This window comes from Lytechinus pictus, chromosome 2, assembly GCF_037042905.1.
Source record: "Lytechinus pictus isolate F3 Inbred chromosome 2, Lp3.0, whole genome shotgun sequence".
Lineage (NCBI taxonomy): Eukaryota > Metazoa > Echinodermata > Echinoidea > Temnopleuroida > Toxopneustidae > Lytechinus > Lytechinus pictus.
The window spans coordinates 34,922,951-35,063,137 of NC_087246.1; the positions used below are offsets into that span (position 1 = coordinate 34,922,951).

The window sequence follows — 140,187 nt, forward strand, 5'->3', positions numbered from 1 at the left end:
GAAAAGTTGTAGAGGATGCATCGGATGATATTGAAAAACTCCTTGAAGATGAATCGCCACATAAAGTTTTATGGCAAGAGCAGATGAAGGCACTCAAAAGTCACAGAAAACAAATGAGGTGGCATCCAGCCATCATTCGCTGGGCTATTGCTATTCACGGTAAATCCCCTGCTGCATATAAACTAATTAAAGAAAGTGGGTTCATGATTTTGCCCGCGAGTGGAACATTGAATAGATACGTCAGTTTCGCTGATGCAAAGACTGGGGTACATTGTGAGATACAGGAAATGCTAAATGAAATGAACATACAAAAAGACTACAAAAAAAAACGTCACCCTTGTCTGTGATGAAATGAAACTGAAGTCTGGAATTGCATATTCAACATCAACTGGAAAGTTGCTTGGCTTTGTCAATGTGTAAATAATAAAAAAAAATGCATTCATTTCAGTTTTGCAGTTTCAATGATTTATTACATATGTTTTCTGTAAAACTACAAGTGTAGGTACATAGAGACATTAAGTGTAATTCAGTTATGGACAAAATAGTGCTGTTGCTATTTATTAATTTGTTCTAAAGACAGTAGAAATAAATCAGTAAACTTGCAGAATTCTATGTCCGAGATAACTTGGGCTACAGTCTATGAGAAATTAGTGTTTTAATGAAATAACACTTTGTTTGTAAATGGTGTTTGACAGATTAAAATCTTGCATTCAATTTGCTCATCAATACATGTAATTATTTTAGCTTTATACATCCAAATGTGTAGCATTGTGTACTGTGTGCCTATATTCCAAAATGAAATCAACAAATGCAGGGTTAGTGATGGAATATACCAAATAAACTGCTATGTGGAAATTAAATAGAGATAAAGGAATTATATAAAAGTCATTCAAGAATTGAGACAGGAGAATGGGATCCTGTCTAGGAAAAACTGGAATCTAGCCAATGAAATTGCAGATAAACAACAGTCTACGATAAATATGGAAGATAAGCTGCAATCAAATCAATTCAATTTGTGGTATATGAATGAGACGTGTGAGTTTGAAGTAAGAGGATTGCCTGGAAGTTAACTTGACACATTAATCATTTTCTAATATGTTATTCAAATATCTTATTCACTACTTACAGGCAGCATCAAAAGAGATAGAATGTGTAGCTTTGTGTACTGTGGGTCTATGTTCCAAAATGAAATCAACAAAGTGCAGTGCTAATGATAGGATATACCAAATAAACTGCTATGCAGAAATAATAGAGGGTAGACTAAGGGATCTAAAAAGACTTATCGGTACTCGAATCTGGCCAATGAATTTGCAGATAAAGAATGGTCTACGATAAACACAGAAAATGAGCTTTGATCCGCTCAATGAAATTTGTGGTATCTCCAAGCTGGGACATCTCCAACTTACGTATTACGGAATAATTAAGTGTTGAAGGTAAAGAATGGATTCGTCACACTTGTTGAAATTGGATGTTAGACAACTAACTCCCTCTTCTTTCTTCAGCTAATTGACTTACTGTCATCATTTTCCACAAGAATTTAAACTAAACAAATTTGAAGAGAGGACTGTTTCCCCAGTAAATAAATTTTCCAACTTCGTGATTTGCCAAGTGGTGGACAAGTTGGAATTTGTGAGAATAATATTAATGTTCTTCCCAACAATATTTCAACTGTAAATTCACTGCCTTGTTCCATTAATATTTCACATACTACCGCTGTGAAACTAAAGAAATGTCTTCAGTACAGAAGTCATTACATGTTTGAAAATATAAGACCACAGAAGTGTTTTGAATCTGCAAAATACTTGGTGACAAAAAATCTGTTTCACCAATATGTTACAGACAGTTTAGATGAATTTCAGCTAACTCATGTGGCAGAAATGAATGAAACTCTGTGGAAAGAGTTTCTTGAAGAAAGCTCATTAGGAAGATCCTGTAATACCACAAAGTTGATAAAGTTATAGCTACAGAGATATCAATTAATTATGGATGCATAAGGTGAGAGTTTGGTTTTAAATGACAAACGGGGCAAATGCATCGGAAAAGTTGTAGAGGATGCATCGGATGATATTGAAAAACACCTTGAAGATGAATCGCCACATAAAGTTATATGGCAAGAGCAGATGAAGGCACTCAAAAGTGACAGAAAACAAATGAGGTGGCATCCAGCCATCAATCGCTGCGCTATTGCTATTCACACTAAATCCCCTGCTGCATATAAACTAATAAAAGAAAGTGGGTTCATGATTTTGCCCGCGTTTGGAACATTGACCAATTTCGCTGATGCAAAGACTGGGGTACATTGTGAGATGATACAGGAAATGCCAAATGAAATGAACATACAAAAAGACTACAAAAAAAAACGTCACCCTTGTCTGTGATGAAATGAAACTGAAGTCTGGAATTGCATATTCAACATCAACTGGAAAGTTGCTTGGCTTTGTCAATGTGTTTAAATGCATTCATTTCAGTTTTGCAGTATCAATGATTTATTACAGCATTTGAAATACATGTTTTCTGTACAACAACATGTACAAGGGTAGGTACAAAGAGACATTAAGTGTGGTTCAGTTATGCACAAAATAGTGCTGTCGCTATTTATTATTTTGTTCTAAAGACAGCAGAAATAAATCAGTAAACTTGCAGAGTTCTATGTCCGAGATAACTTGGGCTACAGTCTATGAGAAATGAGTGTTTTAATGAAATAACATTTTGTTTGTAAATGGTGTTTGACAGATTAAAATCTTGCATTCAATTTGCTCATCAATACATGTAATTATTTCAGCTTTATACATCCAAATGTGTAGCTTTGTGTACTGTGGGTCTATATTCCAAAATGAAATCAACAAATGCAGGGTTAGTGATGGAATATACCAAATAAACTGCTATGTGGAAATTAAATAGAGATAGGCTAAAGGAATTATATAAAAGTCATCCAAGAATTGAGACAGGAGAATGGGATCCTATCTAGGAAAAATGGAATCTAGCCGATGAAATTGCAGATAAACAACGGTCTACGATAAATATGGAAGATAAGCTGCAATCAAATCAATTCAATTTGTGGTATATGAATGAGATGTGTGAGTTTGAAGTAAGAGGATTGCCTGGAAATTAACTTGACATATTAATCATTTTCTAATATGTTATTCAAATATCTTATTCACTACTTACGGATGCATCAAAAGAGATAGAATGTGTAGCGTTGTGTACTGCGGGTCTATGTACCAAAATGAAATCAACAAAGTGTAGTGTTAATGATAGGATATACCAAATAAACTGTTATGCAGAAATAATAGAGGGTAGACTAAAAGAATTAGAACGACTATCCGAGAATTGAGATAGAAGAATGGATCCTATCTACATGTAAGACTAACTCGAATCTGGCCAATGAAATTGCAGATAAACAACAATCTACGATAAATATGGAAGATGAGCTTCAATCTATTCGATTAAATTTGTGGTATATGTATGAAATGTGTGAGTTTGAAGGGAAGTGCCTGGAAATTAACTTGACATATTAATCATTTTCAAATATTCTATTCAAATATCTTATTCACTACTTACGGATGCATCAAAAGATATTGAATGTGTAGCTTTGTGTACTGTGGGTCTATGTTCCAAAATGAAATCAACAAAGTGCATTGTTAATGATGGGATATACCAAATAAACTGCTATGCAGAAATAATAGAGGGTAGACTAAAAGAACTAGAACGACTATCCGAGAATTGAGATAGAAGAATGGATCCTATCTAAGACTAACTCAAATCTGGCCAACGAAATTGCAGATAAACAACAGTCTACGATAAATATGGAAGATGAGCTTCAATCTATTCGATTAAATTTGTGGTATATGTATGAAATGTGTGAGCTTGTGAGTTTGAAGTAAGGGAAGTGCCTGGAAATTAACAAATTAATCATTTTCAAATATCTTATTCACTACTTACGGATGCATCAAAAGAGATATGACGTGTAGCTTTGTGTACTGTGGGTCTATGTTCCAAAATGAAATCAATAAATAGACTGCTATCTTTGCAGGAATAATAGAGGGTAGACTAAAAGAACTAGAACGACTATCCGAGAATTGAGATAGAAGAATGGATCCTATCTAAGACTAACTCAAATCTGGCCAACGAAATTGCAGATAAACAACAGTCTACGATAAATATGGAAGATGAGCTTCAATCTATTCGATTAAATTTGTGGTATATGTATGAAATGTGTGAGCTTGTGAGTTTGAAGTAAGGGAAGTGCCTGGAAATTAACACATTAATCATTTTCAAATATCTTATTCACTACTTACGGATGCATCAAAAGAGATATGACGTGTAGCTTTGTGTACTGTGGGTCTATGTTCCAAAATGAAATCAACAAATAGACTGCTATCTTTGCAGGAATAATAGAGGGTAGACTAAAGGAATTAGAACGACTATCCGAGAATTGAGATAGAAGAACGGATCCTATCTAAGACTAACTCGAATCTGGCCAATGAAATTGCAGATAAAGAATGGTCTACGATATACATGGATGATGAGCTTCGATCCGCTCAATTGAATTTGTGGTATCTTCAAGCTGGAACATCTCAATCTTACACATTATGAAATTATCAAGTGTTGAAGGCAAAGCATGGATTTGCCACACTTGTTGAAATTAGGTGGTAAGCCAGTCTCACACTGTGCAATATGCTGCGATATCGTGTCGCAAAGGATCGCTTGCTATCGTGCAGTGTGGGTGGTCCTGCGATGCGATAGCAAGCGATTTTTGAGCCATCTCAAGGTTACCGCTTTGCATCGCAGGGTTTTGACAATTATCGCAGGCTGCGATTTTTCAAAAATTTGCAAGCGATATACACGATGGAGTTTTCTTGGACAGAAAAAAAAAGAGGAGACTCTGATGGAGATGTGGAGGGAGAGTTCAATTTTGCATCCCAATCCTACCATAATAAAGCTGTCGAGGAGAGGATGGCAGGAGAGCTCTGCACAGAAATTGGGTGCAATAGTAAGTAATTCCTTGAAAATGTGCTACAATGTAATACAACCACATGCAAATTTGCATGTGTAGCAACTTCACATTTTCTTCAAATTATACAGAACTTCAATTTCTATGAAGTCCATTCACCTTTGAAAATCACATGTTTTCACAAAATTGTGGCTGACCTACCCACGCCCATCGTTGGGGCTTATTTCCTCGAGAACTTTGGGCTCCTTGCAGATGTCTGACGCCGTAGACTGGTAGACTCCTTGACAAAGATGAGCGTCAATGGGATCTACGCTCCAATACACACGCGGGTAATCAGCCCGATGTTCTCTAGGGCTAGGCCATCCTCTACTGGCGGTGATAGGTAATGTATGCCACAATTTTGGAGCAGTACCTGGATATCACCCGCCCAGATTATCACCAAAAGGCTGTGAAGCACTCGGTTACACACCATATTGAGACAACTGGCCCCCAGCTTCTTCATGCCCTCGTCGTTTGGCTGCTGATCGCCTAGTCATTGCCCGTGCTGAGTTTGAACACATGCAACAGTTGGGGATTATCAGACCATCCAGCAGTAACTGGGCATCTCCTCTCCATATGGTGCCGAAACCTACGCCTGGTGACTGGAGGCCGTGTGGGGACTATCGCTCTCTGAACGCAAGGACGATGCCCGACAGGTACCCAGTCCCACACATCCAAGACTTTTCTGCATCATTGCATGGCAAGAAAGTCTTTTAGAAGATTGACTTGGTCAAGGTCTTCCATCAGATTCCTGTAGAACCAGCAGATATTCCGAAGACGGCAATCACAACTCTGTTTGGACTGATTGAGTTCACACGAATGCCTTTTGGGCTTCGTAACGCTGCTCAATCGTTTCAATGTCTGATGGATGAGGTCGTGCGAGGTTTGCCTTTTGTTTTCGTCTACATTGACGACATGCTTGTTGCCAGTGCATCGGAGGACGAACACGAGGAACATCTTCAAACTCTTTTTGCTCGCCTCCATGATTACGGGATTGTGATCAACCCAGTGTCTTTGGTGTGAGCTCCCTCATCTTCCTTGGACATCACATTGACATTGAAGGCATTCAGCCCCTTGAGAAACGGGTTCAGGAGATTCATGAGTTTGCTCCCCCTTCTTCTCTTTGTCAGCTCCGCCGTTTCCTGGTACTCGTTTAATATTTATCGCCGTTTTGTTCTGAAGCCTGCTGCCATCCTCGCACCACTGACCGACATGCTTCGTGGTCAACCGAAGCGGTCATCCAAGCCTGTAGAGTGGACTGAGGGCCGCATTCGAGCAGGCTAAGGAGGAACTCGCCAACGCTGCTCTACTAGTTCATCCTTCTTCGGATCGTAAGACCAGTGTCATGGTTGATGCATCGGATGTAGCTGTCGCGTGTGTCTTGCAGCAGATTACTGATGGAATTTGGAAACCGATCGCGTTCTTCTCCCAACGTCTCAAGCCCCCTGAGACTAGAAACAGCACGTTTGGCAGGGAGTTGTTGGCTGTATATCTCACAAATGGCCATTTTCGTCACTTCTTGGAGGGTCGTGATTTCACGGTCTATACGGATCATAAGCCGTTAACTTACGCTCTCCGATCCAAGCCTGATCGTCACTCTCCTAGAGAGATCCGCCAGTTGGACTACATCTCCCAGTTTACGACAGACATTCGGCACGTACACAGTGTTCACACATGTTTAGTCCCGTACGTAGGGTTTGGCATTGGATCTTCGCTAACCCAGGGAGCTCCGGCCTGCGAAGGGCCAGAGCCCAGGACTTGTCCATGTAATAGTTGGCAGACATGGGTACTCTCCAAAATGGGGTAGAATGCGGTAGAATTCTGTAGTGGAAGCAACATCACTTTAATGTATTACTTCCTAAAGTCTTAATTGAATCTTTGAAACAAAAATTTAAATCTTTGTACAGATTATATTAGCAGTAATTACAGTGATATATATTGATACAGGTTGTTGACCAGATAGAACGCAAAACTTACGTTATTGAATTTCTTTGATATAACACTCCACTTGTTTAATATGAGTTGTTAACATTGATTTGTTTTCTATGTTGTAGTGATTGAGGTAGTTCTTCTCTGTATGGAATTAGACAATCGATCCACTGTGAAACTATGTGTAAAGATGTCTACTAAACCAAGAAAATAGCTTAAAATTGCATTCATCACAATGTTGGTATAACATACATTCTGTATAATATAGAACCAAGACATATATTTATTTTTTTCTTAATTATTATTTTGTATTAAGCTATTTCTTTCATTTTAGAAAGGAACTAGTGTTGATGGTTTGAGGAAGAGCCATGTGAAGAAAAGCCAGCCTTATGTGTTGGCAATACGTGGATCTTACTCTCAGCCCCGCCAGTGCTTGTCATAGCTGAAGACACAGTTTTGGCTTGTGCCGATCTCCTGGACGCAGTTTCTAGATGCTACAAAGTTTACCAAGTTCTTGATCTGCAATATCCTCCTCAGGCTGAAAACGTGTGGGGATTTTTCGATTCCCTGATGTTCAATGCAAAACATCCCAATCCAGCAGAAAGCGTAAGGAGATTCAGAGCATATTATAACTTTAACAATTGATCATATTGAAGCTATGAAATATCCTAATAGACAAATACGGGCGGCCTTTCATGGAAGTCCGCCCTCTACGCGTGTCGCCAGTACTGGTGGGCTTCTCGGTTAGCTTTCTTTCTCGCTATATTGTTGAATGTGTTGCTACGGTAATCATTGTTTACTAATATATTTTCGGAGATTTTAACTACATCCACGAAGTAATTTTTGTCGAAGATGAGCGAATGGGTGGATGATGTCCGTCAATGGCCTAAGTTGGAGTTTCAAGGTACATTATTGACAATTTGTTGTATTTTTACGTGGTTTTCTGCAGTCAAGAGTTGCGTTCAAGTCTATGATACCACTCTACATTGTTGTCCCACATACTCAATATCGTGTATGTGTGATAATATTATTATGAATTACCGTCTCGGACTCAAACTTCGAAGATATTTGCTTTTAAATACAGTTCTTATTAACACTGAATTTTAAATCTATTCTCCGATTTAATCAACATTATATGTTCAGAAAGTGTGAAAAACTGACCATAAATTTTGAAATCTATTGTCTTGATTTCATAATTTGTTTTTAAATCAATCAAGAGTCAAGACTGAAAATCTTGAGACTAAAAAAGTAAAAATAAAATGACACTCTAGGCACCGTTAGGACCTCAATAGAGTTGAAACTCTATTGAAATGTAAATTTTAAAAAAGCAATAAAAAAGTGAAATGTTACACATGTCTCACAGTGTACATTGTATTTCTTTGTCTGAAAGATATCTTCATTAAAATTGGCGCACCAGTTTTGCAAAGTGAAGTATGTATAAATTATTTAGAGCTAGATTACATGTACTTTATTATTTTTTTCTTACTCCAGATATCTACGACTACTTTGTCAGCATGCCTGCATGTGACAACCAACCCAACCAAAACTTTCGGAGCATCAGCGAAGGTATGAGCTATCTGCATTCAGGATGGGTGGGCGTTGTGACACACAAGATGTCTGGAAGAAACATCATTTTATGCTGTTAAGTACGTTAATCACAATTGGATACTACCATCAGGTTGAAGCAACGATAAACAGGGATGATAATGAAATTGTTGGTGTGAAGTGCGACTGCATTGCTTCCGAAGGGAGATGCTGTAGCCACACTGCTGGATTGGCGTTTATATAGTCACCCTGTAATAGTTGGCAGACATGGGTACTATGCAAGATGGGGTAGAATGCAGTAGCCATAGCACCCCAAATTAAAGGGGAAAAAAAATTCTGCACTTACCTTGATTACATGGATGAAGGTCTATCTAAACACAAAATCCTGACATCGAGGCACAAAGTGAAGATGAACCTCAAAGTCAAGGGCCCATATTCTGAAGTCGGGTTTAACTTAAACTCAGGTTTAAAGTTGTGGTTTAAGTATGGGAAGACAAAAGTATCAAAATTTTTATTAAGTTGTATGTTTCTTATGTTTACTGTGCTCTTTCCTGATTCATTGATGGTGAAGACAATCATCTATTTATACTTCCTACACAATTATGAATGATTTGAGAGCCGAATGAGCTGAAGTATGATATCTCTACTGTTAGTGATTGTGTAACAATTGGCTATCCATTCTTAAACCACAACTTTAAACCTGAGTTTAAGTTAAACCCGACTTCAGAATACGGGCCAAGGTCTAGAAATGTCACCTCTTCCAAAGGAAAATATTTGGGTCATATTGTGGATGAGGGAAGCATCTATCCTAATCCAGACAATGTAAGGTTTACAACCAATGTGACACCTTCTCATAATCTAGCAGGAGGAGTGCAACATAGGAAGAACAATCGCAATGGCAAAAGGGGAAAGAACCCAACACTAGGAAAGTGGTCAACAAGAAGTCAGTTGCAGAGGCTTGGGAGGACAAGCCAGGCTTTTTTCTCCAAATGGCTGCTAGGATGGATCGTCTTGAGGCACAACAAGCAGTGAAGGCCGATGTTTCCATAACGAATGAGCTATTTCGCAGGGTTGAGAAGTTACATGGTGATAGTAAAGGTACTTGGATGAATATTGACCGGGTTTTTAAGAGAAATTGATCAGTTGCTGGCCAATCGCAGTGGTCTGGATGAGTCTGTTACTGCTGCCTATATCAAAGAAATGGATGCAATAAATAAAGAGAAAGAAAAACATGGTACTGTACTTTTCAATGTGGAAGAGGAAGGTGATGACGTTACATCTTGTGAGGAGCATGATGCATCTGTTACGTCAAATCTATTCTCCACGATCGATGTTTCGGTTGGTCACGTTGACACTAATGACTGCAGACGACTTGGCCAGAGAAATGCAAGTCAGGGTGACCAAAATCCAAACCTTGCCCACTCCGCTTGACAGTAGCATCAACAATCACACATCAACACATGAACCCTCCTGGGGATGTACAGGTAAGCGGGGGATAATCTGAACACGTTAAGTGTCTGTGTGTATCTCACTCAGACACACATGGAAATCACCGTGCTCAGATTATCCCCTGCTTACCCCGGGAGATCCACGTGGAATCTGTGCGTGGCTGTTGGATTGTTCCACTTCCAGTCATTTAAAATTTTGATTTAAACTTCTTGTAGCTTTTTGTGATCAATTCAATTGCTTAAAAATTCATCTGCAGCAAGAGCAGTCCTTCAGGAGAAAGTGATAAGCTTCTTTGAAAGAGATGACGTCAGTAGATGCATGCCAGGTAAACGGATGCAAAGAAGAATGATGAGAAACAGGGGATTCAAACTCTCATCCTGACCGACTATCTCATCAACATCGATGGAAAGTTCTGCTCTGATAACCCAGATGTCACAATCTCCTTTTCCAAATTCTGCAAGCTCAGACCAAGACATGTAAAACTCACATCACTGCTCTCAGAAATACATGTCTTTGTACTACTCATCAAAACATGGCCATGAAATTGAAATGCTTACACTCCCTTGGATTGGACGTCCCAGTAAACCCTGAAACAGCGAACAAGGAAGTAACCAACGAACAGATGATAGAACTGATATCACAGCTGTCTTAAGATGAGATAGAGTATGAAGCATGGGAAAAAGTGGATGTCAATGGAATCAAGAAGATGCGGATTCGAAAACACAAGAAAAGTCGCACAGATTTTATTGAAATAATGAAGAAAGAATATGCATCGTTCCTATCTCATGTTAGCAGGGTCCGTCAGCAGTTCCGAGGCACTGGCTGAACTGAAGAGATCACTCCCAGTAAATCAGGCCATAGTTCTTTTATCCCTGATAAGAATCAACTAGAGAGTAATGTTTCAATCTTGGAAGACTGTTCAAGCTATATCCGTACCTGGATGCTTCATCATAAGCTCATGCTTATAAATGAAAAGAAAACTGAATTTTTCATTGTCAGAACATCCACACAAGTTGCGAAACTGGATGTTAAATCACATAAGAATTGGAGAATCTAAAGTAAAACCAATTAGTACAGTAAGAAACCTTGGTGTTTAGCTAGATACTCAGTTGAATATGGAGACACAGATATCCAGTATGTGCAAATCTGCCTTTTACACACACTATAATCTTCGCCACATCCGTACATATTTAGATCAGAAAACAGAGAGCCTTGTTAATGCCTTGATAAGTAGTAAACTTGATTATTGTAATGGAGTATTGTTTGGTTTACCATGTGCACAGATTTCAAAATTGCAGCGTGTTCAAAATTCCTGTGCTCGACTTGTGACTTACACAACAAAGTTTTCAAATATCACACCTATCCTGAAAGAATTGCATTGGTTACCTGTTAATCATAGAATAACATTCAAGACACTTTTACTGGTGTTTAAAGCATCGAATGGCCAAACCAGTAGTTATCTTTCAGAATTGCTTTCCTTTTTTCAAAGCATTATTGAAGACATATCTGTTTAAGGAAGCTTTTATTAAGTAGATCATCATTTTTAGTTAGTATTAGCAGTAGGAGTAACCAAAGTGCAGAAGAGTATATCTATATAGTGGCTGCGCTATACAAATTTATCATATTATTATTTATAAACCATTTTGTTCGAATAAATTGTGGCTGTCGCAGAGAGTATTAGTCTCTCATAATCAACATAAGAAAATTCATACTTAGAATGATTATTTAGACTATTTCTCTCTTTTCTTTGTCTCTTCTAAACTCAGATCTGCACACTTGCTGACTCTGGTTTCTGCTCGCTACTTCATTCTGGGAGATTCCATCATGTACTATAACTGTGATTTGGACAAAGCCATTTTTTCTCCTATCACTCTTTGCTTTCCTAGAACTAGTTTGCAAATTTTGGACTGATAATGATACAACAGAAAATTTATCTTTATCAATATTGGAAACAACAAATTAGAGCAGAGTTTTGGGTAGGACTAAGAACACTGATTTGGACAGGAATACAGCTTGTCAAAAATAAGAACACACAATTTAAAACCAAAGAACGGTTTTAAGTAACTAATAGGGCATTGCAAGAAACTTTCTACTCAATCACACGTCCCAAAATCAAGGGTAAGTCCTTTGATTAAACACAAACATGTAGTTGATTTGCAATTGCAACTCAACCTAATCAAGCATAAATTTATTGCAAATGCCCCATAATTATATTTTGTTAGCAACTCTGTCAAGAGTTATCTAACATGCTGTATGTTCACAATTTTTTTCTCGAAAGGTATATTTGTCCTTTTAAAGTATTTGAATGTGATTACGCCTTGTTTTTGTTTTCCACAATATCTATTGCATGTATGAAGAGAAGTGAAATATTTATTGTGAAGCACTGTGAATGTTGTGTGATGGTATTATATATTTAATTCATCATTTTTCTTATAAGACTGTAAGCCTGGTGGATGTGAGAGAGTGGCCTGGATGTGAGGGAGAGGCCTGGATGAAAGGAAAGTGAACATGTGTCCAATTACTGATTTGCATATTTTTTAGACAATTTTGTTCATGGATGAATATTTGCTTTGCATTCCCTATATTCCATGTAAAGAGTAAAGGAGAAGTCCACCCCACCAAAAAATTCATTTGAATTTAAAGAAAAATAAAGTATTGCAGAAAAATTCATAAAACTTTGATTCTAGATTTAAATAAAATACTCTTTTGACATTGAGAAATTTTGCCTAATTTCATAAAACGATTATATGCTCATCTTGGTGCAAATTACAGAACCGATTATGTCACACATACTCTAATTTCTTTTGTATTTTGTTCTTTGATACATGTACCTGACATGTATATTGTATTTTAATTTTCTCATTATTTTCTTTAATAAATTTTGAGAGGGATTTTAATTCCTCCAATAACATTTGTAGTTTATCTAAATGTAACCTATTGTGATTTGATGAAGAGTTTCCGTCATCAAATTTGCTAAAATTTATATAATAAAATGCAAAAAATAATTAAAAAGGAATGCGATGTGAGTGACATAATCAACTCTAATTTGCATACCATTGTTTTGTGTATTTGACTGTTTTGTGTTAAAAAAAACAAGGGAAATAACTCTATTTATTCAAATAATTTTTTTTTGTTGATGTGGACTTGACCTTTTGGCATATTGCTATGAGAGAGCTACCACAGCATCATCTTATAAGCAGCTCGTGAGGCAAAATTTTCAAAATAACTCGACATTTTATGAATACAAAAACTTCTCTAAATCGTGATTTCATCTTGAAGACAGTGTGTATTGATATCTGGGGATGGGGGAGGGCAAAGGGGGGGGTACTGTCATCACTGGGTGGAGAAATTATTCAGCAAATAGCTGACAAAAAATTGTGACAGTACTCTTTGTTAATTTACTCTGGTCAAGCGTTTAGAAGTGATGGACGGTCATTTTCCAATGTATTGGCTGAGGGAATGGTGTCAATCTTGGAGGAACTTGGTATCACTTCACTGGGTTGTATGTTTGAATGTAAGTATGTAAACGACTAAACGTAGGTTGTGTGTAATATCAGTTGTGTGTAAACGTGCTTGTATAAATAATGGTGTGTATGCAGATTGGAGGGATTTAAAGGGGAAAAAAATACCTGCCTACCTACCCTATAACTCCAAAACAACCATGGGGGGGGGGGGGGGGCAAATCATCAATATTTTGCTGGAGCAAAGAATCTTGGAATTCTTGAATGTAGTACATGCTAGTAAACGAGTAAATTTATAGGCCTATACCATTATCGTTTTTTTAGAAACAGCGTAGGCATGAACACTTTAAAATTGTACAGTGAGGAATTTGCAGGGGTAAGTTTCATGATGACAATCAATTGGGTGGCGTATCTTTGCACTGATAACGCTCTTGGTTTAATCAAAGGTACATACATGTATCAGTCCATTGTGGCAGATACTAAACACAAGGTAATAGTCCTGAATCTAGCCAATGATAACAAGCTTGCTGATATTATATCACAGAGGCATTCATCAGGATCCCATAGCACAGAGTTAACCAACTGGTCATAGGGCTACTATTCATTAGTCTGCAGGCACAGACCCTTGATTTTTGCAATTTGCACAGTGCATCACACAGAGTCTGAATTAGTGAGACTAGACTCACTATGTACTGTAGCTGGCTTTTATTTGAAACAGTCTTTGGATTCAAGTCTTCACTCTAGACCTGTTATTGGTTGAAGTGTAAAATATGAGTCTGTGCTTGCAGACTAGCTTTTCATGGTTGGAGGCATCTATTGCTATGTGAAATCAGTCATACAAATTAAACTGTATGATTAATTGTTGAAACTTTAAAAGAGCCCCGTGCCACTCCAATACAGAATTGGACTTAGGTCACATAACTATAACAATTTTTTTTCTATAACAAATCTTGTTACAAGAATGGCACGTTGTTTTTTATAACAAATATCTGTTTCATAAAAATTCATAAAAATTAATACTGTATCAGCTTGTAATAATCAAATTAAAGAATGTGAACAAGCCTAATTCATGGCATGCAATGAAATACATAATATTTTGCAATATCTTTGTTTGCACAAGTAACTGCTCCTGAAGAACATGTGAGTTGACACTCAGTCTCCATTGTCATTTACTAATACTGTGTATCACGTTCAAAACTTATGTTTACGTTTTCTCATTGCTATAAGTTGTTTGAAAACTGTGGGCACTCGCTTTACCATCAATGCGACTTAAGCAGGGGCCGCGGAACCGGGGGGGCTTCAGCCCCCCCCCCACTTTTTTCCAAAACCGTGTACAAAAACTTAAAAATGACCATATGATTGTGATGTTTAGCATGGTCAGCCCCCCCACTTTGAAAACCGTTCCGCGGCCCCTGTTAAGTACTCGCTGAAAGACCGGCCAGAGACCACAATAGTTAGGGGCACTATTATGACCTCTGTAATATGGACAAAAGCTGCCAGATTAGTCAGACTTTCCATCTCCATTGTGCAAAATTCAGGCAAATTTCATCAAATTTTTTACCCTTGATATTCTTTTTGAAGGCTGAAGTATTCTGAAATATTCAACCCCAAATTTAAATCTAAGGATAATATTTACCTCAAACACCTTTCATTTGGAGAAAATGTTCAACATTTTGAATCTGCAGTGAGTGTGAATAGGAAATACACCTGTACAGTGAATTGGTCATAAACCCCATTCTGCAGTCTCAGCAAAGCAATCACCAGTGGGAGGGATCATTGAAGGTGGAAGGTCTGGTATATTCTGTAACTCTGGAGGAAGGCTGAACTGCATGTGCTGCAGGGCTGCCGATCCACCTGATGGATCTACTCCCTCTGACGTTGACGATGCATTGTCTTTCTTTTTCCTTTTATCAAGCCAATCAGCAAGGTTTGGTTCCGGTTGGTTGGCTGCCCGATCCTCAGCTGTCTTGGCTGCAAGTTTCTTGGCTTCAATTTCTACATCAGAACAAGTAAAATAATAGCATTAGTGGGTCATCACACAGCACTCATGTCTGTCAAATAGCCAACAGGTCCATGGTCTCTACACTTACATATACTTCTCAGGCTTTACCAAAACTGTCAATAAGAAGTGACTATTATAGAATAAATTCCTGCCATGTACCCATTTTCTTCTATTTGACATTCAAGATTAACTGATTATGTGTGCAAAAAAATAAAAGGAAATTAATTTAAGGCATAAAATATTTTGGTAAAATCTAAAGATCATTTAGTTTCAATGCTTGAATCCATTGTTCATATTCAAATTTTGAATTTTTTTTGGTAAGATAAATTGAAAATATTCATAAAACCAATGGTGTAAGTTGTAAGAAAGATGCAAGTTAAAATCTAATCATTCATCTGTGCAGATTTTGCAAATGTCAATCAGGACATGCATCTTAACAAAGGGCATGAACGTTGTAGCAGGCCTTCTTCATGTAAAATGTACAGATAGAATCATAATTTTTTCAAAAATGACAATGCCATCAAAACAAATTTATATTCTGGACTTAAGATTATTTCAAACTCATGCATTGTCAGTGGATAATACTGTTTTGCATACTCGTAAAGTAAGTACATTTCAACAATCAATCAAGCACAAATCATCTTTAAAATTATTTTATTGACTTTTAAAAAAGGTGAAAATTTGGATATTTACAAACAGCTTTTAGAAATAGCCCCCCCCCCCCTGTATCTCTTAATCAAACACTTACTTTCCAGTAGCTCTCGTTCCCATTCTGGAGTCAAGTGGGAGTATCTACAATTCCCCTCAAAAGGACAGAAACCTGATGTAAACAAAAATAAAAGATACGGGAAGTATATAGTTAAGTCAAAATATTTCAAATTTCCTTAAAGTACGCAAAATGCCAAATCCCAGATTACTGACAGTGGTTCTCACTTTTCAGGCAATTTTTGAAAAATTGCCTTGTGCTCCACAATGCCTACTGCAAGGGAAAATGCAAATACAACCTTTCCTTGGTATGAAAAATATAATTGTTCTCTTATTCACCAATAACATCAGTTTCAGTGTTAAAAAACAATGAGGACAGAAAGAACACATATTCTTTAAGGGGTACATGAAGCTGCATATTTTTGTCTGCATTAGGGGGTAGTGATCATTCAGATCTTTATTTTCAAATAACCAAACTTTCTTACCTGATTGCTTTATCTTCACACATGGAATTTTGGCTCTCTCTTCTGACAAAATCTCTTCCGGTTCTGAAATAAATAAATAGTTCAATACAAAATATTCTAATACATACTTATACTGCACTGACAGATCTTCATTTGACTTTCTTTTTAAATGTCAAAAAGTATTACTATTAGGCATGACATTGGTGTCAAAGTGGAATTTAAGTTGCATTTACTACAGTTCTTGTTATCCCTTAGAATAAAAGATTAAAACAAATGCATGAAGTAGAGAAATGACCTCATGAATACATAATTTGCTGCATTGAAATCAATTGATGTATAATTGGCCTGGATCTAAATGCTATGAAAAAGGAAAATAATACATTGACTTCAATGGGGACTATGCCTTATTCCCACATGCATTTGGTCATATCTTGGGTCCCCACACATGGACCGATTCTCACCAAGTTTGGATAGTGGAGGTATTTCTTTTCTTAGAATAAAAGATTAAAACAAATGCATGAAGTAGAGAAATGACCTAATGAATACATAATTTGCTGCATTGAAATCAATTGATGTATAATTGGCCTGGATCTAAATGCTATGAAAAAGGAAAATAATACATTGACTTCAATGGGGACTATGCCTTATTCCCACATGCATTTGGTTAATTTACATTTGGTCATATCTTGGGTCCCCACACATGGACCGATTCTCACTAAGTTTGGATAGTGGAGGTATTTCTTTTCATTGTGCTCTATTGAAATATGGTATCATAATATGCTGAATGAAAAAATAGCAAAATTGTTGATATGGACTGAAGTTAGCAACCAAATCATGCGAACAAACTGCCAGCATGCTGCAGGCGAATCTTTTGGTCGCATAACTGCAGTCCATATCAACATTACGGCGCACGGCGAATCCAAGCGATCCGCGAAGTGATGTCTGAGGACTGAACAACAACATCGAGATCAAAGCTGAAATACAGCCGTTCCCGATCGCGATATTTGGAAAAGAGGTGGGTATATTGACCTCGAAATGTGACTGAGAGACTTGTCATGACCGGACCCGGTGCCTCCCGCATGCGATGTTTTGAATTCGGCAGCGCATTAATATTTATACGTGTGAGGAACTTCATGTTGGCTCTAAATCACCAATTTTGAGACTGATAGAAGCATGGAAAAGAAGTGAAGCTTTGTGTAAAGTAAGAATATTAGTTGTACTTGTTTTAAAGATCGTGATGTTGCATGAATCTTTTATTTTCCCACCATAAAATCCCACCTTCTGTCACTCAGAATATCCGATCGAATTCATGGTCTCGAAGTTCGGGTAGGTGGAGCATAGTGTAGCGGTAGTGAAGTGGAGTGGAGCCTGCACGAACTTCGCTCGAGGTAAGTCTGACCTAGTCTTGAGGACTCCATGATATCTTTTTAAAAAAGTATATGCTAATTATTTATAATCACGTAATGAATTTTATTATTTGTGAAATAATAATTTCTATCTATAAATTGTTCTTCAAAACGGCATCGCTAACCGGACGTACGTCATACATAAGCGGTTCAAGGGACGACCCTATGTATTGTATTTGCGTTGTGTAGGACATTTGGATCGAGGGATCTACACGACATCCGTCTGGTAAGAAACATTTATTTTTTCACATTTTAATAGAATATTTTTTTAAACCTTCTTATGCATGCCATTAGGCGTAGCCGTAGGAAGGTGTAGAGAATAATAAAATCACGATCATTTACGTGAATCATGATTTTTTAATAAAAAAGATTGATTTCCTACTACTAGTACTAGTATGGTAGGGGGTCCTAAAGCTGCGCGGGTCCTAAAGCTACGCACCACTCATCGCGCATACAGTTTTTATGGCAAATGCGCACTCTGTGTGTGGAACTGTGACTGCAGTGTGACGAACGATTCCTTTTCAATTTTTTCTACAGAGGCTGCAGTAAATCTCTAAATGCAGAGAAACCAACAACTGTTTGGAATTTTGGAGTTATATTCGCTTAAATTTCATTTTATCCTATAATAATATAAATATATTTTAGAAATTGAGGCATAGGAAATACTATTTTTTTGCATGATAAATCGAGTGCGTAGCTTTAGGACCCCTTCTACATCGGGTGGCGAAATCAAGAGGTGTTCGGAAAACACGGCGGGATTTTCGTAATAGTGAGTTTTGCGATATTTTCTTCCTGGTTAATGATCTTTAGAATGTTTGCCACAAATTAGTGAAAGATATTTGTTGAAGTATTAAAATTGGGATAGTTTTTATTGTTTGAAAACAAAGTGCGTAGCTTTAGGTCCCCCCATCATACTAGTACTAGGGAAATCCATCTGTCATCTGTGTTTACAATAATTACATGTCTCTCTTATTAGTCTTATGAATATATCAATATGGGAGGGGATTCAAGACTCCAATGATGAAGAAGTATATGTCAAATTTTTTTTAAAAGACATCATCATGGAGTCCTCAAGACTAAGTCTGACCGGATCTGAGTCATTGTCCGATAATAAGCGGCGCAGCGCAGCGTGCCCTGCCGGACGGCCGGCCGGGTGATCGTGAGCTGAGGCGAAGCCCGGGCCGTCCGCGGCGAAATCTCAGTCACACAATGACATTGCACCAACGCACGTACGTACCTCTAAATTGTGAGTAATGAAGCTTCCGCAGTCGGTCATGAACGACTCCATTAAGATGTTTCTTTCTGTTCTCTGAATTATCAGCAAAACTCTTGTCGCAGTAGTCACAATAGTACCTTTTCCCCATTTTTTGTTTCAGAAATGCGGCGGAGAAAAAATTTCAATAATAAAGTATGGAACGCCAAATCAGTGTTTCCACAGATCCAAAACAAATTTTCCGAAACTGAATCCCAAATTTCCAAAAATTCATAGACATTTCCCCGACATTTCCTGGAATTTTTCAAGTTTGATTTTTAACGAAAATCGGATAATAAAACAGCGAGCCTAAATTTATGTTTTATACGTTCATCTGGCTCTCTGATTTATATATCATTACATATAATTATCATTATAATTAAATTCTACAGGACTCACTGGCGTATGTTAAGGTCTTAAGGACGTTCCACAGTTAAAGTGAAAACCATGTCATTTTTACCAAACTTTGCACATAGATACTTTAGAACCTTAATATTCGAAATATGCAAAAATTAACATAGGTCCATGTGCTTGATTTTTTGCTATAGAACTTCAAAGTTCACCCAAATTGATGTTCTTAAGAATTGCGCATTCAAAAGAATTTGGCATTTTTAGACCGCCCAAGATTACTACAATGAGTTTAAACCTCTATTACTCAGTCAAAATACATGAAAAGGTCATCAAATTTCGCAAGAGAGTTAATAATTGTATCGTTAGAATGGGGAATATATTTATAGTGCTATTTGTTTGCAATTTTAAGTTTAACAGCACTGTCAGTTCTTAAATATGGCGTAAAAGATAACAAAACCCCAATCTAAAAAATGTAAAATTTCAGTAACAAACTACAAAAGTACAATAAATGCTGCACTTTATTCAAAATCCATGTCATTTTCACCAAAATTTGTAGAGTTGTAGAGGAAGGTATACCTAAGAGGAACAAACATTAAAATATAGGGGTTCATGTGCTTGTTTTTAAACTATCAGTATTTTTATTAGAGCAAATTTGCTTTTTAAAACACCAAAAATGCGCCGAATGCTTTGTATCTATGTGAAGAAAAAATCAAAACCACTCTACCATTTATTCAAACTCGGGGTAATATTCGTGATTCTTGGCAGCACTGCAGAGTAAAGTATTTTGAAATTGTAGAGAATCTTTTTTTTTGAATGGTCCATGGAATAATTCAATTTTTTAGCTTCATGAAATAACGCATCGGATCTGCAGTTAAATGCAGAAGATGAGAAAAATCAGCACATACCCGCAGCTAATTAATCACCTGTTCATCCATTGTGACGTCAGCGCGCAGAGTGTAAACTATGCGCAGATCATAATGCGCACAAACATAACTGTGGAACGTCCTTAAACTGTAAACTCATGCTATAGCGTAACTCGCTCCCTAGCTTATTGAAAATATGTCCAGTGTGTGCGCGCACTGCCTCTGTGTTGTTTGGTACCATTTGTTTGTACACCAACGCACCGGATGCACGCGTATGATCCACTGCATGTACGTACACGTACACGATCGATCACCTATGATTTTCTTCAAATGAAAAATATGCTGCACTTTTTTTAAATCTCTTATTTTGTGATGAATAAGATGTTTTTTTTTTTAATGGACTACAACCCCCCCCCCCCAAAAAAAAAAACTTAACCAGTTGAAAAAGCATAACCCATACAGAGTGTTTGTGCGTGAATATTTTACAAATTAGATTAACATACATTTAAAGAGTAAAAGCAGGGGCGGCTCTGAACATATTTTCGTTTGGAGGGGGGGGGGGGGGGCAAAGACAAAAAGAGTACTTAGTATGTCAAGATTTGCATTTTGGTGCAAACGTACATGTTACCATGACACTACCCTCTGCATGAAGTAGTTGGATGTTTTGTAGTAATTTATAGGTCTTTTGAACTCAGTGATTTCTGAGATATATAGGCTCTTTTCCGCGAGAGAGTATAGCATGCAAGCGCTTTGGAAAAATGTCAAATCTGAAGGTGCAAAATCCGCTTCATGGTGCTAATCAGTTATAAAATAAAAGGGCATTATTTCGAGTTATTTAAGTGCGAATCGCGACCTCAAATTTTTTTGTCACCAGAAACATGAATACCTTTGATGCTAGCGCGAAACGCGAGAAAAATTGTAAATAATAGAAACTTAGACACTGGACATTCTAAACATTTTGAAAACCGTAAACAGGATAAGTACTACCTTACTGAATAATGATAATTGTAGAGCGCGAAGCACGAGCCAAAAATTTAGTGATTTTTTAACCTTAAATGTATTATTTTACTTCTTAAAAAGTATATTGTTAGAAAAGGACATATTTCATTTAAAAAAGGCCTCCATTTTGGAAAAAAAAAATAGTTTCCTATGGTTATTTTTTTTTTGGGGGGGGACAAGGCGGAGGGGGGGGGGCAATTGGGGGCATGTGCCTCCTTTTCCCTGTGGGACTAAATGATCAACATAAAACACTGAATTATCAATAAAAATATGAATTGTCCAATATATATATTATTTCATGAAAATAACAAGTGATAAGGATAAGGAAGTATTTAAGAGGAGAAAATTATCAAATTATTTTCTTTGTGTAACTTAACGATGAAATGACAATATCTTTTTGCAAATAAGATATTTTCGTTAATTAGGATTAAATTCTGGATTTCATTAGATGATAGTTTTAAAGGTTCCCCAAAGCTTGCATAGCTTTAAAAAAAAATTGAAAAGCACATTGTTTTCCAAATACATAAACCTCAACAGTGACTGACTTGAAGAATTATTTTCTCTCTCTCTCTCTCCCTCTTTCTGTTACTCTTACATCAGCTTTTTCATTTTATTTATTTTTGCACTAATATGCACAATAATATAATTCAATTTGTGCGTGTCATTTGTATTTACATCCTATATTTAACATTGTAAGTGTTCAATGTATGCAGTCATGAAAACAGTGTTTGGCTAATTATGTATTTTACTTTACGAAAAACAAATTATAGGCCTACTATTCGTCATGTTCATATTTTCGGGATCTAGTGACCTTCTCCCCGACTTACTGCAGTTACTTATTCAATACTTTGCTAAATTTCTATACAATGATCACTTTTTAAAATTGACATTTTAATCCAATTGTTCTTTGTTTATCATGTATGTATGTATGTATTATTGTGAATTATAATTATTCTCCAGTTATTACTATGAATTTGTAAATGAAACAATGCAAATCAAATCAAAGTATGGTACCAATAAAGATATTGTACATCTTTCCTCCTGCGTTGTGCTCGCTTGTTTTATTTTTAGATACATGCAGGTAAGTTTTGTAAAGAAAATGATTTGGCACATTTGGCGAGTACGATGACAAAATTGTAATTCTGATACCTCATGGCCCATTCTACATTCGATTACAAGAATAAAAAGATACCCCCCAAAAAGAAAACAATCCTGGACTCGCACTTTAGTCTATAACTTGTTTCAAAATTGAAAGTTCCCTTTTTGCAAAATGATATATGCAGCCATTTTCTGTTCTCTTGTTTTTCGCAAAACTTACAAGATACTTACATATTTTAAAATATCAAATGCATATTTCAGTAAGCAACAAATATCACTCCTGCATATATATATATATATATATATATATATATATATATATATATATATATATATATATATAAATATATATATATAACTGCATTCATGAGTGCCTATACAAAAGATACAAGACATTTCATTTTACAAATGGCCTCGAAATGGAAAAGTCGCCTTTAATAGTTTTCTGAAATTCCGAACAGATGACCTCGCACCAAGTTATGTTGCTACCTTGGGCATGTTAACATTACATCAACAAAACCTACATCCAGTCACAGCAAAGTGACAAATCAAGTGGTGGGCGGACTTGAACCTGGGGCGGATTAGCCCCACTCTTCCCTATCCGATTTGTTAGATGTATCCTATTCATCAGTCACTAAATGCTCGCGCTTCGCGCTTGTGTAAATTCTTTAGTTAATTTGATACACATAACAAAAACTAGTAGTAAGTTTTAATTTTCTTGTCTTATTACATAAAATATCCAAAAGTTTGAGATGGTGATTCGCGCCTGTAACATCTCGCAAGGATGCTCTTTTGACAGTAATCACCACAATTGACCAAAAATCGAATTTCACATATTCAGGTTTTAAATTTTTTCTGACCATTTGCTCGCGGAAAAAATAAAGCCTACGTAAAATTATGTAATCAATCACTAGTCCTGAAGGCTTTGCTCAACTTTAGTACCACAAAACTCACAACTACTTCACGCAGATGATAATCTCATGGTGAAAATATCCGTTTGCACCAAATGCCCATTTTGACATATAAGTTCCCTTTTTTACTCTCCCTCCAACTTTCATGGGGTGCACGCCTTTCCCCTGTGTACTGCACTTGTACCAAGTGGTAGCTAGCGCATATATAAAAAAGGAAATGACTCATTGAACCCTTTCCCTTCTCAATATCTTTCTCTTTCTTATTTTATTTCTATCTCCAATTTTGGAAATTTACGACAGTGGTTTTAATTGTTAAAGGACAAGTCCACCCCAACAAAAAGTTGATTTGAATAAAAAGATAAAAATCTAGCAAGCATAACACTGAAAATTTCATCGAAATCGGATGAAAAATAAGAAAGTTATGACATTTAAAACTTTCGCTTCATTTCACAAAACAGTTATATACACATCCTAGTCAGTATGCAAATAAAGAGACTTATGACGTCATCCACTCTTTCTTTTGTATTTTATTATCTGAAATATGAAACATTCTCATTTTCTCCTTATTGTCAAGTGATACAAGGATTAATTCCTCCCTGAACATGTGGAATTAGAATTATTTAATGCTACATTTATTTCAGTTTTCACGCAGGGTAGCCCTTTCAGTTATAGAACTGATTTACAAAGAGGCCCTGCAAAATATGGTTTAGTCAAGTTGGTCATTAATGTTAAAACTGTAAAAAGTGAAATATTTTATAATTCAAACAATTGAAAACAAAAGAAATAGTGCGTGATGGACATCATCGACTGTCTTATTAACATGTCACTGAGTTGTGCATATCACTGTTTTGTGAAAAATAAGCGAAACTTAAAAATGTCATAACTTTCTTATTTTACATCCGATTTTGATGAAATTTTCAGTTATGCTAGTTTGATTTTTCTCTACTTATTCAAATCAACGTTTTTCTCGGGTGGACTTGACCATTAATAAGCTAACCATTTTTTCATAAATAGTAAACAAAGAAGGATTACACATATGTTATAAACTTCGGCATTTATTGCCATGTCAGAAATGAAAGTTAGCATTTCAAATAGTCGCAAAACAAATCCTCATTAAAAGGATGATCCGGGCTGAAAATATTTATATCTAAATAAATAATAAAATTCACTGAGCAAAATGCTGAAAATTTCATCAAAATCGGATAACAAATAACGAAGTTTTATCAATATTTTGTGAAAACAGTTATATGCACATCGTCATGAATATTCATTAGGTGGGCTGATGTCACATCCCCTCTTCCCTTTTCTTATGTTATTACATGAAATCATAAATGTTTCATTTTTTCATACATGTGTAAATGATGTGTCTCCATTATGATGAAATAAGTTGCGGCAGTAAATAACTAATGCACTTAATCAGTTGTCAATCCAATTGTTTTAGTTCTTGGTAGAAATTTTTGAATAAACCTAATTTCATATAATGAAATACAAAAGAACAAGTGGGAAAGGATATCATCAGCCCACCTAATGAATATTCATAAATACATGCCTAGAACTATTTCAACGGCAAAATGCAAATCTTTAATATTCAATAACTTTGCTTTAATAACAAATAATTTGTTATCCGATTTTTATAAAACTTTCAGCATTTTGCTTTGTGAATTTTACTCTATGTATTGATATGTAAATATCTCCAGCTGGGACCATCCCTTCATAAGGTAAACTCTTTGGTAAAAATTGTTTATTTGTAAAAGAAGAAAAGCAAGATCTGCAAAGATATCATTTTCTTAATTTCTTTTGATTTTTGGCCTCAGTGCATAGCATTTCTCTATAAATTAGCTAAATCGAAGTCCTGGTTCAAAGATAATTTTAGATGTTTCTCAGTCTTCTCAGGCTCATCTTTTCTCATATCCGTCACATCTTTTCATATTTCCACAATACTTTTACTTGCCTCATACCAATGCTGGTGCTCACACACATTATTCATATATTCTGTACTCTTATGGGGTGTTGCAAGAAACTTGCGATTGATCGCAAGTCAATTTCAGGTCCCAAAATCAATTGAAATTCATGCATTTCATTGCAAATTTGCAACTGACTGATGGCCTGCTTTTTGCATCAATAAGTATAAATTGATTTGCCTTAGTTTAAATTGATCTATTACTTGTAAATTTGCATCATAAATTTGCAATTGATCGCAAATATTTTCTTGCAACACCCCAACATTAATTTTAAGGCATCTATGAATTTGACATACATCAAGTAACTGAAGCATCACCAGGCTTAAACATTATAAAATGAATGAATGTAAGTCATTATAATAAGCTTAAGATACAGTACATAAAGTACTCAAGAAACACATGTGCATATAAAGTGCTGATGTAACTTTATTGAAGAAAAAATTAACAAAATACACTGAGATGTGAAGCAAATCTAGTCGTCAATATACTTCATAAAACTCTTAGATTAAGAAAGACAAAAGTCATGTTATCTGTATGGGTAACAAATACTCTACTCCACAAAACTATTCAAATAATAGTTTAAATTAAACTCCATATATCTCATACCATAAGGAAGACCAAACAATTTAGATTAGAAGGCCACACCCCGATGTGTACAAGACAACCTTTTACTTGAGGTGGAGTGGGCCTGTTTCTATAAAATATATGTACATAAAAGAAAGAGCAATCAAAAGAAACAAACGTACTAGCAAAATGATGCTATATATATCTTGCTAAGGAGAACAAAGCAGCAAAAATAAAGCGAAGTATAAAGCAAATGAATACTCTGTGAAACTCCTAAAAACAAAACTAGACAAAAGCATTATATATACGACATAAAATTCTTAGAATACAAAAAAAATCATATACCTGAGTTATTAAAATACAATAATATGGCAAGTCAACTATATATTGTTGTTTGTGGGTGGGGTGGGACGCAAAGCCAAATCCTCGACCACTAAGCCAGAACCCAATCCTGATACATTCAGAAACCTGAAATTGATGATTGCACAAACATGAATATCCAAAACATTATGGATCTATATAGCCAAAATAATAACAGTTCCATGTCTTCTGACTCCATAATTACCAGAGGAATACTATATATTGGATATATACAAATTTGATCAATAAAACTGTAAAAGAGATATTCTAATAAAAAACTTTTGATTTGAGATCCAACGCGCAATGTTCACTTTCCAACAATGAGCAGCTCGCCACCAACAGGAGATAGGTACCAGTGACGCCCTGGAATAGACCGGTTTACTAATATAGTCAAATTTATGGATGTTTCTTCCATCGGGGCCTAGTAACGAGTTATTCTATTAACCTGTACCTATTAATGGTATTTCAATACTTGGAATCCACTTTGCATACATTAGTTGTTGCTATTTTCGGCAAATATCAGGCAAGCTTTCCGGTTGTTAGAAGCAACTGGTATGCATAAAATTTGAATATGTTAGTAAACCGGTCTATTGATCCTTGTTTAATTCATATAAAATTAGAATGCATATAATTAGAAATGTTTATTTTGCAGGTTTTATTCTTGCTTGCATTCATGTCATGAAATGATCAGTGTGATGTTTTTGTTAAAAAAAATCCCCCAAAAAATAAGAGTGAAAAAATCCTCAAAGTCACAAATGGTTTTTAAGGTATAAAATTAAGCATAACTCCCAGACAGTTTTATGACCACTATTTTTTAGTAATCTGAAGACTTTTAATACAAGAACAAAGTCTGATATAGCAGTAGTGTAATCTGGGCCTACTTGCGTGCAGTATAAAAGACATCACCGCATTGGTCAGATCATGCTGAGAGGACTCGCACTACTGCGTACGGTATTGATAAAAAAGATTCACGTTGCATGTCATGTAAGAGTCATATTAAAATCTTTGTGAAACACCCCTGACCTTATTGTGTAACCTGACTAAAAGTGTAACATGGCCTGATCATGTAGTCTTGCCTTGTAATGTAACCCAACATTAAAGAGTAACTAGGTTAAAACTGAAACATGGTCAACGCAACCTGGGGGGTGTTTCACAAAGATTTAAGTATGACTTAAATCGCACTTAAATGCCGACGCGTATCTGAAATGCAACGCGCAATCTAATTCATCAATACGCAATAGTGCGCGTCCTCTTTGCATGATCTGACCAATGCGCAATGCGGTCATGGCTTTTATACCACGCAAAACTAGGCATTTCAGTGCGACTCTAAGTCATAATTAAATCTTTGTGAAACACCCCCTGGCCTATATAATGTAACCTGGAATTAAAAAGTAATCTGGCTTTGATAGGCTTTAAAGTGTGATACCTGTGCTTATTGTGTAACCTGGCCTTATAGTTTAACCTGCAAAGAGTTAACTTCTTAAAACAGTAACCTTGCTTTAAACCTGGCTTTAAAATGTATCCTGATCTTTTAGTGTAATCTAGGCTGAGTTGCCTGATAGTGTGATACCTGTGCTTATTGTGTAACCTTGCCTTATAATGTAACCTGCAATTGAAAAGTCAAGTGGCTGATCCATAGACCTTTTAAGTGTGATTCATGTGCTTATTGTGTAACCTCTCCTAATAATTTAACCTGCTTTTAAGAGTTACCTTCTTTAAAGCGTAACCAGGCTTTAGAAGGTATCCTGATCTATAAGTGTAATCTGGGCCTACTTGCATGCAGTATAAAAGACATCACTGCATTGGTCAGATCATGCTGATAGGACTCGCACTACTGCGTACGGTATTGATAAAAAAGATTCACGTTGCATGTCATGTAAGAGTCATATTAAAATCTTTGTGAAACACCACTGACCTTATAGTGTAACCTGACTAAAAGTGTAACATGGGTGGTGTTTCACAACAATTTAAGTATGACTTAGGTAGCACTTAAATGCCAACGCAAACAGGCAGTAGTGCGCTGCCTCTACTCATGACCTGACCAATGACGTCATGCCTCTTATATCGCACGTAATGAGGCATTTAAGGACGACTCTTAGTCATACTTAAATCTTTGTGAAACACCCCCTGGCCTTATATTGCATGCGTGAGTAGCAGACAGCATGGTAGTTGGACCGCAAGGTGTGCAGTGTCGAAGCTTAAATCGCATGGTAGTCATAAGCCTCGACACCGCACACCTTGCGATCCGACTTTCATGCTATGCTGTCTTTGACTCACGCATGCTGCGCTTTTTGCCATAGCAACTGAGAAAATAGCGCTTACTACGTACAGCGCAACGAACGTAGAGGGCAGCAACACACAAGCGTGTTGCTCTAAGGAAGGTCAACTCCGCTCGAATTTTGTGACCACTTTAAAAAATAAGGTGGGGTTTTGGGAAATTTGTCGAGTTGATTTTTTTTCATTTGTTAATTTCAAATATTTTTTAATGAACAATTATTAGATCGGTTATTCTGGGTATAAATATTGAAAATATTACTTTCATTTTTAAAGAAAATATTTAGCTTAAATAATCATGATTTTGACATTTTTCCTCATTTTGGAATATTAAGCCTGTGACGAGGATACCTCATATCTCTTATTTTCTTCTGCTGAATTTCGCTGCACCACTAATAAATGCATAGACAACCACCGTAATAATCGAGGTCATTTTTCTGACCTGGGTGCGCCGAGTCTGGGCCGGTCGCGCAGCTAGCTAGTGACGTTGATGATGCGCTGGGGCTTCAGGCGACTCGTCATAGATCTAGCAACTTAGACAATGACGTCTAATTTGCCTGGCCTGATTTGAAGTGTAATGGCTTCAGGGCTGATGTTTATCAACGATGATTGTTCAAGGTTAGATTTCAAATTTTAAATGTCATTTGACTTTTAAGTCTATAAATCTGAAATAAAGGCGCTGTATCCCCGAAATCCGGGTCTAAATTTCAACTCTGAGTCCGAGACCATGGCATGGACGGCGAAAAAACAACCCATGCATCGGATGCATTGCATTGGCTGCGCGCTGCGCTGCAGCTGCACTGTGATGATGGGTTCAGCGAAGAGCTCAGAGAAAATAAGGTGGTTATATTCAATCCCGAAATGCTTTGCGAGTGGTCACAAAATCGTCTCGACGCAAATCACCTAATACAGCCGCCTGGTGAAATCGCTGATAACAACAATCACCGATTTGGTAATGATTTTAGTTTCCTGAAACTTATATTTGTAAAGTTTTAAATATCAAAGTATGTTTTTATATGTATGTATATTCCTCAACATATTTTTAAAGTTATCTTTGATATTGTTGTAGTCATATTCTTTCATATTCGTTTTTTGATCGCTACTAATTTGTTGTTGTATTGGATCGGCATTTGATTTCGTTGGCATGAACAATAAAATACGCGCGCAGCTCAGCTGCATGCGCGTATCGAGTTGACCTTCCTTATAGCAACACGCTTGTGTGTTGCTGCCCTCTACGTTCGTTGGTACAGCGTATGCATGTTGTATATCATATACGCGTCGTGCAACTCTGCTGTCTGATTGGTTGGAAGTTGGATTGAGCCTGCGGTTCAGTCACGGTTTTCTTTACGACTTGTCTCTGACCGGTCTGCGACTCTCAAGCTGACAAGAGCTGTGACGCCGGATCGGGTCGTAAGGTGTGCGCTTGCCTTAAAAGACATCACCGCATTGGTCAGATCATGCTGAGAGGATCTACCTTTTCCTCATCTAAAGATGGGCGGATATCTTTCCATAGGTCCTCTTCCCTCTTCTTGGAAAGTTCCATTGTTGACTTAACTGGGGGCATCTGAAAAAGTATTGGGATGTCCGCAGAGTTCACCATAACAGATAATTTTTCTTCCTCTGCGTTGCTTGCCTTCATGTTCCAGTCATAATGCCTTGTTCCGATAACTTAAATCTGCATGTTGGATGAAAGCAAATGAAAAGTGTTATAAAAATACTTACATTGCTTCATGATTTGGAGAGCATATCGAGATTAGAGTAACAAGTGGAATGCCTCTGGCGGTCTTACCTGCATCACGCGATTCAATATAGCAGCAGTGCTGACTTTGAAAACTACTTATAACTCGCACAAGATGTTCAGTGATACTTGGTTACTCTTACGTCCACGTTTTATGAACTAGACCAATACACTTACAGAGATATGATGGTAATTCAACAAATACCCCAACATGGCCAAAGTTCATTGACCTTACATGACCTTTGACCTTGAACATGTGACCTAAAACTTGCACAGGATGTTCAGTGATACCTTTTGATTACTCTTATGTCCAAGTTTCATGAGTCAGATCCATAAACTTTCAAAGTTATGATGAAACAAATTCGTATATTTAATGAGATGTGACCTTAGAACAGCGGTCTCCGAATTCAAACTTTGCCTGTATTTTGGTGTCATCTACCTACATACCAAAAAAATTTAATCCATTAAATATTTTTCGAGTTTTTGCGCGGAAACCAACTCACATACTTAACGAGCTGTGACCTTTGACCTGCGGACTCCGAATTCAAACTTAGCCTGTATTTTGGTGTCATCTGCCTATACACCAAACATTTTTAAAATCCATTAAATATTTTTTGAGTTTTTGCGCGGAAACCAACTCGCATATTTAATGAGATGTGACCTTTGACCTACATGCAGACTCCAACTTGCATATTTAATGAGCTGGAAACCAACTTAAATATTTAATGAGCTGCGACCTTTGACCTGCAGACTCCGAATTCGAACTTAGCCTGTATTTTAGTGTCATCTACCTACACACCAAACAGTATTGAAATCCATTAAATATTTTTTGAGTTATTGCTTGGAAACCAAGTGGGGGGACGGACAGATGGACGGACAAGGGCAACGCTTAATGCCCCCGACGGACTTCGTCTGCGGGGGCATAAAAACCCGGAATAGTCATGTATCACGGGTGCACCATCTCACTATTAATTTTGTATTTTCAACTTGCTACACTGTAAAAACTGTGGTGTTAAACCTGACACCAGTAGGTGTCTATAGAGGACCACACACTGAAGTGCTAAAATTACACACTAGAGATTGAATGTAACACCACTTTAATTGTACAACCAAAAATGTTGTAATATTTAACACCGGGATAAAATGACTGGTGTGTTCCTCTATGTACACCGGTTAACACCACAGTTTTTGCTGTGTATCAACCAATGAACAAATTGAGACCTTTGAACCAACTTGCATATATAATGAGCTGTGACCTTTGACCTTTGAATTTGAACTTAGCCTGTATTTTGGTGTCATCTACCTACACACCCAATTTTCTTTAAAATCTGTTGAATATTCCATAAGTTATCATGCGGAAACAAACTCGTATATTTAATGAGATGTGACCTTTCAACAGCTGACTCTGAATTCAAACTTAGCCTGTATTTTTGTGTCATCTACCTACACACCAAATACTTTTAAAATTCATTAGATATTTTTTGAGTCATTGCGTGGAAAAAAACTTGCATATTTAATGAGCTGTGACCTTTGGACTCCATTTCGAACTTAGCCTGTATTTTGGTGTCATCTACCTACACACCAAATATTTTTAAAATTCATTAGATATTTTTCGAGTTATTGCGTGGAAATCAACTTGCATATTTAATGAGCTGTGACCTTTGACCTGCAAAATTATCCGTGCATTATTATTTTGTTCCCTCGAAATTCTATTTCGTTCCCACGAAATACTATTTCGTTCCCACGCAATATTATTTCGTTCCCACGAAATACTCTTTCGTTCCCACAAAATATTATTTCGTTCCCACGCAATATTATCCCCCCTCTCTCTCCGAGCCGCACCGGCCGTGTATAACACGCACAGCACAGCAACATGCTTTGGTATGGTATGCGCTGACGTCTGAGGCTGATGATGATGGGGGTGATGATGATGGGGGTGATGATGATGATGGGGGTGATGATGATGATGGGGGTGATGATGATGGGGGTGTATAATGATGATGGGGGTGATGATGATGGGGGTGATAATGATGATGGGGGTGATGATGATGGGGGTGATAATGATGGGGATGATGATGATGGGGTGATGATGATGGGGGTGTATGATGATGATGGGGGTGATGATGATGATGGGGGTGATGATGATGGGGGTGATGATGGTGGTGATGATGATGGGGATGATGATGATGGGGATCATCACCCCTATCATCATCATCATCACCCCTATCTTCATCATTCCCATCATCACTCCCATCATCATCACCCCCATCATCATCACCCCAATCATCATCACCCCCATCATCATCATCACCCCCATCATCATCATCACCCCCATCACCCCATCATCATTACCCCAATCATCATCATCACCCCCATCATCATCATCATCACCCCCATTATCATCACCCCCATTATCATCATCATCCCCATCATCATCACCCCCATCATCATCATCATCCCCATCATCATCATCCCCATCACTCCCATCATCATGACCCCCATCATCATCATCCCCATCATCACCCCCATCATCATCATCCCCATCATCATCACTCCCATCATCATCACCCCCATCATCATCACCCCCATTATCATCACCCCCATCATCATCACTCCCATCATCATCACCCCCATCATCATCACTCCCATCTTCATCACCCCCATCATCATCACCCCCATCATCATCACCCCCATCATCATCACCCCCATTATCACCCCCATCATCACCCCCATCATCATCCCCACCATCATCACCCCCATTATCATCCATCCCATCATCATCATCACCCCCATCATCATCATCCCCATCATCATCACCCCCATCATCATCACCCCCATCATCATCACCCCCATCATTATCACCCCCAGCATCATCATCCTCAGACATCAGCGCATACCATACCAAAGCATGACGCTATGCTGCACGTGTTATACACGGACCGTGCAGATTGGAGAGGGGGGATAATATTGCGTGGGAACGAAATAATATTTCGTGGAAAAGAAATATTTTGTTGGAACGAAATAATATTGCGTGGGAACGAAATAATATTGCGTGGGAACGAAATAATATTGCGTGGGAGGGAACGAAATAGTATTGCGTTGGAACGAAATAGTATTTTGAGGGAACGAAATAATATTTCGAGGGAACGAAATAGTATTTCGAGGGAACGAAATAATGCACAGAGAATTTTTTCTCCTTCATGTCACCTGGCGGGCTCTGTACATCTGCCTACACCTAATGCCTACACACTAGAGATTGAATGTCACACCAGCTAGTGTAAGTGTAACAACCAAAAGTGTTGTAATAACACCTAACACTGTCAATTTAACACCGGTGTAAAATGACTGGTGTGTTCCTTTATGTACACCGGTTAACACCACAGTTTTTGCTGTGTATCAACCACTGCCCCCTCCCTCAGGTCAACCATAATTGTTCCAGAATCTAGTTAAAGATTCCACATTTAAGTATGGAAATTGGTAGGTTCATGAGCTCCAAACCCATATTGTTAAGCTGAAGCAGGTAAGCCAGCAAATCCAGCTTAATTATCCCAGCCCCATCACTGGTTTTGCCCCATTAATAAAGGATAAAAAAACAACCTTAAAAAAATTAAAAGGAGGGAAAAACAGTGACTTATTTCGGCTGTCATGCAACTCCCACTTCCCTGGTTTATTCAACTTAATAAATAAACATATGGCCATTGAGTCCCTGTACAGATTGAATTAGAACTTCGGTCTCTGTATTTGGTGAGTGGAGCCACAACGGAGTTCAACCAATATAAGTTACAGAGACCAAAACTTTTGGTCTAGAGCCAGAGGTACACAGACAGTCAATTAATTACACTGCTATAACAAGATCTATTCTTAAATAACAGAAGAGAGTCAACTTGACAGTCAGCATGCATGTATTGGCAAATGTCGAGGATAGAACTTGTAACCCAAACACCGTAACACAGTTAATCCATGGCGATATGACCCGTTCCGCCTATTTGGAAACCGTATAAACCTAAACGAAATTCAGGTTAGTCATTCGCCGGAACTCTCCGCATGCACTGTAATAATTACCGCAATATTTGTTGGCGATGTTATTACATACAAATATCGAATGAAGTGCATTGGATTGTATAAATTCACGCCCGCAGTTATATAATTACTCCCTAACGTTACATAACTGATATATAGTACGATTCTTTCAATAATACTCACGTATTTTATGGAAAATTGATGGTACCGTGTACGGTACTGAATTGATTTTCTCGCACAAACTCCCCATTCAGTGCGCGCGCGTACATTATATTTGCAATAGAACACTTTTTCGCGAACTTACCCGGCGAGTTACACGTTAAGCCCGAGTCGCTTTTAAGACCTTAACAGGCGTACGTACCTAGGATTTCCCAGAAGGGGGGCAAATTTTTTGGAGGATATTTCGTGCGCGAAAAAATTTGACAAGCAAAAAAAAAAAAAAAAAGGTCTTCAACCAAAAAAGAGGATTCCTTACCAGAAAAAAATTTGACAAGCAAAAAAAAGAAAAAAAAAAAAAAAAGGTCTTTAACCCCCAAAAAAGGATTTCTTACCACAAAAAAATTTGACAAGCAAAAAAAAAAAAAAAAAAGGTCTTCAGTATCCGTTGTGACTCGTCAGGGGGGCAGGGATACGTCCCCTACATGAGTTGTGACTCGTCAGGGGGGGGGGACAGTCTGCCCCCCTTAGGTACGCTAGTGACAGGACTACTATACCCTCCCGTACAGATGATGATGATGACCCGGGGATGATGATGATGATGAAAATTATGTAATTACTGAAATCTGTCACAATAGTGCTCCAAATCTGTTCCACAAGTTATTGGGCAACGGTCTGTGCCAAGTATGTCGACACAGAAGAACGTATTGATTAACCTGTTTTTGCTTTATTAAACTCAAATTTTCAACGGCCCTCCGAACTCCTGAATTATTTATTTATTCATTCATTCATTACATTTATTTTTTTTTATTTTATTTATTTATTCATTTATTTATTTAGATATTTATTTATTTATTCACGTTTTCTTTAAAATACATCAGTTGAAATTGGGGGGAGGGAGCACAGGGGGAAAATGGGCACCTTTTCTTTAAAAAAAGGCACTATTTTAAGACAAAGAAAAAATGACTTATCTACAGTGGCTTAATGTCGTATCACGGAAAAATTAATAGAAGTTGCCCAAAAATTTACATTTTTATAACGAAAATCCAATTTTGTGATAGTTTTTTTACAAAACATTCACAAAATAATATATTTTACCCTTCTCTCTCTTTTTTTCTTGGTCTTGAAACTGTACGCCACTGCTTATCTACCCCACTCACATGACTCGTGAAACTTAAGGCACGTAGGATTATTCTTACAAGTTTTTTCCTTTATAAGTAGTAACATAAGTAAAATGAGAGTATTGTTTTCTTGTTTCAGAGGGGCATTCGTTTACTAATAAAACGGGTCCTTCTCCAGGCGCGGATCCAGGAGGGGGCCGAGCCGGCCCCGGCCCCCCCTATTTTTTGACAACCTGCAGAAAAAAGTGTACTCTTTAACTTGATAGAAATTATGAAATACAGAAAGAAAAGTAAGAAAGAGGTAGCATACCCATCATGATGTGTAATTTACAGCCTCGTAACGGCCGGCCCGACCCCGAAAGGAAACAAGAAAAAGGTGAGGGAAGAATTGGAAAATAGACTTTATATAAAAAATTTCGCTCGCGCTTCGCGCTCGCATTGCCTGTGTAATGAATCCCATTCAAGAGGATTAAATGGCACTTATATATCCAGTTCTGAAATCAATTTGCCCACAACATTTTAGCTCGCACATCAAGCTTTCATTATTTTGTTTGATTTACACAAATTGTTAGTATATATCAAAATTTTCAACTCGCGCTGCGCGCTCGCATTGTTTGATTTGTGAGTTACCTATCCTCTTTGGAAATTCTTACCAAAATTTGTCAAAATGCTCCTTTATCATGTCAGTATATCAACAAATTAAGCTCGTGCTTCGCGCTCGCATTTAATTGTTTGAGACACACAGCTTTGTTCTTTATTAAAATAAAAACGCGCTTAGACTGTCCAGTTTTCAGGTCGGAATATCAAAAATTTTGAGCTCGCGCTTCGCACTCTCATTATTTAATTGGTAATACTTGTAATCCTCTTCATTTATCACTAAAAAACAGTCGTAATTGAATCCTCTTTTCACGTTACTATAATAAAATTTCGACTCGCGCTTCGCGTTCGCATTGTTTAGTTGGATACTTATCTTTTTTCATGATTATAAAATCTTCTCAGAATCTTCAGGTCTAAGGACATAAAATATCAAAGAATTTGAGCTCGCGCTTCGCGCTCGCATTATAAATTAAGCCCACATGAGATACCTTAACTTGTTTATAACAATAAAAACTAACATATATACTTAAAACTTCAGTCTTTAGTTAGGACTACCCCCTGAAAAACCAACAAAAAATCTGATTATATAGCGGCCAATCGAGAAAAATTTTGATGAAAATATTTTTCGCCCCCCCCCCTCTATTGGCGAAAGCTGGATCCGCCCCTGTTCTCAGGTGAAAGGGGTACAGAACACATTCGTAACGGACACTTTTCTTGGATAAAAGGGGCACTGATACGAGAAAGGGCACCTATAAGAGGGCGCTTGCTAACGGCATCACGGGTCCTTACCAGGCGAAACGGGGCACAGAATGACACTCTTGAGGGGGCATGTTTTGTTTGGCAGGGCACTTGGTAACACCTAAATCGGGCCCTCAAAGGGGCACGTACAGTACACGTTCGTGAGCGGGCAATTTTCTTGCCTTAAAAAAACACTTTTTTCAGTGCTTAGTTAAAAAATTGTGGGGTACGTACTGTGCCCCGCCCCCCCCCCGGATCGCCGCCCCTGGGGTTGTCCCGTTCAAGCCAATTGGCCTGCTTTTCAAGGGAGCCCTGTCATATGTACATCCATATAAACATGACATATATATAGAAATACAAACAGTGATTGAAAATAAATAATGACAAAGGTTTTCATAGAAAAAAAATAAAGAAGATAAGTAAAAACTCAGTCACATTTGCTCAACGGCGGTCGTACGGCGAGTCGAAATCACTGAGCCGTTTTAATCATTTTATTATTCAAACCACCTATAGGCAGCTGGTACAAAAAGCGGCTGTTTTCGGCTCGCTGTATACGGCCGCCGTAGAGAAAATGTGACTGAGGTATAATTGATCGATATGCAGTTAACTCTCGAATCTTGTCAGAGCCAATTAATCCAGGGGTTGGGCACTCATCGGATTTGTTTCCGTAGGGGTGATGTGTGGCCCCAAAATCTGAAACCATGCCGCGGAAATCGTTATGAAATGAGGGGCTTATAAAAACTAGATGTCCTTCTGCAAATGGGGTAGTGATTGGAAACTGAGTGAATTTTTTGAGACGGTGTGACTAGAGGGGTTTAGGAAGGAGGGGGGGGGGGGCGGACTGGTCAACGAAAAGGGCGGATAATTATACCTTTGGGAACTGCTGGCAAATAAGGAATGATTTTTTTTTTAAATTGGGGTGCTGATGTAAATTTCACTACAAAAAATTAGGTTACTTTGGTCCAGAGAATTTGACAAGAAAAAAAAAGGGGGTGGGGGTACTACAGGCTCGTTGCTAGGCTACTGGCATGACAAAATAGGAAAGCAATTCAATTCAATTTGATTTCAATTCTGTTATTTATTCATCAAGAACGTTTAAATAGCATTAAAATATGAACATTGTACACAACCGTTGGTAGATCGGAGACCCCGTAGAAAACATTCAGCTTCTGAAGGGTCACCAACATAATATGCCCTATACAGGAAAAGGTGCACGTTATTACATACAGTATCATTTTAGAAAATTAAATAACCCCTGGTTAGCGTATCAAACTTGTTTCTCCGACAGTTACCATAGTAATTCCTTTGATACTCAGCCAACCAAGATCATGGGATATTGCCAGACGACATAAGCTCTCCAGGAAATATTTAAAGGACAAGTCCACCCCAACAAAAAATTGATTTGATTAAAAAGAGAAAAATCCAACAAGCATAACACTGAAAATTTCATCAAAATCGGATGTGAAATAAGAAAGTTATGACATTCTAAAGTTTCGCTTAATTTCACAAAACAGTTATATGCACATCCTGCATGGTTGGTATGCAAATGAGGAGACTGATGAAGCCGTCCACTCACTATTTCTTTTGTATTTTATTATATGAAATATGAAATATTCTAATTTTCTCCTCATTGTCAAGTGAAACAGTGATTAATTCCTCCCTGAACATGTGATATTAGCATTGAATACTATATTCAGTCATGTCGGTCCATATATGGTCATATCTGTAAAAAATGAAATATTGTATAATTCAAACAATAAAAAACAAAAGAAATAGTGAGTGATGCACATCATCGATTGACTCATTTGCATGTCACTGAGTTGTGCATATCACTGTTTTGTGAAAAATAAGCGAAACTTTAAAATGCCATAACTTTATTTTAAATCCGATTTTGATGAAATTTTCAGTGTTATGCTAGTTTGATTTTTCTCTATTTATTCATATCAACATTTTGCTGGGGTGGACTTGACCTTTAACCAATTTAACCATGTAACCACTGCCACAAAATGGTCGCTTTAAAGTTGTAACAAAGGCAATTGTGCAAACATTACGATATCGATTAAGCAAAATTTGTAACCAAAAATACCAATACAATTATTTCTGCGATGAAAAAAAATGTTTCAAAAGGGTTTATTTTGGTCACAACTGTAAACAAAGCTCGACTAATCTCGATTATAGCAATCAATGCATCAATAACAAAAATGAATGTTTTAAGAAATAAATGAATCTTCATCACAAGTGTCACCAAAAAAAAAAAAATGGAAATCGATCATTACTAAATGGTAGCTTTCTGATTATAACAATGCATTATTCCGATTAGGTTCATATATCCAGAGGTTCGTTAATCTGTAAATTGAGTCTCATGATCCGACAACGAAATAAGGTTAGTTTCGTTAATCCTAAAACGAAAGAGGGTTCATTATTAAATCGATTTTTAGCCCTGTATGCCCAGACTGAATATCGCTCATTGGTTATATTCGCACTAACAATCCTTCGTAATAATAACCACCTTATTTTATTTTCGGAGTTTCAAAGCCCTCGGACTAACGATCCTTAATTATTTTCAGACTAACGAACCCTGTTTTCTTTTCATTTTAAAGAACTTTCGGAATGATGCCACAAATGATTCAATTAAACGGACTCCTTTTTCGGACTAACGAACATCTGTCCATTATTTTGACAAGATCTGCGATGTCCCACAGCTTGACACAAGTCTTGTATATATAATTTCCAATAACATAAGTACAATTTCGCCTGGATTTTCTTTTTTCTCTAGTCTGTCGCAAGATCGGATGTTCTTTTTTAATGATGGACATGCATGATGGCAGCCGGGATGGCAGGTTTCACGACATTGTATCATGGACATGGGTGTCGATCACGGGGGGGGGGGGGATGGGGGGGATATATCCCCCCCAATATTTCAAGTGGGGGGGATGGCCTGTATTATTATCCCCCCCAATAATTTAGGGTAGAAAATTTATAATAATGATGATGAAAAAATGAAAAGTTTGATCATGATGATTATAGTGATGATTATAGTATGCCATCAATCAGTTTGTTTCCCTCGCAATTTGTGTATATTGTTATTAAATAAAAACATTATTTTCCAGGACTTTTAAACAGATGGGTGGAGGTTCAAGATGAAAAAGAATGAAATGTTTATGTATATGATATTTTTTAACACATGACATAAAAGGACCCTGACGAAAAACAACTTTTGTTTATAGGGTGTTCCATCCCACCAGTGGTAATATGATCATATTTTTACAATTTTTTAATAAGTGAAATCAATTAATGGTTTCAGAAAGAATAATCATTCATTTCTCTCTAAAGCGTATCTTCGGATATGAACATCGGATGTTTTTTTTCCATGTTATTCTTGTTATTGTTATGGACTTGAATAACTAAACTTGATTGATTTTTTCTTATTTTGGCAAAAAGAAATCTGTTTTGAGTTTGGAAAGGGATGACAGTTTTGCATTCTATATGAGCACACTCATGCGGTACGTAAATTTCATTTTAACACATATATTAGCTGATATTACACACTGATGGTTCAAGAAAATGTTGGGAGAAATATCATAACATGACAGTTGAGTTTTGATTGTTTTTATGTTTGTTTTTGTTTCATGCACTTATAAAGCATTTAAAACATGTTAAAATCCATGGTTAAAATCGTCTAAGGAATGACGGTAAGCCCGATGCGGGGCCCGATGGCGCACTAGAAGCCACACAGTTTGTAATCTGTGCTACAGTGTAGTCTTAATTTGTCAGAATCTGCATTTTATCATCATGCATTAAGAAGAAAAAAGATAATGCCAGTCGGGTTAGATTTAAAAGAGAAGTTGTATACATCATGTTCAATAAACAGATCACTTTGTACATGGTCCAGACAATTTTTGTCATTTTTTCTTTCGTATGAGTTTAGAATAGGCTTACTTGTAACACAAATTGAATTTTGAAAAAAATTATATAAGTACAGTACACTGCAACAATGAAAGAATTTCCAAGAACACAGTGGCGTAACTACGGGGGGCATTGGGGTCAATATTTACAAAAATTTCAGCTCGCGCTTCGCGCTCGCATTGTTTGTTTAGCAAGACAGGTATGTATCATGATTACAAAAATTTGCTTATAATGTCCTTTTTTGGTCTGCATATCAAAAATTTTCAGCTCGCGCTTCGCGCTCGCATTATTTGAGCAGTGAGATACATATCCGTTTAATGGCACTGTCCTTAAAATGTCCCTATATTAGGTCAGTATACCTGGCAACTGAGCGCGCTTCGCGCGCTCACTAAGTGACTCAAATTTTTTGCTGGTGCCCCCCCAATGCCGTGACTCACGGTACGCCATTGCAAGAACACCATGCAGATCAACCACTCCCAAATGTCCTAACTTGCGATTTTAGTGGGGGTAATCTTGAAAGATCCCCATCCACAAGAACATTTGTGTCAATCATCCCCCCCAACCAAGAATACCGATCGACACCCATGATCATGGATAAATTATTTGCCCTATATAATTAGAATTGAACAAAAAAGAGATGATTGGGGTATATATATTTCAGTGTCCAAATGGGAGATTAATTTTGTGTGACAACACATACTGTTCGCATTGCCAAAGGGAGGAGCTGCTCCATATAGCAATAGTGATAGAGTGCGGTGGGTTTATTCATGCATATGGTGTACCGTTAGACCCACTATACAGTGCGTATAAAAAAAACGGGACAGTTTTGAAAAGTATATAAAAAATTTGTTTCAAATTATGATATCTATTTTGATGCTAATAGATGCTCTGAAATCTTATCTTTGAAACGCCATTTAATAAAATGAATTTTGTTCATGCTTAAGCGAACACAGGACGTTTTTGTTGGGGGTTCAAAAAGAGGCTTGCGCCAAAATGGCAGAATATGAGTAATTTGATGATCAGACTTTTTGCTAATCAGCAGACATCCTTTACACATTTTCATTATCTTTGCCATAATTTTCGAATTATGCTGTCAAAATTTATTTACAAATTTATTTATTTACTTGAATTATTATTTTTTTCATTCAAACTTCTTTTACCTTTGAATTTTCCTCCATAAGTAAGAAAAGAAGACTTTTTGTTAACCCAAGCAAGAAGATATGCATTATTAATTCGGAGATTTTATTATGTGAAACAAATTATGTTATGGTACCTTTAAAAGACATGAATCCATGTTTCAAGGTGTTATTGATTCCTTGACCAAGTTTAAATATGTGCTTGACAGAACAAACAGGAAAGGATTCATGTCTTTCAATGGCAATGGTGCATTGAATCAATTTTGAAGGGGCTAGATATGGCAGATCGGGTAAAATGTATTAAAAAGTTGTGAGCTAGCGAAGCGAGCAAGCAAAATTTCCACTTTTTTATTGCAATATCCAATTTTGTGATAGATTTTGACATAATATTTAAAAAAATATCATATTTCACTTTCTATCTTTCCTTTCATTTCCTTTCCACTTTTTTTCTTGGTCATGATTTTTTTTATTGGGGGGGGGGGGAGCATCCCCGAGCCCCTGCCCATCTGTATGGCACTATTCAAAGGCACCATAACCTTTGTAGCACACAATGAAAGGATTTTAAAAAATACATGCTCTCCCATACTTCGGTTGAAAAAAAAATTTTTTGCTTAAATAAGGAATATTCAAAGCTAAAAGGGAACATTTTAAAAGTATTAAAACAAAACAATTCAAGCAAATAAATAAATTTGAAATGAATTTTGACCGCATAATTTGAAAATTATGGCAAAGATAATGAAAAAGTTAAGAGGAAATATGTTGATTAGCAAGAAGTCCGATCATCATATTTATCATTTTATGCCATTTTGGGGCAAGCTTCCTTTTTAACCCCAGACAAAAACATTCCGTGTTCGCTAAAGCATGAACAAAACTATTTTTTTAAATGGCATTTGAAAGGTAAGAGTTCAGAGCACCTATTAACACAAAAATATAGACATCATAATTTGAAACTGAAATTTATAGACTTTTCAAATCTGTCCCGTTTTTTTAAATATTTTTTTTCTCATACTTTTGCCCCAATGGGCAAGTTTATTTACAAAAAATGAACACGTTTACAGAAGTCAAATCATATACATTATTCAAAAAAATGTTTCAACATACTCCATTTCAAATTAAAATCTTTCCTTTTTCCATTCAAATCATAAATGTAACATTCATCTAAATAATAAGTTTGTATTACCTTCTTAATCTTCTTAATATCAGGTACAGTCTTGTTCAACCTCGAGAAATATAATTGTTGTTTTACTAAAATGATAATACAATTCAGGGCATCATTTCGTTTTTCTTTATATCCAAACAAAATATTATGTGGAGTAAATTTAAGAATAAACATAGGAGATGATATCCACGTTTCTATTTTACTCCAAATATTTCTACTAAAATTACAGAAGTAAAAGAAGTGTTCAATTGTTTCCTTTACAGTATAACAAAATGTACAGCACTCAGTATTGGTGATCATTAGTTTGAATGAAATATCATTCAAAAACACAATTCTATTGAAAACTTTGTATTGGAAATATTTTATCCGAATGTCAGTTGTAAATCTGAAAATCATCCTATTAAATTCCGGTATTTTAGTGTGATCCAAAAGAATATTTGAATTTTTCCCCATTTTGCTGCAATATTTTTGGCTGAATCTTTATTTCCTATCAAAAGTTTGTATATACTTTTACACCCCTTTTTACCACTCATTATAGGAGAAATATGAGGCATAACAAATGGTTCACATATTCTATGGTCTAGGTTTTGAAATTTTCGATTGAACACACATCTTAGAGCCTGAGAAATTGAAAAATATTCCAAAACATTGACTTTAAACCAAACTTAGATTTACATTCAGTTAAAGATATAATATTTCCTTCTCGATCTATTAAATCATTAATAAATCTTATACCCTTTTCTTGCCAGTATTTAAAATAAACAGACTTTCCATCTATTTGTATTTTACTATTTTTCCATAAAGGTTGCGCTAACCAATTGATATTTTCAGATTTTTTGAATATCGAAAATAGCATGGCAAAAAACTCTTTCCAAAATGGATTACTAATCTTTTCCGATATGTTATAAAAATATTCATCTCCATAAAACAGATGGAAAGGCTGTCCTAAAGAAAATCCTAATAGACTTTCTACGTCATCACATTTCTCAATAGAATTCTTCTCAACCATGTCAATTTTAATGCTTTGTTAAAACAATCTATATCTATCATTTTCAATCCCCCTTCTTTGTATGAACCAAGTATTTGTTCCCTACTAATTTTGTCTGGTTTTCCATACCATACAAATTGAAAAAATTTTAACTTTAATATTTTTCATTAGTTGAGCCGATGGACTGCGGATTGAAAGAAAAAGGTGATTGAATTGAGGCAATAAAGGGATTTAGCCACTGTAATTCTACCCGAAGGTGTAATATTTCTCTTCGACCATGAAATCATCTGTCTTTTCAATTTATCAAAAATCCTATCGTAATTGAAATCTGGGATCTTGTTAATATTCACATGAAAATCTGTACCAAGATAGCGGAAATAAGTATCCTTTATCAAGTTTACTTCTAATTCAATGTTTAAACTTGTCTTTTTCAGGTTACCCAAAAAAATAATTTGCGTCTTTTGTGAATTGAGTTTAAGTCCAGTAAATTGAGTGAAAAAAGAAATCATCTCCAACACTTTTTGAAAAGACTTATTTGAGCCAGAAATGAATAAAGCCGTATCATCGGCATATTGAAGTATTTTGAATTCTCTTTTGTTTACGCTGATTCCCTCAAACTGGTTTGAATTTCTTATCCATAATGCAAGAATTTCCACACACATAATGTAAAGGTAAGGAGAAATTGGATCCCCTTGTTTACAGCCCCTTTGGATATTAAATCTGTGTGACAATTGAGAATTAACAATAACGCTTGGGTAAGCATTACCAGACATCCACCCATCTCTGAAATGACGGTCCCATCCCAAAAAACGAAAGAACCTTTTGAATGAATCCATGGGAAATACTATCGAACGCCTTTTCGAAATCTAATAGCATTAAAGTACAAGATAAATTTTGTTTTTCCGCTAAAGCAATGATATCGTATATTATTCTAATATTTTCCCCAATAAAACGACCAGGTAAAAATCCTTTCTGATCTGTGTGAATGACTATACTGATAATACCTTTCGTAACCAATTTGCAAGACATGTAGATAAAATTTTGTATACAACATTAAGAAGAGATATCGGCCTCCAATTTTTAATAAAATGACGGGGCTTATTACCTTTAGGGATTAAAGTTATAAGACCTAAGTTTTGTGAAGGAGATAATTCACCAGTCAAATAAGCATTTTTGACACTTCGCCACAAATAAATTCCTATATCATTAATAAAAATAATACTAAACAAATTCAGCTGCAAAGCCGTCTTGACCGGGCGCTTCACCAATTTTAATCTGTTTAACTGCATCAAGAATTTCTGAATAACGTATATCCCCTTCTAAAACCGCACTTTCTTGTGGTGTAAATATCCTTACTTTATTCGAAGGAATCATAGCAAACAATCTTTCAGCCTCTGATACTGGTTGAAATGTATACGAATCCTTAAAATAAAGATATACTTCTTGTAAAATATATTCTTGTTGATCAATTAAACAGTTGTTTTTATCGATCAATCTTATAATTGTCTTTTCCACTGATCTCTGTTTTTCTAAATTCAAAAAATATTTTGAAGGCTTTTCTCCAAATTGCATTTCTTGTATTTTATTATACTTAATCGAATTTTGCTGCTCATTTTCAATAATGTTTTCTAATTGTTCTTTCAAAATACGTATCTTTTCAATAGTTGAGGTTCTTTCCTCTGATATCATATTGGTTTCTAATTTCAAAATTTCCTTCTCAATCTTGTTTTTTTCCTCCTTATTCTCTCTTTTTCTTCTCACCGAATATAAAATAGTAGAACTTCTCAACTCCATGAGAAGAGTATAAAAAAACAACTGTTCATTGATAGAAAACAAAATATCTTCCTTTCTCATCTCATCATATTCTTTACCTTGAAAAGATTCTTCGTCTGCATATTGTAATACTACTTCTCTTATCTTTCTTTTAATAACGTCCACATATTCCTCATCCTTCAACAAAACATTGTTAAATTTCCAATAAGTAAAACATTTTTGGTACTTATCTAATTCAAATTCTAAGCTGATTATAGAATGATCAGATTTATATCCAAACAAATGTTCTGTTTTTGTGATTAAAGAAAAGAGATCTGAGGAAACCAAAAAATAATCAAGCCTACTCTGTTTTAATGGAGTAGGCTGTCTCCATGTATAACTTCGAATCCCTACATTATGTTCACGCCAAACATCTACCACATCCAAATCATTTTTTAGTTCTATCACCAATCCCCACACATTATTATGTGCGGGTCATCAAACTCAATGGTATATCTTTTTAGTTCATCATAAAAAACAGGAGTATCGTCATTTGGACCATATAATGAAATTAATGTTACTTGCAACGTTCTAATACAAAGGCTCAGTATAATAAAATTACCTTTCTCATCTATTTTTTCCTTTTTAACTTCTACCACAAAATTTTTGTCAAACATAACAGCTACTCCTCTCGAGCGAGAATTGTTAGAGGAAAAATAACATTTACTCAACCACTCCCTCTTCACTGAAAGACATATTTCAGGAACAAAATGTGTATCTTGTAAACAATATATCTGTGCTCCTTTAGATTTTATATATGCAAGGATGTCTCTTCGTTTCGTAGCATTTCCTAGTCCACGGCAGTTAAAAGATAATACTTTCACAGTCATAGAATCACTCGTAAATAGCTACAGTCAACAAATGACAACAACATTATGAAGACATCCATACAAAATCTATAAAAGAGAGTGGTTGGATAATTCATTTGATTCATTTTGAATTGAGTAAGGTAGCAAGGCATGTTAACACAGATGTTTCGCGGCTCCAAATATTTCAGAATGTCAATTTCACATGGACTATGCATAACAAATACCGTGTTTACACTTAATCGGCATTTGGTTCAGAACCAACAGCCGATGCAGAATCGGCTTTTGGTTTGCGTTTACACGTTGTTACAGCTCGTGGTTCAGAACCGCGAGCCGATGCAAAAACCTGAAATGATACGCACACCAACAATATACGTCATAATAAAGACAACGCTGGATCAGTGCGCTTACAATTACGTCACAATGGTAAAGTAAATGAAATGCGCACAAATTGCCGGTGCAGAATCGGCTTTCTGTTTACACGTAGTAAAAAAGCCGATTCTGCATCGGCTCGCGGTTCTGAACCTACTACTTTGGTGGTGCAAATTGCCGGTTCTGAACCGCGAGCCGATGCAAGTTACTCGCGTTTACACGCTATGAAAAAGTCGATGCTGCATCGGCTCGCGGTTCAGAACCGCGAGCCGATTCAAATGCCGATTAAGTGTAAACACGGTAGCTAATGTTCAACAACCAGGCAGGCATACCAGTGCATTGGAAATGGCTACTGCTAAACTTCATCACATAATGTGGGGATACACGTATTCCATTTGTAAATACTAGAACATGGTTATGAACAGAAAAGTGTATGGTTATTCCTAGAGTCAAAATGTTCACTTCAAAAATTATGTACAACTTAAAAAAATATATTGTTCTGGTTGTAATTTCACAAGCATACCTTTTTAAGTATAAATTTTCTATAATAAAATGTTACTCTCAATCCTTTCAAAATATAAAGAATTCGCATTTTGAAGAAAAACTTTGAAAATTGCTTGAAGGCATGACTTCAATGAAAGCCTTGAAAAGTAATTTTGAGACTCCTCCATTATATTTGTTTCTGATTCCGAGCATAGAATATGACATTGAGATTTTGAGCCCTGACTCTGAAAGAGTAATATCAACACTACTTGGAACCATGACTTTAAAAAATATCTGAAATGGCAGATGTGAGATTTCTCAATCTTCCTTGCTTTTAACTCCAAATATTGAACAAAACATTGACCTTCTGAAACCTGATTTGTAAAGTACATTTGGACTAAGCTACTATATTCCAGGTATAAATGAATAATTAGAGTACTTGTATTACTATCTATTCCTTTGAAATAAAAAATGAAAAAATATTGTTTGGAAGTATAAATTAAAGAGATAATATTGAGATTATGAGATATCTCTGTTGTTGCCGCTTGTAATAGCCACAGTTGGATATAATATTGAACCTGACTTACATGTAATATGCACTGTACACTCTTCTTCTTCGTCGTTGCCATGGAAACCTTCAGCAAACCTACAGCATTAGTGATCCAGACATTCAAATGTAACTATCGTAATGTTTGTCCAACTAAAACCTTCGTTGATCTTATTCTTTCATTTTCTACTTCCATACAAGCTATATTGTTCCATGGGTTTCGTTTTCCTTTAAACATGCACTGTACCACGGTATTCCTTTAAACTGTTATAAACATTTGATATTAAAACATTTGGAATTGGGTTAAGCCTCTGACAAGATTACATGACTTGTTATTAAGATCAATATTTGTTTATTAGTATGGATATAATTTGAACATGTTGGTTAAACAGGTCTCATATGAAGTCACGGTCCGCCCAGAGTACATTGTGTCTCAGATGAAATCATGGCAACCTCAGAGTAAAGATTTCCTGACCAATCAGAGATTTTGTCTCAGATGAAATCATGGCAACCTCAGAGTAAAGATTTCCTGACCAATCAGAGATTTTGTCTCAGATGAAATCATGGCAAGCTCAGAGTAAAGATTTCCCGACCAATCAGAGATTGTGTCTCAGATGAAATCATGGCAAGCTCAGAGTAAAGATTTCCTGGCCAATCAGAGATTGTATTTCAAATGAAACCATGGCAAGCTCAGAGTAAAGATTTCCGACCAATCAGATTCGACGGAATCTCATTTGGACTGGTACATCCTGGAAAATCATAAAAATAAAAAGGAGGGGGTATCAAAATAACGCATTTTATTAATTCCGACTTACAGCAATGATTTAAACAGAAAAATAGTCATACTAGTCATAATACCTCTGGCAATATAAGATGTATACGAGGCCTCCATCATCATCAAGCCTAATCGCTCACGATGGCGGTCTCCTGCATTCATTTAAATAATCTTTTTTTGAAAAAATGTATAACACATCTTGTTGATATTTATTTACAATATTTATACTATACGACTATTATTGTTTTGTTGAATGTATTACCTTTGTATATTGTATATATGTATTTTGTAATTCTGATACTGATGTGAATACAGAAATAAATAAAATCAAATCAAAATGTTGATTATTTTTCGTTATTAATGGGGCTCAAGCTGGTCGAAGGTTTTTAGAAAATATACATTCATGGGTCATACAACATTGCATGATATTTACCTGAGATGGCCAAGGCAGAATCCAATTCAGCACCAAGGATGGATAGCACATTCTTCACACCAGAAGAACCCTGTTTATACAGAACAAAGTTTTATAAATCTCAAGTTATCTTTGATCCGGGGAACCGTTTCATAAAGCTGTTCGTAAGTTAAGAGCGACTTTAAGAACGACTGGTTATCCTTTCTTACGCGCTAAACCATCGCCATTGAATATACCATGTACCATAAGAAAGTATCACCAGTCGTTCTTGAAGTCGCTCTTAACTTACAAGCAGCTTTATGAAACACCCACCCGGTCTTTGATTAGTCTGAATGGGTCTGAAATGTAAGATACACATCATGCCCCACTTTATGTACCATATCTGCGAGAAAATGGTCACAGGAATTCTTTACCTCAAGGTAAAGAGTATATGCCAGTACAAGACTGATGATGCGATCCTTAATTGCTGGGACAAGATAAGATTTGCAAGGATATAGCAACCCTTTTCTTGGCACCATTTTTTATTACGTTCAACGGTCGACGTCCTAGCTCGCTCCCAGACCGTGATAGCGAGTTTTCCCAATTGCAACGGGGAAAGATTCTACAACTTATTTATTTATTGGTTTTCTTTATTTTATACTGCAGGGCATGCAGGCCTGTTCAGTTATGCAAAACTGCTTTCCAAAGGCGCCCTGCAGTTTAACAAATAACTCAACATCATAGCAACTCAACAACATAGCAAATCTCTTGAAAATGCCCGTCAAATCACAATGAACAGCTGAGAGGTCTTTGTCGAAAGATGGACAGCTGATCGTTGTAAAATTCTGAGCTGACGTGAAGTGCAAATATGTCGTTTGTTCACAGTCACAGACGACACTGGTGTTTCGATTCACCCACAAAGACTCCATAGTGATACTGAAAGACATTTGACAATAGATTATCTATGTCCCAGAGAGCGTCTGCGTATATATATACCTGCTGCGAAAACTCCCTACTGACAAAAGCGTGGGGCTGCAAAAGCGAAGGACAATCGGCAATCATTAAGGGCATACTTTTCCTCCAACTCTGCCTCGGACCACCGATCCCACAATCAACATAAAGAAAATTGACGTGATACATGCTGTAGCCCGTGATACACCAACCAGCTCCCAAACCAAACCAAACATCTTCATCAACGGGCAACGTTCATTTTAGTACACAGACAAAACATTCTCGCACTGTTGTCGATGACGAGGTGAATGCCAGACTCGGCAAAGTCACCGCTGCCGTCGGCAGATTCCGCAAGAACTTTCGGAAGGATATAGGAAAGGCATTTATTATATAGGCCTACCCTGGAGACGACCGAAGTTCCAAGTTAATGTATTTATTCTTTTTGATCGATTGCTTTTATTTCTGCATTCAATGCATAAAAATTAGTATACAAGAATATAGTACAAAATTAAGGTAATAAAAACAAAACAAAACAAATGAAATATAGTTGTAGTATAAGCATATTGGATCAATAATACTAACAAAATGTATTAAGGGCATATTATGGCACCGCCATTGTGAGCGATTGGCTTAATAATGATGGCGGGCTCGACGTTAAAAAGGTACATGTTTGTATTTTATTGTATTTTATTGTACTTTATTGATCAAGAGGGTGCAATGCGGGTGCAGGTGCAGTAGGGAACATGCAGTAATGTTTTAACTTAAAGTATACATCCAAAGAATCAAAAGTATTTTATAATGACTTTATGTGGTCATCATTGTAAAGGGGAAGTATTACTAATCAGATATATAACTTCACTTTTCAAAATAGTGATCAGAGATTGCAGAAATCAGCTCTCAAAAATGATTTATTTTCATGCCATATTTCTGCCTTCCACCGGTCCTCTTGCGAGCTCCAGCTGAGTGACGTCACACAATGAGCAGTGAGCAGCTGAGCTGACAGCAGCCCATTGGAGACGATCTTTCCAATCAGCGTTTTTTGCTCTTAGAATTGTTTATTCCTCTTAAGATTGGTCTTGTTATATAGATAAAAGTTTTTTTTTTCAAGAAATATAGGTGAATAAACAAAGCATATTTTCACGTAGAAATCACACTTGCGTCACATTAATGTTATAGTCAATATAAAGCATAGACATTCTTCTTTATGACTGAACAAAAATTATGAAATTTCATTAAGTAGCAAAGTCAGGAATCACAAAAAAAACACGGCAATATCCATCGCGAAATGACTGAAATTGCAGTTGAATTGCCGAAGCATTATTAGGAAACAGCGGCGAGCGGACTTTCTTTCATATATCTTAAAAATGCCTTCCCGGTAGGGCGATGGTCTGTGGCCAAATGCGTTGGCCATTGTTTTGTCATGTGCGAGGACCCTGGTTCGAAACTCGGATTTTTTTTTTCTGGGTATTTTTTTTTATTCCTTCCCCGTCCCTACCCATCTTTTTTTTTCTCTTTTTATTTTCTTGTGAAATTCTATTCAGACCTGTATTTATCAAATCTTGCTTCTTAATTGCTGCTTTTGATTTTCAAGTTCTTGATTAGATTATTTCTCCTCTTATTTGGGATGGGAGGGGTAGAGTTAAAAGTCAAGTCCACATCAACTAAAAATTATTTGAATAGAGTGATTTCCCTTGTTGTTTTTACTCAAAACAGTCATATACACAAAACAATGATATGCAAATTAGAGTTGTCACTCACATCACATTCGTTTCTATTTTTTGTGGCATTTTGTTTTTTATTCTTTGCAGATTTGACGATAGGAAACTCTTCATCTGATCACAATAGGTTATATTTACGGAACTGTTAAAATAGTAATTATATAAATTTGAATCAAAGTTTTTATGAAATTTCCTGCAATATCTTGTTATTTTTCTTTAAATTCAAATGAATTTTTGATTGCGTGGACTTCTCCTTTACTCTTAATGTAGGGAATGCATAGCAAAATTTATCCAGAAACAAAATTGTCTTAGAATATGCAAATCAGTAATTGGACACATGTTCACTTTTCTTTCATCCAGGCCACTTCCTCACATCCACCAGGCTTTCAGTCTGATGATGAACCATCACACAACATTCACAGTGCTTCACAATAAATATTTCACTTCTGTTCATACATGCAATAAATATTGTGGAAAACAAATAAAAGGCGTACCCATATTCAAATACCGTTTAAAAGGACAAATATATTATACCTTTCGAGAAAAATCAGCACGTTAAATATCTGATAACAAAACATAATTATGGGGCACTGCAAGAAACTTATGTTCAATTGCAAATCAAGCGTAAGTCTTAAATTCAAATTCAAGCGTAATAAGGTCGAGTTGCAATCGCAATTCAACTACATGTTTAATCAAAGGACTTTCCCTTGATTTGGGACGTGTGATTGAGTATAACATTTCTCGCAAAATGCCCTAGTAACATTAAAATTGTTCTTTCGTTTTAAATTGTGTGTTATTATTTTTGACAAGCTGTATTCCTGTCCGAGTAAAATTTCTTAGTTCTCTCCAAAACTGTGCTCAAAATTGTTTCCAAGATTGATAAAGAAATTTTTTCTTTTGTATCATTATCATTCCACAACTTGCAAACCGTAGGTCCTGGAAAGAGTGAAGAAAAAAATGGCTATATCCAAATCATAGTAAAAGGGCATGATGGAATCTCCCAGATTGAGGTAGCAAGCAGAGACCAGAAGTCACCAGAGTAAGCAATTGTGCAGATCTGTGTGTAGAAGAGAGAAAAAAAGAAATAGTTTAAATAATCAAATCAAAGTATGAATTTAATTATCGTGATGATTGATGACGTGCGGTGGCATGTAATTCCCGGTCAACAACAAATGATAGTAGGTTTAGACACCTGAAAAGTTCCACTCAGAACACTGGTGCTCTACCTCAAGTGATATTTGTGTAGGCCCCACTCCACTTCACTACCGCTACACTACCGTACATGTACGCCACACCTACCCGGGTAAGTGTGTAGCGTAGTGTAGGCTGTAGCAGTACTCCAGTAGTGAAGTGGAGACTACACGAACATCACTTGAGGTACGGTGCTCTCTGAGTCTCTGTGTCATTACAAAGATTGCATTTATCTTCATTGTTGAAGGCATTACGCATACATATATGCAGCAACACTCTAATCAGAAAGAAACACCAGACTCTAATTTTGGCCCACCCAAGGGTTCATTACATGCCACCGCGCACAGAAAATTCAAGCAATAGAAGTCGTGGACCCAAGAAGTGAGATCCCAGCACGCGCGACCCACTAGTTAGAAATCCACTGCCAAACGCGGTTCGTGGTTAGTATACTAATACTAACCTCGCAATACGTACTAGTAGTATACTAATACTAACCTCGCAATACGTGTGAGTGATTTTGGCCAGGAATCAGGGTAATCACTGCTGAAAATTTGTCTGGCTTCATGACATCGGCATCATGGTGATATAATTCTGTGTATAATAAAAACTTAAACATTCCTCTGAAACAGCAGATTTTCAGCCATGGTCCATACCACTCAGTGCTCCTAAATAATTTAATTGCCTGCCTGAGTCCTGACCAGTTTTAGAAATCTGAAGAAAAAATCTGCTGGAATTGTGCCACTCACACGTATTAAGTATACTAACCCCGCACCACGAACCGCGTTTGGCAGTGGATTTCTAACTAGTGGGTCGCGCGTGCTTAGCCTGGAGGCGTCTGGGATCTCACTTCTTGGGTCCACAACACACGACTTCTATGGCTTGATTTTTCTGTGCGTGGCGGCATGTAATGAACCCTTGCCTTGGGTGGAATTGTACAAAAACATTATTTCTAAAATAAAAACTTTTTAATTTTAATAGTAGTTATGCCAAAATGCATGATTCTAAACTTATATCAGATCTGTATCTGCCATCTGACCTGAATGCATCGTCAGAACAAGTACAGTTTCCAAACATGCTTACCTTGACTTTTGACTGGATCAAACAGCGTAGCCTGCAACATGCATCGGGAGCAAGTGAATGGGACCGTGCAGCTTGGAGTTTTTCAATAGTTAGTAGAGCAACACAACGAAGACTGTCGAGTGGACAAAATCGATCTTTCCAGTTCACAATTCAATAAAAAACGGGCAAAATAACACAGTTCTGGTTCCCTTATAGTCTGAAGTTGTCGAAAACAGAATTCGGATGTCACATTACATGAAGAAAACGGTAAATTCGGAAGATATTGAAGAGGTCAGTAAGGTGATTCAGTGTATTATGCACAGAGGGATGATGAGCTCGATTATTGTGTGACGTCATTATTCTCGACTGTTTTCACTGCGTGAACTGTCGGTCTGGGGGGCGGCTGGGGGGCTTAGAATGGTCTCTAATAATTTCATTTCTTGCATTTCCACGACATCGATAAGACTTTTTAGTGACATATTTGTGTATAAAAAGACAAGACCTTTCCATTCATATATAATTTGTCTATAATCATCACTTTCGTGAATTTTCTTTGTGTGTATACTTTAAAGAGTGCAGGGGCCGCGAGACGGTTTTCAAAGAAGGTTGGGGGGCTGAGCCAAAAGTGTGTGTGCAGGGGGAGCTGACCATGCAAAAAATCCAATCATATGGTAATTTTTACGTTTTTGTACACGGTTTTAGAAAAAAAAAGCCCTACCCCCAGGTCCCCCTCTTCCGCGGCCCCTGAAGTGTGATGTATAAGATTGGACGGTCTTTCTATTATGAATGACTTTCAAGGGGTATATTGTTTAGCGTGATTTGTTATGTTATACCAAGGTTTTTTACCTGACTGCTAAGAAAGCACGAATGCCTGTGAGCAAGCAACCAGGGGACCAACGGCTTAAGGTCCTCTCCGAGGGACCTGGTAATGAGGATAAATGCCTTACCAAAGGGCACTAGCGCACCACTTGGGAATCGAACCCGACCGGAATCCGAAACCCCCGCACTACCGACTGAGCTATCGCGCCTCTTGATTTAAAAAACATTATATCAATATAACTTGGGTCAATTTATGTATCAATTAAATAATAATATGCTACCATCAATCTTCGATTCTTCATTCAACAAAAACAAAACTATCCATAAATACCCTACACGTCAATCCGACGAATTTCATTTTCCTTTACCCCGGACAATTCTTGCCAAATCTATCTTTACTTTCGAAGGCCCTCGACTTTGGGGCACTCTTAATAATACTATCAAAGATTCCCCAAGTCTAAATTCTTTTAAATTTAAGTTCAAAAAGTTTCTCCAAGATACTCGTTAGTTTGTTTAACTCTTCATCACTCATACATTATATTTTTCATTTATACTTAGCACTACTAAGTGTGAAATATGATAATTTTCGTTTTCCTGTTGATCCGTAATATTCGCTGTGAGTGCCGGGGCAAGAATCTGGAGACCATTGATTTCGTTTTTTCTCTCATTTTCTATTTCTTTCTTTTCTTTTTTTCTTTGGTTTTTTCTTTATTTAAACTATTCATTTAAATAGATTTAAGCTCAACTTCTACATGTTGTATTTGTGTTTTGTTTACATTGTTCATACAAATATGTAATAGGAGGCTGCATTCTACAAGCTTCGCTTTTTTAGCAGCCTCCTCCGTTTCCGACCTGTTATCTTAATTATTACATATAATAAGTTTCTTTATTTTATTGATTATATCAAGATGTATGTAACAAAACTTATTGTAAATGATTGTAAATGATTGTTGGAAATGGAAAAATAAATGAAATGAAATGAAATGAAAATTGTTTAGAAAATTGTTCTAATATTGAAAAGGATGTTTCCTTATCTGCGTATGTAACGTTGCCAATTGTTGCCAATGTGAATATAATTTTACATGGATGAAATCAATAAAACAAAACATACTTACCTCACAAGCGAGTGCCCAAAGCACTGGTTTCCCAATCAGTACAGCCCGTGCTCCCAGTCCTAGTGCTTTGAGGACATCGGTTCCTGACATAACCCCTCCGTCCATGTAAACCTCGACTCCACGACCTTTGACTGCTGATACCACTTCCGTAAGTGCGTCTATCTGAGTGTGAACATGATAGTGAGAAGCCCGGGGGGGGGGGCACTTACACTGACGAGTGAATACCATGCGCGACCCAAAAAACACGTAAAAAGGATGTCTTTTTCAAGATAGGGCACGTTACGTACGTAACGTGATAAGGGTGTCAAAAACACAAAATATTGAAAAAAGGGTATCTATTTCGCTCGGAAAAATATACGTGTTTAGGGTCAAATATGCGGGGATGATAAAACAAAATCAAAATGTTTTATAAAGGATGTCCTTTTTGCCTCAACACTACGTGTTTAGAGTCCGATTTGCGCGAGGTGTGGAAGGTGGGGCCGTACTAAACCCGGGACTAAACCAAAATATTGGTGTCTGAAGGTAAAACCGACGATCGACGGACGCGTGACATAACAATAAAATATCTCTGTACTTGTTTAGGGGTTCATTTCAGGGAATACTTGCTAAGAGTATCGTTTTGTTTCCAATACTTGTTAAGGGGTGCATTTTCAGAATATGGAAAATACATCGCTGTACTTGTTTAGGGGCTCAGTTCTGGGAATACTTGCAAATAGTATTTGTTTCCAATACTTGTTAAGGGTAGGGTTTCACACGCCAATACTTGTTAAGGAGTGCATTTTTAGAATATGGAAAATACGTGTTTAGGGTGCTTTTTAAGACCCCGTGGTCGCGCATGGTATCCACTCGTCAATGGAAGTGCCCCCCCCCCCCCGGGTGAGAAGGAAAACCACTGCAGATACAACTTTTAGGAAACTTATTGGTCGGGGTTTTCAATAGGCCTGTTGCTGCCATTCTGTAGATTTCGGTAAGCTACACATTACTCTTGCAAATACGCTTATGGATTCTTATTTGATAAATTGAATGAAAATGCTGTATCTGTTTGAATGGGGGTATAATTAATGGAATCAATAAAATCTTCAAGGTGTATAGTTAAAATCATGGCGATTGTATATCTTGGGAAATTTTGTCCAATGTGATTTTGAGAGTAATGTATTTTCCAAATAAGCAGAAGTCTTAACTTTGTGAACTGTTGGACCCATTATAAAAATCAATATCATTTGTCAATGAAAATAATCCTATTTATTTCCTTTTATCATCAACTTAGATAAGATACCATCTAATTGAGTTTCTATTATTCGTTTCATACTACATGCCGTAACATCTCGTAACAAATTTATTCAATGCACTTCTGAATTACTACAACTTTCGTTTAAAAAAATAACATAAGGATCCTGTATACCGGAGAGGATATTCCATCGATTTGCCTCCCCCCGTGGGCTGATACAATGATTCCAGAAACTCCAGCATCAGCAGCTTCCCTGGCAGCCTCACCTAACAGAGGCAAGATACAGAGACGTTACATATCTTGCGACAGCTATGGGCGCAAAAAAGAGATCTATGTTTTTAGCTAAATGGCAATTATAATTATGTATAACTGAATAAAAACGAACTTAAGAGATGGCACCAAATGGTTATTGAGTGGGCAGTATTATGAATTTCTTACGGAAAAGATCACCCGATCTGCCCTTTGATTTGAAACCGCAATAACTGGGAAATATCAAGAAATAACAAAGTTCTGTTTGCTCAAATTAATGCTTACATTTCCATCGTGTCATAAAGCAAACAATCATCCGTTGTCTGCCATAATGATGAACATATACACTATCCCGAATTCTGCGTAGAAGATGCAGAACCTTAATTGCCATCCGCTGGAACTGTCCATATCGGCTCCGTCATAACTCAAAGGAAAATTAAGAAGAAAGGAAAGATATCTGGAGTACATTGAAATAGAAAAGGCAGGTACTCTACATTAACATGATTAAATTACAAGTTTCACTCACCTGTTAGTATACCTTTCAAAACGATAGGAAGTTTGGTTATAGACTTCAGCCACCTTACATCATCCCAGGTCTGCGGTGATTCTCCCTGCTCTTCAAGGAAACGTCGTATGCACACATCACCGGACTGAATAGCTTTATGAATCTCGGGTATGTCTATCGCTAGGTTTTCTGGCCTTTGGAATAACAAAGAGAATGAAGGCCTATATATGTTATTTCAAAGAACTCATATACATGTGCTGCATTGTTTATCATGATTTCTTGGCCATAAACCGGTGGACATAATGGTCCATGGGCAAGTTTCCACGAGTTCTGTAAACCCACGGAGTGTATTATAATATTCTGGAGCAGAACGGTCATTGACAAGTTAAAGCATCCATGAATTGTCACCATAGAAAAAAGGTATATCCTGAACTTTAATTTTGTTTTTTGTTATTCATATAACAAGATTGGTAGGCCTATTCATAAATGTTATGCAATAATAGCAAAGGCCCAAAGATATGAAATAAAACCTACCGGAAAGTGGGGTCTTGGTAATATTTCCCAGACGGCCGTTTTTGACTGAACGCTCGGTTTCCAGTAAAGGGAAGATCGACTGTGAGTACGATAGCTTTGAATCCTTCTTTCTCGGCCTCCTTGACCACGTGTTCAGAGATCCGTCGATCTTTAAAGAGATACAGCTGCATCCATTTTAATCCTCCCGGAGCTGCCCGAGAAACATCAGAGATGGATGCATTCGCATAGCATGACATTACGAATAGGGTGTCAGCATCCGCGGCACCTGTATAGAATTTAGGACCAATACCAAATGGATTGAGATGCTTCATCCCGTGCTTCATTGACACCCTTTTTTGTCTACCATATCGTAACTATCGATCAGCCCACTGGCCTAGATGTGAGTGGCTATTGTGATCTGATGGTTTAGGTTGACTAACGTATGCCTAGCTTTAAACAGAGGGTCATAGGTTCGAACACCAGTCATAATTTGTTTTCTTTTAAAAAGAAAGGGGACAGTGACCATGATAGTGCAGCACTCGACCCAGGAGAGATGAATAGTTGGCGTGTAGAATTTCATCTTTTTATTCAAATCAACCTTGAGTTGGGGTGGATTTGTCCTTTAAGCAGCTGGAGCTACATGCAGCCAGGGTAACATCTAGTGCACTAATAAATAGGCAACTAGACAATCGTTGCCTTATAGATGCTATATAATATTCTTATTGATAGTCAGCTTAAAGGAGAATGAAACCCTTGAAACCAGCTGATATGAATCCATATCAAAGAGAAAAATCAAAGAAACATATTGTTGAAAGTTTGAGGAAGATTGAATGAATAATAAGAAAGTTATGAGCATTTGAATATTGAGATCACTAATGCCATGTAGATCCTCCCATTGGCAATGCGACCAAGATATGTGATGTCACACACGTACAACTCCCTCATTACTTTAGTACTTATTTCACTTATATTCTAATTTTTATAGAGTCTATCACAAGGTGAGGTGTTCTCTTTATGAGAGGACAAGTACAGAGGTTTCACAACATTATATCATTGATGAATCGTTTGTCATATGATTAGAATGAGCAAAAAGAGATGTTTTGGGGTATATTTTCAGTGTCCAAAAGGGGAGAGTTGTTCATCTGTGACATCATAGATCTTGGTCGCATTGCCAATAGGAGGATCTCCATAGCATTAGTGATCTCGACATTCAAATGCTCATAACTCTTCTATTGCTAGTCCTATTTTACTCAAACTTTTGTTGATCTTATTCTTTGATTTTTCTGCTTTCACAAAAGCTAACTTGCTCCAAGAGTTTCATTCTCCTTTAAGATTGTGACTCAACTTCTGTCACCTGATTTTTTTCTGTCAATTTCTAGATATAATTTTCCTTTTTGACATGGACTTTCTGAGAATGCACATAATTAATGACTAGAGACTTTTAAATTTGGTAATCCTTTCGTGGTATAAGTGAGAGGGCCATTTTATTTGGAACACGCTGTATATGCCTACCTTTAGCCGTTTCTACTTCTGCCGAGGTGTGTGCATATCGGTGGTATGATGTTGGTGCTACGCAGATAGGCATGCTGATTGGCTGGCCCAGAACGGTGGTAGATAATGTACGGTGTGTGACGTCACGGAGAATACGAGGACGAATCACGTAACTGGAAATGAAGATTTAAAAGTTGTAGAAGCAGGGAAGACTTCAAGACAGTGGCAGAATGTAGGAGAGCCATGAGTGTTTTGGATAATGTGCATACGCAAGTGAAGACAAAGCTTTTCTCTTTTTTCCCCAAATTTTTCGTGATATAATCAACATCATTCGGGAGTGAAGACCCCCTTTTTTGCTTGTCAAATATTTTCTGAACATAAATGCCCCTTTGGAAATCCTGGATCCGCCACTGCTTCAAGGTGAAAGACAATCTTAATATAAGATGATTTCAGATTTTTCTAAATTGAATGACATGGGTTATGGCCCATAACTTTTTATGCACATTTCTTTCTACTTTTTCCCTCCTCTTCCTTTCGCAATTCCCATCTTTCCCCATTTTCAAATACTCGAAACACCATACTGGGGCGATCGCCCTCTGTCCCTACAGTGCCATCACTGCAGACTAGATTAAAGTACAAGCTAAATAAGAATTCTATTCCACTCTTTTATGAAATACTATTGGGTTTCATCTTCCTTATTCCATATTCATACCGAAGAAAAAGAATTTATACAAAAAGAAGTCATCGAAATTCACTTCGTACTGTTAACTTGTATTTTAAACCTCGTGCAAAAATATCAATTTTGACACTTTTTACTGCAAATATTAAATTGTCAGTTCTCGGAGAATTTGTAAGGAAAACACTCTCTAAGGAATGTTTTATTGGGGTCTAAGTGGTAATAAAATATTGAACAATGTGTTTTGAAAAGAAATAAGATGGTGATTGACTCTCTCTCAATGTTATTAATCTCGTAAATGTAAATTCAATATTCAAATAATTGGCCAGAAACGAACTTATTTACAAATAAACAATATAGCCTTACACTAAAATGAATTAGTAGGCCTACAGATAAGATTATGATTTAAAAATCTTCTTAAGAATATCTCCCACAATAATAATTTTGTCCACTTGAAATTTATCAAAATCGGATTGAATATAATATTATGGAAGTCTTGTTTGAATAATAAACATTTAGTTTCTTTGTCATTACATTAGAACCAATTACAAGAATACTTTCTAGTACTTTTTTCTATTGTTATAATACATTTCACATTTTAAAACGATATTTATTTATGCTTATCTATGGAATTATTATTTGTATTGAGTTATTGATGTTTGAAAATATAAAATGTTGATATGAATAAACCTTGAACCTTGAGTGCATGCATTTTATTGATGTCCATGTTACACAATAGGAGTCAATCTTGTCTTTGTATTGTTAGAACATCAAATACAAAATGATAAGTGCCGGGATGATGACATCATCAGTTAATTCACACAACTGTTTTACTGTCCATGGTGGCTCAGTGGTATAGAGCGTCCGCCTCATGAACGGGAGGTCGTGGGTTTGATACTCGGCCGAGTCATACCAAGACTTATAAAAATGGGACCTTCTGCATTCTTGCTATAGGCGCTCAACATTGAGAATGGAGAAGGGTAACAAGAACATTATTATGTTATGCAAGGCCCGCTGGCAGAGAAGTATCCTAACCGAAGTGGCCATCCTGGGTAAATAAAATGTTATTATTTTTTTTAACCAAAATAATACAAAGTTAAGAAATATCACAAGATTTGAGTGCTTTGCTTTTCTAATTTAAAGGACAAGTCCACCCTCACAAAAAGTTGATTTTAATAAAGAGAGAAAAATTTCATCGAAATCGGATGTAAAGTAAGAAAGTTATTCCATTTTAAAGTTTCGTTTAACTTCACAAAACAGTTATATGCACATCCTAGTCGGTCTGCAAATGTGGAGACTGATTACACAACCTACTCACTATTTGTTTTGTATTTCATTATATGAAATATGAAATATTCTAATTATCTCCTCATTGTCAAGTGAAACAATGATTAATCCCTCCCTAGCTGAACATGTAGAATTAGCATTGCTTAATACCATATGGTTCAGTTAAGTTGGTCCTTATTGTCAAATTTGTAAAAGGTGAAATATTGTATAATTCAAACAATAACAAACACAAGAAATAGTGAGTGAGGGATATCATCGTCTGTCTCATTTGCATGTTACTGAGTTTTGCATCACTGTTTTGTGAAAAATAAGCAAAACTTTAAAGTGTCATAACTTTCTTATGTCATATCCGATTTTGATGAAATTTTCAGTCTGAATTGTTCTAGTTTGATTTCTCTTTATTTATTCAAATTAACATTTTTCTGGGGTGGACTTGACCTTTGACCAATTCAATACCGATCAATTTCAAGCCAAACTATAGTAGCTCATCTTGATAGGTATTGAATCCCTAAACAATTTTGACAAGAAGGCGGATGCAGTATGCTGTGCAAACCCTCCATTCCAGTAAAGGGTCTGAATGCGCAAGCCTACAATAACTTGTGTACTGTAGGCCTAAATTGAAGCAGTAAGTTTTTTTATGATGATGACCCACAGCATTTATATTTCACCTTATTTCTGTTAAAAACTTTCATATGCGCTAGTCTTGTGTACAGACTCACTCGTTGATAAAAAAAAAATCAATCAGTGTCTGTGCCTGAAGACTAGTGGAAGCCCTAAAAAAAATACACGATTAACCAAATGAGCTCAGAATAACCTTGCTACTCGGGACAAGGTCGTATACCCGATTATATACAAAGTATACCAGATAAGAATTTTGCCAAGTGTTATAAAAACAAATATGACGTTCGATTCATAGGTCTAAACCACGCACTGAATAGACATATAATATAATTAGAGTTGATTGATTTTTATGGTTCAGGGCACATGTACGATTGAGGTATATATCAAGTTCATATAGTCCAATCATGTATAGGCCTTCACCACAATGAACAAGTAACCACAAGTATTCATAGGCCTATATACTATTGGTCAGTCGTAGATATTTTAGCTTGGGAATTGTATTTTATTTACAAGTTTTCGACTCGAGCAAAACAAAATAGTTGTACCGATATAGGTATAAAGAGGGAGATGAGGAAGGAGAGAGAGAGGGGGGAGATATATAGAGGGGGAGGCGGTAAGTACTTTTTCGCCTCAAGTCTAGTCTGGGCGGATCCAGAAAAAGTATTCACTTTAAAAAAACGGGGGGCACACTATTTTAATGGCATTTTTACATTAAAAATGTAATTGTGCCTCTATAAGGAGGGGAGGGGGCGCACGGGCCGGCTTTGCCCCCCCCCCACCTGGATCCGACAATGAGTCAGATCAACGGGTGAATCATGCTTGCAGTAATTTGTCTATCGATCTGGTATAGCTAAGTCCCAAAGTTCCCAGTGTGCTTACCGATCAAAGGCTTCCATGCTATCGTTGTATGTCGATCTCCGACCAGAAGCATCGTTGTAAAACGACCAGCCTTCGGATGACATCAGTTTTTGAGCTCGACATCGATAATCGTCGACGGTCATCAATGGTCTCCCATTAGAAGTTGACATGGTTATGTTATCCTCAGCTTCGGGTTCATGCACAGAACGCACCCTGCAGATTCCTCCGATGATCGATATGCATCCAAGCTAGGCGCGCGTAGCTATAGGCTGGTTAATTTGAGCATGGGGAGGTGCTTCTTGGGGAGGTGGAACTAAAGTTTGGAAAATCAGCTGTTGAAAGCAGAAGGAGGGGTACAAATTTCGTTTTGATTGCCATGGGCGGAAATCCCAGGGGGCCGGGGCGCGTCCCCTTACCCAAAATAGTAGGGGGGGGACGACACAATATCAAATATCCCCCTACTATTTTGGGTCTTTTATGATGGAAAGAAATACATGTACATCATTCAATATCGAAATAAAACATGCATTTTGGACGAGATGACCTTACTTTTTGGATGTTAACCATTTTTTTTTGCTTGTCAAATTTATCTTGGTCAAAATGACCTTACATTTGGGGTGATAACCCATTTTTCAGCCCCTGGTCCCCCTACCTTTGGGGAGAGATTTCTGCCCTTGTTGCTTACCAATGTCGGAACTCCTCTGCCTCAGCGGGAGGGTGCACGCGCGTGCATCCAGTGTACCCCCCCCCCCCCGCCAGAATACGCCATTGGCATCATGAAGGCTTATCGATTTATCATGATCGCTTTTACCCGAGGATGTTAAGCTATGTGTGTGAACTATATACATATAAGAAGAAACGTGGCTTTTGTATTGAACCTCCTTGTTTCTAATCATCGCAGTAAAGCTGTTAATTCTGAAATTGGCGTTTATACTCTATATGTAGAAGCCTAGAAGGTCATCTGGCAGACAATAATACCATAAAGATATACATAAGTTCGTAGATTAGTTGCTACGTACAGGACATTAACTTTGACCCTCCACCCATGCAATGTACACGCGTTTTTACTCGTCTATGTCAGACAGAAAAACACGTTTATATGAGTTACTAGTAACTCATTTAAATTAAGATTATAAGCTGTTTTCGAATCAGTGTAAAAATCTATTATTTTCATATTAAATTTTGTACTGTGCTTTTTAAACCTAGTTTTTTTTTTTGGGGGGGTGCATACATTATTTCGTGAATTTTCAGCAGATTTATCTCCAAATTAATCATATTCATCCATTGAAGTGAAAGAAAATGTTTGTTTATATACATATAAAATCGATTTAAAACTTGAGCTAAATTATTCTAATAGCTAGTTGAGAGGCACCTTGTTGTCATATAGTGTATCATAACAAATCGGCGACACGAATACTCTTTTGTGCAATCCAAATTAAGATGCACCGTACCCGCACCTCCTCTCTACACGCTATAATAAAATACATCAATCTACATATATAATAGAAAATGACGGAGGCATAACAAAGTTCTTTTTGTTTTGAGTAAAAGCCCCCTCACACCTGACCGAATGTAGGCGAACGAAGGGTGACGAATGGGAAAAATTCACGAAATGCACTCGAATTCAACGAATTCAAATAAAATTTCCGTCAAATCATGCGATCAGTAACTATTGTCAAATTTTATCAACGAACGGTAAGCGAAGGATATCGATACTTTTTTGTTATTTTGAATAGGCAAACTAGTCAGTTTTGACTATTGTTGCCTTGTTAATTTGCTTTCCTTTTTTTTTTCCAAAACAGAATAATTTCTTTGTTGAATCTATATCAGTTAGAAAAAAAGGAAAAGAAAAGTTCTTAGGAAATCGTGCAAGACCACCTCTCCTGCCCTGTATAGCACGTTATCCTGACAAGCCCGCTCGAGGTGCATTTCGCGGGCGTCTCAGGAGTACAAAAAGGATATCGATTTTTCGGTTCACCTTTTTGAGTAAATTGAAGCCGAAGGCGAGCGAAGGGTTGATATAACCCAATAAGACGAACGAAAAGTGAGCAATGGTTTGATATGGCGTGCAATGAGATACGAAGACGAGAGAATAGATCGGGCGTTCTTGTACGTTTGTGTCATCGTGTTGCTTCGTTAAGGGTTCTTTCGAGATCGGTCCACTTTGGCAAAAGCGCGATGAGGACTATGCGCGACAATAACACACGAACGATTACCGCAGACGAAATAAGAGATGGAATTCAAACAGATGACCAACGATTTTTCAATTCGTCGGCAAATTTTAATCGTGCTAAAAATTTCCTCGCGAATTTGAATAATCGCAGCTGTTAGTTTAGAAGGTGTATATACGAATTAACCCAAACACGAAGGGTAAATATGATTTACTATCAGTTACCATTGAAAACGATTTAAAAGAAATGCCTATCGCCAGCCATCGCAAGGCATATTTCAAGCAATTCGGTTAGGTGTGAGGGGGCCTTATATTAACGCTAGCTTGCATTCAACGATTTTACGATATAATACGTTTATATTGCATGAATTCCTTACAAAAAAATGTCTATTTTCACTCGCTACTGTGTTTGTTGACGATCGGCAATGCATCTAGTCTTTGCTCAATTATTGATGCTACGACAGGCAGCTGGTGAAAATGATTACGTTTTTATAAAATCATGGAAATAATAATAGCTCTTGCAAACCCATTACTTTAATTGTTATAGTTTTTCAAACAACTGAATTCAAGGGTTTATTTTCAATTGGTGTCTAATGGCAATTCATCCAATTACCGACTCGTCTATCATTTGGTCTACAATCATTTCGTCCACTATCCACATGGTCTAATTGAAAAGGGTAATAACCAGTTGGTCCAATAGCCATTTAGTCAATATACCATTTGGTCTGACTGGACTAACCTACTGTTCATTCATTTGGGCGACATGAATGAAAATAAAATGGATATTAGACCAACTTGTGATGAGACGAAATGGTCATAGACGAAATGGTGATTAGACGAAGTGGTGATTAGACGGAGTGATGATTCGACCAAATAATTGTTAGACGAAATGTTGTTAGACGGAATGGCATTATACAGTGCGTCCAATAAAAAAACGAAACCGAGATTTATCGATGATTTATCATAACTTAATCACAAATACAATAGACAAGTGACCTATCATTGTAAAGCTTAGAATCTCCTCTTTTATCTGAATTTACTTACATTATTCCTCATTCACGCACGAGTGAGCAAAACAGTTTGAAGAGGGGATACCAAAAAGTCACTTGGCGGGCTGTATCTGGGTTTCAAAAAGAAAACCACATTTAAAAAATATTCATATCTGCTCTTTAATTTAATACTTCAATTACAGAAAATGGTCAAGAAATAACAAAGTTCTGCTTATTTGAAATAAAGCTTTAATTTCAATAAAATTTCATAAACTGAAGAGGTTTTTCAGGCTAGCGTTCCGAGCACTGAACTGAAAATACGTATTTCTAGTTCAGTGGTTCCGAGTCACTCGACACTCCGTTTTGTTGACGATCAGCCATGCAATAAGTCTTTTGTTAACCGTGCGATAAGCTTCTGTGGGAAACCGGTTAAAACACGATTATTTCATGAAATTATGGAAATACAAGCATTGTTTCGAGGGAACATAACTTTTTTACTTCTTGACCATTTTCTGTGATTAAGGTATCAAATAAAAGAGCAGATATTGAACTTTTTGGGAATGTGATTTTCTTTTTTTTTTATTCAGATACCCCCGCCAAATGAGTTTTTGGTATCCTTTCTTCAAATATTTTTTGCTCACTCATGCGTGAATGAGGAATAATCTAATCACTTGTCTATTGTATTTGTGATTAAGTTATGATAAATCATCGATAAATGAAGGTAGACCATGGTTGTGGTGAGTGGACGAATTGACAGAAGACGAATTGGCAATTTACCTATTCAAGCTGGTTCAGATATCAATTCTAATCATATGAGATTTACTAATAATAATGTAATGAAAAGACGTGTAGTATTGAGTTTGTACTAAATTTCTGGCAGGTAAAATGTATTCAGGAGTGTCTGTATTTATTGTTAAATCGAAATACAATTATACATAGCAGTGAAAAACATCGTATTTACTCGATTAAATTACAAATGTAACAATTAAAGAGTAAAAGTGACAAAATATACTAGGCATTGTTTATTGTTAGAGGTGTAGGTCCACGTTTTATGGTGGGGGGGGGGTAGCAAAAGAGGGAAAAAATGTTCAAAACTTTCGGCGCGCGGATACCGAATTTGGCAAGCATGCGGACAGAAACATTGACAAATTTGTATTTTTATGTCAAGTTTAATGGTTTTAAAGTGCTTTCGAATGCTTTTTAACAGTGTAGTACTACATTGTAAGAAAAATACAAAAACATCACTCCCGATAATTCTTAAAGGACAAGTTCATCCCAGAAAAAAGGTGTTGATTTATAAAAACACATCAAAATGTCAAAAACAAAAATTTCATCAAAATTGGATGTAAAAGTTGTGATATTTTAAATTTTCTCTTATTTTTCTCAAAACAGTTACTCAGTAACTCAGTAATATGCAAATAAGAGAGTGGACGATGTCCCTATCTATTTATTTTTGTTTTTTGTTTATTTTTTATTATAAAATATTTCATTTTTTTTTACACATTTGACCATAATGACACGGGCCTCTTGTTTGAACCACAAAATATAAAAACAGTGATAATTCCACATGTTCATGGAGGAATAAAACTTTGTTTCACATGAAAATGAAGAAAAAATAGAATATTTCATATTCCATGCAATGAAATACAAAAGAAATAGTGAGTGGATGATTGGGACTCCTTAATTTTGCTTCCCGTCCAGGATGTGAATATAAATATTTTGTGAAATTAAGCGAAACAATAAAATGTCATAACTTTCTTATTTTACAAATCATGAATTAACTTATTAAAAATACAACATGATAACAACAAATGAATACCTCATTGTCTTTTTGCTATCATGTTTGATATCACAATACATAAACAAGCAAGTAGGGCTAATTGAACATCAAGATATAATTATGTAAATATATATATGTTTGAAATATTAATGGTCTGCTAAACAAAGTTAAATGATGTGATTGATTTTAATAAAAAATCAGTTAATATAGCACACTTAAATAAATTAAATTTGAAATAACGTTTTAAAAAAATCAGTCATTACCAATGTGAAATTCAGCAACAGTATTTGTGTTAATGTAAATTGTAACATTGGTTTCTTCCGGTATATTGCACACTATTTTGCAGGTAAGCTATAATAAGCTTGGAACAACAACGAAGTAGCCTAATCAAACAAAATTAAGAAAAGAGTCAAATTGTAATAAGATTGCATCTTACAGACACAATTTACAAAGCTTCACTTCTTTCAAAGAGTTTTCCAAAAAGATTATGCCATATTTTATGTATTAAGAAGTTAAAATACTGCACTTCATGTTAATATGGCTATCAAATAAAATAGAAATGTTTATCAATAATAAATTGATGTGATTCAAATACTATTATTTCATGACGCGTCTTAAAGATAACACGTTTATCATGTTTATATTCATGCTCCAAGTGTATGTAATCAAGGATAATGAACTCTTCTTTCACTGAAAGAAATAGCACAAGAAATATCACAAAAATCCATCACACCAGGGGCCCGTAACACAAAGCTTGGCAATGATCGTAGAACATTTTTCTACAACTGATTCCATTGACTACAATGTGTAATCAATTGTGAAAATCGAGTGTACGATTAATCGCTAACCTTTGTGTTACCAGATCCAGATTTCACTGCATGATCTATTTCTTCTTTCTGTATTAAAATTAATCTTGTAGAGATAAAAAAAAACCTGCATGATCAAATATTTATCCGCAATATTCCTCGTATATGTAGTTGGATAAGGATGCTGAACTCTTCGTCCATTGAATGGAAACTACTGAACGTCATATTATCAAAATAATGATACATCACGTCAGATTTTATGTCACCATACCGCTCAGAAAAGGGCCAGAAACCGTAAAGATGAACTTCGTCACAAACCTGAACAGCTGTTGATACGAGGTAGAAACCTATAAATAGACAAATTATTAAAATATAATGTCTGTCATTATTTTGGCGCTTAGAGTACCGGCCCTACATGTATCGGGCCTCAAGGGACCTTTCCCGCCAAATCACTACATACATGACACACTAATATACATATATATATATATATATATATATATACACAAAAGTACAAGTGGGTATTTTGGGGTCGGATGCCCTCTTAATTTTCACAAATCAAAGTGATATTTGAAGTTTTAATTGATTTAATAAGTGGAAGAATTCATGCATACTTTTAGACGCCAAAATTATAAAGAAATGTCGCTAATTTTAATTTGATATTCGATATTTTATCTAGCGTCAGCTTTCTCATGATTTTGATACAGAAATAGGTGTTTAATTCATTAACGAGTATTTTAATCGATCAAAATAGATTGGATTCGAGTTTTATGATCAACGGACTTCAAATAATTCACATTGAGTAATGTACTATTTTGTAGCAGTTTTATGGCCCTTGTCTCTCCCTTGTAGCCTTTTTGTAGCCATTTTGAAAAACGGCGAATTTTGTCCATTTTCCACAGCCTTGCTCACTGTGGTAGTGTGATTGCATGCATGGCCTCTGGGGAGCGCGGGTACTTCGTGTATTATTCTCCATAGGCAGCACCCTCTGGAATTTTTTAACTTAAAAAAATGACCCTAATTTTTTTTTTTTTGCTTTTCAAATTTTCTCGCGACAAAAAGACCCCCATCTTGTAGTGAATCACTGAACCCCCCCTTTTTTTTTTCAAATTTACATCAGAACCCCCAGTATAAAAGAAAAAAAATCGTTCCCAGACCAGGACCTTGTGTGATTGTTGGGTTGGCATACTCTTCTCTGAATCGGGCAAAGAATGGTGCGATGTCATTTTTAGGAGGGGAGGGGTATAATTTTTTGAGCCCAAAATGTTACAGGGATTTCCACTGCTTTTCAGAGTCGCCCGCCCGGGAACCATCAAATTGTAAGCGATAATTCCTATGGGATGTCAAGACCGTCAGACCAATCTAAATTTACTGATAATGATCCCATATTTTGTTCTTACCTGTAGAAGATGGATTAGTGAGTCCCCTTTCCTTCCAGAAATCCATCACCGACCTGAAGTGATGGGGATTGCCACAGACAATCTTTGGTTTCTTTCCTTTAAAGCTTGAAAAGATTTTGGGAATGCGGTATATATCGCCGGGGTAATTGAAGCAAGGGACCCATAACAGACCGTCATACTGCGAGATATCTTGGTTGTATTGCCTGACGTCTTCGGCCTTTTTTAGTTCTTTATATCTGGAATAATTGGAAAGAAGCACATCGGACTTCGATTTTACAAGATTTAATATTGGCAACGTGGCGCCACGCCGAGGGAAAGTTGGCAGGGGCCGACAGACTTTACAAAAAGTAAATTATTGGAAAGATATAGGGCTGGGTCGTATATACTATAGGCCTACAACATCGCGTACGTTTTCATTGGCATTGATAATAAAACAAGTCATCTATTAAAATGTAATTAGCCCCCCCCCTCAAAATGGCATTGTTACGTTTTCATGGTTACGTTTTCAAGCTTTGCTTTTGTGACGACCCTTGCAACCATCCTATTTATTGTGTAACAGAAAATACCACTTAATGATTTTCATTTATGTAAGATATGTTTGAGGATTTATATACAAAACTATTGTTCATTATCTTGATGTCAAGTTTCAGATATGTATTTTCTTGTCCAGAATTTTGTTATGAAAAATGTTGCAAAAACCAATAAATGAAATGAAATGAAAATGTCTGGTGCCCGTTATAGTCAGTCACAAATAGGCCAACATTCTCCAATATAGGCCTAGTATTGTCATTATATCTAGTTAAATGTTGATAGCACACCCCCCCCCCTATCGAAGTATCCTAATGCCACCCATGGGCAACATAAAATGCATTAAGTAAACTAATTTCTTTTCAGGAGGAATTCCTCTCACAAGACAAATATTTCAACTGCATCTCGGGCAGTGTCAGGTGTGTTCTTACAATCGAAAAGTGTCAAGAGATGACTGTCTTAATTGCATGTGTCAAGTGATATCAATTTTATGATTATAACTGTGTAATGATTATTGTATTATTGTTATGTAGTAATTATCAGATGCTACATTAAATGTTTTTGCAAATGTAAAAAAAAAAGATAAATTAATAAACTACATCCTGCAACATATTTTGGAAAGAGGAATGATACAAATTCAAACTTGTGATTAAGATAATCTTGATCTTACGTTCGAGTCACCAAACTAGGATTCATTGTTGTCAAACTACTTTTTATCCCGACATCAATCTTGAACTGTGATAACGACGCTAGATTGCATCTGTGATTGAGCACCCATGAAGGAAAATAAAAAGGAATGATATATGTGTTAAAGTGAATGAGGTACAAGAGTATAAAATTATGGTAGAATTACAATTACTGAACTATGCAATGATCATGATGGTAATAGTAAAAGTAAGACTACTACTAGCTACTATTATTACTACTACTACTATTACTACTACTACTACTACTACTACTACTACTACTACTACTACTACTACTACTACTGCTGCTGCTGCTGCTGCTGCTACTACTACTACTACTACTACTACTACTACTACTACTACTACTACTACCAATACTACTACTACTACTACCATACTACCACTACTACTACTACTACTACTACTACTACTACTACTACCACTACTACTACTACTACTACTACTACTACTGTAGTTGCTGCTTCTGCTGCTATTACTCCTACTACTACTTCTACTACTACTACTACTACTACTGCTACTACTGCTACTACTATACTACTTCTACTACTACTGCTGTTATTACTTCTACTACTGCTACTACTGTAGTTGCTGCTGCTGCTGCTATTACTACTACTACTACTACTACTACTACTACTACTGTAGTTGTTGCTTCTGCTGCTATTACTACTACTTCTACTACTACTACTACTACTACTGCTGCTGCTACTACTACTACTACTACTACTACTTCTAATTCTACTACTACTGCTATTACTTCTACTACTACTACTACTACTACTAATTCTATTCCTACTACTGCTACTACTATAATAATAATAATGATAATAATAATACTAATAATAATAAAAAAAACAATAATAACAGTAATTATAATAATAATGATAATAATAACAGTAACAGCAACATTAATGATAACTGGCATATTATGGAAGAATTAAATTATCTTACTAGAGTGTTTATTATCATTTCAATTATTTTTTTTTTTAAAGAGAATATTTTACTTATAAATTCTGTTAATATTACATTTTGACTTTCATTTTAATGATGACGGGATTATTTTCAAGAAAATGGTATTTATCTTACCTAAATACAAAATCATGTTTATCAATGTCATTACCGCAACTGCTGTTGAGCAAAACACCGCTGTTTCCAACCACTGCGCATGATCGATACCTGGTCTCCTGATTTAATGGATCTGTCTGAGGAATTGGAAGTAAAGTTTGAAAAATATGAGCATATATAGGCCTATATGCTACAAAGTACGAAATAATCAATGATTTCGTTCTGCATGAATTCCCATTACGAAGTATGATTTTGTTCTGCAAAATTGCTATAATCAGGTCCCTGGGAACGTTTTTTATTTATTGGGGGTGCTGATGTAAATTTGAAAAGGAAAAAAATAGGAAAACAAGGTTTTATCTACAAAAATTTCTCCCGATAAATTTGTAAAAGCAAAAAAAAAAATGTTTCACTACAAAATAGAGGTCTCATTGGTCCCGAGAAATTTGAAAAGCAAAACAAAAACAAAATAATAAAAAGGATTCACTAAAAAATGAATGTTATTGTGGTTACATTTTCCCATTTTTACACATCTTCCAGAATACCTGGGGGGGGGGGGGCTGCCTATGGCGAATGATACACGCAGCACCCCCAATTACATTTTTGGGGGTGCTTTTGTACCCCCAGCACCCCACTTCCCATTGCCATGGCTATAATGAGTATTTTTTGTGTGTGTGCAAATTTTTTTTACTATTCAATTCAATTCATTTATTTTCTCTTTCAATCTTTTTACATTATTTTACAATGATAGTTCAATATACATATTTACAAAATATAACAATTTATATAACAAAATATAACATATAACAAAATATAACAAAATATAACATTTTACTATGATGTATGTATGATCTTGTTGTGCAAGAATTCCCATTATGAGATATGATTTTGCTCTGCAAAGTTTCTAAACTGAAGTTCGGTTTTGTCCTGCTTAATAATATTCTTGTAAATTGCCAATTCTTCTACTGCCAACTCGTCCACTCACCACATGGTCTACTTCCATTTAGGCTAATGCCATTCCGTCCATCAACACTTCGTCTAACAACCATTTGATCCAATCATCACTTCTTCTAATCACCATTTCGTCTATGACCATTTCGTCTTATAACCAGTTGGTCTAATTTTCATTTCATTTTCATTCATTTTGCACAATTTAACACTTAGTCCAATTAAAGCAAATGGTGTATGGACCAACTGGTTATTAGACGGAATGGCATTAGATTAAATGAAAGTCGACCATGTGGTGAGTGGACGAACTGATGGTAGACCAATAGTAGATAAGTTGGCAATTGGACGAATTGACATTAGACGAATTGGAAGAAGACCATATTCACAGACTGATCTATGAATTTGTTACACTAAAACTCCCACACTGAGATATGGATTTGTACTGCAAAATTGTTTACACTGGTCGATGATTTTGATCTGCTAAATTTGTATATTGATATACATTTCTTGATTAAATATTCTCACCTTTGGAAAAAGGTTGAAAATATTCCGTGGCATCGCGATTACACCATTGCGAAAGACAGAATAAATTTTCTGCTTCACTTTCGTATTCCTTTGATGTAATATAATCTCAGACCTGTCTCCAAGTTCTGAACGGTATTCGGATAGCTGCTGTCTGTAAAGAAAGTTTAAAGACATTTGAATGAATGTCACTTTAGGACTAAATGACACATTTTGAAAATAATATCTGGCTATTTGCAATGACCATGATAAATATATATATATATATATATATATATATATATATATATATATATGAAGAGCTCACTTGCAAAAGGGGTTAGGTCCATTTTTCATCAAATTTGATTTTTTGGTCTCAATGTATAGATTTTTAGTAGCTCTATAAGATGATACCAAAGAAAAGTTGAAATTTCTATTTAAAAGTGATCAAAAATGGCAAAGAAAAATCACTTTTTTTTCAAAAGGGGTTAGGTCCATTTCAGTTTAGTTGCAAAAGGAATTAGGTCCACACCGAATTTTTTTGGAAAAGAATATTTTAAAAAATATGAAGAAAGGTAGATTTCTTTTATACCCAATTTTATGTTTACATGATAGGGTAGTACATCATAACAATTTAGTTTCTCATAAGAATATTGCAGTAAGTGAGAATAAAAAACATGGTTTTTCTCAGAATGGTCCAAAGTGGACCTAAACCCTTTTGCAACTAAACTCTTCATATATACATGTATATATATATATATACGTTGCTTTATATTCCCGTTAAACCAAACTCTGGGCTACATCCCTGAACTTCTCAAGCTCTTTGACTTCCTGCCCCCTTCCTCACCATAACAAAACTAAAATAAAAATGCAGCATCTAATTCTTGCCCTCAAAATAGCCTCATCCCAAAATTGCACCAATTTCTTTTTTATACACCTTATCATTTTGTTTTCAATTTCCACAATGGCGCTATTTGAATCGATTACCCTTTTTTCGTTTATAATTTTCTTCAAAAAATCCTACTAGCAAGAGGTCCTTTATGGGAGCCTCCACGTAGTGAATCCAACTTTCGCTTTAATGCACAGGACAATTATGATAGAAGAAAAAGAATCAGCATTTAATTCCAAAAGTATAGGCTTTCGCGTTTAGTTTTCCAGTCAGATACTCAATTCATCATTAAAGGTTGCATATAAAGGATGTATTTTTAGCAATTCCTTGATCATCTCGGATAGTAGTATCATATATATGGCATACATTTTATGCAGACGCGCATCTAGGGTGCAAGGGGCACGCGCCTCGTGTGCTGTATGTCAATTTCATTTTCGGGAGGGGGGGGTATAGAAGTATAGAATAGAAAATAGAAAAAAATGAGAATATATTCTGAAAGTAACAAATTACAAGGAAAGAAGTCACCAGTGTCAAAGTTTATTATGAGCGTAATTTTAAAGCTTGCCCAAGGTGCTGCCCCCCCTCCCCCCCGATACGCTCCAGCCTGATTTTATGCAATAATAAAATTTATATTTTGACCTTATGCACTTACCTCAATGTTTGTATAGCTTTCAGGTCAGCAGTCCAATTCTGTTTTAATAGGCTTTCATAAAGGTAAAGCTGCTGAGCATCGACATTATTGAATTTCCATAGTTTGCTATAAACAGAAGGTAAACATAGTATAGCAGAATGAAAACTGAACGGATGTCATAAATTCAAATCTTTCCCATCTCACTAATATATTACTGCATAACGTTGAGAAATAGAATCAGCTATATATATCTGCCTACTTAAGTTTCGAACTTGATAATTTATAGCAGGTTTAACCCTTATGAAACTGACCCCCCCCCCTCAACAAATGTCGCCGTTACGCTGCTGCGCAAATTTTTTTTGACCACGCCGCTCGCTAACTTTTTACTTCCAAGTCTTGCGCATCTTTTGAGACCAAATTTGCGGCGCCCGGGTACGCGGTTACGAAATTACGCAATGTTTTGTAAGCGCATGTCGGTCCCAAAATTGCTTAAAAATGTCACTTCGTGTACAAAGTCAATGCAAATTGTGTTTTTTAACCAAAAATCATAAATATATGATTATTATTTTTTTTTACTTTTGTTGGTTTAGATGGATTTATTTTAAGTTATTTTTAATCGCAAAAGGATCCCCGACAATGTTCATTAAAAAAATCAATAAAAAACAAAGGTTTGAAAAACAAAGTAATACATATGAATTAAAAAAAATATATAGGAAATTAATTATTTTTCGGCAATTTTTTTTGTAGTTTTGTTAGAAATGTAAAAAAATTATGTTCACCAAAGATGCTCTTGTTGTCACCATTTACATTTATTCAGTGTTCATTCATTACATATTTTGTTCAACATTCTTATTATTTAATCATCCCAATATCTTATTCATCTTCATCCTCTATCTCTTATTTGTTATTTTATGAATTAGACTTTTCCACTTTCAGTTGGCTTCTCCATTCTCTTTATTTTCATTGGTTGATTTTGTGTAGTTTTAATATATGCTAATTTTGAAATGCAATCCTGTGTTTTACTGAGGCAAGGAAGCCCAGCAAATAAAGCAGCGCACTACCAGACTTCTTCGAGTTAAGTTCAATTTTGTTCCTGTGTCTTCATAGTTAAGTTCCATCTTCTCCTCTCCGTTTGCTTCTGTTTGATATGTGATTGAGCTTGTGTTATTCCCATCTTCAGTTGAACATTTATTTCCCCATATAATGTATTATTTTCAACCCCACAGTGACGTTAAAGGTCGACCTCAGACGCAAATAATCATATCTAATTAATACACGTATATTTAAAAACTCAATTATACACACAATTTCTTTCTTTGACAAACATAAAGTTCGTATTGAAATGATAGCTAACAAGGATGATGATCGCTTAGTTTAGCTGATGTAAATAAAAATGACTGAAAGTGAACTTGCGCAAGAAAATAAGAGTTCGTAGAAGTAAAGACATATTTTATGCTGCATTTATAGAAGAGCGCTTAGAGAGTTCTGATAAAGAGGTATTTGGCGCAATTTACATGTAATACTAAACAAGCATAATGTATTATGTGTGAAAGTCAAGAACAACTTTATGAAACAACACGTATATTTAATTTGTATCTACATGTACTTACAGTGTACCATTACTTGGAAGGAGTTGACTGATTGTCCCATTTGTCACGTTGGTCGGTGGTGATTTGTCATGCAATGTGCTATTAGTCTTCTGTTCGACCTCTTCATCATCTATGATTAAACTAAATGTAAAACAAAAATGACAAATATATAATGATCACATCACTAAAGTAAATGATATGGACTGGTGCTCCCTCGTGCAGGGGTGTATCAATGCAGAATAGCACCAAGGACAACTGCAAAAATGGCGCCCCTTCTAACTTCTGACGCCAGAGTCTTCGTTAATAATGGCGTCCCTTCCAACTTTTGACGCTAGCCGTTTCTTTTGTTTGTGAGTTACAGAGTCAAATGTTAATAATAATAATAATAATTTAATTTTTATAGAATTATAGCGCCTATTAAAATTTATCTAAACGCTTTACATTACAAAACCTAACTACTTAACGCAATAAACCCAATTGCTTTCTTACTTACCTACCTTATGACTTAACAACCAACTTAACTACGGACAAAATAACTGTGAAAATTAGATTTGTTACTATTTACGGAAGAGATATATGTCTTGAGTGCATCTTTAAAGTTGTTTTTTTTTTCGAGATTTTCTCCCTTTCTCTAAAGAGCAACTCTTCTCTTTGATTGTCCATTTTCATGCCATGCGTGGCAGCGGATTGAAATCTCGTTACATAATTATATTCATAGTCCATCCCTTCATTAATTTCAACTGAAGAGTGCTTTTAGTTCCATAGACCTTACGTATATCATGATGTTTTTCAAGAGTGAAAAAAAAATCAGAGTTTTTCTTGGTTTTATTTTGTTTTCATTCTTTTAAATTACTTCTTCTTTAAAAATACATTTACATATCTGAAGATTATTAAGGAATAATCTCACACAACCTCTCTCTCCAAGGCATCCAAATCCAGCACTTAAAGGGAAAGTTCATCCTGAAGAAAAGTTTGTTGTTAAAATAACAGTTGGTGAAGATTTGAGGAAAATCCATTGAAGATTAAAAAAGTTATTATAATTTTAGTTCTGGATTTGTGACATCATAAACAAGCAGCTGCCCCATATGTTATGCATAAATTTCAATTTTTTAATAGTTCGTGATGACTTATTGTTGTTTTTAAATTCTAATAACTTTTTTTTATTCTTCGATGGATTTTTCTAAAACCTTTGACAATATCTTCTTAATTATTTTTTCTGCTATTTATAAAATGAACTTTTTGTCAGGGTAAACTTTCCCTTTAAAGCAGATACGAACCAATAGCGCCATCTCGAGTCCTCAACCACTCATACCTGGTCAGTTTCCTGACCCATAATGCTAGCTTATTGACCCACTTGAATGATAACATGCTAATTAACTAGTTAATACATTTCGATTGCAATGATTATGTTACCAAGTAGCAAAACAATTACTTTTCCTCTCAAAACAATTTAGTTTCTCTATAAAGATTCAATTATATAGGTCAATTTATTCTCTGTAGTATTAGTAAATATCTGAAAACGTATATTTTAAGACTATGTATTTATAACACACAGTCAATGAGAGACCACACACAATTCACTTCCCCTTTAAAGGAGAATGAAACCTTTGGAACAAGATAGTCTGTATGAAAACAGAAAAATCAAAGAAACAAATCAACGAAAGTTTGAGAAAAATCGGACAAATAATAAGAAAGTTATGAGCATTTGAATATTGCTATCACTAATGCTATGGAGACTCTCCCCATTACTTTAGTATATATTTCAGTTAAAATGGCTCTTTTATCACATCTATCTGTAGATCATGTGTTCTTTCTATAGGAGGGCATGTAATACAGATTTTCAAAGAATACATCATGGATAAAGAGTTTGTATCACCGTAAGAAAAAGTAAAAAGATACATTTTTGGGGGTATTTTATAGTCCATCAAAGGGAAAGTTGTTCACATGTGACATCACACATCCTTGTCGCATTGCCAATGGGAGGATCTCCATAGCATTAGTGATTGCAATATTCGAATGCTCATAACTTTTTCATTATTTGTCTGATTTTTCTCAAACTTTCTTTGTTCTTATTCTTTCATTTTTCTGTTTCGACATTAGCCTTCTTGTTCCAAAGGTTTCATTCCCCTTTAAGTAATACTCCTGCATAATTCTACAAGTACGATGATACACCAACCTGGTGGACTGTACTTAAACGGATGATGATGATGAAGTATATAACATGACACAATCCACCCTCCTTCATTCAATTCAATTCAGTCAAACATATCGTGCAATGTATAGGCTTATCTGATATTATGATTTTATGCTCATAAACCATAAACACCCTCCTTCTTAACCATGAGAGATAATTGGTATATCGATTTATTTATAGACTCAAGTGTTAGGAGGAAGTGCATTATTATCTTTTTCCTATAATGTTTTCATAAAGGCGGAGTAACTCGGTAGAATACACACTATATTGAAGTTGTCACTATGATATGCTCGGCTGATAATAATCATATTGTCAGAATTCCCTTGCATTTAGCTGTTTGCAGCTAATATTCATTCCATTGAATAAAACCTCTGCGCATAACCGGTAAATTAAAGCTAGATTGTTGCATGAGACCACTGAGAATCAGAATTACTGTCAAACTAATTAAGAATTTGAAATATTTCAGAAACGTATTATATTCATAACGTCATTTAAATACTTATTCTACTGAATGTGAACACCAAAAAAGTATGTCCCACTCTCCTAACAACATTTATTGATATCAAATTATTTCGCGGCTCTACCTACTATCCAGCTCGCTTCCATATGGAATTCTGTATTCATGATTTAGTTTTTACCCACTAAACTCTCTGCAATGGAGTACCGAAGTGTGACGTCAGTTGTCATGGTGTCATGGTGGACTGGTTCTAAACAGAGTCGCAGCTGACGATCGTCTGTACACTTTGGCTCGTCCGAAAATTAGGTTGCAAGCAATCAAATTCCGATAGCAGCCATTTTCTCCTATGAGAAACACACGCTTTCAATCGACGGGTTCATTTGTTTAGAACCAGGCCGCCATGACACCATGGTAACTGACGTCATCGCTTCGATACTCTATTTGCATCCAACGTAGGCCCTATTGGCAGTGGCGTACCTAGGATTTTCCACAGGGGGGGGGGGGCAAAACCGTCCGCCAAAAAATTTGACAAGCAAAAAAAAAAAAAAAAAAAAAAAAGGTCTTCAAGCTCGTCAGGGGGGGCAACAAAGGTCTTTCAAGCTCGTCAGGGGGGGGCAGGGATACATCCTTTGCATGGGTTGTGGCTCGTCAGGGGGGCAGACTGCCCCCCCCCCCCCCGTAGGTACGCTAGTGCCTATTGGGATGGTATTCTGATGAACCTGGATTAACTGAATCCACACTTTATGGAGTGCCAGTTGTCAACTAATTCACAAATTAAGAATTAATCTTATCTTGCTGCAAAAGTTGTGTAAAATCAATTGAGTCCTGAAATGGCAAGAATAGGAAAGTCATAAAAATTTGATGAATTTTGATAAATTAATTGGTACATTATAATTGCCACGAATATGACAGAAATGTTATAAAACCATTCATTGCATAGAAGTGTACTTTAAAATAATCTCGTTTAGACTAAAGAGTTAAACCTATAGATTTAATTATCAGAATACCAGTAGGTGGTTTCAGACCGCCTCGAAGTTCGTCAGTTCCAGGTATTTTGGTAATGTGAAAGCAAACTACGCGTAATTTCCCCGAAAGAAAATACCCGCTAAATAGTAGGTACTTGGCGAAATTACGAAAACTTTCGCAGGGATTTTTCCAAGGTCGCAGGTATTTTGGCAATGTGAAAGCAATTTACGGGAACTTTTAGCCCAGCGTGTCGTTGGGCGCGGGTGCCGTGGTTGGCTGCTGGGCTAGTGGTTTTGAATCTCGCGCCTTGCCTGCTTATTAGACCATACTGCGCATGCTCCTAACTTCAGGAATTTATCCCGAAGGGTATGTTTCGGGGCGGTGTGAATGCAGGAATAATTAATGGGTATTTTTTAGCCTAAAAATGTTTTCGTAATTCAACGGGGATTCTTGTGATCGAGGCGGTTTGAAACCGCCTAATGATTATATTTACTGACACCGCAGGGGTAACGGCCCTGATCCCCTACTCCACAGCTTCTCTCAAGTGGAAAGGTAAAGTTTTTTCTCCCCCACCCTCCCGCAAATAGACCACAGCTATCAACTTTTTTTCTGAACATTCGAGTCACACCAGACGTTTATTCTATTTGGTTATTTCGTGCGTTATTAATAAAGTTTATAATTATTATCAGCCTCTTATTTTGTGGGTTTGGAGTTCATAAGATCACCTTTATATACCAACTGCACTTATGTTAGGGCTATACTGGCGTACAGATGGGGGCGGAGCTCGGGATCGCCCTCCCCCAAAGAGATTTTCACTTTAAATATTTCAATTTTTTTTGGGGGGCTCGCAACTACTAAGAATTTTGGGCACATCACGCTACAGAGTCAGAACAGAGTAAATAATCGCATTTTTTTGTTGCAAAATGTAGCAGAACGAAACTTATTTACGTGAACCTTTTCCACATCATGATATATGTAGTGTCCATAAATTATGATATGGACACAATAAAAAATCCCTGTTTTGTTATCAAAGGAAACATACCAGAGATTTGGATTTGCGCCCGATATCAACGGAATGTTCTGTGGATTGCAAATTCCAAGTCGTGTCTAAATATGTTTTTCCTCCATTATTTTTAGATTAAAAAATGAGAAAAAAAAAGAAGAAAAAAAAACCCCCGCTTTATTGACGCTCTAAAAGCTCGTCTATAAAAAAAAAAGAAGACAATTTTGTGCTTATGCTTGAGCGAACACTGACCTTTCTCATTCAGGGTGTCAAAAAATTGCTATTGATTGATTACCCCTATTGAACTGCTTCGTACATTATGTATGATTGTGTATGATATACAGTATGTGTCATTTCCGTTTTAAAATTTTAATTCTTAAATTCTTTTATACTATGATTGAGGATGAATGAGAATCAGTCATTCAGTAAATGAGAAATATAGTTATCGCTCATTTTAGTAGCTGTTTAGCTGATTTCGCAATACACAATAACTTTATAGCCAAAAATAAAGATATGAGCGAGTTAGAATGCAACAACTGTTTATATTTCATCCCGTGATTTTCATGGTAATGTTTTTCTCTTGTCTATTTATCCAATCATGAACCTAGAGTAGTAGGTCCATGGTCCAACTGACTAACTTTTAGTTGAAAATTGCATTAGCCTTGAACCAGTGTCGTGATGGGGACAGAAATGTTCACTTATTCTATAGGGGCATCAAATATACCTTGTTTCCTTAGGCTCAGCTTTAAGTTCGTTAAGATTTGGGATATCATTAATGAAATAGATAAATCAATATACACTCTAAATAAACAAATAAATAAAAATATAAATAAACAAATAAACCAATGAATATATATATATATATGAATGAATAAATAAATGAATAAATAAATAAATAAATACTATTAAATAAATAATCAACTAACTAACTTAATAAATAGATAAATAATTGATCAATTAATTAGTTAATTAATTTATTAATCAATTCACGTGTTACATTTCTACCCTTCCCGTGCCCTGGCTTGGATGCATACCAGTTAGCATGTAGAGCTTCACGATGATCAACCGTGTAGTCTATAGTATAAAGTGGTACGGGTTCGATTGAGGTCAAAACGGCATAGCAGATGATTACTACGGTTGCCAGTGTGAACAAGAGATAAAACAGACCCCTGTTGTGAGTACCGGATCTATAAAAAACAGAAAATAAACATTAAAAGCAATCAATTTGTTTGTTAGGCCCCCACTCATAGCGGAAAGAGGAATGATAAATATTATAGGCCCTATACCCCGGGGGCTACTCGAACTTTAACAAGTTTCAAGTTTCAAAATTTATTGATCAAAATTTTGGATCATTTTCAATTTTACAAAATAAACACTAATGTGGACAATTACAGTGAAACACAAAGTTACAAATCCAATATATAACACTAGCGTACCTACGGGGGGCAGACTGCCCCCCCCCCCTGACGAGTCACAACCCATGCAAGGGACATATCCCTGCCCCCTGACGAGTCTTGATGACTCTTTTTTTTTTCTGGTACGAAATCCTTTATTTGTGGTTGAAGACCTTTTTTTTTTGCTTGTCAAATTTTTTTCTGGTACGAAATCCTTTATTTGTGGCTGAAGACCTTTTTTTTTTGCTTGTCAAATTTTTTGGCGGACGAGATCCTTCATTTGTGGTTGAAGATCTTTTTTATTTATTTTTTTTGGCGGACGAATTTGCCCCCCCTGTGAAAAAATCCTAGGTACGCCACTGATATATAATATATAAATGAATATAACATGATACCTATATGTGCCGCACCAAATTCGAAAATAGGGGGCTTTGGAACTAAATCTTGGTCTTAAAATGGGGGTCTCCGAACGGCTCTTGGATCAACGATAGCTAAAAATACAATGCTCTGGCCACATAAAAAATGGGGGTCTCCAGGGGAGCGTTTCATGAAAGGACTTGTCGGACGTTTTATCCGACAAGTCCCATTTTATCCGACAGTTACCATAGTAACAGTACCTCTCAGCCAATCAACATCAGAGAAAGATGTCGGACCTGACAACTTGTCGGATGAAAATGTTGATGAAACACTCCCCAGAACTCGTTATATCAAGGAGAGTGATATCTCCTTGGTTATATCGTACATGGTAGCAGCTATGGTAAAGCGCACTGGAACGAGAAACACACATTTGAGGGTCGATCTGGAACTGGGAAAATATGAATTTCTATGGCTTTCTAAATTGGTGATGCCTGGAACGGAAATTTAGGCTGGAAATCCCTGAAAATGGGGGCATCGACCGCGGAATATAAGTATCATACATTATTAGCCCCCACCCCCGGCCTATACCTCGACAGAATTTTTCGCTTGTCAGAATTTTTCTTTTGACGATTGGTTTTTGGAAATAGTGGTGACGCCTGACCTTTTTTTTAGTAGTCAGAATATTTTTTGAACCCCTCCTGTCGAGATTTCCCAGGTATACGTCACTGGTTCTAATTGTTTATTTTGAGGAAAAAAATAAAACGAGACGATTTTCGTTATACGTTAACGACCGCGGCTAATGATAATAATCTCTATTGTGAAATATAGCCCCCAGCGCATGTCAAAATAATGGCGATCCAATCCAAAGATTATTGAATGTTACAACTAAAATTTACGAACATGAAAGAATAACATAGGGCCTACCAGTGGCGTACCGTGGGTCACGGCATTGGGGGGGGGGGGGCACCAGCAAAAAATTTGAGTCACTTAGTGAGCGCGCGAAGCGCACTCAGTTGTCAGGTATACTGACCTAATAGAGACATATTAAGGAAGCACTTGTAGTCATTGTAATCATGAATAACATACACATCTCAGTAATCAAATAATGCGAGCGCGAAGCGCGAGCTGAAAATTTTTGATATTCAGACCTAAAAAGTGACATTATAATCGAACTTTTGTAATCATGATACGTACCTGTCTCGCTAAACAATTCGAGCGCGAAGCGCGAGCGGAAATTTTTGTATATATTGACCCCAAACAGGGAGATCTTAAGGACTATATTTTAGGAATCCCTTAATGATATACATATCTCACTAGTCATCTAATGCGAGTGCCAAGCGCTTACTGATTTTGTTAGAATTACATTTAAACACATATGAAGCACTTGTAGTCATTGTAATCATGAATAACATACGCATCTCACTAATCAAATATTGCGCGAGCTGAAAATTTAGGAAATTCAGACCTGAAGAGGGGCATTTTAAGGCTTGTTTGTAGGAATTCACGAAACCATACGTATTCCACTAACCAAATGATGCGAGCGCGAAGCACGAGCTGAAATTTGTGTATATATTGACCCCAAACAGGATTTTTTTTTTTAAGGAATCCATTAAGAGTATACATATCTCACCATGGTCATGTAATGCGAGTGCCAAGCGCTTGCTGGTTTTGTTAGAATTACATCTGAACACATGAAGCACTCTTTGTATTCATTGTAATCATGATTATCATACGCATCTCACTAATCAAATATTGCGAGCGCGAAGCGCGAGCTGAAAATTTAGATAATTCAGACCTGAAGCGGGGCATTATAAAGCTTGTTTGTAGGAATTCACTAAGACCATACGTATTTCACTAACCGAATGATGCGAGCGCGAAGCGCGAGCTGAAAATTTTTGATATTCAGATCAGAAAAAGGGACATTTTAAGGACTGATTTTTAGGAATTCATGGAGAGCAGACATATCTCACCATTCCACTGATGCGAACGTACTCACGGACAGGAAATGTTTTATATTAAGACCTTAACATGGGGCAATCACTTTAAGTAGTCATGAAAAAGAAGCATATGTCACTACATAAAACAATAATATATTTGGTGTATATTGACTTGAAAACGGGAGGTTTTCGTACAACAGGTTTATATATCTCGTTTAAAAAACAGACAATGCGAGCACCAGGAACAATGAAGACATAGGCCCTGAGCAAATTATGTTTCATAAAGTTAAGAATAAAATGTTTCCTATGTAATATAACATAATTATAATATATCATTATAATGCATACAAATTTCTTCTTTCCCACTACGTTTCTCTTTCTTTCTCCCTCTTTTTCTCATTTTCCTCGTTTTTTTTTTTGGGGGGGTCAGCCGATGGGGGGGGGGGGGGGGGCACGTGCCCCCCATGCCCCCCCCCCCGTAGTTACGCCACTGGGGCCTACTGTGTCTCAGTTGCATGCCACTTTTGGGGCCATTAATTGATACAGCTGCTAGGTAAATAAATGACATCACAAACCATGTTGACCTTTGCACCATCCATTATTTTGTATTCTGATGAAACGTTATTCTACCTTTGCAATCAAAGAACTTTGAACCTAGTGTTAGTATGGTTAAAGCGTATTCACAGTTGGATGTGTTTTTAACATGTTGAAAATTAAATATTAACTTTTATTTAACCTTTTTTTTTATTAACGACTTATTATTAGGATCTCACACTAGGTTAAAGCCTCTTGTAAGTTTTGGTAACCCCGCCCAAAATAATGACTTTGGTCGCTACTCTCGTTTACATGTTTACTGTAGGGGACGGCGGGGTAAGTTGAGCCGCCACCCCCAGCCAATGAGTCAGACATTGTGGCGGTGCCATATATTGATGACCCATTGCATTACCCCTGAAGAATAAAATTTCAGTCAAAAAAAGTAATTAAAAAGGGTGTGAAATAGATAGCTTTTACCCACACACATCTTTGAATATAATAGGGGCATAAGAACAATCCTCATTCTTGTCATAGTCTTTTACATGATGGATGCATAAGAAATGTGTGGATGTGAAAATGAAGAGCTCACTTGGTTAGGTCCATTTTTCATCAAATTTGATTTTTTGTTTTTGTCTCAATGTATAGATTTTTAGTAGCTCTATAAGATGATACAAAAAAAATGTGGAAATTCCCATTAAAAAGTGATCTAAAATGGCAAAGAAAAATCACTTTTTTTCAAAAGGGTCCATTTCAGTTTGGTTGCAAAAGGGGTTAGGTCCACACAGAATTTTTTTTAAAGAATATTTTAAAAAATATGAAGACAGGTAGATTTCTTCTATACCCAATTTTATGTTCTCATGGTAGGGTATCATGAAAAATTAGTTTCGCATGAGAATATTGCAATATGAGAATAAAATAAATGATTTTCTTGGAGTGGACCTAACCCCTTTGCAAACAAACTCCTCTGAGGAGCTCATTTGTCAAAAGGGGATAGGTCCATTGTTCATAAATTTTATTGTTTTCTGTCTCAAAATCTTTAAATTTTTAGTCGCTCTGATGAAAACAAAGAAAATTTGAAATTCTCATGAAAACGTGAATAAAAGTGGCAAAGAAAAATCACTTTTTTAATAAAAATGGATTGGATTTATATCAGTTTGCTTGCAAAAGGGGTTAGGTCCACAATGATAATTTTTAAAAGAATATATAGAAAAAAATGAAGACAGGTAGATTTCTTTTATACCCAATTTTATGTTCACATGATAGTATAGTACATCATGGCAATTTAGTTTCTCATAAAAATATTGCAATAAGTTTTTTTCTCGGAATGGTTCAAAGTTTGCATCTAAACTCTTCAAATATCAAATTAAAGGTCAAGTCCACCCCAGAAAAATGTTGATTTGGATAAACAGAGAAAAATCAAAGTAGCAAAACGCTGAAAATTTCATCAAAATCGGATGTAAAATAAGAAAGTTATGACATTTTAAAGTTTTGCTTATTTTTCACAAAACAGTGATATGCAAAATTCAAAATGAGACAGTCGATGAAGTCCCCCACTCACTATTTCTTTTGTTTTTATATTGTTTGAATTATACAATATTTCATTTTTATAGATTTGACAAAAAGGACCAACTTGACTGAATCTAATTTCATATGTTCAGGGAGGAATTGATCGTTGTTTCACTTGACAATGAGGAGAAAAATACTCCCTATATCATATAATAAAAAACAAAAGAAATAGTGAGTGGTGGATGTCATCAGTCTCCTCATTTGCAATAGTCACCAGGATGTGCATATAACTGTTTTGTGAAATTAAGCAAAACTTTAAAATGTCATAACTTTCTTATTTTACATCCGATTTTGATGAAATTTTCAGTGTTATTCTTGTTGGATTTTTCTCTTTTTATTCAAATCAAATTGTTGGGGTGGACTTGTCCTTTAAGTTCGGACTGTTATAAGTTGAGCCATGGTAATTCATATATATATATATATATATATATATATATATATAGCCCCTCAAAAAGCCATTGATATGCAGGCAGAAAAGTCCAAATTCACTGTTGTTCTACTCTTAAAGGATGTTAGTATTTATATAGAATTAGCAAGTGAAAATGACTTTAAATAAACAATTGTCATGCTGGTTCTTGTCCCATATAACCAATTTGTATAGTATTCGTGGCTCAAATTACCCCAGAAGGTGGCTCAACTTACCCCATGGGTGGGCAAGTTGACCCATTTTATTTCAAAGGTGACAGTGGTTTTCAATGTGGGGGTAAAATGTTATATATAGGGAAAAATGAACTGCAGAATAATACATGTGATAATTCCATAAAACATCTCAAACTGTATAATATTCACCAGATATTGAAATTTGGAATCATTGAGAATCATGTCGGCGTCTAAAACATATACCAACTCCATTTTGGGCTTTAAATAATTCATGATTTCAGTGCTCCCTCCTTCAAAGATTAATAAACTACCGGCAATAAACTCAGTTTATCACCAATCATTGGATTTTTAAAGCTATATAGTATACGTGCCGAGTCACACAGATACTATACTTGCATGTATAACAAGAACACGCATGCATGGGGGATCTCATATATATACAGCCGGATTTTCATCCTAATGAGCACATCAAACAATTTTGGTTTCTTCACTAAGTTGACCAAATTACATTTCATCAATGAAATCGCTTATATTCTAAATCTAAATAATTCAGTCTATGAAATATACATATAATAATAATAAATGAAATTAACCCCACCCTCGTACGTCTATATGCATGAAACGGGTTTAAACTGGATTGTATTTCTCTCTAAATTAACGGTATGGTTCAGAAATAAAATTAATATAACGCTTGGCAATAATGTTCCTAGCTTTCTTGGAAACATTAGGCCTATATATTTATATATTATATTTGAAAAAAAAATCAAATAATATGGACGTTTTCACAAAGCATTCATAACAACATATTGAAGTAAAGATTATGGAATTGTTACTTGAGAAATATAAAGTTCCATCATTGTTAGAACAATGGTTAAAATACGTCATGTGAAAAACATGCCCGAGACCTTTTCAGTCTTTTGCTGGAAATGTTAGAGAAACACACATAATCATAATCATGATATTTACGGAAAGCACCTAATAATACTTACCCTTTCCCAGCTCGCAACGATGCCGAATGGGGCATTGTAGGAGTCTTCACTTCACGAAATATAGATACGAAATGATAACTAGATCATGATATATACATGATTATATATTATCATTTCTGTAGCCTATTTGCACTCGTTTCGGCGTCCTATTGTGTCATATCTTACTTCCGATTGTGTCATATCTTACTTCCGATTGAGATTCAATTAAAAAACCGATGTTATTATTTCTTTCTAACTTCAATACTGGCAAGTAAATGAACTCATTTCGTGCTGAATGGCGCGTAAATGAACTGATTGCGTGTTGTCTGCGGCGAGTTCATATTTCATTTCTAATATTTAGTTTTTTTTCCAAGCCATTAAATGCAGAAGTAACACCGTACTGCCGTTGCTATGAACCTATACTAGTATAGTACCACGACGGAATTTTATAAGACATATCTGGAAACGTGCTCACAGGAAATATAACACACATTAGAAGCCATTCTGTTTATTTATTTATTCATTTGTTTATTTATTTATTATTATTTTATTTTATTAATTATTTAATTTATTTATCTATTGGGAGCGTTGTGGCCCAGTGGATTAGTCTCGATCCGAACTTTGAAACAGAGGGTCGTGTGTTCGAATCCCAGCCATGGCGTTATTTCCTTCGGCAAGAAATTTATCCACATTGTGCTGCACTCGACCCAGGTGAGGTGAATGGGTACCCGGTAGGATTTATTCCTTGAACGCTTTAGCGCCTATTAATATGGCGGCTTAGCTACAGCCTGGATAATATTATGATACCAAGTATCAAAGCGCAGTTGAGTATATGCACATATAGTAACTGCGCTATATAAATGGACATATTATTATTATTATTTTATTCACGTTTTCTTGAAAAGACAGGGTTGTCCTGTTCAAGCCAATAATATTGGCCTGCTTTTCAAGGGAGCCCTTTCAAATGTACATACATATAACAAGGCATATATACTTAAATGAAAATAGTAATAATGACAAAGATTTTCATCGGCGAGGGGGCAGTCAAATATATTGCTGTACAAAACGCGTTTGTGTTTTTCAGTTTTGGACGAGGGCCGCGCGTGCACTCGTTAAGGGTATCAAAAACACCGATTTTCAAGAAACAGGGTGGTTTTTAAAGACTGGTCAATCGCGGGGTCAAACGTATTTAGGGTATGTTTTTTTAGTTTCCAAAGCTTTTTTTTAGACTAGCCAAACGTCAGGGTATGTTTTTCTCCAAGCTTTTTCCCCGGGATAATATTCTGGCGACAACTTGTTTAGGTGCCAAAATGTGTAAATAAAGCCAGCGAAAAACTTGTTCAGGGGGTTATTTTGCACACACAGAAAAAACTCGTTTAGAAGGTGTTTGGAAATAATTTGGTCACGCATGTGTATAGCAATACATTTGACTGCCCCCCGGTAGGGGGGGGGGGGTACTTAAAGGACAAGTCCACCCCAACAAAAAAATTATTTGAATAAAAAGAGAAAAAATCCAACAAGCATAACATTGAAAATTTCATCAAATTCGGATGTAAAATAAAAAAGTTATGACATTTCAAAGTTTCGCTTAATTTCACAAACAGTTGTATGCACATCGGATGTAATATAAGAAAGTTATGACATTTCAAAGTATCGCTTAATTTCACGAAACAGTTGTATGTACATCCTGGTCGGTATGCAAATGATGAGACTGATGACGTCATCCACTCACTATTTCTTTTGTATTTTATTATATGAAATTTTCTAAATTTCTCCTCATTGTCAAATGAAACAGTGATTTATTTAGTTCCTCCCTATACATGTGAAATTAGCATTGTTTAATGCTATATGGTTCAGTCAAGTCGGTCCCTACGGTCAAATCTGTAAAAATTGAAATATTGTATAATTCAAACAATAAAAAACAAAAGAAATAGTGAGTGATGGACATCATCAACTGACTCATTTGCATGTCACTGAGTTGTGCACATCACTGTTTTGTGAAAAATAAGCGAAACTTTAAAATGCCATAACTTTCTTATTTTACATCCGATTTTGATGAAATTTTCAGTGTTATGCTAGTTTGATTTTTCTCTATTTATTCAAATCAACATTTTGCTGGGATGGACTTGACCTTTAATATGAATGTATGATACGTACAGTTTGTGCCACGGTTGAGACCCCCGGCCCATTTTTAGCCTAAGTTTCCGTTCCAGAGCATCACCAATTCAGAAAGCGATAGATATTCCTATTTTTCCCTTCCGGAGCCCGTTTTCATATATTATATGACTGAGTATAAAACATGGAAAATAACACAAAGACAAAACGTAATAGACAAAAATCAATACGAGTAAAGAAAAAAAAAGAGAACATTGTAACACAAAGCGGTCATGGTTACAGAGGAAACAAGTCCTTTCAAAAAATTTTGCAATCACGGATAATAGGGATACTGGACGAAATCTATTTAAGTCACTAAATGATTTCCCCTTAGGTATATAATATAATATATGTGTACAATTTTGACAAGTTTAAATCGTAAGGAAATTTACCTGTACGTATTGAATAGTCAAAAACCTGAGCTATGGGCGATGCAATCACATTCATTTTTCAAAAGTTTGGGGTGTAGATCATCGAGACCAATGTACTTGGAACAGTCCAAGCTTTTTAGCTCTCTTTGAATAATTCGGTAGATATTTCTTCAAGGAGAAGACTGAGGAAGAGGGGGGGGGTTAATTCTCATTGGAGCCGGTGATAGGTCGCATATACATAGGCTACAATCGTGGCTGTACGCAGCGGGGGGGGGGGGGGGGGGGAGTTGCCCCCCCCCCCCACACACACACACATCTCGACCATTGCGATGGTATCTGCTTTAGTAGTGGTTCGCATGAAATAATAGGCTTGATTTTCTTTTTCTGTTATTCTATTTTACGTCATGGGGAAGTGCGGAGAAAGGTAAACTTTACTTTAAATGACAAAACTTAATATAGGAAAATGTAAGAAATGTCTGAAATGAACTTTTGTTTTGTTTACAGTGATTTGTGTCATTTTATGTCTTCGGATCCAGCTGGGACAAACAGCCTAAAATATGTTTAGCTAGGCTTAAAATCTTCATTCGTGTAGAAAAGTTGTTATAAAAAATTACAAAATCTGTTTACTTTTCCATTGACCCCAAAACGCCCAAAAAGAGAGAGTTGCGCCAAGGTTTTTATTCACCTTTTCCCCTTGCTCAGTGTGACAAATCATCATTTCTGCACAAACCGATTTCTGTGAGCTATACAAAAATGGACAGTGCTCACTCAAGCGTAAGATTCTGTCAAAAATCATATCATTCTTGTAGATACTTAAGCCAAAAAATATACCTGAAAAAATTATGCACGTGTTGTATTTTCGTATTCAAATTTGGGGGACTTTTTTAAATGAAAGCTTTTTATTGATACGCAATGTAATATATATTTGCAGATTTGACACAAGGATTATATGTTGCATGAATGATAAGCCACATATTCAAGGAGGAATCCAACCTTATTTCACAATATAATGAGAGAAATATTGGAATTTTCATAAATTAATTAATATAATAAAATGAAAATCAAATAGTGACGTCATTGGTTCCCTCGTTTATATGCTGACTAGGAACTGTTATAAGAAATGAAGTGAAACTTTAAATATTCGAACTTGCTTGTTTTACATTCGATTTTGATGTGTTTTCAGCGTTTTGCTTGTTTGATATTTTTCTCTCCTTCAACTAAACTTAATGGTGGGATGGATGTGCCCTTCAAGGGAATGAAAAAGAAAAAAAAACATCTGAATTCATTCGGAAAGATAAAGAAAAGTTTTTGAAGGAATATTATAGCTAGAGATAATGAGCAGAGATGAGGGTAGACTAAAACAATGGCGTTCAGATTGGGGGAAGGGTTAATGGTCGCCCCAAAATGTTTCACGACGAAGAATAAAAAGGGTAATTTAAAAAAATGACTTAAAATTTCATATCTTTGTAATTGTTGGTCTGATATTGTACAAACTTTCACCTTTGTATTTTTTTTTCCTTTTTCCTCTGAAAACAACATTTTATTCGGGTAGGTTTCCCCTTTAATGAAATCGTAAACATAAAATTTTATACTATTGATCTGTATAGCAACACAAGATGTCGAGACACATATACACTAAAATAATACAATTAGGTTATGTATATATATATATATATATCACTGTTAGAAAATTTCTTCTTCAAAAACAAAACTTCCTGCAGCAGAGTCTCGAGAACACCTGTAATCTTACAAGCATTTGTGTAAATTTACAGAAAATTTGTATTTGGTGTATGTAACCTTGCAAATTTATTGTAATAAAACTGTTTTCCCCTGTTTTAAAACAGACCTGTTGTAGTCAGGCAGCATATGTCATCTACTTCGACAAATTGGCTAAGTCTGATTTTTCACTTTTATGTGATTGGTGACATCACGAGGAACAACTTTCAACTTGGTGACAAATTTGTAATGGTCATCTTGACCATGTTAGGGGTCAAAATGGGGTCAATGGGGGTCAATTTTTGAAATTGCCCCGACTGTGTCGAGTCATACATCAAATTGCTTGTCTTGTTATACTGAACAAGAAAGTGTACACAACTATATACTCTTGACCTTCCGTTAAAAAGTTATGATCGGAAATGTCAAAAGGTCAACGAACTTTTGGTAAATGGCAAATTACACTGAAAGGGTTAAGAAAGCTGCGTTTCCGTGTTTTTATGCATGTGTGTACTTTTTAAATTTCGATTTTGATAAGTTCATCTTCAGAAATCCTTATCCAGAAGATATAAAGGGTCAAGACAAGGTCAGGGAAAGGTCAAAGGGTCAACAAACTTTCATTGGTAGCCAAAATACTCTAAAAGCGGTTAAATTCTTAGAAGTTGGTTCTTTATTTTGAAAAATCTTTATCTACTTTATCTAAGAAGACATTATCCATTAGATAAAAAGGGGTCAAATGTGCTCACTTAGGAACAAAATATATAAACAGAGATAGACGTCGAATTCGGCGTGGTATCATAGTATTGCAGGAATACCTCGAAAAGACTTGACATCAATTCATTTTCAATTTACTAGTCTTTGACATGTAAATAAACATTTCATCTATTTGCTTTGTACAGAATATTTTAATCAACAGAAATGGTTGTAATGTATTGGAGTATATGTTTAATACTATGTTAACAGATATCGATTGATCAGTGCTCCCAGCTTCTAAGACATGTAAGAAAGATGCCTAACATCTTTTTAGGATTAACTTACGAATAAGATTATGAGGTTAGGATTGAGGATATGATAACTTGGGCTCCAATTGCTCCTTAATTAATTCTAATGTGTGACGGTTATATTATTTCTGACAAAGTGGCAACATCGTGCAGGCATGCTCATTGTAGTCGGTCATGGGTGTCCATCATGCTGATGTGATATATTCTGACCATTACTCGATCTCTGGAGCCAAGAAGGACTACTCATTTCTGATTATGTGCTGTCATTAAAACGGCTTGTACTATTTTATCAAGTGTGTCTTTTTTCCAGAGCATACAACGTGAAACTAAACTTAATACCAGTTCTCACGATAGTGATGTGCATAGATGCACATTAAGTTTTTATTATTTTGTCGTTCTTGTTTTTTTCCTACGTGCTAAACTACCTGGATGTTGCCAGAAAGAATACTCACATATGTCATTAAAGTGATTAAAGTAAACCACGACCATATCACAGCGGGGGGGGGGGGGGGGGGGGGGGGGAGCTGCCCCCAGAAATTGTGAAGACTTGTATTTTTACTGAAAAATAAATATAATTGACCAAAAGAATGTACGAAATCCTTATAAATTTCACTTTACAAAATGCAAAAGGGCTCCAATGATAAGCTCAGAACAGCACATGCACCAGAAATGTGTAGTCCTTCAAAATTGTCTACAGAGATCGAGTAATGGTCAGAATATATCATAACAGCATAATGGACACCCATGACTACAATGAGCATGCCTGCACGATGTTGCCTCTTTGACAGAAATAATATAACCGTCACACATTAGAATTATAATTGAGGAGCAATTGGAGCCCAACTTATCATCCTCAGTCCTAACCTCATTATCTTTTTCGCAAGTTTATCCAAATAAAATGTTAGGCATCTTTCTTAGGAGCACTGATCAATCGATGTGTTCATTCTGTTAACCCTGCTGTTAACATAGTATTATACTTATACCGCAATACATTACAATCATTTCTGCTAATTAAAATATTCTGTACAGAGCAGATGAAGGAAATACTTTTTTACATCAAAGACTAGTAAATTGAAAGTGAATTGAACTTGAATTGAATTCCTAAATAAAAAAAAAAAACTCGGAAAGAGCTGGTTGCACTTATCAAATCATGAAGATGATAAGATTTTTAGGGCATTAGGGTTTGTCAAGTCGTTTCAAGGTATTAATGCAATACCATGATACCACAGTGAATGTATTCGACATCTATCTCTGTTTATCTATTTTGTTCCTAAATAAGCATATTTGACCCCTTTATATATAATGTCTTCTTAGATAGAGACTTTTCAAAATAAAGAACCCACGAAAAATAAGACTTCTAAAATTCTAACCTCTTTTAGTGTATTTTGGATTCCAATGAAAGTTTTTTGACCTTTTCCTAACCTTGTCTTGACCATTTTTATCTTCTGGATAAGGACTTCTGACGATGGACTTATAAAAAAGTACACACATGCATAAAGACACGGAAAAGTAGCTTTCTTAAAGTTGAATTAAGAAGGGGGTGAGTTTCCATAAATATAGGTTCTACATACAATATATAGTATATATAAGTTGTTCAAACACATAGCATGTCACAATAATCCTCTGCCTTCTCGATATTTTGCTTTGAAAGTCTATGAAATTAGCCACCTGTCAGAGCCCGAGAGACGAGTGTACAGAAAAGTCACTCGGAGTGTGACGTCACCGGGGGGAATTTAGTATAAGAGGTGCCTGAATGTCATACAGAAATGCTATGCAGAGAGAGAAAGATATTTTACAATTTTTTTTCAAAGCAACTCAAATCAAATAAATAGGACTGATATGTACAAATCTTTACTTTCCCTGTATAAAAAACAGTATGAATAACCACCATGAACTCTTCAATCATGATGTAAGATAGCAAACAGTGAGTTATTGAATGATATTTTCACTATTTCTCATTTATTTTATCACGATGTTCAATCAAGTGAGTAGCTGGAAAGTAATTCCGGCGGCTAGCTCAGCGCGCGCTGAACGCATAATACTTGTACACACAACACCCAGGCATTGAGTGTACTGTTATGGTCTGGTATGTCGACTTAGTTCATGGCCGTGCAGCGATCCCCTGGCGTTTTTTCTTCTTTTCTTTTGTCTTTGACTCCACTTTTATATCCTCTGGATCATTTCCACTCATAGCTCATTCCACAGAACAATCTTGAACCAAACGTATAGTATTCTTTCTCGGCCTTCTGAGTTGTTTTCTATATTTAATTACGCTAGGGGTCACCGTCACACATACAAACGCAATTCGAAAGTGAGTTGAAGACAGAAAGATATATAGTAATTAGTATACATCTCTATGGTTGAAGACAACAAGAACGGTACGGTAGCTCGACAGCTAGCTGCGCCGGAGCGGGCGGCCGGTCGGCACAAAGCAATTCCGCAACTAACTGTGTTTTTTTGCAAGAGCCGCGTCACACGCGGATAAATATGTCATAATAACACGTCTGCTACGTTATCGACTGGTGAGAAGATCTCGATCAAATTTCATATTATTCACCTTGAAATTATTCCTTTAGGGTCTATGGTATCATTCTGAGGGAATTCACATATTTGGAATAATAGTACGGCCACAAATATTTTAATCATTTCCTCTTTGCAAGTTCTATGGCTCGCAGATACAACTTCAACTGCAGTTATTCCATATGAAGGAGTACGTGCATAGTACACAAAACGGCACTGCCTTGATTATACTACACCGGGACCGAATACCCCCCGGTGACGTCACACTCAAAGAACACCCGTCTCGGTAGGCATTGCAGGAGCGAACTCAGGGAAAATGGGTAGGGATAAATCGTTCAAATTCACTATTTTGAAAAAAGAAAATGGGGGGTCGAATCACCTATTAGTGTTTGGGGGGTTGTAAGGTTGCTATTAATGTAAATATCTCAATATTTGGAATCGTCTTCTTAATTCAACTTTAACACTTTTAGTGTAATTTGCCACTTACTAAAAGTTTGTTGACCTTTTGACATTTCCGGTCATAACTTTTAACGGAAGGTCAAGAGTATATTGTTGTGTACACTTTCTTGTTCAGTATAACAAGACAAACAATTTGCTGTGTCACTCGACAGAATTGGGGCAATTTCAAAAATTGACCCCTATTGACCCTATATTGACACCTAACATGGTCAAGATGACCATTAGAAATTTGTCACCAAGTTGAAAGTTGTTCCTTGTGATGTCACCAATCACATAAAAGTGAAAAATCAGACTTAGCCAATTTTTCGAAGTAGCCGGTAAATCATGACATATGCTGCCCGACTATTGGGTAAATTTGTTTTTTTCTTTCTGTAAAATATTTTTTTTAATGTACTTCTGTGAAATCTTCTGTTTTCTCTAACAGTGTATACTTTTAAATAAAGCAGGTTAATTCAACACTGACATGTTTGTAGAAGAATGAAAAAAAGACTAAAAAGGGGAATACAAAGCATTTATGAGTTCTTGACTTTGGGTTCAATCTTCAATGATTAACTACCTCCATTAACTTCAATTATAATGTTCTAAGTTCTAGGTATGTATATTTTTCTAATTTCTGAAGATGTATGCCAATTCATTATATTGTTCATCTCTGACAACTTCAATTAATAGGTTTTACATATATTTATTTCATTTATTTATTTATATATTCATTCATTTATTTATTAATTAATTAATTAATTTATTTATTTATTTCGTTTCTGCATGTCATGACAATGTACATAGTGTGACCATCACAAAATTAAATACATTAAATTTTACAGAAAAAGATGTATAATTATGATAATTTACATAACTGATTATACCAAGGTTGCAGACATGCAGTGGTATGACAATATAAGCAGATGCTTGAGCTGTTGTCACACCTTTGGATATATAAGATACATACATAAATATAAAAAAATACTAAAAAGTCCAAACTAACAATTACACAAAGAAGAAACAAACAAATTATCATTAAGGAGTGTGTGAGGCATAATAATAATTGAAATTATATATATATTTCTAATGATGTACACGAATTACATTGTGTATTGTAAGATCTTTGTTTGTTTGTTTTAATAGGAAGGACCCCAAGGGAGAGCAGCGTTTACGTTGATTGGGTTTATATAGTATAACTTATCTTAATGACGGAGGGGTAATTAGATAAGAATTACACTGATACACAAACATGATTTTTTTTTATATACCAATACTTTAATTTATCACCAGCATGACATTGATGAATTACTTGATTTATTTAATAATTCCCCCTTCATCTTTCACTTTATATATGTACTAATGAAAGAAAACAATAATAAACAAGGTGGTTCACGAACCGCGAGTCTCGCCTGATATCGCGATTGCTGAAATATGCAATATGATCTTTTGACCTTATCATCCTCATGGACACACATGTGGTATTACCCGATGGCTATTTGTACCAAGTATAAACACAATTGATGCAGAAACAAAGAAATGAGAGCAATTTGAACAAAACCTTGACCTTTTGACCCCTATATGACTTTCGACCCCATCACCCTCATGGACACACATGTGGTTTTATCCAAGGATAATATGTACCAAGTGTCAGCATAATTGATGCAAGAAATAAAGAAATGAGAGCAAGTTGAACAAAAACTTTAACATTTTTGGAACAGACATGACCTCATATCATTTGCCTTTTGACCCCTAGATGACCTTTGACTCCATCATCCTCAGGACACACGTGCGGTTTTATCCAAGGATCAAAATATGTACCAAGTGTCAACATCATTGATGCAGAAACAAAGAAATGAGAGGACACACAAGTGGTATTACCCAAGGATCATATGTACCAAGTATGAACTTAAATGATGCAGACATAAAGAAATGATAGCAAGTTGAGCAAAAACTTAAACAGTTTTGAACAGACCAATAGGAAAAGTGATTACTACATGTAGGTCTCTACGAAGCTTCGTTCAGGCGAGACAAAAAGTAAATCCATACATAAATAAGTTATTCTAGTGATACCACTTCCTCTGTAAGAGGGGTGTTCTGGCATAAAGATAATGAATTAAATGAATAGAGAGAATTTACAAGCAGAAATCTTACAATTTCATTAATCTCTAAAGCAAAATACAATCATATGGATTCATTCTATTTTTGTTTTAAAGTTTTGCATAATGAAACATAATGTAATGAGTGAGCAGATAATGTCACATATATTTTGGTCTATCCCTGTCATTTCTTTTTCCTTATTCAATGAAATGATCAAATCCAAGAATATGAAAACAGGGTTGAATTCTAATTTTAACATTTAAGATCATTGTAACTTATTATGTTACAAGAGAGGCTATATAACATTATGAAAAAAAACCAGGACTTCAAACATTTGTATGATAAAATACAAAGAGAAATATTGGCATGTGAAATCATCGGCTCATATCTGCCCATTCATGCTAGTTCAGATACACTCGGTCTATCGGAAAATAAATGTAAATCTCCATACATATGTAAGTTTGCTATGTATCTAGACAATATAAATGAAATTAAGAGTATTTTGTTTGTTTGGTTTTAATCTATTTATCGAATTCACATCCAACTATTCACTCTGATTTTCATGGATTTGAAATAAACCCAGATCGACAGCGGTTGGTGACCAAAATCCTACATATTCATTTTCAAGCCTGAAAGAATTTGAATTTATAAATGAAATCTTGAATCTTTAAAGGTTTCATTTTAATAATCTAGTGTTCAGTTGGTCAACAATGATCTGGATTTATTTTTAAATCGGGGATTTATTTTTAAATCCAGGATTCAACAGTGCAGCCCTGTAGTATACTTCCATCTCCTTCAAAGACACCATACAAATTGCTCATTTGCATTTAGACAAAGAGTATGCCTCAATGGCTTTAGGTATAAATGTCATCATTTTGGACATACTGAAAAGAAAATAAAATTTCTCTGGATAATAATACGTTGCACATGATCATTCCTTGCAAGCACAGTGATTACAAGGAATTACGCAATTTTGTGAATCCATTTTTTTTTACATCATGAATAAAAAAAAATACAATAGAAATACAGGAAGAATCAGAAATGAATTAAATAACATACACAATACATAAAGGTTATATTAAATCAAATATGAGGGTAACAATGCAGAATAAAATTATGAAAAGCAAAAAGAGAGGAAGGGAGGGAGGGGGAATAAACTAATAAACACAAACTCCTTGACATTTATGTCATTCCTACACCTTTATATTGATAATTCACGAGACATAATTTATGAAAAAAGAGTGTATATCATTAAATAGGTATTTCATATCCTTGAAATATAAACAAACTCTATAAGGTAATTCCATGCAGAGGGGCAGGAATCTAAATGTAATATTCTGGATATGCATGTATCAAGCCAAACCTATTCATGCCAAAACCATTATAAATAAGCAAAAAGAGAGCATTTTCATTATATAAAAACTATTTACACGATACAAAATGATTTATACACATAACAACCAGCATCCCATATAATGTTCTACTCTTATGCATAATTTGTCATACAGTTTGATCAAGAAATTGAGTGCATTGAACTGGTTAGTATTGGTTGAAGAGTAACCTTTCACATTTGTAGACCAGATTATACTTCTCAGAAAAGGCTCTTTCTTCCCAATGCCATATCATTTGATTATGATTTTTTTTTCACAAGGAGGGGAGGGGGTGATTTGTGCCAGTAAATGCCAATAATTTTTTATTTAAACCAGTCTTCACAATTGCGTTTACTGTGCACAATAAGCATAAAGTCTTTACACAAAAAAAAACATATTGTGAAAACATGTGATTCTGAAATGGAAATATTGCAGTGATGAGTGTTTTTTTTTGTTTCTATTTACCCCTTAACCTATTGGAGACTTGCTTACTATGCTACAAAGCCATTTCCCCTATTTTTTTTTCATCCTGCATATTATGGTCTCAATCTCTAAACTGGATGAGCATGAAAACAGTAATGTACTTCAGTTAATTCACAGAACCTCCATTAGAAACGTTAATTCATTTTCTTTCCAAAGTGTAAAGGAAGTCGGAACAAAAAGTCAGACAATCTACAACATCCATTTCATTCAAACACAGGCTAACAGTTTTCATATCTCACTAGTCTGAACCAAAGATACTACAAGGGGAAGATCGGACACTTCAGCGATTTTTTTAGAAACACTCGATTTTGCTCATGAGGATATTATGTGAATGCAGTGCACAAGTGTCTCTGGCAGTAATCTTGTTAACTAACTATTCCATTGTTTTATCACGAAGCATGCAGGTGTATGTTTGTGGGTTGTGCTGTTGCAGTTTCTAAATGATCGATATCATTGAGGAAACAAAATATTTGGAAGACATCATATTATTCCATCTGCCAACGGTAAAGAGTACGAAATGAAGATTTTCATCATAGTTTTTTGTGACATCACGGCAGCAATTGCTAATGTCCGTAGGCAGTACATAATAGGAGAAGGTCTCCTTGATTTAGAGCAAAGCAGAAAATAAGAGAGAAATATTTTAAGGTCCAGCGAAAATCCATCAATGAATAGTGGAGTTTCTGGACTGCCAACATTAGAAAATGAAAAAAAGTAGTCCTAATCGAGCGGCGCGAATCTATCTGCTTGATTTCAGGTGTGTCTCTCTCACTTTTTTTTTTAATCAAGGCATGTTTAGCATTCTTGTATTTAAACATTGAGAAATTAAAAGTGTTGAAAATCTGTATTACTCTTTCACTCATACCCACCACACATATACATATATGGGCCGACTTGTTTTTTATCTTAAATACATGGAAAAATGGAGTGTTCCTCTTTTTGGTTGATAAAAAATCTTTCTAACAAAGAATCTCCTAAAAAAAAAGAAGTAGTTGGTACGCCTGGAGTTTTAGATTGTCAAGTTTTTACTTTGTGATGTCAAATGTGAGCAGTTCCTCCATATATCATGTATTATAAATTCCATAAAACAACATTTTCTCAGAAATTTTAAAAAATGATTTATCCTCAAATTTTCATATATACCATCAGACACATTATTTGATCCACACTTCTGAGAATACAATTGTTTTTTTTTTTCCGGCATCATGAACCAATGGAAAAAAAAAATCAGCATTTGGGGAATGTAAATTACATGATAAATAAAGAAGTTGGTTGTATGTGACATCACAAAATCAAAACACTGTTTATTATTTGATTGATTTTTTCCCCAAACCTCAATATATTTCTCTCATTTTTCTGCATCTTTTTGAGTAGTCTTTAAGGCAGGGAAGGCCTCCCCTTGAAGAAACACACATCAACCGTGTTTCACCTTCTTCCTTCTTCAATCATATGCTGTATAGTATAATGCTGCATTCTGACTGTACACCCACAGCATGACACGTAACCATTGACTAATATACCGTCAAATTTATGACGTGAATAAATGTATTCCACAATTAGGTAACCAAGTATATTTCATGACCCAGTGCTAAACAATATAACTTGACCATTCTACTCACAAGCTGTAATAAGATCCATTCTAAGATAATGGTTTCACATCTAACATCAGAATAATGATAACTGTACATATGGAAGACATATAAACTGGTTGGTTGATTTTATCTCAGTCATTAAACTTGTTATACAAATGTTAATTCTAATATGTCAATGAATCTATAGATGCAAAATGAATAACCATATATAAATTCTTGGAGACAGTTTTCATCTCCCTCCCCATTTCTCAAAACCCTGGACAACTACCCGAATATTATCAATTTTAATTGAATATTGTTAGAATGGGAGGGTTCAGCTTTTAAAACACAAATAATTTTCCAGCATTAATTGGCAGAAAGGGACGGCGATGTATACCGCAGGCACAAATATTCAACGACAGTTGGAAATACAGTGCTCATGTGGAAAAGCCCCTGGAATATACACCAAATAACAGAGTAAAAATCAAAACGAGATTAGTTCTGAATACTGACCAAAGAAATTAATCAAACCACAATGGATTATAATTGGAGATGAATCACAAATATTTCTATAACACAATCGCAAGGAGTATGTGTCAACAGGAGTGTCATTACATTATCTTAGTAACGGAAGTGTGAACTTTGTTACCTTAGCACTCTGTCAATATCATACACTGCGATCACATTGGCTTGTCTTAAACCTGCGAAGAAATACCGACCAACATCAAAATCATATGATAAAGTGCATATCACAAAATGTACCTATGTATCTGTGCACTGTAGAACATAAAGTTAAGAAAAGATACTGAGTTAACTTTGATGAATTAATATACCAAATTGAATAAAATATGGCCTAACAGTAAAGAAAAAGAAAGCAAACCAAAATTTAAGAGATAAATGCCATTCCACATGCAATACACATTAATCGAGTGGAAAAACAATAGAGTTTCTGGTCAATAATATTTCATTTTTAATTCTTACTAAAAGAAAATAACCAAATGACTCATGGGACTACCCAGTCAAAAAATCATATGTCTGTTAGTCAAGGTTCGGTGTAAACAGGATGAATGGTCAGTTTGGCTTTCAAAATCAAAATTAACCCATTTACTTCTGAACTTTGTCATTCTCATAGGATTTGTATAGGGACCACTTGAGAAGACCAGGGCTCCGTAACACAGAGGTTTGCGATGAATTGCAAATAAGAACACTTCTGATTGGTTCCTGGTCAGTATTTTGCACCAAATTTGCGTGTAAACTTGATCTTGATTGGTCAGTTCATTTAGCGATTGATCGCTAATCTTTGTGTTATGGAACCCAGGGGTAGTAATAAAATTAAATCTTTTTTAAAGGAACTCTTCCTCCACAACTGCAGAAAGATGAAGTCACAACATCTCACTTAGTGGATCTATTTCTTTTCAGACTGCTGATGGTTTCAATAGAGAATGTTAACAGTATGTGCATCTCATGCTAGTGTGTACTCAAAACTTATTCTCTTCTTGCTCTCCGAACCTCACCCTGAAATTATCCTTCATTGAATCAAGTAGTCACATGGGTAATTGTGCATCAATTTTGACAAGTTACGTGACCTTACGTAACCTTTTGAAGCTTTGGATCTGCTTCTCCATACAATATTTAAAGATAGAGGATAAGTTTTGGCTGTCTAACTGTGACTGTCGAGCTGGGAGGTGATAATGTGTGAAGGAGACCTTTATTGAAAGCTGGTGACGAGTTGTTTGGCAGCCTTGGCGATGTCATATGCACAAGCGATGATCTGGTTGGTCAGATGTTTGAGGTCGGGGGTCATTGAAGGGTCAGCGGGTACGGCACTCTGGCATTCTCCTCTAAGCCGACTGGCGCTGGATACCAATAGACGAAGGGGTACACGAACTTCTTCTGATTTGGGTTTCTGCATTAAAACGAGACACAAGACAATTGCAGTGATAAATACATTGTGGTGAATAGTTAATAGGGCTACCAACCTTAAATGTGAAAAATCATATTATTTATGTATTTTTCTTCTATTTCAAAGCCTAAAATCCTTTTTTTCTGCAAAATTTGAAAAAAATATAAGAAAAAAAAATCATCATTCTTAAAAGCTTTAAAACTCTATTTCTAGGGTAAAAATGTATTTAGCATCACTTTCCCCTTAAAAATCCCACTAAATAGGACGGAATCCTACCAACTGGCAGCTTTGCCAGTACCCAGTAGCCTGCGTTGCTACGTTATACAGCATATGGTATTATCATTGAACAAGAGTGATTGAATTTGAAGGAAAAGGTGGTGGAAAAAAAAAACAAGAGAGAAAAAAGAAGAAGAGTGTTTGAAGTTGAATAAAATGAGATAGAACAGGGAAAGTGGTCAAGAAGGGTGATTGAGGTTGGATAAAAAGGTGATGAAAAAAAGAAAGAAAAAGTTGTCTTACCTCCGGGAATAATTTCACCATGTCTGTAACGGTAGCGTAGATATTATCTGAACACGACACAAACCTGTGGAAAAACAACACAATGGTTGATATGATATGGGTTTGAAGTAAAACGTGTTCATTCCATCTAATGGAAATGAATACAAACACATTTTCAACTGTTAAGTACACTGAAATTTACAGAAGAAAATCAAATGTAATGAAATTAAAACGAAACCGTCTACCATACATGTACCTGATAAACATTTAGACCTACTTTGAATACTTCTCTTAAAAAAACAAACATAGGGTCAGTTTAAAACAAGATTAGCAAGCCATGTATTATTCTTGAGGGTCAAGTAGAACACACACAAATTGTGTCGTTCTTTCTTCCTTTTTTTTGTTTTAGACACTTTGTAATCTTGGGGATCAGACATTCTATTCAAGAAGTCTTGTTTTGGGAAAAGTTCCACTAAACCTTTTCCTATACAGACATGCTTGAGGCAGATCTGCTGATGATAATGTGATGAAATTGAATCCTCCCCATGACAATCAAATATATCAACAGGTAGATGTACATGAAGTACAAAACAGATCTTTGTGAATTCTACTCTGTGAGCGTAGGATATTGAAACAGGAAAAGGTGTTGCTTATTTGCCTTGAACAATGAATTATCTTGCCCCTTGGGCAAAGTCACATCCACGAACACTTATGGGTTATTCTTCGTACGGGGTACCTCCATGGAACGCATGTCCCAACCTATCTGTGGCTGACCATTGGGTATCAGTGGCTAAACATGTGTATTGTTAGGCTTTGGTGACAGTCTATGCTTCACCTAGCACAGGACAATATGTGCATATGTGCATATTTTCTCTTGCACAGGACAATTACTGCTCGCGGCACCTCGCATGTGTGGATATGTTGTTTATGACATAAAGGCGTCTTCTTTGATGCCATAAACAAATATAAATCATTTGTTGAGTTATAAGGGCATTTTACAGGATGTGAGGTCTAATGGGTAATTACTACACATGTTTTGTTATCAGTGAGAAACAAATTCCCATATAGTGAACGCTAAATCAATGTGATTTGAAAACAGAAAAGAGCCTACCTATCAAGTTTTCCTTCTTGTGCTGCCAGCAGCAAGGTCTGGATTCTTCTGGTAATCTTCTCTGTAGTCCCAACAACCGCCTCCTGCGTGGGTGGTTTCTTGGGTTCCGCCCCATCCTCCGTCTCTCCTCCCTCTGGTTCGGGTGACGACGATGACTGCGGTGGTGGTGTGCTGATGGTGGCAGGAGAGATGGGGGAAGGGGATGGGAGGGGTATCGATGCAGGTGAATCTGGTTTAGGTGTGCTGTGGGGGGGGGGGGGAGGGGGAATAAAGAAGATTTCAAGGAATACATGTATCTGTTAGGTAATCAGTAATATTTACATGTTATTCAAGATAAGCCAGGAAGGAGGGGGAGGTGTACTACTGTCCATTGTTATTAAAAGCGATGGATTATCTTTTCCTTTTGGTGAAATAAGAGGTATATGTATACCATATCTTTCCTAGGGTATAATCAACAATACCTGAAAATTATCAACTATCTTGAAAGTACTTGAGAGTGCCAAGTGGGCAGAGCAAGGGAGTGAGTGGGGGGGGGGGGGAGGCAGTCAAATATATTGCTTTACACATGCGTGACCAAAAAAACGTGTTTAACGGAGTGTTTTTTCGGATTTGGACACGGGCCGCGCGTGTACTCGTTAAGGGTATAAAAAACACAGATTTTCAAGACAAATGGTGGTTTTGGAAGACTGGTCAATGGTCAATCGCGGGGTCAAACTTATTTAGGGTATGTTTTTTTTAAGACTAGCCAAACATATTTAGGGTATGTTTTTCCCAAGGGTCATATTCTGGCAACAACTTGTTTAGGGGCCAAAATGTGTAAATAAAGCCAGCGAAAAACTTGTTTAGGGTTTTTTTTTTCGAACAGAGAAAAAACTTGTTTAGGGGGTGTTTGGAAATAATTTTGTCACGCATGTGTACAGCAATACATTTGACTGCCCCCCCCTCTCTCCCCGCTGGTGAAATCTGCCTGTGACACACAGGGGTATACCTATATGTATCAGAAACATTCTTCATTGTAAGATGATGCACTAAAAATTCTCCGATATCTTGACGTATGACTGGCCGCTTTGTCTGTAAAGCTCATGTGATTAATATTTGACCTGAAAGTTTGAAATTGTTATTACAACAGCAACATTTTCATTTTGAATCCTCTTACATGAATAAACTTTTAACACAATACTATGATCAAAAAGACATAATCTGAAAAAATACTCCTTTTTCAAACAGTCAACAAATTCCTTTAATATGAAGACAGGGATGGTTCATCATAGAGATCACCAAATGTGCGAAAGGTAATTTAAAAAAAATGATAATTGAAAATGTTATTTGTTTTTTTCTTTTTTGTCAAAAGAGTTCAGGATATCTTACCTCTTTTCATCTTCTGTCTGTGAAAGTAAAGCGTTATCGTATTCACTGCCTGTTTCACTGAGTGGCCTATCTGGCTTATCTTTTGAATCTGCATCCTATAAAAAAAATAGAACATATAAAGTCAAGCATTACATGTATCATATTCACTGCCTTTTTCACCGAGTTGTCTGAAAAAAATAAAGTAGAGCATTATCATATTCACTGCCTGTGTTTCACTGAGTGGGTGGGTACACTGAGTACAGTCATCTGTTTGCTGTCCCCATTAAAAATCTAAACTCATCGACTCTTTGAAGGTACATTACAAGCTGCCTGCAACATGATGCAACAATGATACTACATGTCGGTTTACAGTATTCAAATGGGTATACACAAATGCAAAGCCATTCAATTATTAAGTGCTCCAGAAAACTTAAAGACTGGAAGAACACAGAATTCACAAATGTTATTGAAGCACCACTTCCTCTTGGGTATAAAATTTCGAGCTAAGAAACAAAAATAGATGGGTAATCATGATGGGGTGGGGAAGTTCACCCTGACAAAAAGATTATTGTAAAAATAGCAAAAAAAAAATTGCCAAAGGGTTTGAGGAAAATCCATAAAAAAAAAAAAGTTATTAGAATTTTAATTATTCGATTTGTGACGTCATATGCTAGCAGCATTCCTACATAGCGAATGGTAAAAAAAAATCGATGAAAGTCATTTTCCCAGAAAATTGAAAATGGTTTTTACTGTACCTTTTGTATATTAATATAAATTCATTTCACACCCAATAATGAATAGAAAACAAAAATAAGTCATCAGGAACCATTGAAAAAATAAAAAAAATTGCATTTTATATTACATAACATACGGGCAGCTGCTCGTTTATGACGTCACAAGTCCTAAACTTAAATTCTAATAACTTTCTTAATCTTTAACGGATTTTCATCAAACCTTCACAAATATTTTTTTAAATTTTTTTCTATTTCTGCAACAAGCTTTTCTTCAGGGTGAACTTCCCCTTTAATGTAATATCATATGGCTCTCATAAATACCTCATTGGCTAGATCATCTTGAATAGTTGGCAAACCAACGATGGGTACCGGATTCTTCGCATCTTTCCCTGCATCCTTCGATTCGACCCCTTCACTCCCCGTCGCGGTGGGCTTAGCTGATGTTGGTGGATTGGCTTTCGGTCCGCTGGGCTTCCACCTGGGAGCAGGCTTCTGAGTAGCTCTCTGCTCAAACATGGATCTGGGTCGGTTCCCTGGCACCGACGGTTTGGGACTGGGTTTAGGTGCCGGGGCGAGGGATTCAAGGTCCCGAGGCTTACCCATCTGGGGGACATCTTTACCCCTCTGAAGGACCAATAACTTGGCATTCTCTTCTTTCAACTTATCAACCTACAAACAAAATAAAGAAACCAATTTTTTTATTTTATTTCATTTGCTTTTTAATTATATCATAAAAAGAGGATCGAGGGTATTTGAATTCCAGTTCATCGTGATTTAGCCGTGAACCAGAATAGCCTGGTGGTTAAGTCGCTGCCCGAAAAGCAGTAGATGGCAGGTTCGAATCCCACTGGTTCCAATTTTTTCTGACTTCTGATTTTCATTACAGATCGCGTATGTGATCTTAAACACATAGGAGTAATGCTGAAAATTTGTGTACATATTAAAACAACTAACTGAAATAAAAATATTTATTATTATTTTCAAATTAATATTATCACAAAAACTATACAAAATACATGTATATTGACTTATTAAACTTATTCGTATTTGCAACAAAAATCTTAATTGTTATAATATCATATTTAATAAAATTGTGAGAGGGGTCAAAATCAAATGATTGGCTGAATTACATCACACGATCAGTCACCTAATGACTTACATGTACTTTAGGCATTAGCTATTAAAACAGAAAAATGTTAATTACTGGGTATATTGACCAGTCATGGTTTTGAGATAAGGATGGTGCATCAAACAAGAATCCACATCAATATCGTATTAAAAAAAAATCATTTTGCTCCGGCATAACACATTTGTTATCTTTAAAACAGCCCAAATATGTAAAAACATTTCCAAAGGTATCTTGTGCATGCTTTTTGTACTAATGCCCCAAATGATGGTATTGTATACAGTGTGTCCCACAAAAAAGGAAACCCATTTTCAGAGATAGATTTCACAAATTAAACATGTTTTTATTATGAATTTGATACTTATGGTAAGAGTGAAATCTCATCTTTAATTCGAGACCAACAGCTTAGCAAATCATTCACGCATGGCAGATAACAAACAATAAATATTGAGGTATATCAAAAACGATTTGCGCAGAAACTCATGTGTGAATCTGAATCCACTCATATTTCAAGGACCAGTGAGAGAAACTTAACAAAGAATACAAAAGAAATGCTAATGAGCCAATCGTCGAATAAGCACAGTTGTCGTATCATGAACCAATCGTGTCCAATTTTTCAGCGCAACCTGATTTTGACATTAAAATTTCAAACGCGTCTTGCTCATTAATGTGTGAAGGTTTCGTCACATATTAGGTATCAAAATGTAGAGGAATAAATGAATTGTATGATGATGTAAATGAAATATCATCATGAATCTATACATTCATCCATAACATTTTTTTTTTCTAGATGCAGAGATATAAATCAATGGCAAGCACCTAGAAATCATGTGGCAATTTTCTTTGCACATATAATTGTTTGGGTTGCTATGGTTATGGATATTCTCATCATGTCACATGATCAACGTATCGGGTGATGAGAGAATGACAGTTGATATTTGATAGTCGGATCTTGAAGATAAGAACATGAACTATGAGCTGGTAACATGGTAAGCTCTTTTATTCATCATCTTACATGCAATATCAACCTTACAAGGCTGGAAGGGGGGAGTTTAAGTTACACTAAGAATACACAGCAAAATATAAAATGTTCAACTAGTTTTGCGATTCGTGGGTTTCGCGCTTGCTATATAAACCTGTGGGCCGCACTCCATCTTAAAAAATTGGACAATGGAAAGGGGTTAAATTTCACCCTTTTCATTATGAGCCAATCAGAAAAAATGTGCAAATGAGGTCATTAACATGCATATATTCCATCGTCACTTTACATGGGTAACATTTGCATCCGGCACTACCCACATGCCAAACCGCATAATAATCAGAGTTTGCTTTCTCTCGGTTAGCTTCCCTTTTTCGGGGTGAAATGATTTACGAGAGACACCGATACATCTATTCATCCATACATGTGTCCAAGCAAATGCTAAGATTGTCTGAGTGGCCCACAAAAACTCACATACACATAGAACAAATATGTTTACAAAAAACCTCACATATTTAAAACCAAATCTACTGGTCATGAGGTTGTAAAACATAGAGCCAAGGGACAAGATTTCATAGCTGTCAAAGACCAGGGGCCCGTTTTACAAAGAGTTGCGATTGATCTGATCAATCGCAACTATGGAAAGCCAGCAAAGTCAACATATAAAATGCATGTTTGCTCAAATTTTTTTCTAGATATGAATGTATATCCATAAATTCATTGATTTCTTGACAATTTGGTGTGTTCTCCTTTGTTTACAAAGGACATTTTGCAAATTTCCTGTAGAAAAAAATTATGACACTGATGGATTTCCATAGAGTTACGATTGATTGGATCAATCGTAACTCTTTGTAAGAAGGGGTTCACCATAACACCCTTTAAAAGTTAGAGCAAAAAAATCATGCAAGGAGTTCATCCGCCCAAGTTTTACTTTGTTGGTAAAGTGTGTTTTCTACAATGATCTTGAAGATGGATTGCTGATGATAAGATACATACCATAGACTGGAGCATATGAACATCCTGATTGAGTTGCTTGTTCATATTAAGGAGTTGTTGAACTCTACTCTCGGATGTTGATAATTTCTTCTTCATCTCGAGGTATTCTTCCATCGAAACCTGGCCATCAGAGAACTCTGATGATGCTGCACTCTGAAATGACAATGAAGGATACATCTATCAATTTAACTGATGTAAATTTATGTGACTTAATAATAATAAAAATAATAAACAGATCTTGTACAATGCATATCACATTATGAATATAACGTCTCTATGCGCTTCCATAGGACTTGGAAATTACTACCCAGGCTTTAGCTTGGCGGCAGTAATTACTTACATTGTACGGCGCACACGTATTTCAAGGAATTAATTCCTACTGGGTACCTCGCCTGGGTCGAGTGCAGCTCATTGTGGATGAATTCCTTGCTGAAGGAAACTACGCCATGGCTGGAATTCGAACCCAAGACCCTCTGTTTCAAAGCCTGAAGAATAATCCATCGGGCCACAATGCTCTCTGAAGAGAGCTCAAGGTGGGCTTATGTCAAAGTGTTGCATTGCAGTACACTAGTCCAACCCTGTGAGAAAAGCCCCCTACTTGTCTTGAAGGGTTGTGTTGAGAACGGAGTGGTGCATAAAAATAAAAAATAATTGACACAAGTCGGGGGGGGGGGGGGGTTAATTTCAGGACTGATTATGTTTATGTGGATGGTTCTTTGGTGGAGATCGGTAGAGAGAAATTGCCAGTGTCAATTAGCACTACTGCACACTTACTGCAACTCTCTTAAAGCTTGGTCCCACTGAAATTACGGATGCGGACAGGATGTAAAACGGAAAAGAATCTTGCCATCCGTTGGAAAAAGTTATGTATCCGCTGTGTACTCTTTGCATACGTGTTTCATATGCTCTATATCCAACGAGCATCCGTCCACCGATATTTCATTGTCCATCCATTTTGTCCATTGTCTGGCGCGGATGAAAACGGATGGAGCCTCCTCGAAATTTTGCTTGTCCGCTGTATCCGTTATGAATACGTTTTGTGTCTGTCGGCCAGTGGGACCAGGCCTTTACTTTACACATCCCCATAATCCACAGACCACATTCAAAGAGCCCACTGTTATTGTAAATTTAATAAATATCAATATTTGACTCATTAATCCAAAACAATGGGCTCATTGATGCTTGAACTAATAGTGACAAGCATGAATATAGTGCTCTGTGATAAAGTGAGCATTCATTATAGGACACTTTCTAAATTACATCCATGTGTGCTGAAGTAAGCACAATTCTTGTTCTTTTTTTGTATGAGATACAACTTTTGCGCTACTTTATCGAGGCCAATATTTTGTCGCTTACGTGTGAAAGGAGAGAAGACTGACACTGTAAAAAATTTGCAAAATCACTTTCAACTCATCCTTTGTGTAAGACATGGCTACCTCGGAAAAACATACAAACATATCTCTTCGTCGTACAAACAACTATCAACAATTTCCAATAAGAACAACAAGATTTAAAAACAGTCCATTGCCTTTTTTGGTTGACATACTCAACAAAAGATGAGTGTGTCGACTAGGAAAGGCAATGTAAAATGGTCATCCCCACCTCACCATACAATTATATTTGTCATTTAAATAAGTGTCAGTCTCCTCTCCTTCAAGTCTGCCATTATCATATTACATTCATTCATTCATTGCCTTTTATGCTTTATTTAAATTGTATTAACTTTTGAATGTATAGCCTTTTTAAATGTATTTTACTATGGTTTTTACTATGTATTTTATAATGTGCCAACACCAACTTGTAAACATGATTTTTCCAGCTATTGCTGTTTTTTCATGTATGATTGTTAACATGTTTGATTATCAATAAAGACCATTTTTTAATTGAATTGAATTGAATTGAAAGGTCAACTGCTTTGTCCCCTGGATTCTCAAAACTCAGGACATTGGAAAATGATGTGGTGTTTGCTTGAGGCTTCCATTAAATACATGAATTATTGTATGGAAACTGTACTTAAACCATGATTTTAGTGATCTGGGGGGCGTTTCATTAACATTTTTGTCCGACAAGTTGTCAGATCTGACAACTTTTCTGGATTTTGATTGGCTGTTACTATGGTAACTGTCGGATAAAATGGGACTTGTCGGATAAAACGTCTGACAAGTCCTTTCATGAAACGCTCCCCTGACCACTGATTCAAATCCATCTCTGTGAATTCTAGCCAAAAAGGTTGATTATCTATTGCAAGAGTCAAAACAGAAAACCAGTGGTGTAAAAAAAAAATGAGAGGGTTCACACTTAGAAAAGTGAACTATATTTTGGCAAAAATTATGTAATCTTTAAATGATCTATCAATTTATAATTAATTCTGGCAAATAAAAAACTGAAACCAGCCAGATGCTACAGAAATATAACGCAAATTACCAAGTTGAAAACTACAGTAAAATGACTACAGTAAAATGGAAATTCACACATGAAAAAATTCACTAACATAGAATCTTACCTTCTGAAAAATGTGTTTTAAAAGGGCCCTTGCTAACATCTTTAATCCTTTTAATCCACTTGATACACAAATTCATGAAACTTTACATAAAATATGCTCTTAACTTGAAGGAAAGTTACAAATAAGATACATCTAGCCTCTTGGATTCCCAAAGCACTATTCAAATAAGGGGCAGGTTAGAAGAATATGACCAGTTGACAGTACCTCTGACGTCTGAGGGGCTGATTCATCAAGGATAAGGAAAATGAAACAAACAAAGAATCTTAACCCTCTCCTAAAAGTAAAAGCAAAGGTGGTTTATGCTTGGACAGGCATTGGTGCTTAGGGATTTGTAAGGTACTTCCTTAGCAGACAGAAATAGAGGGGGTGGGAGAAAGAAAGACAGAGAGGGGGAGTGACAGACGGAAAAAGAAAGAGATGGAAAGAAAGATACATGTAGGGGATGGAGGGAAAGTGGGGCAGATGGAGGAGAGAGGGAGTCATTTTAAAACCTTTTTTTTTTCACTACAAACAGTTGCAAAATATCCATTACCCATACCATACCAAACCCATTAAATTATACGAAAAAATACTGACCCAAATTGTATTAAAGCTTGGAAGGAATCTGAACCAGAAAAAAATCAACTTCCACATCATTTCTGAAACAAATTTTTTTCATCATTGCGAATATAAAAAATCTCTATGTTCACAAACTAATCTTTTACAAATTCTTTACAATTTATCTCACCATTTGGTACAAACCTCATTTGAGCTAATACACTCTTGGGCCCTGTTGCATAAAAATTTATGTCATAATGACATAAATTTTGATCATGACATAAAATCATGCATAGCTTATACCGTTGACATAAATTTCGTTGCATAAAAAAATTTATGTATTGTTTTAGCTTATGACGTGAATTAATCATCATTACATAAACTGAATAGTCACGAACGAGCCTGTTGACATAAACTTCGCAAAAGGTGTCATTTTTCAGCCGCAGCAAGTCATTGCGAAAAAGGGTCTTCGGCTTCCCATTTTGACGGGAAAGAGGCATATTTTGGTATGTATCAAATTTTCATTGTTATATATCATAGATAATAAATATATCTCACGTTCTGACCCAAGTTCAAAGTTTTTAAGTATGAAGTGATCTTTTAAATGAATTATTATCGCCGTCAACTTATGCAATGATTGCTTGGAATATACTCCGGTGCTTTTAGCAGTACAACGCCGGTAGTGCTAGCCGGAGGTTCCGGCGTCTGACACAGACACATAATGCATGAAATCCACACCGTCAGAAAACAGTTTAAATCTTCACGACATTGGACATTGATTTTTAAGGTTCCGGTGTCTGATGAACATGGATAATGCTTGGAATAAACACCGACAGAAAACAATTTTATTAATCTTCACGACATTGGACATTGATTTTAAGGATTTTAAGCACCCTGGGCCCGCCCTTCTCGCTTCTGGAAAATTCTTAACATTAAAGACTAAAGTCATTAATCTAGTGAGTAGTGTTTCTAGTTCTAGAGTCTAAATTCTAACGTTAACAAGTTAGATCTAGCTAGGCCTAGATAAGACTAGACTTGTCACTAGACCCTCTACTAGTTGGGGCCTGGCCTAGAGTCTATTCAGCTCTGTCTCTCGGTCACTGACCGTCAGAGCCAGGCCAGGCCCTAGAGCTAGAGTCACTTCCTAGGGCCTGGCCCTAAACTAAAGTTAACTAGTCTAAGTCTAAGTTAGGGCCTAGCCCAGGCCTAATAATTAAGTTAGGCTATGATATGAGCATATGTTAGGAAAAAATTAGGATAGAGTCTAGGCATGGCCTACCTCAAGCGCCGGTTTGTATAGGCTCCACTACACTTCACTACCGCTACGATCCACTCGGATAGGTGGAGCAGGGGGTAGCGGTAGTGAAGTGTTGGAGCCTATACGAACCCTCGCCTGAGGTAGGCAGGACCAGGCCCAAGCTATACTGCCTTGGCCCCTTTTAAGTTCTAGTCTAGATTTACAGTAGTCAGTAGATCTATTCTGATCTAGTTTTCTATCTAGGGTCTAAGTTAGACTTAGACTAGACCTCCCAGGTCTAAAACTAGATCTAAGAAATTCTAACTTAAGTTAAATTTGTCTTGGTTAGCTGAGCTGGCCCTACCATTGTATTACTAATACTACCTTACTAGATCTAGGCCTACCCTGGTTTGGGCCTTGGTCCTGGCCAGGGAATGAGGTAGTGCAGCCCTGCCCCTGGACTGGGTCTGGCTTGGGCCCCTCCATTCATGCTTTTATTATAGATCAAAATCGGGACCTAATTCGGGACCTAATCTAGTACTTTCAATAGCAATACAAGAGATGTAGAATAGATCTAGCTCAGGCAGAACGAGCGAGCTTGTATTTTGTAATTTATTTGTCTATTTTAGGGACCAAAATTGAAACTGTCTTTACATTTTTTTATCTATTTATTTATTTATTTATTTTCTTTTTTTTGGGGGGTCCCTCTCCATTAAGAAAAAAAAACCCGAAGTAATTGGTGTGTAACAAAGGTGATAAAATCATTTAGAAAATCCTGGGTCACCCTCTGTGTTAACAAAGACTTGAGACTACTGAACAAAAAGGAAAAGAAGGGGGGAAATAGAAAAAAAAAACAATTACACACTGAACTAATTAAGTTTAACACTGAACTGAAAAGACATGTAACTTCACGAAAAAATTGTCTGATGAGACTGATGACTACATTGTATGTTAATATCTAATATAGATATTAAAGTACATCTTTGATGGATATTTTAGACTCTTCCAATTTATTAACAAAATCAATAAGTTGAACATGCAGTCAACAAAAAATGGATCTATGTATCCTTTGTGTTCTCTGATTTGAATATATTCTCTGAGAGCTGGCCGCTGCCCTGTAGACAAGCTATCTGTTTGATAAGTTTAATATACTTGTGAGGATAAAGCGCACATTTTAGTTCTTTGATTTGTTTTACAGGTTAAAAACCTTATCAAATGCCTTTTCTATTAATTTTCAAACCAGTGCACAAATAATATGCTTGGAGAAAAGGCATTTCCATTACCCGGCACCGGTAACTACAGGATTTGGTTTCTGATCTGTGGATAAAAATAACCCTGATAATTGAAATTCTCTTGGTGATTGTTATCAAGAATTTCTCATACTATATTTTGTTCCTTTTACCTATTTATTGTAAAGAGGATTTTTTTAGATCAATTATTAAAGGAGTGCTTCTAAAAAAAAAACCTTGGCAATTTGAAGTAAAGAAAATCCCTAATTTTTGTATAAATAATAGAAATATAGGGCCTACATTTTTCTTATTTATCAAAACCTATATTGATTAGAAGAATTCATATATTGCGTGTGTTAATCATTTTTCTAATATGTTTTTCTAACATTAAAAAAAAAAATTTTGAAGCCTAAATGAAACACTTGTACTCTCCTTGTAATATTGCACCCTAAGTGATAATAGGTGCAAAATTGACCTTTTTCTTATTGTTTGCACCCAGAAATGTTTGTTTGCACTATAAGAGGGGCAACATTTTACGTGTTAAGGTGCATAATACTTAAACATTAAAAAATGTTCAATTTTTAAAACCGTTATTACATGGTTCAAATCTGTGCCCTATATGGTGCATAACATAGCTTATGCTACACCCATAAAGGTGCATACATGAGCATAATTGCTCTAATTAGCACCCCTTATTGTATCAACCCCTAAGGTTCAAATTTGAACCCCGATTTTTAGTGTGTTCATCAAACAATTTCAAGGTTGAATGACTAGACCTTATTTGCCTTTGATGTGTATTTACAATGCACTCATGGATATAATTCATTTTTACACAGTTCTGATAATAGCCAGTAAAAACTGTACCAACACCCCTGTCAAATATATTTAACAAAATCTGTAATGATAAAACTATTTTTTTTAAAGAAGGGACTTCAGTTGTTTATACAAATTGCAAATATGAATTCATTCTCTTCTGTTACTATGAAAAATTTGGTATTCACTTTTCTAACAGGTGAACCACACAAATGGTGAGAAGAGGTAGAAAGAGAGAGGGGACAGCAACTGGAAGGAGATGGAAGTCCAGACACTCTGCCACTGTGTGCCATTGAACAAGAAATATCTCTTTGGATTAGGGGGTCAAGCTAGTATGAAGGTAAGTTTTTATATAAAGTTGTGTTTATTGAACATTCTACTTGTAAATACAAGTATACTGTTTGGAAATATTTATTTTTTATTTTTTTTTACTCTTAAGAGTGTTGTAAATGTGATGTACTGTTATATCAATTTTCAAATATGAATCTCTTTTTACAATTCATCCACATCTTGTAATAAATTCATCTTAAATTTACTCACAAAAATGGATATCAATCTCGTGAATTTTTTATAGAAAGTCAAGTTTCAATTGAGAACTGAGCCCTCTTAATATTTAAATCAATGACAATATAATTATGGAATGCATTCTCAAAAATATTTAAAGCAAGAACAATGTAACTCTTTAAAACGAAAACGAAATCTAGGTAGACTATTGGATCCATACTATTGTAACAATTATTTTCCACTTTACTTTTGCAAGAGATTCAGATTCAGTTGATTTATATTTTTTTATTAGATTCTCAACAGAGACAAACAATTTGAGCTTATAAGCTTAAGCACAATATAAGTGCATTCAAGAATAAGATAGTGGTAGTAGTAGAAAGGACAGGTGGGAAGTTGGTAACGTAAACATGACCTTGACCTCAATTTTGTGTTCTTGTATTTTCCCCCCATTCCTTGTTCTTCCCCTCTTTTGAAGTTCTCTTATATACTTCCCCCATTACTAGAGGTGAGTCGCCTACCCTGCACACTTGCCTTCCTTCAGTAACACCACACATGAACATTTTCTCCAATGATTTGATTGAAATGAAAATATTCTGACTACAATATAAGCGTATCAAAGGTAATGTTCGGAGACTATTAACCCATTTTTTATTTCACATTATTTTGGTTTTTTTTTATTTAAACCTGTGATTGCAATCTCAAAAGGCTCTTTCATAATCTTTCAGAGACATGTACATGTATGTGAACACTGTTATTATCAAGTTGAGTTGCTAAAGTTGTTTGCATTGATTCTTCTTATTTCAGATTGTTCAAGAGTCAAGACTGTTGAAGACATGGCGTCATGGACCTGGTTGCACCTGGCAAGGGAACTATATTACTTCACTGAAGTATTCACAAAACCCTTTAATAGTAAAATTAACATTAGTACTAATTTTCATTTTTCAAAGATAATCATAATATTGACATTGTGGATATCTTTTTATGATTGTTATCATAAAATTATTATAGTGTTAATGATGATAGGTCATAATAATGGAAATGAAAAATAAGTAGAAAAGAAGACGACAAAGAAGGAGGAGGAAAAGAAGAAGATGATGAAGAAGAAAAAGAAAAGGAGGGGTGGAAGAGGAGAAAAGGAGGAGAAAAAAATTGCATCACTGCGAGTTCATTCATGATAACAGAAATCATTGTCTCTTTTAAATGGAAATATTTATCAAAGTTCAAGTACACCCCAGAAAAAAATTTAACTTGAATAAATAGAGTATGAGTATGAATAGTAATCTTGAATTGCTGCTGACTTTTTACTTTATCTACTTCTCCATTTATTGTGTAAATGTAGATCAAAGGCCAAGTCCACCCCAGAGAAATGTTGATATCAATAAATAGAGAAAAATCAAACTAACATAATGCTGAAAATTTCATCAAAATCGGATGTAAAATAAGAAAGTTATGACATTTTAAAGTTTCGCTTATTTTTCACAAAACAGTGATATGCACAACCCAGTGACATCCAAATGAGAGAGTCGATGATGTCCCTCACTCACTATTTCTTTTTTTATTGTTTGAATTATACAATATTTCATTTTTTACAAATTTGACAATAAGGACCAACTTCACTGAACCATATAGTATTAAACAATACTAATTCCACACGTTGAGAGAGGAATCAATGGTTGTTCACTTGACAATGAAGAGAAAATTAGAATATTTCATACAATAAAATACAAAAGAAATAGTGACTGGATGACGTCATCAGTCTCATTTGCATACCGACCAGGATGGGCATATAACTGTTTTGTGAAATTAAGCGAAACTTCCAGAAAATGCCATAACTTTCTTATTTTACATCCGATTTTGATGAAATTTTCAGTGTTATGCTTGTTGGATTAATCTCTTTTTATTTGATCCAACTTTTTGTTGGGGTGGACTTGTCCTTTAAGCATACAAATGTGATATAGTTATTCTTGTTTTTTAAGATGTATTATTGTGCCATGTTTGTAGTTGTACACTTGATTGAGGTATTGTATTAATTTAGGATATGAATAATATATTTTATTTGAATCCACATACCTCTTTTAATCATGTTTATACAGTCATGAGTAAGGGACATGGGACAGGTGACAAGATTATATTGTTTTACAAATTTTAGTGTGCATTTATTTCAAAAGTAATAAATTTACATAAAATGTCATTCCTTTTGCTTCATCTCTTTGTTTAATTGCTTTCATTGAATCGGGAGGGGTGGGGTGTGGTAAAAATATGATTTGCCCCTCAGAACACACTTGTTTCCCTACTAAAGATATAGTAATTAATATTTGTAGAAAATTGTAGGATTATTTTTATGAACGCTAAATATTGTCCCATGAATTGTCAAATTGGGAAAATAGTTGATTAAAAATGAACATTTGAAGTAGCAATGGCGAGAAATGAAAAGGAAATTTCATATGAAAATGAGAAAGATCCAGAGATTCTAAGATTCCAATGTATAAGGAATGATGAGAGAGAGGGGGGGGGGGGGCGAGGTGAATTAGAATGGGAAAAGGGAAAAGAAAAAGTATAAATGTGGAGTCATTATCAAACAGAGATATAGAGAGATGTATAGAGAATTGGAAAGATAAATTTCGTGAATGATAGTGGGCCAATCTCGGAGGGAGAAAGATAATAAAAGGGATAACGAGGATAAAGCAGTTTTTTTTTTTTTTTTTTTTTTTTGGGGGGGGGGTTCATTTGATGAGAGAGAGATAGAAAGAAAATGGCCAGGTGCTCAAAGATGTAAAAATATAAATGATGGGTGACAGAGGTATGGATCAAGGGATAAAGATGCATGAATGTGTCCCAATTTAGGCACAAAGCTGTGATGAGTAGTGGCCCCTCGTGTGCACTCCTTGTATTTGGGCAATAAGTGTGATTTTTTTTAGTGGACACCCGCCCCATCTCCAATTGCAAGTTTTGGGCAAGGAAAACACCGTGCTCTTTGTCCTAACTAAAAAAAAAAACGAAGCCATCTGATTAGACCTTTGTTCGGAATTGAGGAACATTTTTATTTCGGCCTATTTATTTGTTTATTTTCTCTGTCAATTATTTTCTTGACGAAATTGCCCCGTTATGCTTCCAAATTTGTAACCCGCCCCAACTGCACAGGCAAGAGGGTTCCATGACACGCTTATAAAATACACAATTGAAATTATAAAGAAATGAAATAATGAACAAATCATTACAGGGATTATGCATGGTTGTCAATCGGTGTTCATGGTTTGGGGATGACTGACACAAAATTGTTCTCTGTGAAGAAGTTTTTTTTTAGTTTAAAGGGGTGGCTTTAGGAACTCATATTTTTATGGGGTAGACATGGTGTAAAGGGCAAAATTTACAAAAACTGCGAGCGAGCAAACATTTTGAATTTTTTATACAAAGTATAATTTTGTGATTGATGTTGATATGGTATTTTATAACATATATCATATTTCACTCTTTCTTTTCCTTTCTTTTTTTCAGACCAAATTTTTCATGATAATGATACCTTTCTTTTTCCAACAAGACTACTATATGAGAACTAGATTAATGATGCAGGCGCGAATTAAGCTCGAGCTGAGATTTTCGAAAAGAATGGGATGACCTCTTATATATCCATTTTGATGACTTTTTGATATTTCCCTTTTCTTTCCTCTTTTAAATTACAATTCGCATTTCTTTTGTATGTTCTCTAGGCCTAGTGCCTATTTTAGACCATGAACCTGAAAAAAGAAAATTAACAAAAATGAGGCGATATTAAAAAGGATGGTGAAATAAACGAGGCAAGCCCCATATGCACTTGGTTGGGGGAAGGGTAAATTAAACTAGAATTATCGATAAAGGTGATTAATACCCCTGCCCTGTGCCTTTACTATAGCAACAGTTTCCAACACGTGGAAAAAATGTCTTGCCCATCTTTACCCAAGACCTACATGTATGTGTGAGCAAGTCATGATAATTACTGATGAAGTAGTTTGAACCGCAAGATTTATGCCTAATTTTTGACATAATATATAGTGTTACCATGGCAACACGATTTTCGACACATGCAAAAAATATGTCCTGTACATCTTTACCTCGAGACCAATGTGTGAGCCAATTTTCATGAGAATCGGTTGGAAACTAATCAAGTAGTTGGAACCAATAGATTTTTACCTAATTTTGGGCCTGTAATATGTTGTAACCATGGCAACACGATTTCCGACACACACAAAAAATGTCTCTTTCACACGTTTACCTCTAACTCAACATGCTCAAAGTGTGAACCAAATTTTACGAGAATTGGTTGAAAATCGATGAAGTAATTAAAAGCCTGATTTTTTAAAACAATTTTTTGTCATATCATATGCCGTTACCATGGCAACATGATTTCTGACACACAAAATAGGTTTTGGAGCTAGGGGAAGCCCGGGGGGGGGGGGGGGGGGACAATCCAAATTCCAACACCAACGCCAACACCGGACTTGAAATCATCCAATGTGTGTACCAAATTTCTGAATCTGAATTTAGCACATAAGGGGCGATTCTAGACTGAAAGTCAAAGTTATTATCATTATTTTGGGAGGGAAGGGTGGTGGTGCTTGAAAAATATGCGACGTTGAAATAAATTAGGATATTATTATAAGGAAAATGTATAATCCTCAATTAAGCAAGCACATTAACTATTATGCTTAGGCCTAGCTTTGCTTATAAAAATAAGGGAAATATTTACGATTATTATTTTTTTAAATATTGTAAGAATACATCATAGGCTAATCCAATGACACAAAAATTATTTCGCAGGCCCAAGTAAAACTCAAAATATAATCAAATTACAAAGGGCATAATTATACAAAAATAATCGTAAAATTTCCCTTAAGTCACTTATTGCGGAAAGCCGCCGTTTATGTCTTGATTTTAATCACGACATAAATTTATGTCATTCAAATGGATTTATGTCATGATTTTATGTCGTGATTTAAGACATAAAGCTTTATGCAACGGATTTATGTCAATATTTGTGTTTATGTGATGATTTATGCTATATGACATAAATCGTGACATAAATCATGACATAAATCAATACATAAACTTTTATGCAACAGGGCCCTGTTGCAAAAAAATTTATGTCATTATGACATAAATTTCGATCATGACATAAAATCATGCATAGCTTATGCCGTTGACATAAATTCCGTTGCATAAAAATATTTACGTATTGTTTTAGCTTATGACGCGATTTAATCATCATTACATAAACTGAATAGTCATGAACGAGCCTGTTGACATAAACTTGGCATAAGTTGTCATTTTTCAGCCGCAGCAAGTTCTTGCGAAAAAGGGTCATCGGCTTCCCATTTTGACGGGATAGAGGCATATTTTGGTATGTATCGAATTTTCATTGTTATACATCATAGATAATAGATCTATCTCATGTTCTGACTAAAAATTAAAGTTTCTAAGTATAAAGAGATATTTTATTTTTAAATTAATTATTATCGCCGTCAATTTTATGCAATGATTGCTTGTAAACTCTCCGGCTGCTTTTAGCCGTACAACGCCGGCAGTTCTAGCCGGAGGTTCCGGCGTCTGACACAGACAAATAATGCATAGAATCAACACCGTCAGAAAACAGTTTTAAATAATCTTCAGGACATTGGACATTGTTTTTAAGGTTCCGGATGAACATGAATAATGCGTGGAATGAACACCGACAGAAAACAGTTTTAATAAATCTTCACGACATATTGGACATTGATTTTTAAGGTTTTTTTTAGAGCACCCCCGCCCTTTCTGGAAAATTCTAAATCTAATAGTTAGGCCTAGTTGGTAGTCTTTCTAGAGTCTAATTCTAACGTTAACAAGTTAGATCTAGTCTAGGCCTAACTTTAGATTCGACTAGACTAGTCTAGACCCTCTAGTTAGGGCCTAGAGTCTATCCAGCTCTGTCACTCACTGACCGTCGCGTCAGAGCCAGGCCCTAGACTTTCTTCTAGCCCTCTGTAAAGTACTAAGACAAACTAAGTAAGAATAAGTTAGGGCCTAGCCCAGGCCAGACCTATATAAGTTATAACAGAGCCTATGTTAGTATAGTAGATAAAAAAAATTAGGCTAGAGAGTAGAGCCTAGGTATGGCCTACCTCAAGCGAGGGTTCGTACGTGTATAGGCTCCACTATTATAGATAGTACGTACCGGTACTTCACTACTGCTACCGTCCGCTCCACTATCAGATACAAATGAGATAGGTGGAGCGGAGGGTAGCGGTAGTGAAGTGTATTGCCTATTGGAGCCTATAGTATACGAGCCCTCGCCTGAGGTAGGCAGGGCCAGGCCCAAAGCCTATATTAGCTATATTAGCTTGGCCCCTTTTAAGTTCTAGTCTAGATCTGCAGTAGTCAGTAGGCCTAGATCTATTCTGATCTAGTTTTCTATCTAGGGTCTTAGTTAGACTTAGGCTAGTCACTTGACCTCCCAGGTCTAGATCTAGATCTAAGAAATTTAAATTTGTCTTGGTTAGCTGAGCTGGCTCTACCATTGTATTACTGCTTTATTAGATCTACATGTAGGCCTACCCCGGTTTGGGCCTTGGTTCTGGCCAGGGAATGAGGTGGTGCAGCCCTGCCCCTGGACCGGGTCTGGCTTGGGTTCCTTCCATTCATGCTTTTATTATAGATCAAAATCAAGACCTAATTCGGGACCCAATCTAGTTTAGCAATACAAGAGATCTGAAATAGATGTAGCTCAGGCAGAACGAGCGATCGCTTGTAATTCATTTGTATATTCTAGACCTAGGGCCCAAAATTGAAACTGTCTTTGCATCATTAGTAAGCTAATCATTTGTAGGGCCTATCTATCATAGATTATCTAACACTATGGATCTACTAGAACTACAAATGTTACTTTAGATCCATTCTATGTCTAATCTTTAGCCTGGCTTCTTAACTCTGACTTTAAAAGTCAAATTGAGTCTAGTACTGTAGGTTCTAACTTAGATCTTTGGAAGGCGGGCCTCTGCTGCATACGCTACGGTGGTGGAGCCCCCTGGGTTTATGATAGAGCTATGGAATAGGGTAGTCTAGCTCTAATATTGTTTTCTAATGACAGGGGTAGAGGCCTAGATCTAGTCAAGATTCATCAGTTGGAAGATGTGCACTACAATAACATGTAGAGTATTAGACCCTAGGAGCAAGTTGGGGGGGGGGGGGGTCCCTCTCTGTTAAGCACAAAAAAAATGCAATGATTGGTGTGTATTGTGATAAAATAATCTAGAAAACCCTGGGACACCCTCTGTGTTAACAAAGACTGGAGACTACTGAACAGGAATTACGCACTGAACTAATTAAGTTAAACACTGAACTGAAAAGACATGTAATTTCACAAAAAACTTGTCTGATGAGACTGATGACTACATTGTATGTTGATATCTAATATAGATATTAATGTACATCTTCGATTTATATTTTAGACTCTTCCCATTTTTAACAAAAGCAATGAGTTGAACATGCAGTCAAAAAAAAAAAAAAAAAAAGATCTACATGTATGTATCCTCTGTGTTTTCTGATTTGAATATATTCTCCGCGAGCTGGCTGCTGGCCTGTAGCCAAGCTACCTGTTTGATAAGTTTAATACACTTCTGAGGATATAGTGCACATTTTAGTTCTTTGATTTGTTTAACAGGTTAAAAACCTTATCAAATGCCTTTTCTATTAATTTTAAACCAATGCACAAGTAATATCCTTGGAGAAAAGGCATTTCCATTACCGGTAACTACAAGATTTGGTTTCTGATCTGTGGATAAAAATAACCATGGTAATTGAAATTCTCTTGGTGACTGTTATCAAGAATTTTTTATACTATATTCTATTTCTTTTACCTATTTACTCTTAAGGATTTTTCAGATAAATTATTTAAGGAGTGCTTTTTTTAGAAAAAAAAACCTTGGCAATTTGAATTTTTAAAAATCCCAAATTTTTGTATAAATAATAGAATTATAAGGCCTACAATTTTCTTACCTATCAAAACCTATCTTCATTAGAAGTATTCATATATTGCGTGTGTAAATCATTTTTCTAACAGAAAAAAGGAATTTGAAGCCTGAATGAAACACTTGTACTCTCCTTGCAATATTGCATCCTAAATGATAAAAGGTGCAAAAATTGACCTTGTCATTATTGTTTGCACCCAGAAATGTTCGTTTTCACAATAAAAGGGGCAACATTTTACCTTTTAAGGTGCATAATAGTATTACTTAAACATTAAAAATGTTCAAATCTTTTAACCTTTATTACATGGTTCAAATCTGCTACACCCATAAAGGTGCACAAATGAGCATAATTGCTCTCATTGGCACTCCTTATTGTACCAACCCCTAAGGTTCAAATTTGAACCTTCTTAGTGTTTTCATCAAACCATTTCAAGGTTGAATGACTAGACCTTATTTGCCTTTGATTAGTATTCTCAATGCACTCATGGATAGAATTCATTTTTACACAGTTCTGAAAATAGCCAGTGAAACTGTCCCAACACCCCTGTCAAATATATTTGACAAAATCTGTAATGATTAAAATATTTTTTTTTAAGAAGTAACTTCAGTTGTTTATTCAAAATGTAAATATGAATTCATTCTCATCTGTATCTATTAAAAATTTTGTATTCACTTTCCTAACAGTTGAACCACACAAACGGTGAGAAGAGGTAGAAATAAAGAAGGGGATTGCAACTGGAAGGAGATGGAAGTCCAGACACTCTGCCACTGTGTGCCATTGAACAAGAAATCTCTTTTAGTATGAAGGTGAGTTTTTATATAAAGTTGTGTTTATTGAATATTCTACTTGTAAATACAAGTATACTGTACGGTAATATTTATTCTAATTTATTTTATTGTTTTTAAGAGCGGTTGTAAATGTGATGTACTGTTATATATCATTCATTTTCAAATATGAATCTCTTTTACAATTCATCTTATACAATTCATCTCAACAAAGAGACTAACAATGTGAGCTTACAAGCATAAACACAATATAAGTGCATTTAAGAATAAAATAGTGGTAGGAGTAGAAGGGAGAGGTCGCAAGTTGATAACATAAACATGACCTTGACCTCAATTTTGTGTTGTATTTTTTCGCCACATATGAACATTTTCTCCAATGACTTGATTGAAATGAAATATATTCTTACAACCATATAAGGGTATAAAAAATAATATTCAGAGACTATTAACCCATTTTTTATTTTACATTATATACATTTTTTTATTTAAGCCTGTGATTGCAATCTCAAAAGGCTTTTTCATTATCTTGAAGAGATACATCATACATGCACATGTATGTGAACACTCTACTATTATAAAGTTGAGTTGCTAAAGTTGTTTTCACTGATTATTCTTATAATTTCAGATTGTTCAAGAGTCAAGACTGTTGAAGACGTGACATCATGGACCTAATTGCACATGGCAAGGGAACTATCTGGCTGTACCCTGAAGTATTCTCTTTAAGATTTGAAAATTAACAAAAGTACTAATTTTCATTTTTTTCAGAGATAATAATCATTATATTGACATTGTGGATATCTTTTTATGATTGTTATCATACAATTATTATAATGTTAATGATGATAGGTCATAATTATACAAATGAATTATAAGTAGAAAAGAAGACAACCAAAAAGGAGGAGGAAAAGAAGAAGATGAAGAAGAGGAGGGTGGAAGAGGAGAAAAGGAGAAGAAGAATAAATAACATCACTGTGAGTTCCCCTTCATGATATTACATAAATATTTGTCTCTTTTAAATGAAAATATTTATTAAGCATAAAAATAGGATTTAGTTATTCTTGTTTTTTAAGATGTATTATTATGTATCATGTTTGTAGTTGTACACTTGATTGAGGTACATGTATTGTATTCATTTAGGATATAAATAATATGTTTTATTTGAATCCATGTACCTCTTTAAAGGTCAAATCCACCCCAACAAAAAGTTGATTTGAATAAAAAGAGAAAAATCCAACAAGCATAACACTGAAAATTTCATCAAAATCGGATGTAAAATAAGAAAGTAATGACATTTTAAAGTTTTGCTTAATTTCACAAAACAGTTATATGCACATTCTGGTGGGTATGCAAATGAGGTGACTGATGACGTCATCCACTCACTATTTCTTTGGTATTTTATAATATGAAATATGGAATATTCAATTTTTCTCCTCATTGTCAAGTGAAAGAACGATTAATTCCTCCCTGAACATATGGAATGAGCATTGTTTAATACTATATGATCAGTCAAGTTGTTCCTTATTGTCAAATCTAAAAAAAAAAATATATATATAGTATAATTCAAACAATGAAAAACAAAAGAAATAGTGAGTGAGGGACATCATCGACTGTCTCGTTTGAGTTGTGCATACAATGTTTTGTGAAAAATAAGCAAAACTTTAAAATGTCATAACTTTCATATTTTACATCCGATTTTGATGAAATTTTCAGCGTTTTGCTAGTATGATTTTTCTCTTTTTATTCAAATCAACATTTTCTGGGGTGGATTTGACCTTTAAATCATATTTATACAGTCATGATTAAAGGACATGGGACAGGTAACAAGATTACATTGTTTTACAAATTTTAGTGTGAATTTATTTTAAAAGTAATAAATTTACATAAAATGTCATTCTTTTTGCTTCATCTCTTTGTTCGTTTTTTTTATTGAATCGGGAGGGGGTGGGGTGTGGTTAAAATATGATTTGTTCCTCAGAACACACTTGTTTCCCTACTAAAAATAGTATTTAATTTTTGTAGAAAATTGTATGATTGTTTTTTTTATGAACTCTGAATATTGTCCCATAAATTGTCAAATTAGGAAAATAATTGATTGAGATGAAGATTTGAAGTAGGAAGGGCAAGAAATTAAAAGGAAATTTCATATAAAAGTGAGAAAGATCCAGAGATGCAAAGATTACACTGTATAGGGAATAATGAGAGAGAGAGAGGGGGGGGGGGGGCGAGGTGAAGTAGAATGGGAAAAGGGAAAGAAAAAGTACTATAAATGTGAAGGAGTCATTAACAGAGATAGATGTATTGAGAATTGGAGAGATAAGTTCCGAGAATGATAGTGGGCCAATCTCGGAGGGAGGATGATAATGAAAGGGGAAAAGAGGATAAAGCATTTTTTGTGGGGGATTACATTTGATGAGAGAGAGATAGAAAGAAAATGGTGCTCAAAGATGAAAAAATATAAATGATGGGTGACAGAGGTATTGACATATTATATAATGTTACCATGGCAACACGATTTCCGACACATTAAAAAAAAATGTCCTGTATTTGTCTTTACCTCGAGATCAATGTGTGAGCCAAATTTCATGAGAATTGGTTGAAAACTAATCAAGTAGTTGGAACCAATATATTTTTACCCAATTTGGGGCTTATAATATGTTGTAACCATGGCAACACAACTTCCAACACACACAAAATATGTGTCTCTCACACCTTTACCTCTCACTCAATGTGTGAACCAAATTCCAAGAGAATTGGTTGAAAATTGATGAAGAAATTAAAACTGAAAGTATTTTACCAATTTTTTGTCATATAATATGCCGTTACCATGGAAACATGATTTCTAACACACAAAATAGGTTTGGGAGCTAGGGGAAGCAATCGCAATTCCAACACCAACGCCAACACCGGACTTGAAGTCATCCAATGTGTGTACCAAATTTCTTGTTTAATCACATCTGAATTAAGCACAAAAGGGGCGATTCTAGACTGAAAGTCAAAGTTATTATCATTATTTCGGGAGGGAGGGGTGGTGCTTGAAAAACATGTGACGTTGATATATTAAATTATAATATTATTCTAAGGAAAATGTCCTATCCTCAAAAATTAAGCACAATAACTTTTATGCTTAGGCCTAGCTTTGCTTATAAAAATAAGGGAAATATTTACGATAATTATTTTTTTTAATATTGAAAGAATACATCTTAGGCTATCCAATGACACAAAAATTATTTCGAAACTCCAAGTAAAACTCAAAATATCATCAAATTACAAAGGACATAATTATAAAAAATAATCCTAAAATTACCCTTAAGTCACTTATTGCAGAAAGCCGCAGTTTATGTCTTGATTTTAATCACGACATAAATTTATGTCATTCAAATTGATTTATGTCATGATGTTATGTCATGATTTATGACATAAAGCTTTATGCAACGGATTTATGTCAATATATGTGTTTATGTCATGATTTATGCTGTATGACATAAATCGTGACATAAACCATGACATAAATCAATACATAAACTTTTTTGCAACAGGGCCCAGGACTATTAACTGTCATTTGGTCTAATACACAAAGATATGCTAATTTCCACTTCGTATATATTTATCATTTGTGCTAAATCAAATGAAAATTTGGTTCATAAACAGTTAATCTAAAATATATACACTTGGATTATTAAGCAGATGATAGACAAAATAGGTAGGGCCTAATTTGAAATTAGACAAAATGGTAATTAGACCAAATAGTTTAATAGTAGATGTTAAAGATGAACTACGATTACACCAAGTGGGATATTAAAGACAAAACGAAAAGTAGACTAAACAGGTGTAGTCCTAGTTGAAATTTACTATGTAGAATCTGTAGGAAAGCTTTGCCAATTTTCTGAAAATGTTTTCTTGAAGACAATGTGAGGTCAGCTATTAAGTTGGGGGGGGGGGGGTGTGTGTGAGTTTTGGAGGAAAGGATGGCCTGCGGTTAATTAATGATAGGAAGGTATTAATTGGGGCTGAATTGACAGTTTTCATGTCCGTCTCCATTGGAGAATAGGGTTGTTGATGTCATTAACCAAAGTTTGACAGAAAGGGCATCTGACAATGATGGCAATAAACAAACAGTGAATTTGGGACTGGTTGGAGAAAGATCTTATGAATATGGTACTTTGCATAATATTGTAATATAAATGGTAACAGGGCTCAGCATGCAATCAAAATAAGGTTTTAAAGGACAAGTCCATCCCCAACAAAAAGTTGATTAAAAGAGAAAAATCCAACAAGCATAACACTGAAAATTTCATCAAAATAAGAAAGTTATGACATTTTAAAGTTTCGCTTAATTTCACAAAACGGTTATATGCACATCCTGGTGGCTGTTCATAAGTTAAGAGCGACTTTAAGAACGACTGGTGATTCTTTCTTACACCCTAAATAGTCACCAATGAACATTTAACAGTGAATATCATTTACCATAAGAAAGGATCACCAGTCGTTCTTAAAGTCAGTCACTCTTAACTTACGAACAGCTTTATGAAACGGCCCCCAGGTCAGTATGCAAATGAGGAGACTGATGACATCATTCACTCACTATTTCTTTTGTATTTTATTAAATGAAATATTCTAATTTTCTCCTCATTGTCAAGTGAAACAACGCTTAATGAACACGTAGAATTAGCATTATTTAATACTACATGGTTCGGTCAAGTTGGTCCTTATTGTCAAATCTGTAAAAAATGAAATATTGTATAATTCAAAATATAGAAAACAAAAGAAAGAGTGAGTGAGGGACATTATCAATCATCTCATTTGCATACAGTCACTGTTTAAAATGTCATAACTTTCTCATTTTCAGCACAATGCTACATGTATGTAGTTTGATTTTTCTCTATTTATTCAAATCAACATTTTTCTGTGGTGGACTTGACCTTTACGCAGGAAACGGTAGTTCAGTATAAAATCACCATGAATTGTGTATCATATTTTAAATAACAATCATAATAATAATGAAAATAAATGATGCTAAACTCTGTTTATAGTGCTTGATAAAAAGGTAATCAGATTCTAGCTTTCCCATGCGTGCACATTCTACAAAGAACTTCCATTCCAAGCTTTGAATACTATGCATGCTAGGCAATTGAACACCTGGGTGGAGAGTAGCAAACTGTAGACTAATGCCTTGTCAGAGGATGCTAGTGCTGCATTGGGATTCAATCACACAACACAACCCTCCGATTAATGAAGGTCGACTGTGATATGATGTAGGCGTGAAAAAGGGGGTTTGGAGAGAATCGACAACAAGAGGCCATATTGTGGGAGTCTCATCGACAAGAGGCCATGTTGTAGGAGTCTCATGCCTGGTGCAAGAGATTTGGAATCGTACTGTCAACCAACGTTGACAAATCACTTTGTAACGGCTTGAAAGAAACACAGACTGCACAGAGTCATCAGATACAATGCAAAAGTGAGTTAAAAGTGGTTTTCGTTAATTGATTTGATTGTGAATTGCCCTTGTTTGACTACGTGATGGGGAATTGGGGCTACCCATTGTGGTTTTCAATGTACGTCACTGCCATGGAGCAATACACAAACCCAGGATGAATCATGAATGACTAACCCTAATGCTCACACCGCATGCTATGTGTGGGACTAATATCATTCTAATCAGACTATTCTTTTGTCACTCCCACGTGCAAAAGTCATTCCCTGGAGAATTTTGTTGAGATAAAGAACACTAACGAGGTATGTCATGTCTACCATTTGTCATTTCCAACTCCCAAACAAACATGCCCAAAGGGAAAATTTTCTCTGAAATATAAAACTAGCACAAAATCAAGTTATGCTTGCATCTGCCCTAGTCCCCTTAAATTAAAATAGCCACTCCCCCCCAAAAAAAAAATGAATAAATAAATAAATAAACAATTAAATGAATAGACAAATACATAAATGAAAATAAATACGTAAATGAATAAATAAATAATCAAAATAAATAAATAAATAAAAAACCCTAACATCAGCCTGACAAAGAAGGGTGCACTAATGCACCCCTAACAATGAAATAGAGACATACAATTCTTATATGGGGTGGCTTCATTCTGTAAACAGTAGAAAGATTTAAACACACAACACAATGTATTATAATATGAATCTCCAAATACAGATTTTGTTTGTGTTCCTTTTTATGAAGCTTTTATGATGTTTAACCAAAATATTCTTATAGACTTTGTATGGAAGAGGGGGGAGGGGGGGGGGGGTTGCAACCCCTCCTGGATCTGTGCATGTCTTTTTTACATTACAATGTGAACTTTTTAAAGAAATATTTATCAACTTTAAATTTGTGAAATGCTAGGAAATGATAAAAACACACATGGATCAGATCATGATTCAATGTACATTTATATCCAGGGCAATAAAGCTTTTATTTTCACTTTAACATTTGTAAAGCACTATCAAATGAAAAAAAACATGTACTTCTGCAACTGTTTTAATAACAGAAAACATTTATAAAAAGAAAACCTAGAGCACTATCGAATGCTTTGTGTGTGTTTTTGAAGGGTAAGTAAATATATTTCAATAGCGTCTCAGGGTTCACTTCTTCCTTAGAGGATGTTATGGTTCGGAAGAAGGGGGCTACTCCGGACAAAGGAAAGTGAAATCTACCCCTCTAGAGAAAGACAAAATGAGAATGAACTTCACTGGACACTGGTCTATAAATAAATGCAATGTGTCTAGGGGGATGGGTTCACATAAGAACAAAACCGCAGAAAAATATGCAACTTGGAGTTTCTCAGTGATCAACAGAATTATTGACTGCTAAGGTGATATCTGTATCTAACGGGACTGGTATCTAAATGTATACACCATGTATGAATACCCCTTTTTTGCCCTTATTACAGATGTTAAGATTTAATTACAAAAGAAATGTCTTAAAAATCTAGAAAAATATTGAAAATATGTGCATGTAATACCCTAAATTACATGTACATGCTGTAAGATTAAGAATCACCAAAATGATAAGAAATTGACTAGGGTCTGCTTAGCCTTAGACACCGTTCTCACTACCGTCCTAAAACTAGTTTACTGGAAACTAAACTAGTTTTAACGTGTAATGAGAATGGTAGAAGCGGTCTTGGAAGCGATCTTCCAAACCGGTTCAGAAAACCACATCGAGATGTAGTTTCAAGGATGGATTTGCCTCGTTAAACTGGTTTTAGCGTGAGGACACAACCGTTCTTCGGGAAGCGATCTTCACAGATCTTCACACATTTCGAGCGTGCTACTCCACACACTGTATGTGGAACGCCTACGCTGCAGTTTTAAATTTCGCGCGAAACATGTCACCACACTGAGAGTGTTCCCATTTCAACAAGGCCGCTTTACGTGAAGTGGTTTTGAAAACCGCTTTCGGATGCTCAAATGGGAACGCTAGAAAAGCGATCTTCCAAACTGGTTCCTGAACCGGTTTCCAGTAAACCAGTTTTAGAAAGTACAGTATAATGAGAACGGTGTCATACAGACACTATTTGATACACAAGTTGGAAACAAGAATACATTGTATTAAGATCTGTAAATTTTATAAAGGGATGAGATCATTGATTGAGTAAGTTTTGAGAATCATATCAGATTGTTAAGTATTGGGCAGGTCTGGATATCAAATGTGTAATCAAAACCTCCAGTAAGATTTCTAGAGAGAGAGAGATGAATGTGATAGAGTGTCATGATACACCTGTTTGTATCTAACCACTGCACTTCATGTACATAAGCACATGTATACTGCTACGATGCATTTCTAAATGGGTATGGGAAGGCATGTCTATTTCTTATTTCAACCTGCTTTTAAAAGCAAAAATTGAAATGACATAGTGGGCAATACAGTTTAATTTAAAATTATGTTTACTTTAGAGTAACAAAGTGAGCAATAAAAAACTTTAAAAATTAAATAAAGAAAACATCTTTAAAATCTAGGTCAGTTTTTTTGTTTGTTGTTGCTTATCATCATAAGTTATACCATACATAATGACTGCAACATACTGTAACTAGATGAAAACAAAGTTTGCTGATATCACCAAAAAAGGCAAGCACAGATGATCACACATTATTAAAGTAATACCATATATATTGGACTCTAATAAATTTTTCTTTTGTGATTTTTACAACTTGAATTTGTCCTTTTTAAAAATAGAATCAATTTTTGCAGGAAACCGAAAAACCCCCCACAAACCCTATTGTCTACTGTTGATGTTGTTGTTGTTTGGTTTTACACTTAAAAAAATATATATGCAGTATGCACAAATCAAAATTATCTTATCATATCACCTTAATATTTCATTTTATTTTGTCAGTACATAAGCCCTTAATATATTTCAAGACCTTTAATTTTCAAGGAACCTTTTTATGCTTATCACATTTTCTTTAAGAAAATAAGTCCTTTATAAAGGTGAATCTTTCAAAAAAACAAAACAAATTTCTTGGAGACAAATATGTTGTTAGTCCTTCGGATGAAATGCCCTTTTTTCTTGCTCTTCACAAAAAGGAATTGTTCCAAGCAATATCAGTCAAATTTATGCCCCCACCTCCCCCCCCCCCCCCCCCCCCCCCCCCCGATGGAATCTTGGATCCATCCTTTGTAATAACTGTCACATTTACCAGCCTACAAATAAAAAAATATATACATAAAACACAGAAGTAAGTATTTCTGCCTAAAAGTGGTAATAAACATACGATTGGTCCCACGGCCACTGCTCATTGAGTTAATACAAGATGGGCAGGGGGGAAAAGAGCAATATCCTGTTATGATGAAGGGGGCAAAGTTGCACCCATTCGGAGGGATGCTGGGGGTAAGGACACTCCAGTGGAAGAGGTCAAGAGAGGACTCTCCCGTCTCTCTAGTGGAATGGGATGTGACAGTTTGGATTGGTGAGATGGATGGATTGATTGATTGATTGATTGATTCATTTATTCATTCATCTTCATTTGGCTCAGACACACCAGCGAATCTGACCCCAGACTGATCAAAGCTTTTATGTTATTTCCAATGGCATACTGTCAATCGTTTGAGTCAGTTTTCTTGGTGTGACTGAAGCTTTAGTATTCATACTGGTACATGTACACAGGGTGCTACATAAGCACTTGCCCGAATGCCCAGGGCAAGTAAGAGTTAGAGTTGGGCAAGTGTTTTGAAGTAAAAACCAAAACTACTTGCCCGAATTGGGCAAGCAAAATTCTCACAGTAGAATTACCAAAATTAGGGTCGATATGATATATTGACCCTAATTTTGGTCATGGCAGGCAAGATAAAATCACTTTGGAAAAAGAAATACAATAACAAAGTAAATCAGTTCATGTAAAAAGAGAGAAAAAGGTCAATGGTTTATAAAACCGCAAAACTTTCTTTTGAAGAGGTAAAACTTTTTTTAATGATTTTTTCGGGCAAGTGAAATAAATTTTTGGGCAAGTATATTCCACCTATTCAAAAATTTACTTGCCCGACTGGTCAAGTGCTTCTAAAAAGTTATGTAGCACCCTGCATGTCCATGTAGCTTCAACTCTGTTCAGTTGAAAATATGTAGACATTTGATTTTCTCCATTTCACATCGAGTGGTTGCATACTTTGTAGTGTGTACGGCGCTATGCACAAATAAATAAATAAATACCGGTGTTCAGCGACTTATAAAGCGACCAGATCCACTCTGTGGACTGCTCAAGGCAAATAAAGCGGTAAGAATACCAGGAAGATATTTTGAGATTTGTTTAAAGATTCAATTAACAGAGATACAATTTTTGATGTCTTCGGGGAACAATCTGAGGCATGCACGAGCATATAAGTTACAATGAAACAATGAAAGATGAACTATAATTGGGCAGAAAAAACAGAGAAAAAAGGAAGACAAGGGCAGCAATTCAAATGTACAAATTTGCTACGTGAAAGCCAAAGTCCTTTTTTTGTACTACACAATTATTGTTATCATTATTTTTTGGGCTATAATTTGCTCTTGCAAAAATAATAAAAACTTTACATGTCTATACATTCATAGTACCCCCCCCCCCAAAAAAAAGGGGGATAAAACAGCATTCTATAAGATCAATCATTCAATAAACTTGCAAGAGGAAACAGAGGCTCGGTCAATAAAAGGTAAATGCCCATCACATGTTTAAGGAACTGACATGAATTGGAAAGAGTGGGTGAAAAGAGGAAGACAATTCCATAAAAATAGACTAGAAAGGGGGCAAAGTATTAGAGAGGTACATGCATATCAGGAGAGCAGTAAGAACTGTTCCCTCAGATGGCTTCAAAGCTGTAGGGGAGATCGGGGTTAGTTGGAACGCGGGGTAAGTTGAAACATTGTAATTTTCTTTAACGCCTGTAAAATAAATTTATGCAATACCGCCCTCAATTTATTGCTATTAATAAAACAAGTGTTGTCCATCAAATGTCACATAGAGTTAATTTCCTGTCATTTTAATGACTCCTCAATCATAAAAAAAAATTATTATGTGCATTATAACATGTCAAAATCCCTCTGAAGCAGTTTCTCCAACAATTTAATTTCTAGTCTTCACCAGGGACCCGTTTCTTAATAGATAATTACAAAATTATGGTAACTTTGCCATTACAACATGGAAACCTTGAATCTGATTAGCCTGCCAAATCCTGCTACCAAGAAAGTCAAAGTCAAAGTTAACTCATTGAGTGCTTCGTGCACGCTATGTATCCTACTATAACATGCCACACTCGTGCTCGCACGCCTACTATTGATTGCTTTGTGCTTGCATTGTTTCCTACCCTCGCCTGCTTCGTGCATGACTGCGCACATTCGGAATTACAATCATTGTTACGCCGTTTTGCATTGTATTGCGCATCGCATGCACGCCGTAATTAGCACTATTGTGTGCAGTGTGAACTCTGCTTTCTGACAGATCAACTTACTCACGCGGTTTACATTCAACTTTTTCGAGTATTTATACATTTTTTACAAGATATGGCTCTGCCTCCAAGAGGGAAGAGACCTGGGTTTTTTTATCCTGATGAGGTTCGTGAGATGGTTATTATACTTGATACAACTCATATTTTAGCGGTAAAGATAATAACCAATCCATATAATGAGGACACTATTATAAGGGGTATGAAATTTCCTACAACTTTACAAAACAATATTTTGTGGATAAACTAATCGTTAGAGAGTTACAAGCAATTGTAATCATGACTATTGAAAGGAGTGAATACGACTTGCGATCCCAAAATCAATGTGGCACAGAGGGGTTTTGTGGCTGGCACAGGGGATTAGCATCGGATTAGCACTATGGCGTTGGGTTAGTAGTGTGTATGGCATGTTAAGAGTTGAGTCAAGGATAAAATCAGGCACAGAACCTATCTCTATCTTTAACACTGAACTAGATCATAACGCGATGAGGGATGAGTGCCAAATACAAGTGCTTGCTGCTTTTGTCATCATCAAGTAGATGCAGTACTACATATCAAAACTGATACTAATTATCAGAAGAGGCAAGAGATAAAAGATAAAACCCACAATACAACTATCTACTCATTGATATATATGGTACAGTTTACAAAGAGACCATTTACAGATTTATTGTCAATGAAGAGGGTATTAAACAATGCTGTTTGTATGGTATCATGCAACTAACTTCACCATCGAATGCAGAGTTTTGACTGGATAAGTAGAATGCAACAGGTGACTAGAACTCAAATAGTGGCAAAGAGGAATATTCTGATTTGAGTTTGATATTTATTCATAACGCAGCCTGTCAGGAAAACTCAACGGGGGCTTACCATCAAAGTCTGAATCAAATTTGAGTAATCAGCAATCAGCATGCATAATGCGAGTAAAACTCAAGACTTCACCACTCAAAACGTGGTGAAGAGGAATACTCTGATTCGAGTTTGATAATTTATTCATAATGCAGCATGTCAGTAAAACTCAACGGGGGCTACCATCTAAGTCTGAATTAAATTTGAGTAATCGGCAATCAGCATGCATAATGCGAGCAAAACTCAAGAATGATTTGAGCGCGACTGTAATCAAAATGAGGCAAGCAAATCACATTCAAATAGAGGCTTACCATGAAATTTGTATTTGAGTGTGACAATATAATCAGAATTCAGCAAGTTAGACTAAAAAAAGGGCATACCATTGAATTCAGTTAGGAGTTTGAGCAATCGGAAAGTAACATGGAGTTAAACTCAGAGAGGGACTTGTTTCTGCTTTCAGTTGACTGTTCTGAATTAATGAATCCACTTTTCAAACAGTGGACTCATAAATAAAATAGCGTACTTAACCAAATTCAGTTAGGAGTTTGAGCAATCGGAAAGTAACATGGAGTTAAACTCAGAGAGGGACTTGTTTTCTGCTTTCAGTTGACTGTTCTGAATTAATGAGTCCACTTTTCAAACAGTGGACTCATGAATAAAATAGCGTACTTAACCAAATTCAGTTAGGAGTTTGAGCAATCGGAAAGTAACATGGAGTTAAACTCAGAGAGGGACTTGTATTCTGCTTTCAGTTGACTGTTTTGAATGAATGAGTCCACTTTTCAAACAGTGGACTCATGAATAAAATAGCGTACTTAACCATGGCATCAGGCGTCACATTGGCGC

At 35.8% G+C, this 140,187-nt stretch overlaps 4 protein-coding genes and 1 long non-coding RNA gene across 6 annotated transcripts; 1 reads left to right on the forward strand and 4 right to left on the reverse strand.

The window, feature by feature from the left end:
* Positions 1–11,672: 11,672 nt before the first annotated feature.
* On the reverse strand, positions 11,673–19,387 carry LOC129272488 (zinc finger matrin-type protein 5-like). Of its 2 annotated transcripts, XR_010298312.1 has the most exons (5): positions 19,192–19,387; positions 16,570–16,632; positions 16,128–16,199; positions 14,788–15,372; positions 11,673–14,645 (listed from the first exon to the last, which is right to left on the reverse strand). XR_010298312.1 is itself a non-coding variant. In XM_054909634.2 (4 exons), the coding sequence occupies exons 1-4, from the start codon at positions 19,316–19,318 to the stop codon at positions 15,101–15,103; spliced, it is 534 nt and encodes a 177-aa protein (XP_054765609.2). In that variant the 5' UTR covers positions 19,319–19,379; the 3' UTR covers positions 12,737–15,100. The 2 variants fall into 2 exon arrangements, 1 of the variants encoding a protein (XP_054765609.2); XM_054909634.2 differs by having other exon boundaries at positions 12,737–15,372; positions 19,192–19,379.
* Positions 19,388–45,396: 26,009 nt separating this feature from the next.
* On the reverse strand, positions 45,397–63,846 carry LOC129272466 (2-Hydroxyacid oxidase 2-like). Its single transcript, XM_054909614.2, has 8 exons — positions 63,635–63,846; positions 60,193–60,344; positions 58,702–58,966; positions 58,189–58,361; positions 57,588–57,679; positions 56,186–56,347; positions 49,375–49,444; positions 45,397–48,915 (listed from the first exon to the last, which is right to left on the reverse strand). The coding sequence occupies exons 1-8, from the start codon at positions 63,781–63,783 to the stop codon at positions 48,857–48,859; spliced, it is 1,122 nt and encodes a 373-aa protein (XP_054765589.2). The 5' UTR covers positions 63,784–63,846; the 3' UTR covers positions 45,397–48,856.
* Positions 63,847–67,932: 4,086 nt separating this feature from the next.
* LOC129280948 (alpha-2,8-sialyltransferase 8F-like) lies at positions 67,933–83,411 on the reverse strand. Its single transcript, XM_064095835.1, has 8 exons — positions 83,265–83,411; positions 77,632–77,751; positions 76,043–76,147; positions 74,526–74,676; positions 73,077–73,192; positions 71,957–72,046; positions 70,759–70,994; positions 67,933–69,705 (listed from the first exon to the last, which is right to left on the reverse strand). The coding sequence occupies exons 4-8, from the start codon at positions 74,556–74,558 to the stop codon at positions 69,494–69,496; spliced, it is 687 nt and encodes a 228-aa protein (XP_063951905.1). The 5' UTR covers positions 74,559–74,676; positions 76,043–76,147; positions 77,632–77,751; positions 83,265–83,411; the 3' UTR covers positions 67,933–69,493.
* Positions 83,412–99,032: 15,621 nt separating this feature from the next.
* Positions 99,033–114,364, reverse strand: LOC129272455 (ARF GTPase-activating protein GIT2-like). The gene is made up of 6 exons (XM_054909605.2): positions 111,996–114,364; positions 109,216–109,563; positions 108,182–108,276; positions 106,814–107,056; positions 105,724–105,787; positions 99,033–105,207 (listed from the first exon to the last, which is right to left on the reverse strand). The coding sequence occupies exons 1-6, from the start codon at positions 112,170–112,172 to the stop codon at positions 105,010–105,012; spliced, it is 1,125 nt and encodes a 374-aa protein (XP_054765580.2). The 5' UTR covers positions 112,173–114,364; the 3' UTR covers positions 99,033–105,009.
* Positions 114,365–121,536: 7,172 nt separating this feature from the next.
* On the forward strand, positions 121,537–129,509 carry LOC129259733 (uncharacterized). The gene is made up of 3 exons (XR_010298359.1): positions 121,537–124,192; positions 127,479–127,601; positions 128,206–129,509. It is a non-coding gene; the product is annotated as an uncharacterized LOC129259733 (long non-coding RNA).
* Positions 129,510–140,187: the final 10,678 nt, after the last annotated feature.

Coding starts and splice junctions, on each gene's coding strand:
- LOC129272488 (XM_054909634.2), bottom strand. CDS start 19,318: ATGGGGAAAAGGTACTATTGTGACTACTGCGACAAGAGTTTTGCTGAT. Junction 16,633..19,191: donor TCATTACTCACAATTTAGAG/GTACGTACGTGC, acceptor TATTTATTTCAG/AACCGGAAGAGATTTTGTCA. Junction 15,373..16,127: donor GGAACGAGAGCTACTGGAAA/GTAAGTGTTTGA, acceptor GTTCTGATGTAG/AAATTGAAGCCAAGAAACTT.
- LOC129272466 (XM_054909614.2), bottom strand. CDS start 63,783: ATGTCAACTTCTAATGGGAGACCATTGATGACCGTCGACGATTATCGA. Junction 60,345..63,634: donor AGCATGGAAGCCTTTGATCG/GTAAGCACACTG, acceptor CTTCATTTCCAG/TTACGTGATTCGTCCTCGTA. Junction 58,967..60,192: donor AGAAGTAGAAACGGCTAAAG/GTAGGCATATAC, acceptor AATTCTATACAG/GTGCCGCGGATGCTGACACC.
- LOC129280948 (XM_064095835.1), bottom strand. CDS start 74,558: ATGCCACGGAATATTTTCAACCTTTTTCCAAAG. Junction 73,193..74,525: donor TTTTCAACCTTTTTCCAAAG/GTGAGAATATTT, acceptor CCAATTCCTCAG/ACAGATCCATTAAATCAGGA. Junction 69,706..70,758: donor CACTAATCCATCTTCTACAG/GTAAGAACAAAA, acceptor GTCTATTTATAG/GTTTCTACCTCGTATCAACA.
- LOC129272455 (XM_054909605.2), bottom strand. CDS start 112,172: ATGTATCCTTCATTGTCATTTCAGAGTGCAGCATCATCAGAGTTCTCT. Junction 107,057..108,181: donor CAGACAGAAGATGAAAAGAG/GTAAGATATCCT, acceptor CCCCCCCCACAG/CACACCTAAACCAGATTCAC. Junction 105,788..106,813: donor CAAGAAGGAAAACTTGATAG/GTAGGCTCTTTT, acceptor GTTTTTCCACAG/GTTTGTGTCGTGTTCAGATA.